A 140,339-nucleotide genomic window follows, 5' to 3' on the forward strand; every position below is an offset into this window, starting at 1 on the left:
GGCAGGGCAGAGGCTGCCGCCAGTAGGGCCCCAGCTCCTGCTCGGGACCAGAGGGCCTGCAGGGCCCACGGCAGCTGGCTGCACTCCGCTTCCCTAGCTCTGTATGCTGGAACTCATGTGCAGTTTATCCTTGTTTTGCTAAATGTCTGTATTTGCTGTAAGTTTGTGTATGTGTGTGTGTAATTTTCAGGACTTTCTATATAAAAATCATGCCATGACCAGGCGCAGCGGCTCACACCTGTAATCCGAGCACTCTGGGAGGCCGAGGCAGGAGGATCGATTGAGCCCAGCAGACCAGTCTGGGCAACATAGCGAGAACTTCATCTCTACAATTATTTTCATTTTTCAAATTAGCTGGTGTGGTGGCATGCACCTGTAGCATCCAGCCCTACAGGGTTCTGTGAGCCCCTCCCTGCTGGTGTGGAGACAAGAAATTGTAGAAATAAAAGACACAAGATACAGAGAGAGAGAAAAGAGAGTTTGGGCATGGGAGTCCACTGCCAACCAAAGGGCAGAGTCCGGCAGTGGCCCCGAATGCCGGGATGCCAGGATGCTCTCACTTTTACTGACTTGCAAATCTGAGGGCAGGGTAGGTAGGGCATAGGCAGGGTGTGGTCTTGGTGGTCAGTGACTGGGGGCAGGGTAAAACAGGGTGTGGCAGTGACAGGGTCAAGTACATCACGTGTCATACAGGTAGGAGCTCAGGAATTAGCCGAGATGAGGTAAGGAACATAATGCGTCAGCACTTTTCCATACTGTTTAAAAAAGACATTAAGATTTACGTGACTTTTACTGATTAATCCTTACAAGACAAAAGCAACCAGGTGCAGAGGCGGAAGATGGAATGTGACCACTGAAGCACAGCATCACACTGAGACATTTAAGCCCCGAGATGTCCGCGGGCCTACCCAACCCATCAGGCCTACCACAAGAACTTGGAGAAGCGGAGTTTTCTCCTAACGCCCCCGAGGAAGGAGGCGTCCTGGATGTTTTGCATGTCTCCTCCCCTAGCTGGCTAAACAGAGGATGCTTTCCCAGCACTGGCGCTGCCGCTGCCTCACAGCCAAGGTGCCCCCAGCAGCCCTTACACGGATGTGACAGAGGGCTTAAAGCATCTTGCCTTAGGGTCACTTATTTCACAATGTCTGGGAGGCCGAGGTGGGTGGATCACCTGAGGTCAGCAGTTCAAGACCAGCCTGGCCATCATGGTGAAACCCCAACTTTAGGAAAAAAAAATTTTTTTTTAGATACATTGTATTCCAAAATCTAATTCCAGATATAGCAGTAGCCAATTTCCACAATTCAGGATGTTCTGGAGTAACAACAGGATGAATCATTTTCTGTCTAGGAGAAATAATTCCTTTTTTCAGCCATTTTGAATGGGTAAGGAGAAACCCATTCTCTTTTCCTGTAGGCTGACAATTCTCCTTCCACAGAATTTAATAAATATTTATATTCATGGCACCGGGTATGATGGCTGGAACAATTTATCCAATAATATCCTTTGGAGCGCAGTCAATAGCAACCTCTGTATTAGAGTTATGTAATAAAACAGCTTTTGGAGCATTACAATCTTCTCACGGAATACTACTGAGTTCAAAAGGTCCTTCAACATCCTTTTTTAAGCAATCTAGTAGGCCCTTGGTTTTATACGTTTCTTGGGGATTAGACTTACTAGTAAGTACTTGGAAAGAAATACTACTAAACACATTAGGTTCTCGATAAGAAATATTGCTTGCAGAAAGCACTATCCCCCCCCAATTCTGATAATCAAACTTTAAACATCCTGAAGCTTTTCCTATGCACAGTGGTGGAAATGTATGCCCAACAGACAAATTAAAATCCATCCCTCCCTCTTTGGGTTGGGCAGGAAATCGATGATCATTAGCAGGTGGCATTAAGGCACTATCATTGGAATAGACCTCCACTGAGGAGTCATCCACGAGACACCTGGAATTAGAGGTGGGAAAGGAACGTCAGCCCAACAAGTATAATTTTGAACAGTCCCAGCGCTGGGTATACCCACCACCCGTAATTATCATAAAGGCACACGGTTTTAACTGCCGAGATGGCACCCAGAGCGGGTCCTGATCCTCCTCCATGTTGTTACATTGTCTTTTCTCTCAACTTTTTGTTAGTCGGTTTTGCCACCAGATTAATTGCCCTAAATTCTCTTCTTTGGATTGTTGTTAAGCCGCTTGTTGTCTGCTTAGCAAACTTAAAAACCTTTTAAGTTAATGCTAAGTCAAATTGTATTTGTGGGGTTCTATATTCCCTGTCCCCCGATTTTTTTGTTTTACAAAGCTAGGTAAGCGAGTACAGCTCCATCTTGCTGAACTATTTACTGGAGGTTTCCGGATGTCCTTGCAGACTACACAAAGAGAAACAGAAAACATTAATAACATAGTCATAACAGCAATTATAGATCCTCCAAGTGTTTTCATTTAAATTGTAGGGTTGCCAATCTATCGGTAGCTTCTTGTTTACCTGACCTATTAGTAAACAGGGTTAAAGCTTTAGGTATAAAGAGGTGCTGCTTTAAATTGCTCTTTACTTACAGGAATTTTGGTGATGTCAGGCCTCCATATGCAAGACCAGACCCAGAAAGTCCGAAGTCCTGCCTGCCTCGGCTGCTCACACCCCCCCACCCCACTTGTATTCACCATTATCCCTGATCGTCCAGCAGAGCTTCCCCTCAGACATTACGTTTCTCACCCCCACCTGCCATATGGGGAACATGAAATCGAGACTCCACCACCCTGGCCACTTTCTTGAGCCTTAGGGGACTGACTTGCTTGCATCTTAGGCTTCTGTTGTCTCTTACTACCTATCTGATAGTAAACCTGCTTCACATAACTTGTGGCATGTGAATGTATTCTGTCTCATCCGACTGTGGCAATTAGTAAAACTGCAGCCAGGATGCAGTGGGTGGAAATGCTGATTCCTGGTGGTTGGCAAAGTGATGATTTTTGCTATTCTTCACTCAGTGAGAGTTCTCCCCTGGGACTGGTAATTAGTGAACCTGCTTCACAAAACTAGTATAGCAGCAGGGGCTGGTCTGACAGAACCATGACTTATGGGTAAGAGGGAGGCGATGACTCATGGCCTACCGAGGCAATGCCCTTCAGTACACAGTCCAGGGCAGAGAGGTCAGCCTGGGGTTGCAGGAGCGGGACATGCCACCAGATGTTTTATAGGGAAGGAGGAATGATAACTGGGACATATGTCACCTCCTCACAGATGTGAATGAGCTGGCTGCATGAACTGAGGCAGAGAGAAAGGAATGTAGAAACGGAAGAGTGTGAAACACTGTCCCCCAGCTTTGGGACACGTATGTGATTGCTCATTCCCCAGGATGGAGATCTTGGGAAATGGATACTCAGACCCTAAGACACCCAAGAGATTATAAGAAGAGTCTCTGAGGCACGTCAGAGGGCACCACTGTGCATGATGCAGCCCATCTTCACCCAGCAGTGTGAGAATGAGGCAGCTCAGCAAGAAACCATCAAAACGCTCTCCTTCACAGAAAGACAAATTAGTGATCTCAAGGACAGCTATGGGCAAAAACCAGAAGAAGACACGTTGTCTTGGTTATCTCAGGTGGCAGATGAGGAGTGGTGGAACGTTCTGCTGTCATGAAAAGAATGGCACAGCCTGGGTAGATTGGCTCACAACCCAGAGTGACAGCAGATGTTCAGGGCGATCCCACAAGCCACGGCTGCAGATGGCCAGGCTCACAAACTGGACTCTTTCCCTGTTTGGTTGCTGTCTAGCATTGTAGGATCTTTTCCCATCCAGGGTGGTTTGACTAAGCTTCCAGTGTGCCCGTGGCAGTCAGGACATGAGGGTGTCACGGCCTAGTGCAGGGCGGCCCTGGACTCATGGCTATCCAACCTCCAGAAGGGAGAATCGGATGATACAATGTTGTCTAGATGCAATATTGATGATTTCATAGAGCAGGGCCCTCGGCCCTGGCATAACCCAGGGATTGTACTTCTTCCTCCTGGAGTGGCCTTTGGTGAGGCCATTGAAAAGCTTTACCACACTCTCCTAGCCTGGGCAGCAGAATGGGGGTGAAATCTGACAGATTTAATCTGGCAACCAAATACAGAAGGCTAACTTGAGAGGGGGCAATCCAAGGGCTGGTAGTGGGGCTGCCTCCAAGTGCCCCCATGTCACAGATTGTGCAACTGACTGATGTAGTAGGGGGTTCCTAAATAAGAGATTGATGGCCTCCGCCCATCTAATACATGCAATCTGAACCAATCAGAGGAAGGCCCTTGCAGTTCACAGAATCAACAGGTACCAGCCATGCAGGAGGAGCACTGGCAAAGCCTAGAGACAAGCGGAGACACTGGCTTCCCTTCAGCCTCTCCGGGAGAGCCGTCTTCCGAGGCCCTAACACAAGTTCTCTGTACCCACACCTTTTTAAACAGCTGAAACAGGTGTAGAAGAACCAAGGTCTTACTTGACTTCAGCCTGGCCCTCTGACCCCTGCTTTGAGACTGGAGGCCTTATGTACCTGTTAGAGTGGACACGGAGGCAGATTTTAATTTACATAGAACCGCCAGACACTGAGGCCCAAGGCACTGTGGTTCCTGCCCCTGAAGAATGGCATGAATGCCAGGTGGCTTCTGGAGGTTTTGGGGGTGGGGAATTAAAGAAATGCTAGGTAGGGAAGTGCTTTCTCACTTACGAGTGCGGCATGAAGCAGATGTAACAGGCCGGTGGTTCTGCTTCCATTGGCTGAGTCTGTTGTAGGGATTGACCTGATGCAATGCACAACTTCACGGTGCTTACTGGGCTATGCCCCAACTAAAAGAAACATGTTAGCCATCACAGTGAGGTAAGTCCATAGCCAAGCACCACCATGCCTCCCCAAACCTTAGAAGATGGTACAGTAAAGACAGTATCATATCCCTGAGGGAAAAAGCACATCACACGCCTCATCCAATATTTAGTTCAAGCAGAAGTGTGTGGGCAACCAGCTCCACTTTCAACAGTCTGGTTTGGCCGGGTAAGAAAGCCAGTGGAGCCTGGAGTCTGACAATTAACTGCTGAGAGCTAAATGCTGTAGTAGACCTGTTGGCACTAGGGACCCAGATATCACCACGGTAACTGAACACATCATGGAGGCATCCAGCAAGTGATATGATGCAGTTATTGATCTGGCTGATGGATTCTTCCCAATCCCTTTGAGGGATGGGGCAGAGATCAACTTGTATTCACATGGCAAAGTATGCAATATACACTTATAGTGCAGCCTCACCTGCCATACGCCCCCGGTGGGTGCGATGGGACTTTGCCGCCGTGCTTTTGCCCAAAGGAGTCACATGTATTCATTATATAGATGAAATCCTTATTGTCAGATCACATGACAGGGCTTAGACTTGATGGTCACAGGGATGTGACAAGCAGGCTGGGATGTTAACCTAACAGTCCAGGGATCAGCCAAACTGGTGACCTTTTTAGGATCTACCTGGGCTGGAGCTAACAAAACCATAGAGAGCTGGCATTTGGATGCACCACACTCCTTTCACTGCTTGGTGAGATGTGCCCCTCCAGTGATCCAGTTTCTCCCCCCACACTCCTTTCACTGCTTGGTGAGATGTGCCCCTCCAGTGATCCAGTTTCTCCCCTCTCCTTGTCTGTAGTTCTCAGAATACTGTAGGATGTGCTGGAAATGCAATATACTGAGATAGGGAGGAACTGTCCTGGACAGTCTTTGTTTCTGTCTCCTCTGCAAGTATGACCTTCAAACTCTTGCCCAGTGCATTCCACGGCTCCTCAGGTATATAACCCACAATGGACTACCTTTCAGGGTTTCTAGCTGAGGTATAAGTGGAGAGCGTACAGTCCAGACTCCATCTATCCCTGAAGCTTTCTTAAGCCTTGGGGGACCAGCTTGTTCTGAATCTTAAGCTTCTTCTGTCTCTTGCTGCCTATCTGTTAAGTAATAACCTGCTTTATGTAACTTGTGGTGTGTATGTGCTGTCTCACCTGACTCAAGCAGTTGGTAAAATTGCAGCTCAGGATGCAGTGGGTGGAAGTGTTCTGACTCCCATTCCTGATGGTCTACATAGTGATGACTTTTGCTAATGACCTCATTTTGCATCCAATTGATATCCTTTGGTCTTAATTTTACTTGCCTTCTTGACATTTACACTTCCTAAAACACTTCCCATGGCATCAGTAATACCACACCCTTTTTTCCTTATAAATTTCCTCCTGTAAGGCCAACCCCAAGGTTTAAAAGATGCCACTTTTCATGACCAGGCACGGTGGCTCATGCCTATAATCCCAGCACTTTGGGAGGCTGAGGCTGGCAGATCACAATGTCAGGAGTTTGAGACCAGCCTGGCCAACATAGTGAAACCCCGTCTCTACTAAAAATACAAAAATTAGTGGGGTGTGATGGCATGTGCCTGTAGTCCCAGCTGCTTGGGAGGCTGAGGTGGGAGAATACCTTGAACCCGGGAGGCAAAGATTGCAGTGAGTTGAGACCACGCCCCTGCACTCCAGCCTGGGCGACAAAGATGTCATTTCCAAATATTCATCTTGACCCCTTTCCCCCTCTCAGTTGTCTGTATAATACCTCAATATAATTTCTTGTTGGCCCTTCAGTTTTATGCTGTCTTGTCCTGTATCTGCAGTCCGGAACTTGTCTGAGGCTATTCCTTATATCCTATTATCCTACACAAGCCTCTCTACTTGAGTAACCATGTACCTTAAATTCAGCATATTTGAAACTGAGTACTTAATCCTCCTATCCCCAGAAAGGATGGAAAAAATATTGCCTTCTCACTATTGCCTTGCAAACCAGCCACAGCACACCCCGTGGGTGTTCCTAAGCCCCAGTGGCGACATGGGAATTAAGGAGAAAAAGACCCAGACACAGAAATAGAAATCATTAGCGTGGGCCCAGGGGTTCTTCACAGGATGATGACTGCAAAGACCCAGAGCTCCAGGCTCCACACATATTAATTGCAACACACACATAGTTTGATCATATCACACGAGGAGGGGTGATCGTGGGGTGAGTACACACAACAGAACAATTTACGTCATCTATATTTAGTAGGGGGCATGTGGTTATTCTAAAAAACTAAACTAGCATCGTATAATTAAACAATAGATAATTATTGAGGTTCAGCTGCAGGAGTGTGGGAACGGGTAAGAGCCAGCAAGTTCTGACCACATGATGTACCTCAAAGGAGAGAATTTCTCCTGAGCCCAGTCACCCATGGAACAGGCAGGAGACCAGAGAATGCCACTCTGATGTCAAGCAGCCCAGAGGCCTCCTGCAAGACCCTTTATGAGGCTGTGAGCAGGTCCCCTCCTCCAGGCAGGAGACAGAGACCCTTTACGGGCCTATGAGCAGGGTTCCCTCCTCCAGGCCACGAGACCCTCTCTGAGGGGTTCAAGCAGCAGGAGGGTGAGCAGTGGACCAGATGTTCCCATCTTTGATACCCAAATGTTCCAGGGCTGTGATGAGCGTTTTACAAGCTTTCTCACCAACCCAGCATTGTTTTACAAAGTACAAGCACTCTGTTTAGCTAATACAATTCTATATTGTATTAGCACAAACTTCTATAAACTATAAATCTTAAACTAAGGCTGACTTGCTAATGAGAAGCGGATCAGCTCTTACACAGTTGTGGTGTAGGCCTGCTCTCTATTATTTTGGCTGACACTCTTGTTTTTTATTGCTTCATTTATATATTGCTGCATTACAAACCACCAAGACCATAGTGACTTAACACAATAATAACATCATTTTTCTCCCTGTTTGCAGTTTGGACAGGGCTGGCTTGGCTTTACTCCATGTGGTGTCAGCTGGAGAATCCACTTTTAAGCTGGCCCACTTGCGTGACTGGCAAAGTGGAGGTGGCTTTGCATGGGAGCTCAGCCAGTGCCATGTGCTAAGGGCTTTGGCTCTTTTCCGTGAAGGTGGATGACCTGACAGTACACAGCCTAGGCTGCTGCGCAGGTGTTTATTACATTCACTCACCATGAAGGAGCAGTGGGAGGTACGCAGAGCTTTCAGAACGGCACACTGATTCCTGGAGAGGAATCTTGGGTTATGGGACTCTCAGCCGCATGATTAGGGAAACACAAGCCCCAGTGTAAGGAGGCATGGGAAAAGGCATATTTTGCTAACATTAGTCAAAAGAAAGCTTGGAGTAATTTTAATTTTAGACAATGTAGACTTCAGAGCAAGGAAAATTACCAGGAATAAAGAGGGGCATTATATAATAATTAAAGGGTTAATTCTTCAGGAAGATACAACAACCCTTAAAATGTATACATTTGTGGGTGGCTGAGGCAGGTGGATCATGAGGTCAGGAGTTCAAGACCAGCCTGGCCAATATGGTGAAACCTCGTCTCTACTAAAAATACAAAAATTAGCCCAGCATGGTAGTATGTGCCTGTAGTCCCAGCTACTTGGAAAGCTGAGGCAGGAGAATTGCTTGAACCCGCAAGGCGGAGGTTGCAGTGAGCCGAGATCATGTCATTGCACACCAGCCTGGGTGACAGAGTGAAACTGTCTCAAAACATAAAATTGAAACATACAGGTGAAGGATTGCAAATCTATGCATCACTTTAAACAGAGGTGAGCAATAAGTGAGGTTCACCACTGCATATTACATGGCAGGTGCTCAGTCTCCTCCTTCCACTTCCTCAATGGTGTTCCAGTGAAGAGAGGAGGCCTGTGCAACACAGACCTAAACCCCTTCGAGAGGAAAAGAGGAAATGCCTTGGAGGGGAGGACAGGAGTCCTGGCCTGTGGGTGTAAAAATGTTTTTTCCACTCAGATTATTTTCTGCAAGAGGCTGAGATCAGGCAGCTGGTTTGATCCTGAGTCTCTGGAGGGTTCATGCTAGTGGAGTGAGAGGGCCAGAGGAACAAGGAAGGTGATAAATCTCATCCCTATCAGGTAGGAATGCTGGGTAGTCATAGGAGGAACATCAAGCAGTAATTTCACAGGACAGCAAAAAAGGAGCTGTTGAAATTAGCTACAAGGACAAGGAAGAGCTTGGGCTGGTAAGACCCTAAGAAGCAGAATGGGAGCTAAGCTGCCTCAAAGACAAACGTCTGGGTCCAACATTGCACTCGATTTGACCCATGCCCTACCCAAGACCTAATTATATGCTAATTACCATACAAAATTACACACCCACCAACACCCTGACAGATCCGAGCACACTCAATGAGTGGCATCTAGATTTTGTGAAATCTTCACCTTTCCCCAGAAAACTTCATGATTAGTCCACCCTCTAATTAGAAGAGCTCGCAAAAATAGAAAACCCGAACACTGTTGGGCATGACTCCTTCTCAGGAGCTCACCCGCACTTCCCTAAGTGCGTACTTTCGCTTAGCAATAAAAACTTTTTGCCTTTGACTTCATTCTGACCCCTCCCTGAATTCTTTCTTGAGAAGGTGTCAAGAATCTGGAAACTGGCTGGGGCTGGGGTCTGATTGGCTTCTGGAAACCCCCCTGAGCCCTCCAGCAACACCTGTAGCGCAGGCAGCAATTCAGGGCTCTGATGCCCCAGTCCCCGACCTCTTTGGCAGCAGGGACTGGTTTCGTGGAAGACAATTTTTGCATGGACAGGGGTAGGGGGAGTGGGGAATGGTTTCAGGACGATTCAAATGCATTACATTTATTGTGCACTTTATTTCTATTATTAAATTGTGATATAAAATAGTTATACAACTCACCATAATGCAGAATCAGAGGGAGCCCTGAGCTTGTTTTTCTGCAACTAGATGGTCGCCTCTAGGGGTGATGGGAGACAGTGACAGACCCTCAGGCCTTGGATCCTCATGAAGAGCGGCCAGCCTACATCCGTCAAACGGGCAGCTTTCAACTGACTTAGAGCTCCGTTGAGAATCTAATGCCTCAGCTGTTCTGATAGGAGGCGGAGTTCAGTCGTAAGGAGAGTGATTGGGAGCAGCTGGAAATACAGATGCCGCCTCCCTGGCTCTCCTGCTGTCCCCTTTCTGCTGTGTGGTCTTCTATCTAACAGGCTAACGACCGGTACCGGGTCTGGGCCAAGGGGTTGGGGATCCCTGCTGTGATAGTTAATACCCGCAGCTCCAAATCTAGGGACCCCAGAGGTCAGGTCCCGGTGGGGCCTGGTTCAGTTCCGCTTAGGATCCCTGGTGTCCACATGAGCAATTCCAGCCAGTTTTCTCACGCTTAGACTGGAACACCTTCCTAACCCCAGTGTATCTGCCTCAGTGTCTCAGCCTGTTTTTTAGAGAAGGGAGAAAAAAAACGTAAATGAAATTGCTGGAGAGTAGTGGCCAGCGATCCTACGCCCGACCTGGAACTGGAAACTCAAGGCTTTCCTGAAGACAGAGAAACTCTGAAAAGATGGGGAAAAGCAAGTTGGAGAAAAGAACAAAAGCAAAATTTCAGAAGGGACTTTGCTGACAGCACAGGATGAAAGAGTATCAAAGGTCTCTATTCAGGCCCTTGGCTGCCACCTTCGCTGAGTAAGAGAAAGCCGTGGGCAGGCGTGACCCCGAAGGGTTAGGGTAGGAAGCCCCTTTTCATGAATTCAACGGCATGGATGGGGGTTGGAGAAAGATGGGACTGCGTGGGTACACGACGTGCCCGGAAAGCCGCAAAGGGCGTTAGGTCAATATGTAAAAATGCTTCTAGTGTTGTGGAAGACATTTTCTTGGGGACAGGAAACAAAGCGAATTGGCTAATATACTTTCTCCCTAAGGGGATTAAGTCTGACCCTTCCTCGATTCTCCCTAAGTAAGGGCTTCTGAGGGCTTTGCTCGACTTTCTCTAGTTTCTCCTCCTGAGCTCAAAGCATCTCTCTGAGAATAAAATGACAGGTTTTGAAACACCTTTGGTAGATTGGGGCATCTCTCTGAGAATAAAATGACAGGTTTTGAAACACCTTTGGTAGATTCGGAGAGGGCAACTCACAACTTGAAAGGGATTGTTGGAGTAAACTGGTTCTAGAGTGAGTTGATCTTAAGAGGCCAAGGGGAGAAAAGAAAAACAGGGAAGGAACGAGTTAAAGAAGCTGATCATTTACACGATGAATAAAAGGAGGAGCAACAATTTTCCACCAGCAGAGTGGCGCAGCGGAAGCGTGCTGGGCCCATAACCCAGAGGTCGATGGATCGAAACCATCCTCTGCTAACAGAGGTTTTTATTTTTTCTTCTTCTTTCTAACTTTTTTTTTTTTTTTTTTTTTTTTGAGGAATTGGATCGAAAACATCCTCTGCTAATAAGGGCGTTTTTGTTTTGTTTTGTTTTGTTTTTTATCGTTGCTGTTGTTTTTTCTTTTTGTTCTTTATTACTTCCTGGTGAACAATGTTGTTGTTTTTTGAGGAATTACCTTCCACAGTTGCAGAGTGAAGATGGCCTCTCTCTCTCTCTCTATATATATATATATGTATATATATGTACATATTTATACACACATATATATGTGTGTGTATGTATTATACATATTCTTGATCTCTTAAAATTCCTTTCAGAGGCTGTATCTTACTTTGAGATATATGCTTAGCATTTTCCTTCTCTTTTCTCCAAATGTTTGCATAATTCCTTTCTCACTCATTTCAGAGGAAAGTCATATCATAGAAAATACACTGAGGTTGAATATAATTTTATATTTTCTCACACTCGAAGGCAAAACACTGTTACTGACAGTTGCCTGAGACCATTGGTTATTGTACATCGATACTGGGTTTGGTTTTGTGTTTTGCATCTATGGGAGTCTCCTGCTTCTTTTGCTTTTGTTCATTTCTATACATGATTTATTAATTTTGTGTACTGTGAATTCTTCTTAAAGCAATCTGTGTTACAATGGCCAGAAGACATCTTTTATACCCTCCTCCTTCCATACTCATGGAAACTAGACACATGGAATGTTATGAGGAAGAGAAGCAACATGGAAGTTAAATGTAAAATGGTTGATTCTACTTGGATAAAATTTTATTTTTAATGTAAATGGTAGAAAACATTGGGGCATATTTAAATAAAGCATTTTGTGAATCAGAATTCTATGGGCAAACTCAGAAGACCAATAATCTTCATTTTGCCTGTTTACACCCTAGAAGCATTTTAACTAACTTTAAATGTCTAGGCGTAAAAGATTGGTTGAATAAACTGTAACATATGAGCTCAAAGAGGAAGCACTGTGGGGCTACAAAAAAGATATAATTTCCAGGAGATAGTGTTAAGTAATAAAGAAAGTGCGGATAAATACTATAGTAGGCTACCTTTTTTTCAAGAAAGAAGGAGAATTAGGAAAACATACACACATCTGTTTTTCTTTCTGAAAAGAAAACATAGTGAAGATAAACCAGAAAACGGTGAATCTGGTTACCTAAACTGGCGGTGAGAGACTCGGGGGAAGTGGATGCAAGGGATACGGGAGGCCACTTCTCTGAGTTTCCTTTTGTTATAGCTTTAACTTTCGAAAGCATGTGCATGTTTTACTTTTTTTTTTTCCACAGAAAATGTTTTCTGTGTGAATATGTTGACTAAATTCAAAAGGGTTATAAAGGATTTTTTGCTTCTTTAAAATTTCTGAGTCATCATTTTCACAAAATAAATAACTCATGGTAATCTGGAATTCCCAAAATCAAACTTCAGTTTCAAAATTCTCTTCCCTGGAGCATGACTTTCGAATACTTCAGAGGGCCCCTAAAGTGTCCAGAAAAGGGAGATTAAACAAGATTATGTGGCATGCCTAGGTACATGGGATTGCCAAAATGATGCTCAATTTTCTTTAGGCCATATTTTTGTAAATAATACTAATATATATTTTTAAATTGTATGGGATTTCTAAAATAGTATCAGCTATCAATTATAATTATGGTTATATTGTTACTGTACCGAATTTTCTCGTATAAAGCTACTAACCCAAGTAAAACAAAAAATTAATTAAATATCAAGAAAATACCTTCATGTAAAACCAGCTAATACTGAAATTGTTTAAAATAGTTTAAAACCAAAGCTTGATGCCATATTGTTAAGAAAACAAAGCTTCAGGTACATTTGGTCACCTGGTTGGCCATTTAAACATTTTATAAAGGAATTTCATTCGTTATATTCAATGCATGTTTTCTGGTTGTATAAAAGGTTTCCCATGCAAGAGGGCTGATGTTATAACACTAGATTATTATGCTATAGTGTATTTTCAACATGTAAAGAAAGCTTTTTTTGTGGTTCAAATCTTTTAGAAGCATCAGAGAAAGACTGTCCTTGCCATGGACACAACAAAACTTTGGGACCTTGAACTTTGGGTTCATAATCTCACAACTGAGAAAAGTCCCTCCAAGCTTTTGGAGCTGTGTGCTCATCGTAACCCTTAACATAAAACTAACCAGAGAAATTTCTCCCAGGAAGAGGCTGGAATCCTTAATGCAAACTGCTTTCCCAAGTTCACAGATGAAGAAGACTTCTACTGTCATGAAACTTATCTTTGAATAACTTTTCTTGCTTATGCCTCTATAAACAATCGGAGTCACAGCACCAAAAAATAAAAAAAAAGAAGTGGAAAAGGAGTCTGTTATGCGCACTTATGGGGTGTGCTTTTATTTGTGAGAACTTTGCAGCCTGCTTTATACATGGATAACCTTATGCTTTGATCGATAAAAGATGAAAGTCCAATGTAGGTAAGAAATTTTAATGGTACATGCGTTGCCTCATAATCAAAACCAAAACATTAGTTCACACCTTTTAACCCACATCATGGGTTAAAGAGCACATTGCCAGGAGGCCTTCGCTGTTCTAAAAAGGCATCGTTTGTTAGGTCCTTTTTCCATGACTTAAAGTAAAAGAAGCAGTGATTAGAAATGTATCCCTCATGATAGGTTCTATAGCAAATTCTACTGCAAAGGCTACAGTTGGACAATAGACTCTAAATTCTCTTGGAAACTTGTGATCGAATTGGCTAAACAGAGAAGTGTCTGTGCAGCTGCTGGCACTGTGGCCTACCGAGAAATAAATCAAATGAAGATTATAGAAATTCGGTGGTAGGGGATTGACAAAGAACTTGCTCAGTCAAGTGAGTAAACTCTTTATCTAGCTGATCCTTCGATCTATTTGATTTTAGGAGGTTTCATTTATGGCATAAGGAGCATACTCCAAACTCTTGGTATGATCCTCCCAATAGTTATAATAGTCTCCGTGGTGCACTGTATTCTCTCTAAGGTTTTAAATGCTTGCATGCAGCCATCTCTAGACTGTCAAATAGTCTCTCTTCAACTGGAATAACAAGAGCTGAAGGAAATGTGCAAACATGAGGACCCCATAACCTACGAATGACATGCTGAGACTGGAAACCCAAAATGATGGTAATGGAGAGTGGCGCTAGGGCCCTAAGTTTCGGTTACACTCTCGCCTGAGAGCCTGACCAAAAAGGGGAAATTTTTTAACAAAATTCTGAAAGGCCGTTGTTTTGGGCTAGGCTCATGCACTAGGCCCCAGCAAACCAAACCAAACCAAAATGGAGTCACTTGTGCTAAGACTTTAAGGAAACATGTAGATTCTCGAACAAACCAGGTTTTGTTTTTTCTCCTGCAAATCTCTATAACAAACATTACTGACAGCATAGGTATCCACCCCCTGAAGTCCCCATTAAATCTTTAAACCATATTCATTTCCTCTTGCTTAGAAACCATCAAGTTTCAGATGCTGATCATTACGCCATGGGACCGACTTCTTAATATTTCTCCCTAAAGTCTTTGATGACCTAGTTCTTCCTCCCCGAAGTCTGATTTGGCTTCCCAATGCCAGCGCACCCCACCCTTCGCACCCCCGACCTTTTCTTCCAAGTGGTTCAGAAACTTTGTGCCCCCTCAGGCCTCAGTTTCTTCACTGGGAAAAAAAAGTGAAGTTGTCGGACAAAAGTGAGCCCTTCCCTTGCGCCAGGTTTTGTGACTAGTGTTTGTGTTGTTACCTCATCGAACGCTCCCGGTGACCTGTGAGATGAGAACTATCATCGCTGTTTTACGGGTGAGGAGCCTGTGAGAGACCTGAGATCCTTCAGTCTGCGTTGTTATCGGGGCCTACTGCTTCCACAAAAATCGGCGTTTATATGGCGCTTTTGAGGACGTGCATGGAAAGACTTTCCAAAGTCGCAGGGGAGACGCTGGCGTTTGCGGAAAACTGAAATAAGTGACCTTGCAAGACGAGCAGGAGGAGACCCCGGCATTCCTGGGAGCTCAACTGCCGGGGCGCAGCGAAGGAAGGGGGAAAGGAAGGCCCCTCGGGAGTGTCCCCGCACAGCGCGCGGCCCCGCGGCCCCCACTGCCGGTTCACCCGCAGGAAAGACGCGCAGAGGAGACCCCCAAACGGACACAAAAAGGGTTCCCCGCCCTGCTTCGCACACCCACTCTTCGCACAGACACAGGCGCCACACTGTGAAATCCACCCTGCCCGCGGCTGAGGGCGCTGCGCCTCCGGGACGTTCTCAGTCGGCCCTGCCCCAGCATCCCTGCGCAGAAACGCCTCCTGCTGGCTTTTCCCACTGGGAGCGCCACGTGCTCGGTACGCGTTTAGAACCGCGGGCTTCAGCGATTTCCTTAGCGGTAGAGAGGAATTCAGCGCAGCTGCAAGCAGTTTAACCCGGATTCGACGCCTCTTCAAGGAGAGAGCGCCTAGTGCTTATAGAACGTCATGGCTTGCAGGCTGGGATGCTTTCCAGGACTTCCGATTTTTTTTTTTTTTTTTTTTTTTGAGATGAGTCTCGCTCTGCAGCCCAGGCGCGATCTTGGCTCACTGCAACCTCCGCCTCCCGGTCCGGTTCAAGCAATTCGCCTACCTCAGCCTCCCAAGTAGCTGGGATTCCAGGCACCAACCACCATGCCCAGCTAATTTTTGTGTTTCTTGGCAGAGACGGGGTTGAACCATGTTGGCCAGTCTGGTCTTGGGTTTCAGATTTAAAGGGACGCACGGCCCCGCCGGAGGTGGGTTTCGAGGACCGCGCGCGCCCTCTTGTGGATGATGAGGAGCACTTCCCTCCCCCGGCAATACCCAAGGCCAGACAAACAAGAAAACCAGCATCCAGTGACTCTCCCTGCAAATGCAGGCTTCTTTTCTCAGGATTCTTGCTGGATGTCTTTGCAACGGAATTTTTGCGACTGGCTTTCATTGGGCAAAATGTTTAAATTCAGTGTTTTCTGGAAAGCTGAATCGGGAGTGTTCCTCAATCCTAGACTGGGTTTCTGGGGGAACAAATTCACTGTCCAAACCCAAAGAATGGACTCAGAGACTCGTAGAACAAATAGCAAAAGTGAGATTTTTTAACGACAGTCTTGCAAGATCAGGTGTCTGATGGGCAGGCACACCCAGCACGGTTTCAACAAGGAATTTATCACCTGGTGCGCAGTACCCCCGACCCACCGCTCTTCCCCAGAGGCTGAGTGCTATGAGGTCACAATCTTCCTGGATGTCGCCTAGTGACTGTTAGGCAAGGTCTTAAGGTGTTTTTTTAGGGTTGTCCTGCTGCATTTTATTGCAGCCCACAATGCATTGCAATCCTGGTTATCTCAGGGACTCTTTAAGTATTTGACTTATGACCTAAGTAGCTGGGCAGGCTGATAAGGACAGAGAAAACAAGCTATTTGGCAGGATAGTAAACGTTCATCTTAGATTGAACTTCTTTGGTTTGGGTGAGAGCAGCTAAAGGGGTGGGAAAACGGAGACAAGCAGGCATCGGCTTTCCAAGCAAATCTGTAGTCTGCTGACCTAAGACGATGTAAGGCACTTTGTCTTAGAAATGGACCACTGTATACATTATTTCCTTCTGGTAGAGGATGGTCAAGGACAGTCCCGTTTGCACAGAGGTGGCAGGAAACTCTCAGGAAAGAGGATAAAAATCCTCCAAGGGAGATTCCAAACTTTCAAACCATGGTGGAGATAGGAAAAATTCCTTACCAAAAAAAAAAAAAAACAAAAAACAAAAACAAAACAGGTTCTTACAAAGGGGCTGATTTCAAACCTGAGTGGAGAAGGCCCCATAGATTTCTTGTCTCTCAACATAATCAGCCAGACATGAATACACTACTTCAATCACATTTTCCAACACCAAGGAGGAAAATATTTCCTTTTTTTTTTTTTTTTTTTTTGCACAGTCTCCCAATCTCCCTGTTACCCAGGCTGGAGTGCAGTGCTGTGATCTCCGCTAACTGCACTGCAACTGCCACCTCCTGGGTTCAAACGATTCTTGTGCCTCAGCCTCCCAAGTGGCTGGAATTACAGACATATGCCACCACACCTGGCTAATTTTTGTATTTTTAATAGAGACAGGATTTCATCATGTTGGCAATGCTGGTCTCAAACTCCTGACCTTAATTGATCCACCAGCCTTGACCTCCCAAAGTTTTGGGATTACAGATGGGAGCCACCGCACCCTGCCCCAATGTCCTTAACCTTGTGGGGTTCCTGGTAGATTAAAAAAAAAAGTGCACCACGTGTAGAATGGTGCCTGTGCCTTGAACAGCAACTTGTGGGTTAGCAGAAGGAATACATCCATGCTTCTCCTGGGCTATCTCCTAAAGCCTTCCAGACTCTCACTCTCAGGCCAACTGTGATGAGAGCAGCAACTTGAAACTCTATTGACCAAGACAAGAGGAAGTGCTGGTTTCAGAGGTTACTATCTCCTTCCTGTATTCACAGAAAGGACACAGGATTTATTAGCTTAAATCTTTGCTTATTGATAGCAATCAAAAATTTTCAATTTAATCCAGAATGTTTTGTTACTACCTTCCAGAGGCTAGGCTGATGTCAGCCCTGGGCTCCCTACACGCGATAGTAACCAAGGCATATGTGGAAAGGATTTGTGTGAGAGTCTCTAAGAGGACAGCAAGGGCTGTGTACTGATGAACTGCTACCAGCAGTTTGAATGCTACCATGCCTATCAACTTAATCAAAGTGTCGAGGCTTTACCAAAAATAAGTCTAAGAAAAAAACTTAAAAATTTTGCAATCAGGTTAGGATGGGTGGCCTGACCGTGTGCTAAGAAGTACACTTTTCATATGTGGGCTTGAATCCCATCCTCACTGAGAGCATTCCTTGGAAACAGAGTGAAGCCTGGAGGGAGCACAGTGCCACTACAAATTTGTTGACTTAAAATCAGATATTTATCACTTCTCATGTCAGACACCTTCTTTCCAGTGATAGAGTTATGTGGTCATTCTTTTAAAAATGGGCATTTCTTTATTATGTACACAGACATTCCTTTCTAGGAATCAAGACATGGGGAGACATTTCAGACAGGCGCCCCGTCCCATCCGCGTCTGGGCACAGCTTACAGAATTGGGGAGTTGTTTCTGGCAGTGTTGATTGTGCATGTGGGCTGGCTTCCACAGGTGGTCTCACACTTCTAAGGACTGACATAGACACTACTGCTAATCAGATGCTATGGCATATGGTGGACCGGATTACAAGGAAACACTATGGTTTCAAGAGACAAGACAAACTGGAAGAAGAGAAAAAAAGTTGAGAAGGTCCCACCGAGATTTGAACTCGGATCGCTGGATTCAAAGTCCAGAGTGCTAACCATTACACCATGGGGCCACCCGTGAGCCACCTTAACAACTTCTTCTTGTGACAAATATTTATCCCTGAGTCACCAGTTCTTAACTGCTAAATATAAAATAATGGGATTTTAAACAAAATTGTACTGCCCTCTACAGGAGTATTTTGGAAATGCTTGCGTGTTTTGCTTGTTTCAATGACGGCCACAAGTGGCTTTCACAGATCAGAACCAGAGATGCTGGAAATCCTGCAATGCCCGGGACAATACTCCATAAAGAACCGTAGGAGTGCACATTTTCTTCAAAACAATCTTGCATCTTTCATCTAGGTTTTCAGGGGCCTTTTTTGTTTGTTTGTTTTGAGACGGAGTCTTGCTCTGTCGCCAGGCTGGAATGCAATGGCATGATATCGGCTCACTGCAACCTCTGCCTCCTAGGTTCAAGTGATATTTTTGCCACAGCCTCCCCAGTAGCTGGGACTACAGCGCCACCGTGCCCAGCTAATTTTTGTATTTTTAGTAGAGACAGGGTTTCACCATGTTGGCCAGGATGGTCTCGATCTCTCGACCTCGTGATCTGCCTGCCTCAGCCTCCCAAAATTCTGCGGTTACAGGTGTGAGCCACCGTGCCCGGCCAGGGGGCCTTTTCTAACAGTGCAATTCGTGCTCCCATCCTTGTGTGTACTCTCCCATTTAATCATTCTCTCACATACAATTGCAGTGCTATGTAGGACCTTGTTAGGATATTGACTTTTATTCTGAAATGGGAAGTCACAGCTTCTGGTTAGATGTCCTGAGAGACTCACCTTCAGAATCCTGAGCTACTCTATGACAAGTTTGACCACTCTGAAGCCACCATACTCTTAGGTAGCTCAGGCCACACGTGTAGATGCTCCAGCTGGCAGTCCCATCCACAGCCGGCATCCTTCACCAGCTACGTGGGTGAAGAGGCTTCCAAATGACTCCGACCCTCAGCGGTTATCCCAAGAATTACCCTAAGCTGGTGAGTTTCCACCTGAGGCTCCAGACCTCTTGGAGCAGAGGTAGTAATCCCTGCTGTGCTCTGTCTTATTTCCCGACCTCGGAATCAATGAATATGATAACATGCTTGTTTTATGCCACCAAGTTTGGGGCTAGCTTGTGATGCAGTAATAATAACCAGAATAACTCCAGAAACAGGAATTGTATCTATCTACTGTGAAAAGAAAATAAATATTGGGACCCCCCCCCAAATTACCAAGCCAAAGCAGACGGTCCTCCCTCTGCTCACCTGAGACAAATGCATATCTGATTGCTTCCTCTGCCCTATTGTTCACGTAAAAATGCAGATTCACTAAGAGGACTAAGGAATAAGTGAATATTTCTCTAACCCTTCTCACACATAAATTCTGTATTAAAGTGAAAGGTTAATCAGAGACTGGAAAGAATGTGACCTTTTGTCTCTTATCTACCTACGACTTGGAACCTTCCCCTCCATCCCATATTTTGAGTTGTCCCTTTCCAGACAGAACCAATGTACATCTTACACATACTGATCGAAGTCTCACGTCTCCATGTGTAAAACAAAGCTGTGCCCATACCACCTTGGGCTCATGTCATCAGGACCAGCTGAGGCCATGTCCACCTGAGGACATGTCCTTAATCTTGGCAAAGTAAACTTTCCAAATCTATTGGGACCGCCTTTACTTCTTTGTGGCGAGCTCACCAAGGTCAAGATGACTTTAGATCCTCAGACACTTCCGGTTCACACTCCTCTCTCAATGTTGCCCAACAAGGCTGTCCCAAACATTTGCCACCATAAATGCTGCCTTAGGCAATATCAGTGTTCATGTTTCCTTTGTTATGTATCTTCAAAAATGGCGTTTACAAAATTGTTGGCCTGGGAGTCTGAAAGAGTGGGATAAAATGTGGAAAAGTAAAAAACTTTAGATGCTTAGAGATAAGAAAATCCCGGCCAGACGTGGTGGCTCATGCCAGTAATCCTAGCACTTTGGGAGGCAAAGGCAGGCGGATTGCCTGAGTTGAGATCAGCCTGGACAACACGGTGAAACCCCCGTCACTACTAAAATACAAAAAATTAGCCAGATGTAGCAGCTTGTGCCTGTAGTCCCAGCTACTCGGGAGGCTGAGGCAGGAGAATTGCAAGAACCTGGGAGGCGGAGGTTGCAGTGAGCTGAGATCTTACCACTGCACTCCAGTTTGGGCAACAGAGTGAGATTCCATCTCGAAAAGAAAAGAAAATCCTCCCAAAGATACCCTCTATGTACTATGTATTGCTATTATATGAAGCAGTAGTAAGACATTTGTTGGGGTATCATTCACGCACTGGTCTTGGTGATGGGGTACAGTCGAGAGCACAACCCCTTTATTACAATTCATCTCTTTTGCATCATTGTACAAGAATATCATTTGCTTTCCTAGATTTAGGTCTTAGCAGGGGCAGAGCCATTTTTTCTTTCTTGTTTTGTGGTGCATTTTTTTCAGCTGCTCTTCAGAAATTGTGCAGGTTTTTGAGGCTCTATGCAGAAATTATATTGGGCTAAGAGCTAAAAAAGTGGACAAGGTGTCTGGTAGAGGACTTTTGGCCCCGTTCCCCAGCCATGTGGAAAGGGCCTAATTCCCGATAAGGAAGGCCCTTCCTCCCCCACAGGGAGGGTCCCTTATCTCACTCTATCCTGGCCCGGCCCAAGACCAGCAACCTTCCCGCCCAGCGGCCCACTGAACCAATCACCATCCGCCCCACTAGCTCTCCTGTAACCTCCCATCCCACAAGCTCCCGCCCGGCAGGCTTCCTGCCCAGCAACCAACCTAGCCAATTACTACCCGCCAGATCAGCTCTCCCTAACCAATCGCTACCTGCCAGGTCAGCTCTCCTAACGCCCCAGGCCCTCTGTCCCTAACATTTGGGTTCCGGCCCTCACACAGGCCGGCGGGGTAGGAGGGCCGGCAGAAACAAAGGAATAAGAAGAGACAAGTTAAGAGTGCATAAAAGTGGAACCAGGGGACCAACGCTATTATGGAGGCTGTGAAGGCCTGGCGCTCTGGCAACCCACACTATTTATGGTGATTAAACAAAGCAGCACGTGGTAGGGATGTGGGGGGTGAAAGGGAAGTGATGCATCAAGCGAGTGATCTATAGCTGTGGCAGTCTGGCATTTCCCTTGAAACATATGGAACGTGTTCTACTCTAGACAGATTAACGAGCAAGGGAGGGCCGTAGCAGAGAGCCAGCAAGTCTGGTCAGTCTTATGCTTCAAAGAGGCATTCCATCCTTGAGTACAGAGCCTGGTGCTCCATTAGCTCTTTGTACCACATAAGCAGGTCATGCTTCGGCCTTTTCCCCAACATCTCACCCTTATTTCTTTTGCAAAACCACTATAGCCTTATTTATTTTGCAAAAACAACCATAGCTTGTTCTCTATGGTTGAATTCTCTCTAGGCTTTCCATCCATACCTACAAACTATAATAAGACAAAACAAGCAAAGAATTATGAGAATAAAGTTTATAAGAGTTGAGCCCTGGATGGTCTTAATGCACCTTATTGGATTGAGGGAGGACAGCCCATCTGCGGCTCCTTGCAGGATATCAGCTCCAGGTATTAAAGTTCAATGAGTTTGAGACACCTCAAAAACCTATTCCTTTAATTTCGTAATATCCAAGGTAAGGTTTTCATCCCTACCCTTCAAATGGCATCTGATTTTATTCCATCGATGTTGAGTTTTATTATAGCCATGGGGAGTAACACAAAACTTCAAAATGTTCCAATTAAATTGCATTTGAATTCTAAGCTCTAAGCTTACAATTTGATCTCCCATCCACACTACAGTTTGACAGAGATTATTAATTTGATTTACACTTTTTTGATTTATTTTCATTTGAGAATTCCATAACTTAGTAGAATTTTTTTTTGCCAGTTATCTACAAACTTGGAGGTTTGCACTGAAGAATGAAAGGCCACACTAGCTACTGCTGCAGGGACAGTGGCAGCAATGAGGCCTGTTAGAGCAAAAATAAGAGTAATTGTCAACCGTTTTACTTGAATAAGAAGCTTTCTAAGAATTTTAGTGACAAAATTGAATTGCAGGGGAAGCTTCCCAAGGATGATTTAGTGACACAGGGATCCAGACTCCTTTTTTGGCTCTTATTAATAGAATGGTTTGATTTTTATTAAATGTTGAATTTACACAAGTAAAAAGACAGCAACTGGAGCAAGTGAGAGTTTGGGATATTTTATCAATATTAACTTTCCCCAGACCAGTGTGAATGGAGGTTGAACACAACTTTGAATGCAGACGGTTCTGCTGGGAATGAAATAAAGTGAGAACCTTTCTCCACCTCCCTGTACTGTGTATTTTTATAGTTCCCCTCACAGATATAAAGAGGGCTCTGGGCAAGTACAATTTCCATAACTTTGAATGCTCATTGCTTATGATTGGTGATATCATTTTGGAAGTGGGGTTACTATGCCACCACTTGCCCAGATTAAAGGGGCATTAGCCTCTGTTGGGTGTAAGGCTTTTGATTTAATTTCCATTGGTTTCATAGTTGATAACACTGGGTTTACAGGAAGGCCTACCGGTGCAATTTGTTTTAAAAATCCCCCCCAGGGGACCAATCAATGACGATTTCACAGGAATTATTTTGCAACACCCCAGCCCTACTTCAACAGTTTTCCCACTCCCAGACATCAGCATGCTTCTGCCATACCTTATCCTAGCATTCAGGTTGGCATTCAGGTTTGTTTGGGCGGAACTTGACTGTTCCAGAGTATAGAGAATTATGTTTTAGAGTATGCCCAGAAGCTGTATGTAAAGCTGCTTGAGATTTATTTTGTTTTGGAACTAATTTAAGCCATGCCCGTGAACTGGCCTCCAACAGCCTTCTACAGAAGGTCCTGAGCTTATGGGATGATGTAGAGAGCCAGCCCTATATCACCCATGGGTACCCCAAGTTTGGTGGCGACAAAGGAATGAGAAAAAGATTAAGAGAGAAAGTGTGACCAGGGGGCCATCACTTTATTACCCTGGAGGTGACAGTGAAGGCCCTGAGCTCTGATCATCCACACTATTTATGGATTACAAGCACTTTAATCTACAGGATAGGGGTGGAGTGATGGGGGATGAATCAGTGAGCTGGAACTGAATTAGTGAGCCGGAACTGGTGTATCATCCTAAGGATTGGTAACAGTGGCGGTTTGGGAGTTTCATAAAACAAGAACATGTGGTTGTCTTTAGTGTATTATCTATGTGCAGCTGATGGAACACGGGCCTTACAAGGAGCCTACAAGTCTGGCTACGTCATAGTGCTATGAAGGGGTTTTATGTCCTTTACCATAAACCAATGTTTATGGTAACAGAGCCGAAGTCACCCTGCACCAGAACATGAGGCATGGGGAGGCCTTCCTCCTCAGAGGCCTCCTGCGGCCTTCCGCAGCTTGTTGTTCCTTGTTTATATGTTATTTATAAGCAACTTATGTAGGCATCTGTAAGTCCTTTCTCCTTTGTCCTTTTCCCAACATATTCCTCTTTGTTTTCATCTAAAACTGCAATTGCTGTAATTATTTGTTCATGGTGTTGGGTCTCTCTTCGAAGTTGGCTCCAACATCTACAGACTAAGAACAAATAGCATAAACGGACAGATACCAACACGAAGTTTGCAATGGTTGACGCACAGAGTTTTTATCCATCTTAATGGGTTAATGTTGGAGAGGCTGTCAGCAACTCCAGCAAGAACATCTGTGCCAGGCAACAAGGTAAGGTGAGCCTGAGATGCATCAAAAATTTCCTTTTTTAGTCTAGCTATATCTAATGTTAAATTATCTTCTTTCCCTTGTAAGTGATGCTTAATCATTTCCCAATGGTGTTCAGTAGCGTTGTAAGAAGTAGGAGTGATACAAAATTCATAAGTGTTCCAATCACACTGCATGTACAGACGGTGCTCAAGACTCATGATACGATCACCCATCCAGATGACCATCTGTTGCAAATCATTGATTTGATGTGCCAATTTTTGATTTATTTGACTTTGGGAATTCCAAAGCTTTGAGGAATTTTTTTGCCAATTATTTACAAAGCTAGCAGTTTGAACAGAAGAATGCAACACTAGCTGCTGCAGCAGTAGCTGCGACAGCTACAAGACCCATTGTCACTGCTATTAAAGTAAACATAAATCTTTTTGTTCTGTTCAGAACACCTTTCAGGACTTCAGTGACAATATGTACAGAGGGGAAGGCTCCCGAGGTCTGTTAAGAGACACAGGTATCCAAACTCCTTCTCAGGTTCGGACAGGCGAGATACTATTTCCTTTCACTTTTGTCCCAACTCCAGGAGTACTCACTGCTTTGGTGATAACCACTCCTCATGATAAGGCGTTAAATGTCTCCATGGTTTTCACACCGGTTGTTGATTTGAACCTGGAAGACACAAGCAAATCCTCTCCTCAGTGTATTACATTGTCTTTTTTCCAACTTTTTGTTAATGGGTTTTGCCACCAGATTAATTGCCCTAAGTTCTCTTTTTTGGATTGTTTATTTATTTATTTTATTTTATTTTATTTTATTTATTTTTGAGGCAGAGTTTCGCTGTTGTTACCCAGACTGGAGGGCAATGGCGTGATCTTGGCTCACCGCAACCTCCGCCTCCTGGGTTCAGGCAATTCTCCTGCCTCAGCCTCCTGAGTAGCTGGGATTACAGGCACGCGCCACCATGCTCAGCTAATTTTTTGTATTTTTAGTAGAGACGGGGTTTCACCATGTTGACCAGGATGGTCTCGATCTCTTGACCTCGTGATCCACCTGCCTCAGCCTCCCAAAGTGCTGGGATTACAGGCGTGAGCCACCACGCCTGACCTGGATTGTTTATTTAGGTGTTGTTTAACCGCTGTTATTTGTTGTTCCCTTGGCAAGCTTAAAAACTTTTTAGTTAATAATGCTAAGTTACATTGTATCTGTGGGGTTCTATATTCCCTGTCCCCTCCCTTTTTTTTTTTTTTTTTTTTTTAAACAAATCTAGGTAAGCAAATACAGCTTCATTTTGGTGATTTATTTCTTGGAGGTTTCTGGATGTGTACTTGCAGACTCCACAAAGGGAAACAGAACAGATTAATAACATAATCATAGCAGTAATTATAGACCCTCCAAGTGTTTTTATCCAAATTTTAGGGCTGCCAATTTATTAGTAGTTTCCTTAAGCACCTTGGAACCTGGCTAACTCCCTACTCTTACATTTTTCTTAAGGAGTTGGGACCCAGAAATGTTTTGGGAAATAGGGCGGAGGTCGTTCTTCTGTAACTACTTCTGCTGAAAAGGAGCGTCGTGGGCCCTCGGGGTCCTTCCTTCTTGCTTGCTGTCTAAAGGCCTTTCCAGGTGCTGTTTTATTTTAATGTCTAGTTTACAGAAAATTAGACAATTTTAACTTTTAACCAATATATTTACACACAATTTTTTTGCAATTAATGTTTTAAAACTTACTTAGGCCTTCAAACCAAAATTTATACAACCTACTTCCATAAATTTTCTTTTATAACATTTTGACAACTTTCACTGACAAACTTAGACATGCTAAACTTGTTTTATAACCTTCCTCCCTAAGGGTGCAATCTTATACCATTGAAATATTTCTTTTTTTACCCCTTTATGTCTTTCTTGTGTCTTTCTGTGCCTCTCTTTCTCTTTCTTTTCTTATCTTTCTCTCTCTTACACACATCTTCTTTTCATCTTTCGACATACCTTAACCCTTTTTCTAACATTTTTCTGGCCGGAGCAGGACTTGTCTTGGGCTGCTGGGCTGCTCCCCTGCTGGTACAGGTGTTGCACGTTTTGACCTGCAGGGTTCCTGACACGTGGCCTTGAACTGTTTTGTTGCTGCTGTTGTCTTTTAAGATATTAAGCAGATTTTGCAACTTACCAGTTAATTGCAACTAAATCAGTTAATTCTTTTCTACTGAGGAGCAAAGTTCGTGGCTCACTTCTAATTGCTCCTGACTAATTTATGGGCTAGCTGTAATTTCTTTCCCTTTAGAGGTTACTGTTTTACTTAAATCAGATTTGAAAGAGCCACATTTAAAGGTCTTACAAATCCTTATATTTTACTTACATTTTAGCAGAGAATTACAATTTGGGTTGTTACTTGTTTACAAAAAACACACAAAAGTTTACTGTGAGACACATACCGACAGCAGTCTGTAGGTATCTGAATCCGGCCCTGCCCAGCGCTGCCTGCGGCTTGCAGCTTTCTGCTTGTGTTTTGCTTGTCCTGTTCTCTCTTCTGTCCCCGCAGCAGCTGCTGGCCTCGGGCTGAGCCTGTTCGGCTTGAAGGCTGCTGTTAGAGCAGCAAGTTTCACTTTTGAAATGGCCTGTGATTTCTCTGATGGAGGAATGTCAGGCCGATCTGGCCAATCCTTGATAAAATACTGAGGAGTAGCTGACAGACTCTTCCTTTTCCTCAGCTCCTTCTTTATAAAGCAATGAAAGACAAAGCAATAGAAGAGCAGACTAAGAAAGCACAGATCTATTGAAAACAACTGGCAGAGCAAGCAACTAGTGCTAAATTCCCCTCTTCCCTGAAGAGGTGCATCCCATTTTCATCCCTGGTATACTTCCCGAGCACCTCCACTTACCCATAGTGCTGATTAGTTTCATCCTCGGGGTTCCTTTGTCTGTAGCGCCTCCACTTTACCACGCTCAGACATGCCTTCCCCAAAATCCTTGAGCCACACGGCTGGGTGCCAAAATGTAGGGAGCCAGCCTTACATCACCCATGGGTACCCCAAGTTCAGTGGCAACAAAGGAATGAGAAAAAGATTAAGAGAGAAAGTAGGACCAGGGGGCCATCACTTTATTACCCTGGAGACGACAGTGAAGGCCCCGAGCTCTGATCATCCACACTATTTATGGATTACAATCACTTCGATCTACAGGATAGGGGTGGAGTGATGGGGGATGAATCAGTGAGCTGGAACTGAATTAGTGAGCCAGAACTGGTGTGTCATCCTAAGGATTGGTAACAGTGGTGGTTTGGGAGTGTCATAAAACAAGAACATGTGGTTGTCTTTAACTCATTATCTACGTGCAGCTGATGTAACAAGTGCCTTAAAAGGAGCCTACAAGTCTGGCTACGTCATAATGCTATGAAGGGGTTTTATGTCCTTGAGCACAATGTTTATGGTAACAGAGCCAAAGCCACCCTGAACTGAATATGAGGCATGGGGAGGCCTTCCTCCTCAGAGGCCTCCTGCGGCCTTCCGCAGCTTGTTGTTCCTTGTTTATATGTTACTTATAACCAATTTATGTAGGCATTTGTAAGTCCTTTCTCCTGTGTTGCTTTTCCCAGCAGGAGGATATTTAAAGCCCAATGATATTTCCTCCCTTACTCTTCAGGATGCCGAAGTTGTCTGTCATCAGTCAGCTCAGGCATCCAGATGCTGTCATTGGCATAACCTCAGTAGGAGGGTCCATCCAGCTAACAGCTCCAACTAAAGGAGGGAAAGGGACATACGCCCAATGTCTATGATTACGGTTTGCTTCTGCAATAGGGACACTCACCCCTGTGCTGATTACTGCTATCACAGCTACCATTAGCTTGCTTGAAGTCATTGGCTTCTGCTGTGTTCTTAAATCATCCTTAACCATCTGCGCAAGTTTCTTGATCTGACCCCAGGTCGGCGAACTTGCTTGACGAGTATTGTTGGTTATTTTCTGATTGTTTGATATGTTAGTTTGCACCGTCACTCGAATGGGAAGATCCTCTTGTTGTCCCCAGAGTTTGAATCCCTTTCTCATGCGCTTGGCAGCCTCCTGATACACCTTTAGATATTCTGTAGGCACCCACATGGGTAGTTGATTTTCACCTGGGGAAACACAAGCAACCCCTCTCCCCTCTGTGATAATGTTTCCTTTTTCCCAGCTTTTTCCTGTGTGTGTCTCTCCACCATGTTTTTTGTCCTGCTTTTTTATTAATTTTTGTGTTCTGTTAAATGTTGTTCAGCTGCTGTCACCGATTGATCTTTTGGCACATTTAATAAAGCTAAATGTAACTGCATGTGTGGTGTTACATAGTATTTACTCTTTTCTCCCCCTCTGCTTTTGAATTTGATTTTGTAGAGTTCTGTTAACTCTTTCCACTATTCTGGGCTCCCAGTCGGCGGGCACGTCTGCCGGGGACTCTTGGCCAGCAAGAGGGTTCCAACCTGAATAGGGGAGTGCGCTGGGAGAAAAGAGAGAAAGCATAGAGAGGTCCGGAGGGTCAAGTAAGCTTTTGCTCAAGTGACAAATTTATTTTTGCACACAGTTAGTATATATATCTTTGTCCTACTTCATTTGCAGGAACAGACAATATCTCATTCATCAAAGGGAACAGAAAGTCCTGGGATACAAGCTTAGGCAGCAGATAACACAATAGTAAAATCAGGTACATAATCCGATACAATCAAGTCGTCCAGACGGGTCTCATTATCAGGTTGGGGAAAGCTAAAGTTAAAAAGTTAACTATCTATGCAGGGCACCAGAGAGGCAGTAAGCCTGTTAACTGTGCAAACAGCAGTCACAAGAACAAGCACAGGACCCAGCAAATGGGTAGACAAGTCATAAAAAGCAGAAACAGAAAATAAACACAATGTCTTCTCAGACCACATAGGTATCACCTTATCGTCTAGCAAAGTTGCTTTTAGATATCCTTTGATCTCAGTTTAACTTTCCCCAATCTTGACTGCCTCCAACGAGAAACTGTGTCCAGGCTCAAGCTCACCATATGGTGAGGCCCAATTCCGAGGGGCCTCACATGGGAGCGATCCCCACACACTATTGCCTGTCCTTGGAAATTATATGGGATTCCTGTAGTGTGTATAATAGTGCATTGTTGAAAAAATGCTATCATTGCTTTACTGCAATACCCAGGGCCATTGTCTGTCTTCCTTTTTTCTGGAATTCCCATAACAGCAAAGTAAGATAGTAAATGTCTTTTACCATGAGCTGTTGCTTCCCCTGTTTGACACGTAGCCCATATAAAATGTGAAAAGGTATCTACTGTAACATGTACAAAGGACAGCTTTCTGAAAGCACAAGCACGGGTGATGTTCCTTTGCCATGTGGCATTTGGTGACAAACCTCAGGGCTGACTCCAGGTCCTCAAAGTTGTAAATATGAACCTTGATGAGTGGGGCAATGTTGTGCTATCTTTTTGGCTGTTTTTCATGACAGCCCGTATCTCTTTTGAAGGCCTGCAGCATTAAGATGGGTCAGATTATAAAAAGACTGTGCATTAGTAAAGACTCTAGAGATAAGCGCATTTGCTTTTTGCTTAAATTTAGTTAAAGGGCCTGGGAGAGTTCTGTGCTCTGATGTGAGTGATTCAGTAAGGAGTTGAATAAAAAATTAAGTTGGTGATCTGTTACATTTTGAATTAAAGCACATTCAGTATTTTGAGCTGCTTGCACTACGTAGACTGAATTAGAAATTATGTTTACAGGGCTAGGCGCGGTGGCTCATGCCTGTAATCCCAGCACTTTGGGAGGCCGAGGCTGGTGGATCACAAGGTCAGGAGTTCAAGACCAGCCTGGCCAAGATAATAAAACCCTGTCTCTACTAAAAGTACAAAAATTAGCCAGGCGCAGTGGCTGGTGCCTGTAATCCCAGCTACTTGGGAGGCTGAGGCAGAAGAATTGCTTGAACCCGGGCAGCAGATATTGCAGTGAGCTCAGATTGCCACTGTACTCCAACCTGGGTGATAGAGTGAGACTCTGTCCCGTCTGCCAAAAAAAACCCAGAAATTATGTTTACAGGTTGTTTAAATGCTTGTAAAACCTTAATTGCTGCAGTTAACTCAGCTCTTTGTGCTGACAAATAATGAGTTTGCCATTATATTTTGTTGCAGCCTCACAAAAGCAACTTTGCCACTGCTGGAGCAATTAGTAAAGACAGTGACAGCCCCTTCTACGGGATATTTTAGAGTGACAGAAGGATACCTGTTAAAACATGCACTCTAGAAAAGAAAAAAAAAAAGAAAGAAAGGAAAAAAAAAACCATGCACTCTGAACAAAGAGATCCCCAAACAGCTTTGTGTGAGCAACATGGCTGTTTATTCACCTGGGCTGAGGCTGAAAAGGGGGTCAGTGAAGGGGGATGGGATAGGAGTTGGTTTTATAGGTTTGGGGTGAACAGTGGAGTTACAGAAGTTACCGTTTAGGGCAGTTTTTTTGCAAGCTGGGAGAAGGTCTTAGGGTGTGGAGTCAGGAGGTTGGGTCAAGGTCAGTCACAAAGTCCAATGCCCTTGTCAATTGAAGTCTGAATAGGAATCAATAAATGTCTCATGGTTCTTCCTTCCAGCTATTTCAGGTTCTCTAATTCCAGAAGGCCCTCCAGAGGTGTGCAATCAGACCTTCCATTCCATATAAAGGAAAAAGAAGTGAGGAGTGGAGGGCAGTGGAGTATTAGGAAGGCCGGCACGGAGGGGTGATGGGGCGATGCTTCTCAGGGCTTCTTTGAATGGGATTGGGGGCCGCGTGGAAACCTAAAAATGGAAAAGAATTTAGACTGCTGGGAGACCTCGGGGCAAGGGGTGGTATTGCACCCGCATTTGCAGCTTGGGTTCTGGGCTCAGGTTCTTGGCCTCCCTTGCGGGAAGAACGGAGCAGGAAGCCTTACCCCCACGGTGTGTTCCACCTCCAAACAAGAGTTCACGGACCCAGAGAGTGAGCAGCAATGCAGCTTATTGAGCGAGCGAAAGCGAAAGCGAAAGCTTCCACAGCATGGAAGGGTGGAAGGGTCCGAGCGGGTTGCCGCTGATGGTCAGGGCCGCCTGGGCTTCTATCCCCAAGTCATCCTGAGTTGCTGAGTGTCTGTCCCTAGTCCTGTGTGGGGAGGGGCTTGTGACCACGAGTCACCTAATCTGTCCTCTGAGATGGGGCCTGTTTGCCCCGAGTCACCTAATCTGTCCTCTGAGATGGGGCGTGTTTGTCCCGAGTCACCTAATCTGCCCTTGTGGTTGTTCCCCGGTTTCTATGTGACTTTGCAGGCAGCACTGGAATGTGGTTGAACAGCTACTGATACTTGAGCACGGCCTCCTGGTATAGTTGAAAAGTACCCGTGTCCACCCTTTCCCATGTTAGGATTTCCAAAGCTTCCCCATTGACCCAAAAGCTTTCGTTCCCTCAGTCCCCCCTCTGAAGAGGAAAACCCCACTGCTGCTGGGAAGGGGGCAGACAACCGCTCTTTACTACTTCCTGCTGAGTGGGGGCGGAGAAGGGCCCCATAGTTGGGAGTTTTCCTCCAGAGCGGAGGCCTCAGGGGTGGCGGGTGGATCCAGGGGTTCACAGTAGATGTTGGGGACTGAGGTCATCTGGGGTTCCATTTCAGGACCATTTGCCATTTGAGGGATTTCATTCTAGAGGAACCAAAACGGATGAAGAGACTGAAAAGGTGTGGGCCAAAGGCAGTGCCAGGATGATTATGAGGAGGGTCCTGAGAAGGGAGGAGCCAGAGGAGGCTTCGTTGTGAGAACAGGAGGCAGTTTCAGTTCTTTTACCAGCAGGCAGTTGGTTGGCCCTATCCTGAAGCTGTTTAAAGGCTTCTCGGACTATCCCTGACTTATTAACATAGAAACAACATTCCTCATTTAGAAAATGGCAGTTCCTCCTTTTTTGGCAGGGAGAAGGTCTAGTGCCCGCCTGTTTTGAAGGACCACAGCTGCTACTGAGTCTACGTGGCCCTGGATTTGAGTAAGTCGGAGGGAGATTTTATCCAGGATGGCTTTAAATTTTTGGAGTGTTAGGGACACTACTAATCTAGGTGTCCCTGTGCCTAACGAGGAAGCAACCCTTAGCCCGGTCAGTAGGGAAGCAGCGTGATTGCCCTTGGCTGAACCTTGGCAAGAAAGGGCACAGCTACTGCCTCCTCTGAGGAGTGAGTCACGGGGCACTATGTCGGCTAGAGCGAGGTTCCTGTCCAGCTAATAGGAAGGCAAACGTAGAAGGATCATGCAAAGAAGACTCCTTGTCGGGCCTTAGTGCACGCTTGCAGCTGAAAGTTTAGCAGGGATGAGGGTGGTTTGCACTCATTTCTCCTTCCCACAATTTGAGTGTGACAGATGGGCTGCCCCTAATGGTTGGAGCTGGATGGAATTTGCCAGGGACATGTTATGGTGTCCCTCTAAGGCCACCTAGTGGTGAGCTGTGTTAAGAAAAACTTGGGCTCCAGAAATAACAGAGGAACAATGGCCTTGAGAATACTGAGGTTCTGCACCAATCTCCACCATCCATTAGGTTCTTGTACTCCTGAAATAGGAGCGTTGCAGGGATGATTACATGGCTTTACTAAGCCCCGGGCTTTCAGATCTCTAACAACTTTTTATAAGCCCTGCTGAGCTTCGGGGCTGAGAGGACACTGCCTTTGGTAGGGAAAAGAGGTAGAATTTCTTCGTTTAACCTGAACAGGAGGGCGTTTTTCCCTTGCCCGTATTGGTTTTCTGTTGCTCAGACCTGAGGATTAATTCCCTCCTCTAGTAGAGGGCAGCAAACAGGTGTTTCCCCTCCTACATTTATATATATAATGACTCCTGCTTTGGCTAGAATGTCCTTTTCCAATAGAGGAGCAGGGCTCTCGGCATCATGAGAAACGCATATGAAAAGAGTAGCATTTCCCAGTTATAACTTGGTGGGTGGGAGAAGCACCTAGTGACTGGTTGCCCTAGCACTCCTCGGTGTTGACAGACCTGCAGGACAGCTGTCCGGGACAGAAGGGTAAAACTGAGAAGGCCACGCTGGTGTCCAGGCCCTTTATGGTCAGCTTTACCCGGGGCTCAGTGAGGGTGATAGCTGGTGCTGGTGCTGCCCCGGGCACCCTCAGTCCTGCTGTTGGGCCATCTGGTTAGCCACCTCAGGACCTGGGAACCTTCATCCCCTGGGACAGTGTGCCTTCCAGTGATCCCCTTGGCACAGTGGGCAAGGACGAGCAGGTGGTTTGTTCCTTGTGGGACAATATTTTTTAAAATGTCCCTGTAGGCTCCAGTGGTAGCAAGCTCTGCCACACTGGTGGCTAACCCAAGCCTTTTCCTTTTTGAGCCCCTTAGGTCCGGCTGCCTGAGGGCCATGACTAGGGCTGCAGCCTTTTTCTCATCTCTTAGCCTGTTCCTCCTGATCCCTGTTATAAAACACCAAGGTTTCCAAATTTAAAAGTGCTTCTAAACTTTGCTTAGGGCCCAAAGCAGACTTTTGAGTTTTTTTTCTAATGTCCACAGCTGACTGAGTGATAAATTTATCCTTTAAGATTAGCTGACCTTTAATGGAGTTAGCTGACAAGGATGTATGCTTCCTTAGTGCCTCTCTCAGCCTTTCCAGGAAAGCAGTGGATTCTCTTCTTTTCCCTATGTTACAGTGGACATCACTGAATAATCGTAGGCTTCTTCCTAGTCTTTCTTAATCCCTCTGGTATGCAAGTTAGAAAGTGCCTGCAATTCCAATTTCCCTGCTGAGTCCTGGTTCCAGTGGGGATGTTCACTAGGGACTGCCTGCTGACCTATAGGGAATTGCTCCCTTTCCTCTGATGTCATTTTATCATTTACCTGGCTTAGATACCAGAGACCCCCAAATTCCCATGCCGCAGTTAAGGTGGCCTCTTTTTCATTGGGAGTTAATGGTTGACTCAGCAATAACGTAGTATCTCTCCATGCCAGATCGAAAGACTGTCCTAATCCTTGCAAGATGTCTATGTATCCATCAGGATTATCTGAGAACTTTCCTAGATCAGCTTAATTTGCTTCAAATCTGGGAGGGAGAAGGGAATATGGACTTTGGTTGGCCAGATTCCCCTCCTGCCACCTGTAGGGGGCATAATTTGGGCACTCGGACTATTTGTGCCTCCCTGATAGTCTCCTTTTAAGTCCCTTTGGGTGGTGGGAGTTGAAGGGGGAGTTTGATAGGGGAAAAGGAAGGAGCCAAGGTGGGTTCCGGATACTGGGGCAATGTGAGGTCACCACCAATGGGACAGAGGTTACAAGCTCTGCATAATCGTGGGTTATCCTGCAGGGAAATGAAAGTTTGCAGATATGGAATTCCATTTACCCTCCCTATTACAGAAAAAAGTCAATTGTAAGATAGGGTTGTAACTTATATTTTCCACAGGTGGCCAGCTTCTTTTTTAGGGTTTGGGGGTTAAATTGATTCCAGTTATCCAAAATGCACTTTAGGGGAGATTTGGCCTTTGGAAGGGTGGCACCCATGTGGAATTATAAAGCACAGTGTTGCCTGCATCTCTGATCAGCTTTATCCACAGTAACTGCAGCATCCCCTGGGTCTTAAAGACAGGTGCATAGTTCTGGCACATGCTGCATCCTGTGTTGCACAAGGGTTCAAAGACCTAAGTAGGAATGGTGGGGGATAAGAAAAGACACAGACACAGACATAGAGAAAACTGGGCCAGGCAGTCCAGGAAAGTGAGGATGTCAGTCTCCCCGACCTGCCTCAGGTACTTTATTTTATATGTTCACAAAGCACATAGCAGAGGGAGGATGCAGTTTCTTAGAACAGCCTGTGGCTGTAATTCTCATACTTCAGTTAACATATTTCAGCTAACAACTATCTTGCAGCAAGGCCAGTGAAAGCTGGTTATCTCTCTCTGGGCCTCTCTGCTCTTCTCCGAGACACACACATTCTCCTATTATGGTTTTGCTTCTCTGGAGTTCCACCAAAGTTCACAGCAGCCTTGCTGCTGATGCCCCCTGTGGGAGGGGGCTACTCTGGCTCTCTACACCTCCCCCTTAACTTTAAATATAAGCATAACAAAAATTGGTACAACATTAAGCATTACTACTATTAATATGTAGGGTGTAGTACATTGAAACAGACTACACAGAAATTTCATGTCCAAGCTGCATTCAATAGCAGGTATCACCTTCACAACGAAGGCAAGCTAGATTTACAGCATTGTGGGGTAACACTCAAAGCCTCAGGAGGGATTGCCGGCTAGGCACATCCTCGATGTTTGCTGGCCTTACTGCAGCTGTGCCTGTCTTAGGTTGTCCTCCTCTGAGGATCTTACCCGTCATTGACTAACCAGCCATCCGTTCAGGTCCAGCATCACAGTCAACATTATGTTTAGAGGCTAATGGCCTTGCAAATAATATTAGACTATATGTCACTGAGGAGCACATGCACCCACATTTTTTCAGCTTAAGCCCGCAACTTCTGCTAGGACTGACATTCTGTGTGCCTCTGTTTTGTACAAACACCTCTAATATTAACTAACACCTATTTTACTGTCTGTAATTTTAAGTGATGCAGTTTAGCTTGCAGGTTTTTACTGTCTAGATTTCCTCGAATATGGACTGCTGAATATAATGAAAACAGAATAATTACACAGATAACACATATCATGAACATCCAGAAGGCATGCCTCAGAATTCCAAAAGAATTAAATCCCTGTAATTGACCCAATAGTGTTTCTGCTATTTTTGCAGGATCCTGTATATCAAGGTGTGCATATTTTATTTCATCAATTTCTTGATGTAATTTAATTAAGTCACTGGTTAAATTATAAGTCCATGAAGTTGCTTTTTAACTGTTACCCAATTCCACTTTGTATAATTCCAAATTACAGGGGTCACACAGATAGCCACATAATTACTGTGACATCTGAGCCTCGTCTTAATCTTATCACCCCCAGCTCATCTCCTGTATACATAGTGGCTGCCTCAGGAGCTGCCAGTCTGGCCTCTAACCTCTGATCAATATCCTCCTGAGTGGCCATAAGCTGAGAAACATTTGATGTTCATTGACATAATGGGCTGTTTGAATAGTTTGAGAAAGTGAAATGGCAGCAACTGTAGAACTGGCAATAATTCCTATCAATGTCACAACACCGAAAATCAATAATCCCAATGCACTTTTATGTCGAGACAACATTTTTTCCATGTGTTGGAACACTGCCAAACCCCTGTCCTCACACCACTCTTCTGTTAAATTGACAGGAATTATCACATATACAGGCTGCTTCAACACCAGCAGACTTTGTCCCTTATTATAAGTAAATACACAGGGAGTAAGATTACAATTTATACAAGACACAAAAAGTTCCCTGACATATTGAGTTACATTGACCTCCCCTGTTACAATCACATAAGGGCTAGGAACACAAGCCTTTAATCCATAGGTGTCATTTGTGAATATGCTGGAATAATTGACATAAATCATGGCAGCGACCAGACGCCACAGTTCCCTTTGTAAAGTCCCATGGTCTGTTGTTAGAACATTACTGATGAACGCTCCAAATGACATGTCTTCTGGGTAGCCAGCATGATTAACTATTGTAAGACCGGTCATAAATTGTCCAGTTTTTAGAAAGATTATGCTTTACAGGGAGCACATTAGCACAGTCCTTCCACTCTGGAAAACCTTTAAATTCTATCCCAGTTTACAGTGGCAATATTCTATGGGGGGCGGGGTGCATGCTTGAGACATCACATGTATTGTTTGGAAACCCCCATTTACTAACCTTGGACTGGTAGCAAAAAAGGTCCTAAGGTCCTGAAAGATTGGCTACCTGACCAGTGGTTGCTGCCATTTTATTTTCCTGTTTAGCCTTTACACAACCTGTTCTGTCATGGAGACTCACAAAGGAGGGTCAGTGGTCCATCCACTGTAATTATAATTTCCATAATAGGGGGAGCACTTCAGAGCTCCAGCTCTTCCTCCAAGTACCCATGTGTCATTTACTAACACAGGAACTGACTTACCTGCCCAGGTCACAGGCTGTAAAATTGGGGGCTCTGGAACAAATGCCCAGTACACCTCTCCGCCCACAGAGCTCACCTGGCATGCTATAATTGCCATCATAGCCACAAAAGTAATTTCAGGAGTCTGGTGGCCTTGGCTGGTGATTGTTGCTCCAGCTCACTGGGTCAGCTGTTTGATCTGTTCCCAGATTGTTGGTGAGACTCTCATTTTGTGGGTTTTGGCTTTTTTTTGGTCCCTCCTTTTTGTCTTTCAGTTTCAGCCTCCTCAAGGGTGTCACCAATTCTTGCTGGTCCATGGCTGTGTCAAATGCAGCATTCAGGGACTCACACTGGATGACTGGCACCTTCTGGAAAAACATAAACATAACCCCGCCTCCACATCATAGCAAGATCTGGTCTCTCCCAACATCCTGTTTGGAGGTCCTTCCATCGGACCCATGCCTTAGGTATTTCCCCAGCAGCAAAGTGCCTATCTGCAGAGGAATGTCCAGATTCATCACAGTTTAGCTGGAGTTCCTCCATAAACTCCTCCTCTTTATTTTTAATTTGTTTTTAGAGTACGCTGAGAGCGCTCAACAATAGCTTGCCATGTCGGATTATTTGGAATGCCCATAGTAAGTACAATAGCAAAAGTTGCATGAAATTGAGCAAAAGTAGCAGAAGTACAGGCAGGACCATTATCTGTTTTAAGACAACAAAGCAGACCAAGGATAGCAAAGGAGGCAAGGCCAAAATTAATTACGTTTGGCCACTTCCCCTGAGAGCAGTTGGGCAAAAATGAAACCAGAATTAAGTATCCACCAGCACATGTAAATATTGCAAATGGCCAAAAGAGGACATATGAGTTACATCTATTTGCCACAAGGCATTTGGCTTAAGACCCCTGGGATTTACAGCTAAGTTTTGAACTGGAAGGAGACTTTGGCAGGCAGAGCAAGTTTTAACCATCTGTCTAGCCTGCTCTCTGGTAAGCGAAAACTGTTTGCGCAGAGCACTAGCGTTTTGATGAAATGTTGCATGGGATTCCTGCATCTTGGAAATAAATGAACCCACTAGATGGGGGGAGACAAGATTGTCTACAGCTGCGTTGCCTTCTGTCAGGGGACCTTGGAGTTCCAAATGTGATCTGATGTCCAATAAATACAGGACAGTTTCACTGGTGGAGCATGCACTGCAGAATTGTAAATATTTGAAAAATCTCTTCTTTGGCAGAGGCAATGAGAGCCGTGTCTAAATGTTGAATGGCTCCCACCACATACTTGCCATCTGAGTAGGTATTAACTGCCTGTGAGTGGTCTCTGAGAACCATATAAACAGCATAAATCTCAACTCACTAAGCAGAAGTAAATAGGGTGGACTCCACCTGAGGGCTGCCTGCTGTAAAATATGCAGCTTGTCCTGAATGGCTGCTGTCAGTAAACACTAATGGAGCTAAAGGAATTGGTTACATTTGGACAATTTAAGGAAAAATGAATGGATGTTGTTGTGCAAATGAGAGTATTTTAAATGAAGGATAATGACATACTATCTATCCTGTAAAATCTGCAAAGGCTAGTCCCCTGTCCTGAGTAAATTGCCACAGCCATGATTGTTGAGTGGTATTATATGGCACAATCACTGTATTGGGGTCTCGACCAAAGATCTTATAGCATCGCTCTCTACCCTTAGCTATTAGAGAAGCAACTGCTGAATAGTAAGGTGTTAAAGACTTAGGTGGGGTGTTAGCTAAATGTAACCACTCCACAGGGGAGTCTGCCACAGCACTGCAGTGGGTGTATGAGCAGTCTGGAGGATAATTCGATCTAAGGAAGTTGCCAATTAATGCGAGTTAACTGAGCCTGAGCTATGGCTTCTTCCACCTGTTTAAGAGCAAGTTTTGCTGGGTCAGTTAAAGTTCTAGAGGAGATGGAGTCAGGATCACCCTGCAAAATAGTAAAAAGTGTTAATTGGCCAGTAGTCAAGTTTAGCATGGGGCAAAGCCAATTAATGTCTCCAAGGAGTTTTCGGAAATCATTTAAAGTATGTAAACAGTCCCAGTGAATTTGCAGCCTGAGGACAGATGGTGTGACCAGAAATGATTGTTCCTAGATATTTAAAAGGAGCCAATTTTTGCACTTTCTCTGGTGCCATCATCAAATCTGACTTAATAAGGGCCAATTCTAAGTCCCCAAAAATTTGCTTTAAAGTTTCTTCAGATGAATATGTCACAAGAATATCATCCATATAACTAATGATATATGCTGATTTATATTTTTGTGTAGTACCAGGAAGAACTTGAATAATGTTGATGGAATACATCTGGACTGAAATCTTACCAGTGTAATTAGCATCTATATCTCCAGGAAGTACTAAAAAGCCTTTTTAAGTAATACTAATAGTAACTAGCCCCATAGTTCCAGGGTGCAGTGGTCCCCTATCACTGCCCTGAACTCCGGGGCAAAATGTCCCTTTTTACCACACCGGAAAAAAGTTCTAGATTTCTTTTGAGGATGTTGTCCTGGAAGTTTACCCTTAAGAGCAGAGGCTAAAGTTAATCCCTGGACTTATGCCAGACCAACATCTGCACAAAGGCCTATGAAGCTATTTGGAGTAGTCTTAGCCTTGTAAGGTTGCAGAATGGCCTGGCATGTTTTGTTGCCATTTGCTTTGCTAACACATTGCTGGCTTCTGGGTCAGCTATAAGCTGTCCTACTGCCCAGAGGAGGTAGGCAACAAAGTCTGCATATGTTTTCTCTGGTTCCTGGACAATTTTGCTAAGTTCCTCCGACTTTTTACCTTTGGCTGGAAGAGCTCTCCAAGCCTGTGCAGCACAAATATTTATTTGCTGATAAGCCTCTAAAGGATAGCCAAGCTGATTCTGTAAGGGCTCAGTTTCCACTACTGACTAACATGTCCACAGATATATTCACACCATGAGCTGTATTGTGCTCAGCCTGCTGGCTGCATCTATCAAAATAATCAGATTTCCATCTTAGATAATCTTCCCAATCCAAGTATGTTCTTGCAAGGTTATATCAATCCCTATGGGCCCAGGCATCATTGACCAAGGTGTCCAACAGTTATCACAAATGGAGAAGTAGGTCCATAAAAGGCTGAAGCTGTTTTTAAATCTCTGAGTAATTTCAAAGACAAAGGATTATGCTGTCTCAGCATCTGTCTTGGGTTATTAGGGTTGGTGTGTACTAGCAAGGGAAAAACGTGAAACCCCTCAACATCCTCCCCTTGTGCCATCACCCCAGTAAAGCAGCCTGCAGGGGGGAGATCTTAAAAGGAGTTATATTATGTCCCTTGTGTTTTTCTTGTATGAGCCCTCTGGGCTTTGGGTCTGCAAAGAGCTGAAAATGTTTGAGGCCAATAGTCCTGCTCCTCTCTAGTTACTTCACCCTCTAATTCTTATTGATACTCTGAGGGCAGAGGCTCTTCTGAGCCTTGTCCATCACTCTGCTCTTCAAAAGAGGAGGCAGTTTTATGTAAGTGTTGGGATGGTGGAGGGAAGTCCGTAGCTGGGGCGGAAGGCTCAGCAGACTCGGCACTTTCACTTGTCTCCTGGCCTTTAAGAGATGCCAAGATAGCCTGAACTCCCCTCAATGGATTAGAAAGGGCAGTAACAAGCTTATCCTTAATCTTGTCTGCCTCATGTTGGGGGTCTAAAGCATCCCTAATCAAAGACCACATAGCAAACGTAGAAACTGGCATCATCTGAGGTCCCTCAGCTATGGATTTGTCATGTAACTGCTCTCCTACTTTCACCCATGTGGCTAAACTAACCGTGCCGTATTCTGGAAACCATGGGCAAATCTGCTGCACTAATTTTAGAAAATCCCCTGGCTGCTCTTTATGTACACAACATCCCCTGCCCTTAAGAAGGGCAAGCAGCACATCCACATGTAATGAGCGATCGATCGGGAATTCCCCAGTTTCATGCCTGGTGACACACACCTCAGTTCATTCACCAATTACTTTTTGTCCCTAGGGTTATGAGCATCCCCTCACCTTACTTTTTCCTGTTCCTTGTTCCTGTGCTCAGGTGCATGTTGGGGCACCATGTCTGGCACGTGCGGCATCCTGCACTGCACAAGGGTTCAAAGATCTGAGAGGGAACCATGGGGGATAAAGAAAGACACAAACATAACATAGAGAAAGCAGGGTTGGGCAGTCCAGGAAAGTGAGGATGTCAGTCTCTCCAGCCCCGACCTGTCTCTCAGTACTTTATTTTGTGTTTACAAAGCACATAGCACACGGAGGGTGCAGTTACTCAGAACAGCCTGTGGTTATATACTCACACTTCAGTTAACATACCTCAGCTAACAACTATCTTGCAGTGGGGTCAGTGACAGCTGGTTATCTTTTTCTAGGCCTCTCTGCTCTTCTCTGAGACATACACCTTCCCTTATTACGGTTTCACTTCTCTGGAGTTCCCCCAAAGTTCACAGCAGCCTTGCTGCTGATGCCCCCAGAGGGGGTGGGCCACTCTGGCTCTCTACAGCTTGGCAGTTTCTTCTCAGTTATTAAACATCTTAAAGGCAAGGTTGAATTGGTTCCTGTTCTGGGGTTTGAGGGCCAGATTTAAATGTTTGTAGTGTTTTAATGTCAGGGGCTGATTGGGTGATAAACGCTCTTCAGGGGTGAGAGTAAGGATGGCATTGAGGACACTCGAGGTGAGATTATAGGACTGAGTCAATTATTGGAGGATCTGATGAAAAGGAGACTAAACATTGGCCAATTTGGGAAAGGTCAGATGAAGAGAAAGGAACATGCACCCAACTATGCCTTCGGCTCCAGCCTCCTCTCTAAGGGGGAATTGTTGGGCAGGGGCGGAGGAGGTAGCCAAGGAACTAAACTGCAAGCCGGACTGGGTATGAGGTGGAAGATGACAGGAGGGCCACAGGGAGGTGGGGTGAACTCAGAGGAAGAGGAGGGAGGCTCTGGGGGGGTTGAGCCTGGATTGGGGTCTGGTTTGGACAGGAGGGGAGGAGAAAGGTCGGAAGGATTGATGGACAAGGTTTCTGGGTTACTGCTGGAGGCAGGAGGGGTGGATGGAAGGGGGAAAAGGAGCAGAGACTAGGGAGGGGTTAGTGTTAAAAAGATGCCTGGACGTCTGGCACCTTAGACCATTTATCTGCCCATTTGTTGATGAAAATTGTTTAGGTCTTGAAGAATAGAGAAATCAAAAGTACCATTTTCTGGCCATTTGGATTGAGGCCAGGCCATGTTACAGAGATGTTCAGGTTTCAGATCTGATGACAGTTGAAGTTTTAGGGTTTTTAGGATGCAGGCTAGAGGTGAGGACTGAGGAATAGAGGACTGAGTGTTGCCCATAGCGAATGAGGTAGTTTTAAGGAAAGGAGTAGAGTGGAGACTAGGAGGAGTGAGCAGCTACCAGTGTTTCAGTAGGCGTCCCTGACCGATTCCTGGGCTGCACGTGGGAAAGTGATCAAGGCAGGCATCCTGAGATTGACCAGACACCAAGGGAAGAGTCTTGTCTTCCCAAGTCCGTGACCGACGTCAGAGTTCTTGAGCAAGAGGGAGAGACGTGTCTCCTCCAGCTCCACATGAATACAGGGTGTCTCTTCATCTCTACTAGAAAAAGAAAGATGTAAAGGGAAGAGAGAAAGAGGGAGAGACGTGTCTACTTAGGATTTGAAGGAAAAGTGGGGAGGGGGAGGGAATTATCTCCCATTCTCTAAAGGAAAAGAGAAAGAGGGGGAGACTGCTTACCTGATCTGAAGGTGGCAGGAGCTCTTCAGCACACTAAACGGGAGCTGCTGGTCTGGTCTGATGTGTTGAGGTCTCAGGTGGGTCTCTTCCCAGAGGGGAGGTGGGGACAGGAGGCTGATCTCCACAAAGGAGCACCCCTGTCCTGGGTTTCCAGCACCAAATGTGAAAAAGTGAGCTGTGAATGAAGAGACTCCCAAACAGGCTTTGTGTGAGCAACAAGGCTGTTTATTCACCTGTGTGCAGGCGGGCTGAGGATGAAAAAGTCATCGAAGGGCAGGCAGTGGGATAGGAGTTGGTTTTATAGGTCTGGGGTGGGCAGTGGAAAGTTACAGATGATGATTTTTTGCAAGCTGGGAGGGGGGTCATAGGTTTTCCAGCTGGGAGGGGGTCGTAGGATGTGGAGTCATGAGGTTGACCAAGCTGGGAGGGGGTCATAGGGTGTGGAGTCAGGAGGTTAGCCAAACAACAGAAGAATGTTTCAGGTTAGTTAGGCGCTGAAGGGTTGATCATTTCCAGGAACTCATCTGGGGCATCTGTGCAGGTCACAGAGATAACCAAGCAGTTTATGGCGCAAGTCAGACCTTCCATTCCTGTCTTTTTATATGAGTAATATAAAGGATAAAGAAATGAAGAATGGAGGGCACTGGAATATTAGGAAGGCTGTCATGGAGGGGTGATGGGGCGATGTTTCTCAGGGCTTCTTTGCGTGGGATTGGGGGTGGTGTGAACACCTAAAAATAAGAAAGAATTTAGACTGCTGGGAGATCTCAGGGCAAGGGGTGATATTGTTGGGTTGTTAGAAGGAGCATTTGTCATATTGATTGATTAGTTATTGCTTACATATGATTTTGTAAGAATTGAGAGATTCATCGGAAAACATAGGTCCAAACAAAAGGAGAACAAAGATGCTATCACAGGACTAAGAATTTGACTCCCAGTTAGAGTGTCCAGCCAGTCCAGCCAGGACCAGAATAACCATCTGCCTGATTGGCAAGCTTTGGGGCTCTGTCTTTTAATTTACTGATGGCGTCATATATGAGGCCAGACTGGTTTACATTAAAAAAAATCTTCATTTAGGAGTAGACAAAGACATCCTTTTTCAGCAGTCAGTAAATAAGACCTCTGTGGTTTTGGAGGACAACTACAGCTAGAGAATTTACTTGAGCTTAAAGAAGGAAGAGTGACTGAGTTAATTCTGCAATGGTAGCAGAGAAATCACTAGAGGCTACGGAAGGTGACGATTGAAGTGCTGAGGCCTGCTGTGCCTGTGCGAGTGCAGCAGTAATTCCTAACCCTACAAACAAGGAGATTGATGGAATGACCCACTTGTGTCTTGTCAGGACCACAAGGGGAACAGGGAGGCTTTTGTCCCTGTTGGCAAACTGAATTTTGGAAGAGAAACTAGGATACAAGTGCCTGTCCGGTTGGTAGGAAGGCTGAGGTAAGAAGTACCACAGAGGAGAAAAAGCCTTTGGCTGAGACAGAACTGTAGGGTTCAGCCCTACAGGGTCCTGTGTGCCCCTCTGTACTGGCATAGACATGAGAAACTGTGGAAATCAAGACACAGGACACAGAGATCGAGAGAAAGAGTTAGGGCCCAGGGGTCCACTGCCAACAAAAGCTCGGTGTAGGGTACTGGCCCTGAGTCCCTGGACACTCTAACTTTTACTCAGTACAAAGCAGGGGGCAGGGTAGGCAGGATGAGTCACTGGTGGTTCAGTGATAGGCTCAGGTAAATCACGTGTCTTGGAGATAGGGGCCCAGGTCTTTCATGTAAGTGAGGTGAATAGAAAACCTAATGCATCAGCACTTTTCTCATACTTGTCAAGAAAGAACAAAGACATTAAGGTTTATGTTACTTTTACTGATTCTATCTTCTAAGAAAAAGAGGAACCAGGTGCAGAAGCAGAACATGAAAGTAGACACGGAGCGTGACCGCTGAAGCGCAGCACAACATAGACACAGTCAAGCCCCCCGATGCGTGCGGGCCTCCCTAACGGCCGCCAGGCCCACCGCAAGAGCTTGGAGGAGTGCAGTTTTCTCCTAACTCCCCAAGGAAGGAGGCATCTGGGTCATTTTGGACGTCTCCTCCCCTAGCTGGCTAAACAGAGGCACTTTCCCAGCGCTGGCACTGCCGCACAGCCGAGGCGCCCTCCAGCAGCCCTTATGCCGGCGTGACAGAGGGCTTAGAGCATCTTGCCTTAGGATCACTTTGTTCACAATGTCACCTCAGTTCCATGCTTCATAACCTGATAATCATTAGTTAAATTAAAAGGTTATACTGAGTATATTTCTGTGATTAAATATGAATAACCATGTGATTATCATTATATAAAGGAATAACTATGTAACTATATCTCTAATTCTTTGCTAGTTTTGCTAGTTCTGTATTCATATAGAAACAGGCTGAGGCTTCAGAACCTTGCCTCGGCACTTGTGGGGTCTCCCATGGGATCCCCCCACCCTCAGAACTGTAAGTGTAAACTGAAAAGGTGAGAAAGTGTTCTGAGGGGGCTGGGGCTTTGGACCCAAATGCCAAGGGAGCCAGCGAGGGCTGCGGCTGTTAAAGGTTGTGGCGGATTTGGCAGGGTGCCTGTGTGGACGGAGAGCTGTTGTTTTCACGGTGTATGAGGAGCGTGTGGTAGTTATAAGTAACCACTCACTTTGATTAACAAGATTGGGTATGAGCAGAGCACAGGAGTGAGGTTAAGAGTGAAATATCGGCTGTAATTTCCTGGAGGAAAAGTGTAAACCGGCAACTTAAACAAAAGCAGGGCATGTAAAAGTGAATGATACAGTGAATTTGAGCAGTGAGACAGAAAATAGCAGCAGAGACTTTCTGAGGTGTGGTTTAAGCCGTGGGGGCGGCTGCAGAAAGCTGGAGAAGGGGCGGGGCTAAAAGGAAGCGTGTGAGGTGTGAAAAGAGACTGAACTTTGGAGGCCGTGAGAGCTACAGAGTGTAGGTGGGGCAGAGCCTGTGATTTTGAGGGGTTCTAAGAGTATCGGGGGGCAGCTGCTGCTGCGTGTAGGCATGAGGGCCAGTCCAGGACTGTGAGGTTAAGTTGTTTGTATAAAAAACCTACAGGCCGTGGGTCTGGCTCCTCTGTGAGAATCCCGATGGCGTTAGTAAAGACCATAGAGACAAGCGCATTTGCTTTGTGATTAAATTTAGTTAAAGGGCCTGGCAGAGTTCTGTGCTCTGATGTGAGTGATATAAAAAGGAAACTTTTTGTTGTGCTGCTTGCTGTAAGGAGGTGAATAAAAAATTAAGTTGGTCATCTGTCACATTCGGAATTAAAGCACATTCAGTATTTTGAGCTGCCTGCACTACACAGGCTGAATTAGAAATTATGTTTACAAGTTGTTTAAATGTTTGTAAAACCTTGATTTCTGCTGTTAACTGGGCTCTTTGTGCTGACAAATAATGGGTTTGCCACACTTCCTGTTGCAGCCCCACAAAAGCACCGTGGCCACTGCTGCAGTCATTAGTAAAGAGTGACAGCCCCTTCTATGGGGTACCTTTGAGTGAGAAGGCAGTACCCATGAGGTTAATTTTAAAAACTGAAAACATTTATTTTTAGGATAATGATTATCAATTATTACAATGAAACCTGCCAAGTTAACCTACCAATTTTGTGAATTAATCTAGGCTTGTTGAATTTGATATTTGTCTAAAGGAACAATAATTTTACTGGGTTATATCCATGTAATTTTGTAGTTCAGTTTTTCCTGTCCTACGAGCATGGCAATTTGATTCAAATATATGGTAAGAGCTTTTGATGTATTGTGAGGCAGAAAAAGCCATTCTACTAAATTATTCTGTTGAACAATAACTCCTGCAGGGAACGTTTAGTTGGGAAAATTAACATCTGTAAAAGCTGGTGAGGATCTATGCATTCTACCTGGGCTTACTGAATTTTTGCTTCAACTAACTGAATTTTATGTACTGCCAGGATAGTAAAAGTGAATTTTTTATAATCTTCAGTAGCTAAAGGAATGGTGAAAAAACAATTTTCAAGATCTATTACTGAGAGGCCAATTTTTTGGAGTCATGGTTGGAGAAGGTAGCCCTGGTGGAGCCCTCCCATGGGTTGAATTACTGCAGTAACAGCTTTTAAGTCTTAACATTCTCTGTTTTCCTGACTTCTTTGTAATTACAAATACACGTGAATTTCAAGGGGAAAAGGAGGTTCTATATGTGCTTTTTGTAATTGCTCCTTGTTAGGGACAAGCTACCTCAGAAAACCGGCTCCACACAAGCTGTCCCCTTCCCCCACTCTGCTTGCTCTGCAGCTGCATTCTTGAACCCCTACCAAGGGGCCACATCAAGGCTGCCAGACATACTACCATTAAGCAAAGCCTTATTACAGACATCCAGTCAGTTCCAGGAGGACAGGGAAAACACGTATTGGTTATCTATACTTGTAAATTCCTGTTTGACACATATCTGTAAAAAATCCTGGTTTCTCTTTTTTTTAAACCGCCACCATAAAAGTCACAGGATGATGTATTGTAGGTCTGTTACAAGTTGACAAACTATCTCTGTGCCTGTTACCAGCAGATAGATGATCTCAGTCCTGAAACTCCCTCATGCCCCATCACCCCTTACGAACCCTTTGTTTTGTAAGCTCAGAGCTGCCTCCTCTAATTGTCACGGAGCAGCCTGGCATGAATAAAACCTGCTTGCCTGACTTTGGGTCTAGTCTCCCTTCTCTCCACCATCCTTACACTCCTGAACAAGTTCTTTGAAAGCCTCCAGCTTTTCTTGTTTCAGCAGCCATTGTTCTACCCAAACTGGTTTGGCAGTTAGCCAAGGAAGAGGAATGGGAGCTGGAGGCTCAAGAATGGCTGCTCCTAAAAATGATATCCTAGTCCAGTTTGGTCTCTGTCCCCGAATTTCTAAAAGCTTTCTTCTGCCATTTTTGTAGTTAAGGGCCCCACAGGGTGGAGGGGTATCCCTTATGCTGTACAGAAGTGCAGAATCTGAGAAATAAAGAGAGGACACAGAAGTATAAGGAAAACACAGCTGGGCTTGGTGGTGGGGGGGCATGCCACCTAAAAGCAGAGACAGGTGAGGCCCTGAATGTCCAGAAGGGTCTGTATTTATTGTGTATAGGTTAGGGGGCAGGGTAGTGAGTGAAGTCATCTTTAAGGATAGTGATAGGGTCATAAGCAATAAAACAAGGGGTCCACCCCCATTAGGTCACCTAGGTTAAGAGGTGGACAGTGCGCAGCAAGGGGTCCATTCCCATTAGGTCATTGAGGCAAGGAAGTGGGCCGTGTGCAGTAAGGAGTCCACCCCCATTAGGTCACTGAGGCATGGAGGTGGGCCACGCCCAGTAAAGAGGGTGCAGTGTGCAATACCTCTATCTATGAGCATGCTACTCCTAATAATATCTATAGGAGGATGCTTAAGTCACACAGCAGTGACAGAGCTGGCAGGATCTACCCCCACCTGCTGGCAGCTCCCAATGAATTCTATAGGAAGATGCTTTTTGAGCCAGCACAGTAACAAGAGCTGCTAAACTTCACAGTCACCAAGGTGCGATTATCCGGAGGGGTTTTGAGCCCTCAGATGCTCAAGGGATTGCTGGTCTGAGGGCAGCCCTCCACAAGAACTGGAGCAAGGTCCTACAACTCCTTTATCAGGAGGAGTGGCTCTTGCCCCAAGCCTGCCATACAGCGGGTATCTTTACGATACTGAACGCTGCCGCCTGGGCCATGGATTCTTGTCCTGGTATAACTGTTTTTCCCTTAAATCAAGCTCTGCCCTGTGTCTACTCTAGACATTCCTCCGACTATAAGCTGCTTATTTCTTAATTCATGCTCTGTACCATGTCTACTCTAGGCATTCCTCCAATTATGAACTAAGATATAGATATATCTAGGGAAATAACTGAGTGGTAAGATATTCTTTAGGCACTCATTCCATGAACTAATATATGATTTTATATATAGAGGATTATATAAAAGGAAATAACTGAGTAGTAACACTGTAAACTGAGATATTCTTCAAGCCCTAATTCTATGAACTAATATATGATTATATATAGAGGATTATATAAAAGGAAATAACTGGGTAGTAACACTGTAAACTGAGATATTCTTCAGGCCCTAATTCTATGAACTAATATATGATTATATATAGAGGATTATATAAAGTGAAATAACTGAGTAGTAACACTATAAACTGAGATATTCTTTAGGCTCTAATTCTAGGAACTAATATATGATTATATATAGAGGATTATATAAAGGGAAATAACTGAGTACTAACACTATAAACTGAGATATTCTTCAGGCCTTAATTCTATGAACTAATATATGATTATATATAGAGGATTATATAAAAGGAAATAACTGGGTAGTAACACTATAAACTGAGATATTCTTCAGGCCCTAATTGTACCAGGATTCTGCTTAGCTCTCCTTCCTCGATGCCTATATGGGGAGTTACCCACAGTTTTCATCTTTTCCAAGACCTTTTCCTGGCATACAGCCCGTGTTTCTCATCAGATGTTTACTGGGGCCACTATATTAATCCAGTGGGATAGGTATTTCAGCACCCCACTGCTGTAACAAGTCTCTGCCCCACAAATTAACAGGAAGGTGAGTGGTAATAGGTTGTTCGGTAATATCATGGTACTCCGAAAGGTAATATCACGGTACTCTGAAACACCTCAGAGGCGGTTCCTGCCCTCACAATACCGATAGGAGCTTTTTGTTTTGACCACTGCTGTGGCCGCTGATCCAAGGGTGTAAAGAAACTTCAGCTCCTGTGTCAACCAATCCTTCAAAACTTTTTCCTTTATTATAGTACAGATAGGTCTCTTTTCAGAAACTTGATTGACCCAATAAATAGCTTTGCCTTGTTTATTAGTGCTGCCAAAGCCTCTCCTTCTTTTTTTCTGTAGTATTTTTTAATTTAACATATGGTAAAAGCAATAATGGAGCAATCTTTTTCCCTGGGGACATGGACCATGGGACTGATGAACTAATAGGCAATTGAATTTCTCCGTGTAATCAGAATTAATTACTCCAGAGTGCACAGTAACACCCTTTCAATTTAAATTTGATTCACAAAGTAAGAATCCAACGGTTCCAGAAGGCAAAGATCCCCTATCTCCTGTAGGAATTGTCTTTGGAGGCTCCCCTGGGAGGAGAGAGACTGGGGTAGTGTTGCAGAGATTTACGGCAGCACTGTCTGCTGTGGCGGGGGACAATTGTATGTTTGTAGAGGTATTGGCTGAGCTGGACATGCCCCGGTTGCTAGAGGGGCCCGGGCCCTCTCCCCATTTTCCAACAATGGCTGCCCATTATTATCAAACTTAGAACGACATTGATTTGCCCAGTGGTTTCCTCTTTTACATCGAGGACATACACCAGGATCCTTTTCCTTCCCCATATTGGGAGTTCTCATTTTAAGATTTCCTTTTCTGCATTCCTTTTTTGTATGTCCAAATTGCCCACAATTGTAACAAGATCTTGAAAAAGGAGGCATATTTTTTCCCACTTTTAGTCCTGCGATGGCCTGGGCACAAACGGTGGCCTTGTGCAGGTATCCTCCAATACCATGACAAGCCTTTATGTATTCTGCAAGATTTGCCTTTCCTCTAAGGGGCCCAAGAGCCGCCCGACAGTCAGCATTTGCATTATCATATGCAAGAAGTTGCGTGAGCAGGTCTTGGGCGCACCTGTCCGTGACAGCCTTCTCTATTGCCTCCTGAAGTCGGGCGACAAAATCAGGATAAGGCTCCTCAGGTCCTTGGCGGACAGAAGTGAAAGAAGGATATCTTTCCCCAGGAACATTTATGCTATCCCAAGCCCGTAAACAGACTAGGCGCAGTTGATTAACGGCCTCATCTCTCATGGCAATTTGATTATCGAGTCTGCCCCAGCCAGGGCCAGTTCCCGTCAACTGATCAACAGTGATAGGGATGGGGGGCTGCGCCTGTGCATTCCATCTTGCTTGGTCCTGAGCTTCAACTTCCCACCACCCCTTAAATTGTAGGAACTGAGCGGGAGTAAGAACAGATTTTGCTAGCGTGTTCCAATCATATGGAACGAACCTATAATCAAAAGCCACCTTTTTTAGCAGCGTTTGTACAAATGGTGAATTTGGGCCATATTGACTGATGGCTTGTTTAAACTCTTTTAACAACTTAGCCGGAAAAGTGACGCTTTCACCCTGTTGTTGAGGTATGGTGACTGGAATCTGCCATGCCTCCATGTCTCCCTCAGCCCTTGCCTTCTGAATAGAGGCTTCTAGAGGGCTCCTCATAGTACCCACCACCTGGGCTGCACATTTTGGAACGGGTTCACTTTTCCTGTTTATTAAACGTACAGGAGGAGGTGGGCATTTGCTGACCTCAGCAGGCGGAGCAGAAGGACGAGTAAAACCTGTTTGTTTCTGTTTTACTCTCTCCTCTTTTATTCCCTCTTTCTCTAAGTCCTCTGGCTCCGATTCCAAGAATAAACTTTTACATTTCTCCTCCGATTCAGCTTCATCGCCAGTTTGAAACGGCTCAGGAGCGGTTTTAACAAGCGCCCAAACGGACCAAACCGGTACTGGGAGCTTGGCTCCCTCTTCGGAGGCCTTTTTTAGATCCCTGCCAATTCTTTCCCATTCTTCCCCAGTTCCTTCTTCTGGAAACCACGGACAAAACTGCTCCATTGCATTAAACAGCAACAGCAAATTCTGAGCGCTTACCTCCACTCCGCACTTTTTTAACAGCTGTCTTAACAAACTCAAATAAGCGTGATGCTTACTTTCACCCTGACCCATAGTCACGCTGCTCTCCCGAAGCGCCCAGCCTACCTGCAGAGCGTCTTTGTTTAGCACTCAGGAGTCCTTTGTCGGTGTGTCCTCCTCTTTAACTGTGCTAAAGAAACTTCTCTTCCGGGTCCGCTAGGGGAGCGTAGGGTTCAGCCCTACAGGGTCCCGTGAGCCCCTTGCTACTGGTGCAGAGACGAGAAACTGGAAATAAAAACACAAGACCCCGAGATCAAGAGAAAAAGTTTGGGCCCAGGGTTCCACCGCCAACGGAGCCCGGCAGTGGCCCGAGAGCCTGGACGCTCTGACTCCTACTGGGTACAAAACAGGGGCAGGGTGGGCAGGGAGAGTCATGGGTGGTCGGTGATAGGGTCAAGGAAATGACGTGTCTCGGAGATCGGGGCAGGTCTTTCAAGTAGCGGAGGCGAGGAAAAAGCATGATGCATCAGCACTTTTTCCATACTTGTCAACAAAGAACAAAGACATTAGGATTTACGTTACTTCTACTAATTCTACTTTTCAGGAAAAAGAGGAACCAGGTGCAGAAGCGGAATATGAAAGTAGACGCGGAGCGTGACCACTGAAGCGCAGCATCACATGGAGACAGTCAAGCCCCCGGTTGTCTGCGGCCTCCCCGACGGCCCTCAGGCCCATCACTAGAGCTTGGGGGAGTGGAGTTTTCTTCTAACTCCTCCGGGGATGGAGACATCTCGGACATCTCCTTCTAGCTGGCTAAAGAGCGGGCGGTTTCCCAGCGCTGGCGCTGCCGCACAGGGGAGGCACCCTCCAGCAGCCCTTACACAGGTGTGACAGAGGGCTTAAGGCATCTTGCTTTAGTATCACTTGTTTCACAGTGACACCTTAGGTTCACACTGTGAACCTGAGAATCATCAGCAAAATTAAAAGGTTTTACTGAGTACATACTGTAAGGCCGGTTGCCTCTCCGGGAGCACGGATGCAGACCCCCCTCCCTTCTTTTCAAAAGCTCGGACAAGCCCGGACTAGCTCAGGCAAGCTCAGATATGCTCAGGCTTTTTCCCTTCTCCCATGCTCACACAGCCTGACCCTCCCTTAAAAGAGCCCAGTATGCAAACAAGGTGTGGTAACCCTAGCATCTTAACAACAAATAGCAGCCAAGTCTTAATAACCAATAGCAGCCGAGTCTTAACAACCAATAACAGCCGAATCTTAACAACCAGTAGCAGCCAAGTCCTAACAACCAATAGCAACCGAGTAATTCCAACCAACAGCAAGCCAAGTCCTAGGTAAAGGCTTGTAACTTACCCAATAGCAGTCCTGTTCTCCCACAACCAATCGAGCTGTTTCACTCCCTATAAAATCCCCTGTCTGAGAGGCGTCCATGCGACTTCTCTGGTTCCTCCTGTCAGGCTGCAGAACCTCGTCTGGGAGTCTGAATAAATTCCTTTGCATCAGATATTCTTGTGCTGGCCTCAGTTTCTTCACTTTAAACTCTGCGAGAACAGACCTTACATATACATCTATGATTATTTGTGAATAATTATGTGATTATATCTCTAACTCTTTTCTATTTCATTATTTATATGGGAACAGGGTGAGGCTTCAGCCTCCTGCCTTGGCTCTTGCAGGGTCTCCCACCCACAGGGGAGGGGTTTCAAATGCGGGAATTTCCAGGCTCCGCCCCTCCTTTGGAGACCAGAAGGCTTTCAAATGTAAAGTTCTTTGGTTTTCAATGCCTTTCTATTCTGGGTCAGTCATATGGTTTTTTTAAATCTATGCTGTATATATGAAAATTTCATTACTGGTTAATCTGCTTTTTAAAAAATATAGTTGACTTTTTTTTTTTGGTTTCGAATCAACTGACAAGTGTCACTGTCCTTTTTCTTCTAAAGTGTTTAGCTAGAAGTGAGCTCCATTTTCTTGCTTGTAACAGAAACTTTTTTTTTATGGCAGGGCAGACCCTCACAAAGGTGCTCAGAAGTAAGACTTTTTTTTCACAAATTAGAAATGATTTGGGATGTCATGAAATGCCCTTTCACATAAACACTGTATATGTAGTTCACATAGTAAGTTTCCTTTGCCCTGTTAATGTACATACTTAATATATTTTCTAGTGTTACTCAGAGTTTAGTTAAACCTGTCCCTCTCACTCCACTAATTACAAAGGCACAATTCAAATGTTTCAATTCTGATTTCCAAAGGCAGCAATGGGATGACTTTCATATGCCATGGCTACTTATTAACCAAGTGCCATGGCGAAATTACTTAGTCAATACCACCTATCCCTAAGGAGTATGGGTACCACAAAGTAGGGAGACATGCTAGATGGTGGATATCTACTCTTCAGGGAGTGAGGTCCAGTGGTCTACTGCAGCAGTTCCCAAGGGAACACGGGAGGGCCTAATTTTTAAAAGTGCAAGATCCCAGGTTGCCTAGGTGACCAGTTTCCTATCACCATGTAGATTTTATCTAAAATTGATCTGTTTGAGAACACTCCTGTTATCGAGGTGTGCATTTTCTAATGTCCTTTATTATATTCAAAAAGGAAACAAAACCCATGCTTCTCTCACTCTTCTCAATAACACCAAGGTTCTTTATCTCCAAGTGCAGCAAGCTCTGGGCTCCAACACAGGGACAGTTGGAAAGACCTGGGAAGTCTTTCCCGGGTAATTGAATTGATCTAATTAATATCTAACTATCCTTTAGCAGGTCGGGAAGTTTCCAATCATTTGCTTTCAACAAATTAAGAGAGAATCTAGTCAAGTTCTTAACTGGGATAGAATGCAAAATGTAATTATTTATTGTGGATTACTATGCGATTTTTGGCAAATAACTTAGAAAGTGTGAAATAATTCTGAGACATTTGTATAACAAATCTGATCTATTTTCATTTATTTGCATACTAATACGCATTTTCTCAGCAGTTATAAATTGGGCATAAAATTAATGTTAAAATTTGACTTATCGGGCCGGGCCTGGGGGCTCACGCCTGTAATCCAAGCACTTTGGAGGCTAAGGCAGGCGAATCACCTGAGGTCGGGAGTTCAAGACCAGCCTGACCAACATGGTGAAACCCCGTCTTTAAAAAAAGAAAAAAAAAAACTTGACTTATCATGACAATGTGTATATTTATCAATAATTACATGCCAGCCTCAGTGGCTAAAGCCTGTAATCCCAGCACTTTGGGAGGCCGAGGCGGGTGGATCACAAGGTCAGGAAATCGAGACCATCCTGGCCAACATGGTGAAACCCCATCTCTACTAAAAATACAAAAATTAACTGGACATGGTGGCATACAATTGCTTGAACCCGGGAAGTGGAGGTTGCAGTGAGCCGAGATTGCACCACTGCACTCCAGCCTGGTGCCTGGTGACAAAGTGAGACTCTGTCTCAAATAATAATAATAATAATAATTACATGAACTAATTATAAAAGCCCAATTGTTTAATTTAGATAAATATCCAATTAGTATCCCCTTCTTACTTACTAATTACTTTCCAAATTCATATTTTTATTACTATGCTTGATTGTATACAAGTAATTTTTTTTTTTTTTTTCTTTTTAGATGGAGTTTCGCCCTTGTTACCCAAGCTGGAGTGCAATGGCGCGATCTCAGCTCACCGCAACCTCCGCCTCCTGGGTTCAGGCAATTCTTCTGCCTCAGCCTCCTGAGTAGCTCGGATTACAGGCACGCACCACCATGCCCAGCTAATTTTTTGTATTTTTAGTAGAGACAGGGTTTCACCATGTTGACCAGGATGGTCTTCATCTCTTGACCTCGTGATCCACCCGCCTCAGCCTCCCAAAGTGCTGGGATTACAGGCTTGAGCCACTGTGCCCGGCCCACAAGTAATAATTTTAATGATGATTCAATGCAGAGGAACTCATAACAATGAAAGCCTATGCCATCCCCCAAGTTGATTGTAATGTACATATTTATTTTTGTTGTTGATGCTGTAGTTAAGTAGGCTATGGAAAGCTTAAAAGAATTTTAAGCATAAAATTATTTTATGTTGTACACCTGCAAGTGAGGGTCAAGAGAAAACAGAAAATTAAAGGCTGTAAAAGAAGCGTTTGTTCATACATTTATTTTTCATAAATAATTGTCTTACATTATTCAGAATTTATAATCTTCATTGTATTCAAGAATGATGCAACACTTTCATTTTTAAAAATGTCAATAATTATGTTGTACCAGAACGAGTCAAGGAATGCGCCACACTCTGATATTGAATTATGAGTCCTTCATTGAGCCAGCGACCGAGCGTGGCTAACGCCCACAATTCTCTCGGCCCCGAAGAAAAAGTTAGGTGGTCTTTTATGCACTATTTTTCAGGAACAGGGGAACCTAGCTGAAACGAAGTTTTCACAAGGCAGAGTAAGCAATAAGTCAGAAAGAAAAACTGATACATAAGAAATAAAACAGTGCCAGGTGTGAGGAGTACAGCTGTCATGGAAGACATACAATTTATAGATAAGCGGGCTGTGGGCACTCACTGCAGCTGTGTTTCCAGGCTCTGCTGATACCACTTCACTCAGCCTCTTATCAGCAAAGGCATTCCTGGGTGCCCAGAGTCAGTCTGACCTTGGTTTATACTGGAGTTACATACTTAGTGGGGAGAAGGTTACTAAAATGCAGAAGCCAAGATGGCATCTGTCCTGCTCAAGAAGCTAACATGAAGCCTGAACAGCTTTTAGCCAGGAAAAGGAGAGTTAGTTGTTACTTTTAGCTGGCAAAAAGCAGGGTATCACAATTATAATACAAAGAAAAGCATCTACTTAATCTTAGGATAAATGTTAGTTTGTGAAAACTGTGTGTGGGAAGGTACATAGTTTTAAAAAATTGGGGAGGATTGCGGGTAACAATATTTTGAAGCCTCAGGGCCCAACTTGGCTAACAAGAAAGCTCCGTTAAATCTTCAGTTTTTATCTTGTGTCTATTGGAAACTGCTGGGAACGAGCCCCAACCCTGTACATGGTGCTCCCTGTTCCGGCGGTGATGAAGGAATGAGAAAAGGAAATAAAGACAGAGACACAAGAGTGGAAGTTCACAGCGTGCATCCAGGGGTCTAAGGCACTCTCGCTAGGGCTGGTCCAGGTTGGCACTGAGCTCTGGGATCCACATGCTTTTATCAGGTGTATACATTTGTTAATTGAGGGGTGTGGGAGCAGGGAGGGATGATGAGGGGAGGCCTTGAAACTATTGGGAGATGCCTTGAAACTAAGGTGGGCAAGATAGCCAAGGGGGAGCGGTGTGGTCTGCAGTATTCAGTAGCAGAAGTGATTCTTACGCAAACATAGAACACTGAGTTGCTACCTGGGTGCATTTGCATCAGAAGCAAAGCGGATAAGGCACCACGATGTTTGACCACACGCAAGGCATCCTGGGGCTTTTATCTCTGGAGCACTAGGGACACAGAACAATTACAATTACTCCATATTCTGAGAACCTAGGCAGAGCCTGTAGCATTCTGGTAATCTGTGCTCTGCAAGCCTTTTCCTCCTTTCAAGCTCCTGTCTGCAAAGACCCTCCCAGATCTTGTGAGCAGAGATCGCCTCGCTTCTCAGAGATATTGCATAAGCCCTCTTTACGAGACCCTCGTGCAAACTATGTTGAGAAGGCATTCATGGGACCAAAGCAGTGCTTTCTGCTCTGCAACCACCCCGTGGTGTTCCAGGTTTTACAGCGCTCTCAGATAGTCTTTACCTTAGGCCTCCTGTTGCCCCTTGGCTTCTATTTTACTGCACCAATATTTGATATAGCTTAGTCAGGGTATAAACTTAAGTGTACAGCAAGCAAAGCAAGCTTATAATTATTTAACTAGAAATAACATAGGTCTGCCCCTGGCCATCTTGACCCATAGGAAAGCCCCTCCAAATCCAAAGAGGCCTCACTCAGACCAGATATTATGACACAGCCTCCCTCAAATACAAATTTTCCTAGAGGCTCAGCAGGGTCATGGAGACTAGCGTTATCCTTAGAAACCTGAAAGTGGCCCGAAAACTTAGAGCCCTCGCTCATGGGTGCTATTGTCACTCCAGAAATGGTCTGAATTCGTCTTTCCATTCAAAATTTATTTGCTGGCCTCCAAACTAGAGCTGAGCCAGACTCTGAATTCCTGGGAAATTGTCCAGGAAGGAGAGATGCCGGTTCAGGATCTTTGCGAGGGCTCCAGGGCGCAGACTTGTCTATTTCAACACATGTACACCTGAACCAACTCAATCCTGTTATTGGGCATACAAGCATGAGAACCTTCTCTTCATGGCCTTTCTTGGCTCTGTCAGAATTTTCTTAACATTAGTGATTTCATTTGGATTGACAACTTTCACACTGTACAATTTCACACTTCAGGCAATTCATGCAAACTCTCTGAACCCCCATTTTATGTTCTGTAAAATGGATATAAAAATAGTAATTTATCATAAAGTTGTTATAAAAGTTAAATGATTTACTGTATGTAGAGAGCTTTTTAGGTCATTTATCAGGCATATAATAAGCAATAAATAATTATAAAAAGCAGGCTTTTTTTTCTAAATAGAATGTATTGTAAGTAACTGCTAATCAGTCAAATTGCTTCTAGTCTTATACTAGAAATTTTGCTACTCAAAACCCTGTACATGTTATTTTGCATATTTCATAAATGGTAATTTCCTAGGGGTAAAATTTCTGATCTAAAGATAGGTACATTTTAAAATTTTGAGATTACCAAATTTTCCTTTATGAAAGCGCTACCAATTTGCGGAGGCGCCAGCAATGATTGAGGATTAAGGTCTGGGAGCCTTATTCAGGATTTTCCATTTCTGTAGCAGAATACTATGACTGGCCTATGATGAATAGCAGATACTTAATAAAATGTTAGTAAATTAGATGGTAAACAGTATATGAAAAACAGTTGGGTTTGAGTGACAGCAAGAAAAACATTTAAAAATCTACTTTGGCATCTTTTGATAGTAAAGTTATTGGCAAATAGAAGGCAAGGTGTTAACCTTTTACTGATTACTATTCTTTCTTTCTTTCTTTCTTTCTTTTTTTTGAGACAAGGTCTGACTTTATCCTCCAGGCTGGAGTGCAGTGGTGCGATCTCAGCTCACAGCAATCTCCACTTTCCAGGCTCAAGCCATCCTCCCACATCAGCTGCCGCATCCTTTTCCAACCATATTGCATAACAAGGTCCAGATGTGGAGAGGAGGGCTTCAAGGAAAGCTTCTTCTGGGAAAAGGACGAGGCATGGGGATTAATTTTCTTGGGTATGTGGGAGGGTTCCTAGGAATTGTTTGCCTAATCTACTTTCTTGCTAATCAGAAAATTAATTACTCAGCTAACACAATGCTGAAAAACCCCTCTCCAACAAACACACCCACGACCACCAAATGTCCAGAATACCGTCACAGCATCCTAAATGTAATAGGAAAAGAATTTGAGCCAGGAAATACCATTAAGCAATTTATGTTAAATTTACAACAGGCAGAAATTCTACAGGAAAAAGTCACTCCCTCACCCACCCTAAGAATAGAAAAACAAGTAATGAAGCATGAATATAAAAATCTACTCCCCACCGTTCAAGGACCACCCTGGGTAGCTTATAAAATACATGGAAAATTATAGTATCCCCATAAGGGAGCCAATGTTAACAGCAAAGTAATTAGGTTCCCAGAACCACCCCTACCCTACACAGGAGCTTATAATGAAAATGGGATAAGAATGATTAATAAAGACAGTATCCATGTTCCTTATCACACATTAAACTTTATGGAACGCTTAGCATGATCAGGACCCCCCTGGTGCTTACGCACTAAAGAACAGAAACTATCCATTCTGAAACAATTAGAAAAATATTTTAAGAAGTGTTTCCAAGGAGAAGGAGACTTGGATGAGAAAATTAAACAGGACATAAAAAATTTGGAACAGGATAAAAAACACAAAGCATGGTCAGGGGTACACGAAGTTCAGCTTGACATCAGTGTCTATCACCTGACAGGTCATGCACTCATTACCCCTTTAATCGAGATCATAAAAGTTCCACATTAACATGTAAATAGGACAAGACAGTAATTAGAAAATTCCTTCCCAGAACTATCTTTGAAAAAAACTATTCCGATGAACTTTTTATACCTATGAATCAGTAAAACAAAAACAATTTTTGTCTACTTAATGTCTAGCTGTAACTGCAAAAGTCTGATGACCTAAATAACTTCCTGCTTGACCTGTATCTAAACCAAAAATAAAAATATAAAAACTGTCACTCACAATAAATCAGAGCAGATTTCACACAGCCTTCGAGTCGTGTAGTTCTTCTGCTACCCAGCGCGGACGCCTAGCCCACCTTCGGGGACCCCTTGGTCCTTGCTGCGGCCGGACCACGGCAATCAGCCTCCTAAGTAGCTGGGACAACAGGCGAGCCACTACTCCTGGCTAATTTTTGTACTTTTTGTAAAGACGGGGATTTGCTATGTTGCCCAGGCTGGTTTTGAACTCCTGGGCTGAAGCGATCCGCCCGCCTCCACCTCCCAAAGTGCTGGGATTACAGGCATGAGCCAACTCGCCCACGCCTCATTTCTAGTTTAGTGGGAAAGATTAAAAAAAAAAAAAAAAAAAAAAGTCAGCCTTGTTTCCCTAGTGCCGTTTTTGGTTTTTACCTTGGGTTCTTTGCCATGCCTCAAAATCATGCCTGGTTGCTCAAGAGTGGGAAGGGACTAGGTAAAGGGGGCGCCACCGCACGGTGCTGCCAACATCCAGTTATCACGAAATCCGCCATCCGAAGCCTGTCCCGCGGTGTCAAACGCATTTCTGGTCTCATATTCTTAGAAACCTGTGGATGCTGAACGTATTTCCGGGTAATGTGATCCGGGTTGTGCACGACTTACAGGGAGCAAGCAAAGCGCAAGTCACTGCTATGGACCTAGCTTATGCCCTCAAACGTCAGGATCGGACCCTATATGGTGCTGGCAGCTATATGCCCGTAGGTCGTGTACTTTTCACATGAAAAAGCTTTCCAAGAGGTAGATTAATTCAGCGAATAGATCAACAAAATACCTCATGATCTGTCACCCGCAGCTAGAGGAAAACCGAACCAGCTCTTCTGTAGATTGTAGTGAGTGGCTCTGAAAAGAGCCTTTGGGTTTGACAATGTTTGAGAATTTACTTGGAGCTGGTGTACTTGGTGACGGCCTTGGTGCCCTCCGACACGGCGTGCTTGGCCAGCTCCCCGGGCAGCAGCAGGCGCACGGCCGTCTGGATCTCCCTGGAGGTGATGGTCGAGCGCTTGTTGTAATGCGCCAGGCGGGAAGCCTCGCCCGCGATGCGCTCGAAGATGTCGTTGACGAAGGAGTTCATGATGCCCATGGCCTTGGAGGAGATGCCGGTGTCGGGGTGCACCTGCTTCAGCACCTTGTACACGTACACGGAGTAGCTCTCCTTGCGGCTGCGCTTGCGCTTCTTGCCGTCCTTCTTCTGCGCCTTGGTCACCGCCTTCTTGGAGCCCTTCTTCGGGGCGGGAGCGGACTTGGCCGGGTCAGGCATGATGAGATAACGTTGGCAAGAGCAGAACAAGAACGCGGTCTCCTCTTTTTATGTAACAGTTTATGCGGAAGGGCTAGGGGGAAGGTCTCTGATGATTGGTGGTTATCCGCGGATGACGTCAGATGCCAGTTCTGCCCAATCACAATAGGTATCCTGCATAATTGAGTCCCATTGGTCTAAATAAAAATGAAACGTTGGCCAATGGCACGGCTTCCTTTTCGCGCCCAGCAGAGGCTATAAAATTTGGTTTTCAACTTTTCTGTCAGTCGTTGTTGACTGTACTCACAGGCCTTTTGCCATGTCGGGACGCGGCAAGCAGGGAGGCAAAGCCCGCGCCAAGGCCAAGACCCGCTCTTCTCGCGCTGGTCTCCAGTTCCCCGTGGGCCGCGTGCACCGCCTGCTCCGCAAGGGCAACTACGCCGAGCGGGTCGGGGCCGGCGCGCCGGTCTACCTGGCGGCGGTGCTGGAGTACCTGACCGCCGAGATCCTGGAGCTGGCGGGCAACGCGGCCCGCGACAACAAGAAGACCCGCATCATCCCGCGCCACCTGCAGCTGGCCATCCGCAACGACGAGGAGCTCAACAAGCTGCTGGGCAAGGTCACCATCGCGCAGGGCGGCGTCCTGCCCAACATCCAGGCCGTGCTGCTGCCCAAGAAGACCGAGAGCCACCACAAGGCCAAGTAAGGAGCGAGATTGTGAAAGCCAAAAAACAAAGGCTCTTTTCAGAGCCACTTCATTAATCATAAAAAGATGACACGACTCCGGTTTTCAGCTGCTTTACTACTCCACGATACACTCTTGAAGTTTGGGTTTCGATCTTCAGCCTCTCTATCTACGTTGCCAGAATTTTGAGATTTTTTTAAATTTAGCCCTTAATGTAGATATTTACAAAGCGCCTTTGCTAACACGTATTTTCAGGGATTTTGCCGTGGTGGCCAGGTTGGTCTAAAACGCCTCACCTCAAGTGATCCACCCGCCTGGGCCTCCCAAAATACTGAGGTTACAGGCGTGAGCCACCGAGCCATGCCAGCTTGTGGTATCCTGATAGATCAAGGCACTTTACTGGGACAAAACTTTCACAATAAAAACCCAAGCATCTTACTAAGAGTACTGGTGGGTTTCATTTATGTTCTGGGAAACTCACTGAGGTACAAGGAATAGAGTATTTGGTTTTTTAATATGCTTACTAGGAAAATTACAGGTTGCTACTAGACAGTATACTTTATAGTTTTTTAATCTAGATGGTAAACTTGGTGGACTCCTCAGCCCAATTTCCTTGCCTCTAGGAAAGGAGCAACTCAATAGATATATTTAAACAAAAACATGCAGTTATGTTTGCCAATGTTTACATGGGTCATGTTTTGTGTTTTTAATTTTTGCACTTAAGAGTTTGGAATAGAAAACTGGCATTAGAAGTCTTAAGGGTCTTTACAACATATACATGTTCTGTAGTGACCCAATAATCACATGTATATATGTTAGTGCGCTGCTGAAATAACATGTTAAAAATAAGTTACCTTCATTGTGTTCTGATACTTTTCTGTTCAATTCTTATTTAGTTAACCTTTTTGTAGCTGGGTTTTCTAACATGTTACAAATGTATCCCATAAACGCTGTTACAATTACTAAATGAGTTAAATACTTAGTAACTGCCCGATAAGTAGATGGCCAAGCGCAGTAGTCTAAGCTGGTGATGATTATTGATAAGGATGGTACTGAATACTTACTAAGTTGATTCTAAAAGTATTAATGGGTGAACACCTACACTCGAAAAAAATATTATCTCTTCTGAGAAAAACCAAAGGCTATTTTGAGAATAATGAGGTCAAAGTTTCTCATGTTATCCTTTTTTTAATTTTGTTTTTTGTTTTGTTTTGTTTTTTGAGACAGGGTCTTGCTCTCACCCACGATGGCGTGCAGTGATATGATCTTGACTCACTGCAACCTCTGACTTCTGGGCACAAGCGATTCTCCCACCCCAGCCTCCTGAGTGGCTGGGACCACAGGCGCACGCCACTATGCCCAGCTAATTTTTTTATTTTTTGGAGAGTTGGGGTTTCGCCACATTGCCCAGGCTGTTCTCAAACTCCAGTACTCAAATGATCAGCCTGCCTCGGCCTCCGAAAGTGCTTGGATTACAGGTGTGAGTCACCACGCCCTGCCTATTGTCCATATTTCTATATGGGCATATCCTTGAAAAGAATTGGAATATTTATGCCACTTACCAGTTTTGCATCTCAGGAAAGTCAGACACAAGAATTATGTCCTTTTTGGGGGGGTTTTGGTTTGTTTGTTTGCTTTGTGTTTTTGAGACGGAGTCTCCCTATGTCGCCCAAGCTGGAGCACAGTGGTGTGATCTTGGCTCACAGCAACCCTTGCCTCCCTAGTTCAAGCTATTCTGCTTCAGCGTCCTGAGTAGCTGGGACTACAGGCACATGCCACCACACCTGGCTAATTTTTTTTTGTATTTTTAGTAAAGACGGTGTTTCACCATGTTGGTCAGGCTGATTGAGAACTCCTGACCTCAAATGAGCTTACTTGGATGGTTAACAGACTTTGTAATTCAGTACATGGAATGTTTTGAATAGACATAGTATTCATTTCCACATAACTAGAACTACTCACTATCCTCTAAATAAATAATGCCTCATGTAATCATAACTAGAAAGTTAATTGGGAGTATATTTGCTGCATATTTCCGGGAGAGGATGCCCTACCAAGCCAGCAAGAGTACTGCTCAGTACATACCAGGCAATCTCTGTATGAGCCCTTCCTGATTTATTACTCGCTGTTAGTTTCCCAGCACAGAAAGAAGGAATGCACTACTTACACACTCAATAATAGCAACAATACCCATCAGTTCAGCAGTTGCCCCCCTAAGTGTCCTAGAAGGCATTGCTTCCCTCCTCCAAATAGAGTATCTTCCTTTTCAGAAGAAAGCTAATTTCTGAGAAGGGAACACTTTATTTTGTTTTGCCTAGGGCGTTGATTCCAATAAAAAGAATTAAAGCATTATTTTAATTTGTAAAATATTAATTATACATTATTTATTGTTCTAAATTCCATATGTGGAAATATGGAATCATGAACCCACACACAAGAAGATGAGGATGAGCAGATTGTGAAGGTTGCAGTAGTGATCTTGTTATGGAATTTCCAAAAAAGTGTATTAAGAATGTAACCAATTCTAATAAGTGAACATACGTAAGTAACCAACTAAAACAAGATAGAGAATTAAATTTGCTTTTAAAAACTGTAAAAATACTATGATCTTTCCACTTACAAGCTTCACAAACTAAGCTGAGGAGAGACAGAGATGATAACACACATACACAAGCCAACTTACCAGGTAAATTCTTGAATACTTAGGAGAATGCAAGAGAGTTCACACAGAACACAAGTTAAAGAAACCCAGCATTCTGAAAACACGAATGGATGAGGTAAGGGCTGTCATGGCCCACAAGAAGCTGATTTTAGCACACCTAGCAAGCTGATGTATTTCTTTCATTTGGGATTTTCCATGCGGTTGTGTTTTCTTACTATCATATAGCCATGCATTCATTCATTTATCCAATAAATATTGATCAAAAGCTATTATGTTACTGGAGATAAGCAAGTAAACAGAAGTTCCTTCTCTCATGAGCCTGTATTTTAGAACAGACAATACATCAGCTAACTATGGTACAGCATATAGTGACAAAGTCTAGCATGAAAAAAAGGGATTATACAGATTTCATTTCGTCATACAAGGCCTCAGTGAGAAGGTAACATTTAAGCAAAGACTGAAGTATTTTATCCTATGCTCAAAAGAACTGCCACAGGCTCCCATACAAAGCAATCTTAATTTTGGATACTCCTGAGACAGTTCAATGTTTCAGCCACTGTCAAAAGTCAACACAGAAAACACTTTCTCTCACATATTTTCACAGCTGGGGGCTTCAAAGGGACTATTCTCTGGCGGGCTCTCCCTCCAGACGACTTTTGATCCTCAAACCATCTGTCATTAACTACATACACTTAAGTAGTTTAAAAAAGGCCCAAAATACGGCTTGAAAATTTCAAAAAGTTAACACTGCTTAGGAACCGGGGGGCAGGGTGGGGGAGGAAGGGGCCAAATATTTTCATTTTAGCCAGCATGAACTACATTAACCCGAATTTTTCCAACTTCAATACCTTACTTTTCTTGGCGTGTTGGAAAGAAATACACACAGACCACAGTACAGGTTAGTAGAAAATTAGGAACTTAATAGCTACACCTAATGCTTACATCAAGATGCCGGATATTATCAACCGTTAAGACTCCCAAAATTAGCATTTAACAGGCCGAGCCTTAGAAAACATATTGTATAACGTCTGGAAATGGGCCCTATCTACTATAGGCAAAACAAGTACCAGGCAGGAAGAATTCCTCAGAGAAACAGATCTTTTTAGCGCGCACGTGGATGGCTCTGAAAAGAGCCTTTGGGTATGTAATGGGTGAGTCCTTGAGACTCAAGCTCTCTCGCCGCGTATACGACGCGCAAGCTGGATGTCCTTGGGCATGATAGTCACCCGCTTGGCGTGGATGGCGCACAGGTTAGTGTCCTCAAAGAGCCCCACCAGGTAGGCCTCGCAGGCCTCCTGCAGCGCCATCACCGCGGAGCTCTGGAAGCGCAGGTCGGTCTTGAAGTCCTGCGCGATCTCGCGCACCAGGCGCTGAAAAGGCAGCTTTCTGATCAGCAGCTCGGTGGACTTCTGGTAGCGGCGGATCTCGCGCAGGGCCACGGTGCCGGGCCGGTAGCGGTGCGGCTTCTTGACGCCGCCGGTGGCCGGGGCGCTCTTGCGAGCCGCCTTGGTGGCCAGCTGCTTGCGCGGCGCTTTGCCGCCAGTGGACTTGCGAGCTGTCTGCTTAGTCCTAGCCATGCCTTCAGAGCTAGATTCACTTAAGGAGAAACAAAAAGCTAGCCGCTTACTTATAGTGAGAGTCTGAAGCTGATTGGACAAAAGTATGCTGAAGACCCACCCAACTGTAACCGGATTGGCCAAGGACTCAAATTTTTGTTGCTCACCAATTCCTCTGACAGTTGGTAGCGGTTCATAGTCTCCATATAATTTTATTTTCTATTTTCGCTAGTTGTTCGCTGTATCAGCGATTTCCAGTGGAGATAAATGATAGCAACAAAAGTAATTCACATTTCTCTAGGAGCGACATTAGAACAAAACAAGGAAAAACTAATTTTAATATTTTGCTTAATCTAGTATAGCCAACATATTTCAATATGTAATCAATATAAAAACTGTTACGTATTTTACACTTTAGGGCACTGATTTTTCCAAATCCAATGTGTATTTTACATAAAATTCAGGCTACAGGATTTCCAATGATCACTATCCACAATTGGCTAGTGGATACAATACTGGACAGCACAACCATAGACACCTCTCCCCTCAATTTTCTATACTTTGACCGCTTAAATTTTTAAAACTTTTGCATTTCTTTAACCAAGAAAAGCTGATTAGCATGTGAGAAATTGAAGTTCTAAAAATGACAAAGAAAACCTTTGAACTTTTCACCAAAGTAATTCCATTGTATCTTAATTGACTTTTCTTAACACTCTAGAAATGTAATTCATTTATCTTAAGTAATCTACTCCATTCGCACATCCAGATCTGATTTAAATCAGATTAACAACATCGAGTCAAAGACATTTTTAAAGTGGAATTCAGCCTGCTAAAACAAATTAATGGCCATCTCTATACTTAAGGCAATTTGTGTAGCTAGGAATGAGAAAGCTCAGGAAATTTTAATTTCAAAGAATTTCCAGAAAATACTTCAGACAACTACCTGGCACAATTAACTGTTCCAATTAATCTAAGAACTTTTCTCTCAACTCAATCATTAGAGTGCAACTCAATTATCCTGATTCCAGACATGTTTCTCGGAAATAAAGAATCCAAGTCATTAATCTACATTTGGACTAAAGCTTGAATGCTCGCTTTGCCATCTACCAAGACCCAGAAAACACTTGGCCCTAAAGCAAAGTCGTTTGCTTGTCAGCAGACTAAAAACGGTGGGGCAATAGTAAAACCCGCCAGTGAACCATGCAGAACTCACACTTGGGTAAAATGTCAACTTTAAGATACAAGTCTTCTCGTATTAAGCTTAAAAGATTAAGACTGTTTAATACGCTGAATACTTACCGGGGTTTTTAAAAAGTTGACAATTGTCATTACCTAGCCAAGTCACCAAAGACCAACCTAAGTAAGCGCTTCAGTGGTTTAGAAGTAGGCAAAGGACGAGAAATCACATTAAACATAGTGCTCAGTTCTTTCACAAAAGTGTAGGTGGCTCTGAAAAGAGCCTTTGGTTCCGTTGGGATTAAGTTCCTGCAAACTAATCCAGGCTTCTACTTGCCCTTGGCCTTGTGGTGGCTCTCGGTCTTCTTGGGCAGCAGCACGGCCTGGATGTTGGGCAGGACGCCGCCCTGCGCGATGGTGACCTTGCCCAGCAGCTTGTTGAGCTCCTCGTCGTTGCGGATGGCCAGCTGCAGGTGGCGCGGGATGATGCGGGTCTTCTTGTTGTCGCGGGCCGCGTTGCCCGCCAGCTCCAGGATCTCGGCGGTCAGGTACTCCAGCACCGCCGCCAGGTAGACCGGCGCGCCGGCCCCGACCCGCTCGGCGTAGTTGCCCTTGCGGAGCAGGCGGTGCACGCGGCCCACGGGGAACTGGAGACCAGCGCGAGAAGAGCGGGTCTTGGCCTTGGCGCGGGCTTTGCCTCCCTGCTTGCCGCGTCCCGACATGGCAAAAGGCCTGTGAGTACAGTCAACAACGACTGACAGAAAAGTTGAAAACCAAATTTTATAGCCTCTGCTGGGCGCGAAAAGGAAGCCGTGCCATTGGCCAACGTTTCATTTTTATTTAGACCAATGGGACTCAATTATGCAGGATACCTATTGTGATTGGGCAGAACTGGCATCTGACGTCATCCGCGGATAACCACCAATCATCAGAGACCTTCCCCCTAGCCCTTCCGCATAAACTGTTACATAAAAAGAGGAGACCGCGTTCTTGTTCTGCTCTTGCCAACGTTATCTCATCATGCCTGACCCGGCCAAGTCCGCTCCCGCCCCGAAGAAGGGCTCCAAGAAGGCGGTGACCAAGGCGCAGAAGAAGGACGGCAAGAAGCGCAAGCGCAGCCGCAAGGAGAGCTACTCCGTGTACGTGTACAAGGTGCTGAAGCAGGTGCACCCCGACACCGGCATCTCCTCCAAGGCCATGGGCATCATGAACTCCTTCGTCAACGACATCTTCGAGCGCATCGCGGGCGAGGCTTCCCGCCTGGCGCATTACAACAAGCGCTCGACCATCACCTCCAGGGAGATCCAGACGGCCGTGCGCCTGCTGCTGCCCGGGGAGCTGGCCAAGCACGCCGTGTCGGAGGGCACCAAGGCCGTCACCAAGTACACCAGCTCCAAGTGAACCCCTTGCTGCAGAGTTACAGGTCCGTCCTGACCCACACGCCAAAGGCTCTTTTCAGAGCCGTCCACGTTTCTCAAGGAAGAGCCAGTTCACTGTTAGCTTGTCACTCCTTAGATTCCCCTTGGGACTCGCTTCGTACATATGTATGAGGATGTACATATATGTGGGTGTATATATATGTACACACATGTGTATGTGTGTATATTATTGTTTTGAGGGGGACTCTCAACTTTGTTGCCCAGCCTGGAGTGCAATGGCACTATCTCGGCTCACTGCAACCTCTACCCCGCGGGTTCCAACCATTCTTATGCCTCAGCCTCCCGAGTAGCTGGGACTACATGCATATGCCACCACGTCTGGCTAATTTTCTTATTTTTAGCAGAGATGGGATTTCACCATGTCCCAGCTGGTCTTGAACTCCTGACCTCAGGTGATTCATCTGCCTCGGCCTCTCATAAGTGTTGGGATCACAGATGTGAGCCACTGCGCCTGGCCCAAAATATTTTAGAGGATTATTCTGAGCAAATATGAGTGACCGTGGCTTAGGGAAGACACAGCCTCCCAAGACCTTGAGAAAGTGGTTCTGAGTCAGTCAGAATGAGCTGTTTTATACATTTTAGGGAAGCAGAAGTTACAGGTAAAGTCATAAATCAATATGTGGAGGGTTAGGCTGGGCGCCGGGGCTCACGCGTGTAGATACGGCACTTTGGGAGGCCTAGGCAGGTGGATCACTTGATGAGTTTGAGACCAGCCTGGCCAACATGGTGAAACCTTGTCTGTACTAAAAATACAAAAATTAGCCGGGTATGGTGGCACTGGCCTGTAATACCAGCTTCTCTGGAGGCTGAGTCAGGAGAATCACTTGAACCCAGGAGGCAGAGGTTGCAGTGACTCAAGTCATGATCGCCACTGCACTGCAGCCTGGCTGACAGAGACTGTCTCAAAAAAGAAAAAAAAATCAAGTATATCAAAGAAAATGATCTGGAAAAAAAATTGCTCTTAATATTACTGTGAAAACCTAGTGAGTGTTCTGTAGATGTGTTATAGTTAAGTTGCCAGAAATATTCTAATTATGTTTAAATAAATTTTTTAAATTGTGAGAAAACTCAGATACCTGGAAGGACTCAAAAACCATCTGCACTCACCTTTCCAAGAAGCTTTGAATCCTCATGCTTCTTTAAAGAAGCCCAATTATTTTCTAACATGTTTGTTATTTATGCTAGAAATTTCAAATTTACGACTCCAATCAATTATAATATTAGCAAAGACATATTTCATAGTTCATCGATTATGTAAGAATGAAATATTCAAAGAGTAAGCACAATTTAAGTAATTCCCAACTTTTACTTTTGATTGTCTATTGAAACTGTAGAGGTTTGGTGAAAAAGCAACTCACAAAAGGCAGATTAATAGGAGAAAAGGCATAGAAATGTATTAATGTGCATAGGGGAGAATCAGTGATTACTGCCCCCCACCCCCAACCTCATGCAATAGAATATAGAGGATTACATATCCTTCTTAGGGCAAAGGGAGATGGAGAAGTGTGGAAGATTTTAGCAGGGTATTAAATGATTTTTAGGGGAATTCAATAGGCTTGAATAACGTATAATAGCCTGGGACAAAGTCTGTTTGGCCCACAGAGCAAACAATGGTTTGTGACAAAAGTTTGTTTTAGTGTGTTGACAGACTTGTCTTTCTTCTTAGGATATGAGTTTTCAGTTAATGAAAACTCAGAGAAGAGACCAGAGGTAATTGCTTTCTTTTTTGTGCTTTCAGATAGACAAAGAAATGAGCGACAGGAGTAGGAGGAAGGTCAGAAAGACCTTGAAGGTTCAAGGCTCCATATTTTGGGGGTACCGGTTTCTGAGCCCCAATAATGCAATCTCATTGGACAAAGCATCTACTCTTGATACATCAATATCATGTTAGAAAAAAATTAAAGCTCAAAAGATTAAAAAAACTTAAGCTGAGTGCTGCAATCCCAACACTTTGGGAGGCTGAGGCAGGAAGATTACTTGAGGACAGGAGTTTGAGACCAGTCTGGCTAACATGGTGAAACCCCATCTCTATAAAAATACAAAATTAGCTGGGTGTAATGGCATGCACCTGTAATTCCAGCTTCTCAGGAGGCTGAGGCAGGACAATCGCTTGAACCCGGGAGGCAGAGGTTGCAGTAAGCTGAGATCACCCCACTGCATTCCAGCCTTGTCTCAAAAAAAAAAAAAAAAAAAAAAAATTAGGAAAATACTTTCCAGAAATCTTGGTAAAATTGTCTATTATTATTATTATTTTTGAGACAGGGTCTCACTCTGTTGCCCAGGCTGGACTGCAGTGGCACACTCATGGCTCGCTGCACCTTGATCTCCCCTAGCTCAAGCAATTCTCCCAGCTCAGCCTCCTGGGTTGCTGGGACTACAGGCACAGGCCACCACACTCAGTTAACTTTTGTATCTTTTTTGGTGGAGACGGTGTTTCACCATGTCGCTGAAGCTGTTCTCAAACTTCTGTACTCAGGTGGTCCTCCTGCCCTGGCCTTCCAAAACGTTGGACTTGCAGGTGTGGGCCACTGTACCCTGCCCTTATGTTTAATTTTAAATAGAACACAATGGAATTTTAGAGTCTACACAATCTTTTTATGTATGTACAGTCATTTTAGAAGAGATAAAAATCATATTTTGGTTACAGAATACTTAACAAAACATTATTTGAAAGTTCTTTCTTGAGTTGTTTTACCCATACATAAATTAATTTTACTTTCCCCATACACCTGGAGTGCGCTAACCCACTGCTATAGCATGGAACTGTGTAAGCCAGTATTAGAGGTGTTGATGACTATATCTCGTTTTTACAATTTATGTGGAGACTGGGTTTCATTCTTCTTTTTGCCCCCCATAGTGCCTAGATCAATGGTGACCCTACAAAATAAAGTGAATAAAATGTGTCAGTATAATATAACATACATCTTTATGAGCGAACTATAAAATAATGATATAAAAATTTTTTAAAAGCTTAAATTAATTAATTAATTTATTTATTTATTTGAGACAGAGTCTAACTCTGTCACCCAGGCTGGAGTGGAGTGCTATGATCTTGGCTCACTGGAACCTCTGCATCCTGGGTTCAAGCAATTCTCCTGCCTCAGCCTCCCAAGGAGCTGAGATTACAGACGCCTGCCATCATGGGTGGCTAATTTTTTGTATTTTTAGTGGAGATAGGATTTCACTACGTTGGCCAGGATGGTTTTGAACTCCTGACCTCAATGATCTGCCTGCCTCGGCCTCCCAAAGTGCTTGGATTACAGACATGATTCACTGCGCTTGGCCAAGAAACTTAAATTTAAATGAGGCTGAAATAGCACAGAGGCCTTTGGGCTTTTGGAAAAAAAGTAGAGGCTGTTCAATGCAATGGCTACATTCAAGCTATGACTCCGAGGTTCATGTCATGTTTGGGTGGATTCTACTCAGGAGTGCTATGCTTGTTAGCAACTTTACACTTAAATCCAAATGTTACAGCTGATTATTATTAAGCAAAGTTAAATTCTTTGAAAAGAAAAAAATCTAGTTTTCTGTCTTTAGGCTTGTGAGTACTCTGAAGTGTCTCAAAAAGACTAATTCCTACAAGAGATGGTTATGGGCTTGAATTTATTGTGAGACAATAAAAGAGTTACACTCAAAGGAGTTTTGAGTCTCACATTCTGAATAAAAGCAGGCACACTAGGCAAGGAGTAAGGGCAGATACTTAGGGTCTCCTTTTAGGGGAAGGATTCTCTTTTTGGGTAGAGATTAACATTTTTTGAGTGAAGGGTGGCATGAAACACCACCCCAAAATGTGCCACATTGACATAAAGATTATTTTGAGTTGACGGCAACTGAGAAGAAGAAAATACAAGAAAGCCGTCTCCCTGTGTGCCTAAAAGCAGGACATACATGTCCAGAAGTGTCTTTCCTCACCTCTCTACCAGAAAAGACAAAAATTAATCACCGGAGACAACATCAAACTCTCATCAGCTTGGAGAGGGCACCAGAACAATCAGCGTAACAACTTTACCAAGCAGCCTTTATCTACCATTACTTTCCTACATATTTGTCTTCCCATAATTTGTTACTCCTAGAGACTCAAAATCCTTTTTCTTTGTCTTCTAATTTCTCTAAAAACTTACTGATCTTATTAGAGATGCTATATATAAACTGGAGTTCTAAGTCACATTTTTAGTTACTCACTTCTGGGTATTCCCACATGTGACGTGCTGCACACGTTAATAAACTTGCTTGTTTTTCTCTTCTTAATCTGTCTTTTGTCACAAGAGCTCTAGCTGAGAACTCAGAAGTTCAGAGGGAAAGTAATTTTTTTCCTCCCTTACACGAGGCTTCCAGGAAAATCAGGTCTTTCTGACAAAATTAACGACAAATTTTGACAAACTTTCTACTCTCTTAGGTATCTTCTTGATTTTACAATGTTTTTCTTTCACATTTTAAATCTGTTTACTGTGTCTTGATTTTAATTGTATGTATAAATATATTCTCTTTATTGATATTGTGATGTTTGAAGTGGGAAAAGGAGAACAGGCCTTAAAAAGGGTCTTCATTTGATTATATTCTATTTTTATTTTAGCTCTTAAGATATTCTTATAGATGTTTAAAAGTTATATCAAAATATAAAATTCTAAGTAACCATTTATTCAAATATATTAGAAATTTGAAAAACATAAAAATTGTTAAGTACTTTATTTGGACTAATTCAAATAGCATAAATGTGAATTCAAATCTATATAAAAAGTAATTGAATATCAATAAAATATTAATAAATACATAGTAAATATAAATTTTAAATATATGACTAGTGAGATCTTACTAAGCTAGTCTAGCCATTATGCTCAATTATCTCTATTATTTCCTAAAGGGCTTTACTCTCATTATAAAGATGAGGAAATTGGCCAGGCATGGTGGGTCATGCCTGTAATCCCAGCACTTTGGGAGGCCAAGGCATGCAGATCACCTGAGATGGGGAGTTCAAGACCAGCCTGGAGAAACCCCGTCTCTTCTGAAAATACAAAAAAAAAATTTGCTGGGAGTGGTGGCACATGCCTGTAATCCCAGCTACTCAGGAGGCTGAGGCAGAAGAATCTCTTGATTCTGGGAGGCGGAGGTTGCAGTGAGCAGAGATCATACCATTGTACTCTAGCCTGGTCAAAGAGAGCAAAACTTGGTCTCTAAATAAATAAATAAATACACACATACATAAAGATGAGGAAATTAAGACATAACAAAAATGTCTGCAGTGGAGCCACAATTTAAATCTAGGCTTGTTTGACTGCAGAGGCTGAACTCCTCACTACTCTCCAAAGTACACATCTACACGAAAACCCTGAAAAGCAACAAAATTACATTTTAAATTGTGTCAGGATTTATTACACTTTTTTTTAGAGTTAAAAGAATTTCAGTGTATTTATGCATGTAAAAAAATTTAAATACGTGAAAAGATGACTATTTCAATACATAGATATCAGAAAGTTAATAGGATAATCCTTGGATTGTGATTTATAGTTATTTTCAGTTTGCCTAATCTGAATTTCCTAAATTTTTAACCACATACATGAATTGCTTTCTAGTTACTCGGACACCAACTGGTGTACTGCAATTCAATTCAGGCACTAATTATTTGGAGTTAGCCGGACCTCACCAGTTAAAGAGCACATTTCCCAAGAAGACTGTCTCAACTTCAGACACCAGCTGCAACTGGGGTTCCCAGGCCACTTGCTTCTGAGCAACTGGCTTCAAATCCAGGGATTCACTCTACCCCTTCATGTTCAATAATTTGCTAGAATGACTCATAGAATACAGGAAGTGCTACTCTTATGATTATAGTTTTATCATGAAGAATACAAATCAGGACCAGTCAAATGAAGAGACACATAGGGCAAGGCTTGGAAGGGTCCTGAAAACAGAGCTTCTGTGCCTGGTTCCATCTCTTTGTGAAACCAGGAGTCACCTTCCTAGAACATCTATGTGTTCACAAACCAATAAATTCACTAACTTTGGTATCCAGAGTTTTTATGGGGGTTTTATTATGTAGGCAGGATTGAGTGAATCATGGACTATATGATATTGAACTTGTTAAGGCCCAGGAAAATTTTCCCCTTTGTACTCCGAAGCTTCACTGAAAATCACTGGCAAGAGGCAGATGAATAGGAGAAAAGGCATACAAATTTATTTAATATGGGAGCCTTTAGAATGAAGATCTAAAGATACAGGGGAAATTGTCCATTTTTATGCTTAGGTTGAATAAAGTATTGATAGCTGTGTAGAAATATGATTCGACATAAGGAATATGATCGAATGCTAAGAGACTGAGTGGGGAAACCCATCAAGGCCTGTTTAGATTCTTCTTGGGCTCTCTGTGTAGTATTTCTTTTACATATGGGGCAGAGCCCTCTCTGAAATGGTGGTCTTACAACTTACAGTCAAACAAGGTAAGTTAAATAATTTCTTTGTGGCCAGTTTTGACATGGAAAATTAAAGTTTTTAGGTTTCTTTCTCCCTTTCTTTCTCTCTCTCTTTCTTGTGATGGAGTCTTGCTCTGTTGCCCAGGCTGGAGTACAGTGGTGAGCTCTCCACTCACTGTAACCGCCACCTCCCCGGTTCAAGCAATTCTCCTCCTTCAGCCTCGAGTAGCTGGCATTACAGGCATGCAACACCATGCGCAGTTAATTTTTTGTATTTTTAGTAAAGACAGGGTTTCACTATGTTGGCCAGACTGGTCTCGAACCCCTTAACTTAAGTGATCCGCCTAACTTGACCTTGCTGGGATTACAGGCTTGAGCTACTGCACCTGGCCTAAACAAGGTTATATTAAAGATGACAATTTATCACTTATAAACAAATCAATAAATCTTGCTGGGTAAAGAGTTCATTAACTCAAGATTCAAACAACAAAACCAAAAGTAATTTCTGAATGTAACACAGAATTTAAAAACCATAATACTCAGTGATGGTAAACATACCCAACAGTTACTGCTGGCACAAGTGGATGGAATAAAACTTTTGAGGAAAATGTGGTAACACTCATCAAAATACCTTAAAATCTGCATCTTTTGTCGCAAAGCATTTCAATTCTAGATTTTTCTCAGAAAGTAAATTTCGAACAGTTCTCCTTTAAAATACGAAAAAGAAAATTAGAAAGCAGATTATTGCTAACTACTAGAAATTTTCTTAAAGTGAACCTAGAAAATCCTTATGATGCAATATTAAGCAGATATAAATGACTGCTTTTAAAATTTTTCCTAAAGCAAATAACTTAACTGTGAACATAGACACGCTGTGGCAAACAACATTGACTAAATCATGGGCAGAATAGAATCTTGTTAAGAGTTCCTAGTATGTATACTGTTAAAGGTGGTATTTAATTAGCAAAGAAAAAATGAATGATTTAAAAAATCTCCGATTAATAAATTTCTAGGGAATTAGTTAACACTGCAGCAGGGAGAATTCATGAGAAGAAATAATAAGCAGACATTAAAATCACTTTTTGTAAACTCTTTAGATAAGGAAAATTGATTAAAATAACAGCGTGAAGTGGTAAAATACCATATACTGTATACGTTTTGTGGGGAAAAAAAATCTGCATTTATCTGCTCACCAAAATATCTTATTAGCTAGCAGTAGAGATCTTTGTGTGATGGGAAAATGGGATGACGGGCTGTTGTTATTGTATTGGCTTTTTTTTTCTCCTTTTTTGTAAGAAACAGAGGATATCCTAAGGTGCAGCGCTACCATGCTGGGTTAACGTTTTAATTCAATTTAAGTTTTTCTTTGGTAGTGCTGGAGTCTCGCTACTTTGCCCACGCTGATCTCAAACTCCTGACTTCAGGTACACTCCCACCTCAGCCTCCTAAAATGGCGGGACCACCGAGCCCGGTCATTTTGTATTTCCCACAGTATTGATGTATTTCTTCTGCATTCAAAAGCAGCTTTTTAAAGCCTCATACCGTGGTAACAAAATACTCGCCACATTACAAAATTCAGAACACGGAAACAAGAAGCTCGCTTCTTTTTCCTCTCTTTAGGTTTGACCCTTTAGATTACCCCTCCCTCACCGGGGCGGGACTTCTTGCCTACTTCTTTCAGGTTCTCAGTTCGGTCCGCAACGGTCTCATAAAGGCGCTGCCTCGGGCCAGAGTCCTCACACAGCGTTGTGCGAGATTCGTCTTGCTCAGTATGTCTGGTCGCGGCAAAGGCGGGAAGGGTCTGGGGAAAGGTGGCGCCAAGCGTCACCGCAAGGTGCTGCGCGACAACATCCAGGGCATCACCAAGCCCGCCATCCGGCGCCTGGCTCGCCGCGGCGGCGTGAAGCGCATCTCCGGTCTCATCTACGAGGAGACCCGCGGGGTGCTCAAGGTGTTCCTGGAGAACGTGATCCGGGACGCCGTGACCTACACGGAGCACGCCAAGCGCAAGACGGTCACTGCCATGGACGTGGTGTACGCGCTCAAGCGCCAGGGCCGCACCCTCTATGGCTTCGGCGGCTGAGCGTTTCTCGTTTATCACCAAAAGGCCCTTTTCAGGGCCCCCACCCTCTCACCTGAGGAGCCGTGATACTCTTCAGTTTCTTTCTGCTATTTGTTCGCCCCCGCTGAGTCTGCGCCGCCATCCGAGCATGCGTCCCTAGTTGCTGAAGTAGGTATCGGTCGTCGCGCTCCAGTAGGGGCGCCAGTGTATTTAAATGCTCCGGAAGTTACCAATACGGGGTGCTGGACTGTAGAGCTGCGTCGCCATTATGGTTCCCCGTAGTCTCCAGCTGGCTGGAATCGGGCGCGCCACCATGCAAGGCGAATTTTTCGGAGACCGGATTTCCCTGTTTCCCATTCTGGTTTCGAAACCATCCTGGCCTCAAATGATCCTCTCTCCTAGACCTAATGTTGATATTACAGGAGTGAGTAATGTACGCCTGGCCGGGATACTCTGGGGGTTTTAGAGTTAATTACTTATTTTTAAAGGGGCACTTGCGCAGTATAGCTGGGGAGGAAAGAAGCGGTTGTCAGGTTTCTGGCGCCTTGAATCCAACTACTGTACACAGATGTTTGTAGCAAGGTCTTTTTAAGCAACAATCTTTAATCCGTGGACCATAAATGAGTTCAACTTTCCAGTTTTGGCCCCAATTCTTCAGAAAGGTGAGAATTTGAATCCTCGAATAGAATATGTAGTTTCTCGGTACAACAAAGGATAATCAAAACAAAGACTATCTTACCCTTTGTCACTTAACGTGGGTCAGAGCTTTGCCGCTGAGAATTCCTCAGCTTTTGAGTGTTCTCTGAGTTGAAGTTAATAAGCTATTAAAAGTGAGATTCCTACGAAGTAAACTTAAAGGTCTCTAGGCTCAGTGATTAATGAGAAGTGCTAATAAATCATATTTGACGTTATCCAACTCCAGAGATTGATTTAATTGGTTTAAGGATACTATCATCTTGTGAGTTAGGTTTAAAAAATAACTGGTTTAAAGAAAGAACCTGTTGGTATTTAAGCAAAAAACTTTCTGATTCTTACGTGCTGTCACTTAGACAAATCTCTGGTTCACCTGGCTGGATGTCTTTCTACTAAATTCTGTGCTACCCTGTGGAAAAGAACTGAGATTAATAAAACAGTAGTGAGAACACAGGGAAAGACAAAAATTATAGCAAACCTATGCAGTCATGCTGTAGCCATCCTCACAAGGATAGGGAGGGATATTGCCTGTCATTTACCACTCAGACTGTGAGTACAAACTTAAAGATATGATACTATAGAAATAATGAACATGGCTCCATTTGCAAAAATTGTGTGAAAAAATGCATTTAACAGGTATTTCTTATGGCTTCATAATAGACAAGAACTAATTACACAATGGCTGGCTGAATCTAGAGGACTGCAATGGGGTTGTTAGAAAAGGTTGCTTTCTGGGCCCCACCATGCCTGTAATCCCAGCACGTTGCAAGGCCAAGGCTTGCAGACAGCTTTAGGCCAGGAGTTGGAGACCAGCCTGCCCAACATGGTTGAAACCCAGTCTCTACTAAAAATAGAAAAATCAGCTGGGCATGGTGGCTCACACCTGTAATTCCGGCTACTTGGGAGGCTGAGGCTGAGAATCTTTTGAACCTGGGAGGCAGAGGTTCCAGTAAGCCAAGATCACGCCTCTGCCCTCCAGCCTGAGTGACAGAGTCTCACCACCACCACCAACAACAAAATATTGCTGTTACCCAGGGATGATGGTCAGATGCAACTGCAGGCCTAGCATAAATGAATAATGCTAAGTGTTTCACACTATGTACTATTGTCAGAAAGTGTTGTAAACGCTTTTTATTTACCAACACATTTACACTTGACTGTTTTTTTTTTTTTTTCCTTTTTGTGGAGAACAGGATCTCACTATATGGCTTAGGCAGGTCTCCAACTCCTGGGTTCAAGCTATCCTTCCACCTCTGCCTCCCTAAAAACAGATTACAGGCGTGAGCCACTCATCCAGCCTGGCCAAACATTTAATCCCTGCAACAACCCTTAGAGCAAGGTACCATCATCATCACATAATTGTTTACAAAAATAGAGACTCAGAAAGGATATGCAACTCAACCGAAGATCCCACAAGGATAATATGATTGTTAAAGATTTGATTGCAAATAATCTGTTTATGATCGTGCTTAAACTTTTCACCATGTCACATCGCTTTTGTGGTGTAAAGTTATAAAACAACATTTATGTCTTTTAAAATTTTTAAAACTTTTAAAATTTATTTTTGGCCCGGAGCAGTGGCTCACACCTGTAATCCCAGCACTATGGGAGGCTGAGGCAGGCGGATCACAAGGTCAGGAGATTGAAAGCATGCTGGTTAATACAGTGAAAACTGTCTCTATGAAAAATACAAAAAATTAGCGAGGTGTGGTGTCTGGTGCCTGTAATCCCAGCTACTTGGAAGCTGAAGCAGGAGAATCGCTTGGACCTGGGAGGCAGAGGTTGCAGTGAGCCGAGATTGCACCACTGCACTCCAGTCTGGGCAACAGAGCAAGACAACATCTCAAAAAAAAAAAATCATTTACGTCCAGAAATTTTTATTTAGACTCAGTAGTTCTAGATCTGACTTTTCAGGATTTAAAACCGTTTTTCATGTAAAATATAATTTTTTTGCCTTAACAAAAATTCAAATAAAAACAGTGTAATTAAAATTCCACTGTAGTAATTACTTGGACTACAAAGTTCTGTACTTTTGCTTAATCTGAATCAATGTGACTATTTATTGTCCTTCCATATCTTTTGATATCCCCAATGACACACATCCATCATTTTCATTGTCATAAAATAACTGACTGAGCCTCAACAAAAACAAAAATTAGCTTTGCTCACTAGATTCCACTGATAAATTAAAACTTATTAAACCATCTCAATAAATCAACCTAAGTGTCCGACGCCAGATGAATGAAGAAAATGGCATATATACAATGGAATACTACTCAGCCTTAAAAAATAAATCTTGTCATTTCTTACAACATAGATGAAACTGGAGACCACTATGCTAAGTAAAACCAGGCACAGAAAAACAAATGTTGCATGATCTCACTTACACAAGGAATCTAAAAATGTTGAACTCAGAGTAAAATGGTGGTTGCCAGAGAACGAGGATGGAGGTCCAATGGGACCCAGGAGGTATAAATTCTGGAGGTCTATTGTAAAGCATGGTGACACTGGTTCATGAACTGTATACTTAAAAACTGCAATGTTCTCACCACAGAAAATTAGAGGGATGTCAAGCTGGATTTAACCATTCCACGATGGAATGGTTAAATGTACATGTCGTAATTTGTCAGACCTTAATGAGGGTGGAGGAAAGTAAAATTCTCTTTAAATCCTTTAGGAGGCCAGGTGCAGTGGCTGATGCCTGTAATCCCAGCACTTTGGGAGGCCGAGGTGGGTGGACCACTTGAGGCTAGTTTGAGACCAGCTAGCCAACATGGCAAAACACCATGTCTATTAATTAAAATACAAAAATTAGGTGGGTGTGGTAGCACACCCTGTAATCCCAGGCACTTGGGCGGCTGAGGTTGAGGCAGGAATATCACTTGAACCTGAGAGGTGGAGGCTGCACTCCAGCCTGGGCGAGAGCGAGACTTTCCCAAAAAAGACAAAAATAACCTAAATACTTTTGGACTTGGGGGCTTTTCAAAAAATATTTCCGACTACCAGACTGTCCCGTCCTGCAGGACAAACAATGAGGATGAAGGAGAGGGTGTGGGGATGGAAATGGGGCAGGAGACGCGAAGAATGGAGACAAGACAGGAGTCTGATCAAGTCTCGTTTATTCACCCGGGGAAAGCGGTATAAGAAGGGTAGAAAGGAGGAAGAAAGGGAGGTGGGGGGAAGGAGTGCTGTCATCACTGCGGTTGGGAAAGTCCGGTCACCTGATTTCTAGTAAACTGTAATTTATCTTTTTGAAACAGACTAGACTGCAGGGCACCACATGGCTTGTGGATTACAGAGGTCTGGCAAATGCCTCCCACAGGTCCTTGTCCTGGCTGATAAGACAGGGGCCTGGCGGATGCTCCCCACAGGTCCCCCTTTTTATTAATATTATTTTATTAGGAGAGGCTGAATGGCATATCCTCAGGGGACCGTGCCTGTCTTAGGTCAGGGAATCACCCATGCAGAGGCACTTCTATCCTTACCCGTCACTGGGAGAGGGGGCTGTTGCGTCCCCCTGCCCTGTCTTAGGCGGTGGTGCCTATTTGCATGTTTCCCAGTTGCCCGTCATTGGCTAACCGGTCCAGCTCACCAGGTTTAGAGGCGGTAGGCAGTACTGATAGTACCATTGTTCCTTAAGCCCATCTCTAGTTCTCTTTCAGCCATCTCCAGCTTGTGATAGTGGACCTGTAAGGGCTGCATTTTTATAGCCTTGATCTGTGTTCTAATAAATGCCATGGCTTTATTAAATATGACCGGCCCAATAGAAAGGAGGAGAAGGAGGCCAAGCAGTGGGCCGAGAAGGGGGAGGACATAGGGAAGAAGACCATTCCACCCTCCCCAAAATGGCTTATCAGCAAGCGCTTTTCTCCTTCTTGCCAAATTTTCTTGCAAGGTTTTTATTTTGTCGCTAACAATTCCTTACTGATTGACATAAAAACAGCACTTTTCTCCAAGGGCCAGGCATATTCCTCCCTTTTCGGCGGTGAGAAGATCCAGTCCACGGCGATTCTGGAGGACAACTTCTGCAAGAGAGTCTATTTGATTTTGAATAATATTTATGGTTCCTGAAAGCACCCCCACATCATTGATAAGTTGCTCAGAGAGAGCTTGGTAAGAACGTAGGGAATAACTTAACCTTGCGGTACCGGTTCCAACTCCAGCAGTCACTCCCAGGGCAGCTAGGAATGGGAGGAACTGTAAAGCTCTTTTTCTACGCCCTGCTAAGAAATCAAAACTGGGAATGGGTACGGCTGTGTCTCTGGGAAAGACATTGGCCTCTGGCAGAAGGAAGGCAGGTAAGCAACTGCCAGTCCAATTGTTAGGGAGATAAGTATAAGCTAGGTTGTTGCCATATACAAAAACTTGACCCGGTGGGGAAGAGATTTCTTGACTAACATTGGTATGGTTAGAGCAATTGCAAGCGAGCCATACCGACCCTACGTCCAGGTCAAAGGAATTGTTTGTAGGGGGTTTACTCAGGCAGGTGACATTGATGCAGTTGATATGATGCAACTGGACAGGAAAAGGGAGGCTATATGTTCCATTTGTAGCACCAGATATTGAATTACTAGGTATTGCTACGGGAAGAGGGGGGGCCAAACGTCATACAAAGCCAGCAATCTGAGTTGTTTATCCAGAATCATTGAGAGCCTTGTGCATAGCTTCTAGAATGCTTCGGGTATTTGAACTCAGATCTTGGGATCTAGGCCTTGGTAGGGCTAGGGGATGGTATGATAGAGATGGAAACAAGGCTTGCAAGGTTTATCTAACGTGGTGAGCCTTCATCTGGTCATGGGGTCCTCCCCCATCACTAACACCGACCTGGGGAGAGGATGACCAACAGATGGTTTGTCCCACTTTATTGCTGGGGCAAGAGGCTTGAGCGAGCTTATAAGAGACACCATAGGGGGATGGGATGGTGTAATCTCCCCCAAATGTCTTTGCACGCTTAGAAAGTAGGACTGCGGTGAAATACGTCTGGTTTTTATGTTGGCATTGTGCAACTGACTTATAGCATGACGAGTGAACAGAAGGGGTATTATAATCAGAACAGTTGCATTTGGGTAAGGGGGAGCCAGGGGGTACTATGGCGACTATTGCCTTTCTAGTACATACATAATGGGGTTTTGCACCTATACCAGTACTTGTTTTCCCATTAGTAAGATAAGCTGTCTTGTCTGAGCAATCCTGGGATTGAACATACCCTTCTGGGGGCTTCTCGGCTGTAATTGAGCAGTCACAGGGGTTACCGTACGCTGCCTGCAGTACCTGGTTGATGTCGTATGTACCGCCGAAGCCTGCACAGGTTCCAGGGAGGAGAGCGGTTAGAAGGATGGCAAGAATCAGCATCTTCGTGGCCTGTATGGGAAAACCAGATAATCTTCAGGGTTCCATATTCTCCTTGGGAGTATTGTTATGAGTATTTTCTGTGGCTTTGGTGTCCATTTGTTTAACCAATCTTTCGGGAAGCCATTTGGCTGAATTAACCTCTTTTGCGTACACACATACTGATCCTCTGCCCTAAATGAGGACAGGGTCGGGTCCATGCCAAACGCCTGTCATAGGGTCTTTCCATAGCACAGAGGCATATTGCTTCTGCGATGTGGAATGCCAATGCCGTTTGGCAGCAGAACGTCCTTCATTGTCCAAAGTTAAAAAATTTTGAATAAATAAAGAGTGTGGTAAGAGGTTTCTTGGGGACCCCTTATGGGGGTACCATTCCCCCTTTTTTATTTTATTTAAAGTTGTTTTGAGTGTGAGGTGAGTTTTTTCGACTATTCCTTGTTCTTGTGGGTAGTATGGGATTCCTGTAACATGTTGAATGTTCAGTTGCGTGCAAAATCGATTAAAGGCAGTGCTAGTGTAACTTGGTTTATTATTAGTTTTTATTTTACACGGGCATTCCAGCGAAGCAAAAGCAGATAGAAGGTGTGCAATAACGTGTTTTGTAGCTTCTCTAGTTTGTAGGGTAGCAAAGATGTATCCGCTGCAGGTGTCAACACAGACATGTACAAATTTAAGATTGCCAAATTCTGGGATGTGTGTGACGTCCATTTGCCATAGGGCATTTGGGACAAGACCTCGGGGATTAACCCTGAGGTGTGGAACTGGCAAATGTGGAGCACATTGGGTGCATGTTTTTATTATTTGTCGGGCCTGTTCACGAGTGATGTGATGTAGTAGGCTGAGGGATTGTGCATTGAGATGATGTAGGGAGTGTGAATGCTGTGCCTGCTTTAGGGGATTGGTGGTGGTAGAGGTTTGTACTAGGAGAATGCGAGTTGCCAGATCCACGTTTGCATTTCCCGAGGTTAATGGTCCAGGCAAACCAGAGTGAGCACGCAAGTGCCCAATATAGAAAGGGTGAATTCTTGAGATTAAGAGTTGTTGAAGCTGATTAAATAACTTGGCAGCAGTGGATGCTTGTCTGATAATGGGGGCTGTTTCTAAGTTGGGAATAGATAAAGCAATGTATGCACTGTCAGTATAAACGTTAAGAGGAGTGTTGTGAAATGTGGAAAAAGCTGCTATAGCTGCATGTAATTCTGCTAGCTGAGCTGAGGAAGAGTGGGATTGAAAACTAACAGTTTGATTTTCAGCTACAAAGGCTGCAAGCCCCGTGGATGATCCATCGGTGAAGACCGTAACCCCATTAGGAATGGGTTGTGATCTTGTGTTTTTTGGGAAAATAAACTCATGTTTGTTGACAAAGTCAAGTAGTTTATTAGGTGGATAGTGGTTGTCAACAATTCTAGTAAATGAAGCAAGCGCTATAGGCCACATCTCAGTACTTTGCATAAGCCAATGAACTTGATTCTTTGCATAAGGCTGGATTATAGTAGCCGGTTCCTGGCCAAAATATTCCTTTCCTAGGGTTCTTCCTTTGATGATGAGGCTTGCTGCCATGTGGTAATAAGGTTCAATCACTTTAGCTGGTGTACTGGAAATGTGGACCCACATCAGTGGAGCAGTCTGCCAAAATACAGCTGTGGGCGATAGAGAAGTGTCGCAGATGATGAACTGAAGGGGTTTGCTGATGTCAAAGAAAGTATTAATAGTTTGTTGATTAATTGCTTGATTCACTAATTCAATTGCTAGCCTAGTTTTAGGGGTAAGTTTTCGTGGAGAAGTGGGATTGGGGTCTCCCACTAAGACGTCATATAAAGGTTTAAGATCTGCCTTGAATAATTTCAGGTAAGGAGTTAGCCAATTAATGTCTCCTAGTAGTTTCTGAAAATCATTAAGTGTTTTTAAGCGGTCTAACCTGAGCTGCACCTTTTGGGTTGTAATTCGAGCTTCTCTTAATTGAAATCTTAGGTAAGTATAAGGGTCTATAAGTTGTACTTTTTCTGGGGCAATGACTAGTCCCCACTGGGTAAGGGAATTTTGTAAATCCTTGAAACAAGACAACACATTCGTACCCTCTTTTCCAGCCAGGAGTATGTCATCCAGGTAGTGAATGATGTATATTTTTTTCCAGGCTAATCTGACAGGGGAAATAGCTGAGGCTACATAGGACTGACACAGGGTGGGGCTATTTGCCATGCCCTGTGGCAATACCTTCCATTGATATCTATGCATAGGCTCTTTGAAATTAAGAGAAGGAAGGCTAAAAGCAAAGCGCCTGCGGTTCTCAGGGTGGAGAGGAATGGTAAAAAAGCAGTCTTTCAGATCTATGATAACTTTGTAATATCCCAAAGGTATGGCAACTGGAGAGGGGAGGCCAGGTTGTAAAGCCCCCATAAGAACCATGGACTTATTTACTTCCCTTAGGTCCTGAAACAAATGCCATTTTCCAGACTTCTTCTTTACGACAAAAATAGGTGTATTCCAGGGAGAATTGCTAGGTTTAGTGCATCCTGCCAGCAGTTGTTCTTGTATCAATTGCTGAGCAGCAGCCAAATTTTCTTTAGAAAGGGGCCATTGGTCAACCCATATAGGCTTGTCTGAAAGCCATGTGATTTTTTTCAGCGTGGGCTACAGGACAGACCTCGACCCCTAGGGAAAATACCCTAGTCTGGTACGATTTGTTTTGCCAGTGGCGGGCAATGGTTTCAAGGGACCGGTTTGGTTTTTTCCCAACCCAGTGCCGGGGACATATCCTTGTCTTAACATTTGAGTAGTTACTATATTATTAGGGCTACCAATAATTATTCTAAGTTGAGATAATAGGTCTCTTCCCTATAGATTGAAGGGCAGGCCATCTACTATATATGGTTGTATATGACCTGAGTTTTTCTGATTATCTTTCCAGCTTAATAATTTAGAACTCTTTTCTGGGTTTTTTGTTTGACTTATGTCCATAAGGTTGGTAAGGGTAGGAGCAGTTCGCCAATTGGCAGGCCACTGGGACTTGCAAATTATGATGACATGTGCTCCGGTGTCTACCAGACCCTCAAATCTTTTTCCATTGAGCCACAGGGTTATCATAGGCTTATTAGGTGATATAGTTTGAGCCCAATAAACATCAGACGAGTCAAAACCTGCATTGCCTCGATTAGGCTTTACAGCAGTATTATTAGTCTGAACAATGGGCAGTAACAACAGTTGAGCGAACCTTTGTCCAGGAGAGATGGTACTAATTACCTTAGGTGAGGTCGCCATGACCTTAATTTCTTCTGTGTAATTACTAGCAATGACACCTGGGAGGACTTGCAGGCCCTGTAGAGTAAGGCCGCTTCGTCCTAAAACAAGTCCACAAGTATTGTTCGGCAGTGGCCCAAAAATGCCAGTAGGCAGGGCTTGAACTCCCATTTCTGGGGTTAATACTGTGGGGGTGGTGGAACAGAGGTCCAGTCCTGCGCTCCCTGCTGTTGCTCTGTTGAGGGTTGAAATGGATTGTTGACCTGGAGGACAGAGCTGACTGCCCCACAAATTTGTTTTTGATTCGGGGCCTGGGGCTGGCCCCTCTCCCCGTTTCCCGACCGCTGAGGAAGCGGCTGGCCCTGAGCATCTCTTTTTGACTTGCATTCATTTGCCCAATGATTTCCTCGTTTGCATCGAGGACAGAGACCGAGAGTTCTTGAGGGAGGTTTTTTGTTAGCCTCACAGTCTTTAGCAAAATGCCCTGGAATGCTGCATTGGAAGCATTTTCCTTTGGTTTGATTGGACAAAAACTGTTTCACCATGTATCCCTGTAGGGCGACGGCCATTGCCAAGCCTTGTTGATAGGCAGCTCTGATATTGGAACACAAGCGTATATATCTAGAGAGATCTGTTTTCTTTTTGTACGGGCGGATAGCAGCCTGGCAGGCGGCATTTGCATTTTCAAATGCAAGTTGCTTAACAAAGTCAGTACCCGTCTCCGCACTACCAAAGATACGTCCAGCGGCCGTTAGGAGGCGATGTACGAACTCTGAAAAAGGCTCGTCGGGCCCCTGCTTTATGGTGGTTAAGGACGAGCTAACATCCCCTTTTGTGGGGAGTTTTCGCCAGGCTTTCATCCCGCAGCTTGAATTTGGGCATACAGGCCTGGATCGTACTGCATTTGCATATCACTAGATTCAAAATTACCCTCGCCTGCCAGCATATCGTAAGTCCAATTGTTGTTGGCTTGCGCATTACGGCGGGCAGTTTCCTTACAGCATTCGTGATATTCTGATTTCCATAACAAATAATCTCCACCAGAAAGTGTGGCTCACGCCAGAGTTTGCCAATCCACAGGGGTGAGCCAATTTTCCGCCACCGATTCTATAATGGCGGTGGTATAAGGAGCAGTCGCCCCGTCCTGTGCTACCGCAGTCTTCAACTCTTTAATGACTTTGAAATCAAACCCAGTGTAGTGCCTCCAGGCATTATTTTGCTGATCCGTTGTCTCTGTGACAGGAAGGGCTATGGGTGAGTCGTCCCCTAGAGGGAGGTTACTTATAGGGCGCTGTCTTGGAATTGCCCCTCTATGTGGTGGAAGAGCTGCTTGTGGGTCTGTATCACCCTTTACTTTCCCTAATTTTATTTTTTCTAACTGTTCAATAAGCTCCTGATGTTCCGTGTCAAGTTTTATTTGGGCTTTAAGGTAATTTATTTTGGATTGAACTTCACTTTGAGGGTCTACTGCTGGAAATGCCAGGGCGGGGGCGGAAGATTGCACCGCGTATGGCGGAGGGCGGTTCTGAAATGGCGGCCATTTTGGATTATGATAACGTGCAGCCTCGTCCTCAAGATTATCCCAGTTAATTCCCTCGTCTATTCCCTAATCATCAGAATTTTTGGCCCTTTCCATGAGCCACATAATTCTCTTTCTATACTTCGGGTGTTTTACTTTTTCTTTTAGTCCCTTAGCCACTCGTTCTGCAAATTTTTCTAAGGAACAGGAAGAAGCTTTTGCAGCGGCTTCCTTTTGTTCCTCTTTTTCTGAGTCGCTGTCGAAAGACATTAAATTAACGTCCCGGGTTTTGGTTTACTGTCCCCCTTTGTTTCAATTGGAGATCCTAATTCCTCCCCCTGGGACCCAGGTCCCGGGGAAACATTTTTGTTTGAGCCTTGTAAGCAAGTTTCTCCTTGAGTAATCACATTGGCAATTAGTGGGTCAGAATGCCTTTGAGAAATGATTTCATCTATTAAATTCCAATAAGAAAAGGCAGTTACTGGGACCTTCTCGGGCCCGAATGTACTATAATAGTCCCGAAGGGCATCTCTAACTCTTTTCCACCGTTTTCCATCTATCGATCCCTCCTGAGGAAACCAGGGACAAATGTCCTTAATATAATCAAAATATTTACATAATTGCTTAGCTTTAACCTTTACTCCTCGCGCCTTTAAAGTCTTACTAAGTCCTTCTATGAACATTTCATGTTGACTGATTTCCTGACCCATGATATCGTCGTCCACTCACCAGAGGGCGTCCACTCACCAGAGGGCGAGACCGCAGCAGGCTCCCGCGTCGTCTCCTCTCTGGACTTGTTGAGTTCTGGTTCGGCCGCTTCCGACGACGTCCCTCACAGGATCCCTCATACTCTTCACCCCACGTTGGGCGCCAGACTGTCCCGTCCTGCAGGACAAACAACGAGGACGAAGGAGAGGGTGTGGGGATGGAAATGGGGCAGGAGACGCGAAGAATGGAGACAAGACAGGAGTCTGATCAAGTCTCATTTATTCACCCGGGGAAAGCGGTATAAGAAGGGTAGAAAGGAGGAAGAAAGGGCGGTGGGGGGAAGGAGTGCTGTCGTCACTGCGGTTGGGAAAGTCCGGTCACCTGATTTCTAGTAAACTGTAATTTATCTTTTTGAAACAGACTAGACTGCAGGGCACCACATGGCTTGTGGATTACAGAGGTCTGGCAAATGCCTCCCACAGGTCCCTGTTCTGGCTGATAAGACAGAGGCCTGGCGGAGGTTCCCCACAGGTCCTTGTCCTGGCTGATAAGACAGGGGCCTGGCGGATGCTCCCCACAGGTCCTTGTCCTGGCTGATAAGACAGGGGCCTGGCGGATGCTCCCCACACCACACTTGTTACTGCTATAGCACATTCTGTGTGTATTTGCCCTATTACATAGACAAAACAGCCTCACAAACTTTTTAACCAAGGCATTTTATTTCGAGACGGAAATAACAGGAACGGAGTTTCGTTCCTGTTGCCCACCCTGGAGTACAGTGGCACGATTTCTGCTCACCTCTGCAACCTCGCCTCCCGGGTTCAAGAGATTCTCCAGCCCCAGCCTCCGGAATGGTTAGGACTACAAACTCGTGCCACCACGACCAGCTAATTTTTTGTACTTTCAGCAGACACAGGGTTTCACCGTGTTGGCCAAGCTGGTCTCTTACTCCTGACCTTGTGATACGCCTGCCTCGGCCTCACGAAGCGCTGGGATTATAAACTGAGCCAACGTGCTTGGAGCAAATACTTAGAGCACATTGCAACTCATTAATGGCCACAGCTGAGTGGCCATACGAGTGCTGTCATTAGTTTCCTAATCTGCAAACTTACAGAAGCAAGCAAAATGTCCGCTCAACCAAACCCAGTGTTACCACTCCTCCGTTGAGAAAGTAGGGGGCCCTGAAAAGGGCCTTTTGGTGATAAACGAGAAACGCTCAGCCGCCGAAGCCATAGAGGGTGCGGCCCTGGCGCTTGAGCGCGTACACCACGTCCATGGCAGTGACTGTCTTGCGCTTGGCGTGCTCCGTGTAGGTCACGGCGTCCCGGATCACGTTCTCCAGGAACACCTTGAGCACCCCGCGGGTCTCCTCGTAGATGAGACCGGAGATGCGCTTCACGCCGCCGCGGCGAGCCAGGCGCCGGATGGCGGGCTTGGTGATGCCCTGGATGTTGTCGCGCAGCACCTTGCGGTGACGCTTGGCGCCACCTTTCCCCAGACCCTTCCCGCCTTTGCCGCGACCAGACATACTGAGCAAGACGAATCTCGCACAACGCTGTGTGAGGACTCTGGCCCGAGGCAGCGCCTTTATGAGACCGTTGCGGACCGAACTGAGAACCTGAAAGAAGTAGGCAAGAAGTCCCGCCCCGGTGAGGGAGGGGTAATCTAAAGGGTCAAACCTAAAGAGAGGAAAAAGAAGCGAGCTTCTTGTTTCCGTGTTCTGAATTTTGTACTGTGGCGAGTATTTTGTTACCACGGTATGAGGCTTTAAAAAGCTGCTTTTGAATGCAGAAGAAATACATCAATACTGTGGGAACTACAAAAAAGGACAATAAATCAAGAAACTCCAACCTGTAAGCACATCACACAGAGATCCCTACTACCAGTTGATAAAGTATTTTGCTGAGCAGATGCACGTATTTTTCCAAGAAAATGTATACAGTGTTGTATATGGCGTTTTGTAGCCTTACATTGATTATGGTTTAATCAATTTCTCTTTATGAGATAAAAGTGATTTTTAATGTCTTTCTCTGGAATTAACAGTTTTAATCAGTTCTCCAGCAATTTTTTAATCGGCCGTATTTTTAAAATAATGTTTTCCACGTTCCACATGAATTTACTTTTTCTCTTTACTTGTGACCAATATTGAAATTTGTATGATTTTTTTATTACACCAAAATTTAAATTTTTATTACAGTAATATTTAAAATTGCATTAGAGGTCTCATGATTTGGCACTGCGAGTCTCATTTTACCAAATTTCCTAATCTGTTTCACCAAAGTTTCTGGACAGCTTTAGAGACATTTTGTGAAGTTTGAATTAAATCTTTTCGAAATTTTTATCATAAGTGTATTAGCCTTAGGAATTAATTGGGATAGAATTAAAATCCTCAAAACAAGTTCTTATAACTAGAAAATTGGTGTGTGTAGGTTTTCTGTTTGTTCATTTTTTTGTTTGTTGATACGGCGTCCCGTTCTGTCGCTAGGCTGGAGTGCAGTGGCGCGATCTCGGCTCACTGCATCCTTTGCCTCAAGCGACCCTCCTGCCTCAGACTCCCGAGTAGCTGGGACTGCAGGCACTTGCCACCACGCCCAGTTAATTATTTGTATTTTTAGTGCAGACGGGGTTTCACCCTGTTGGCCAAGACGATCTTGATCTCTTATCCTCGTGATCTGCCTACCTGGGCCTCCCAAAGTGTTGGGATTACAGGCATGAGCCACCGCGCCCAGCAGTTTGTAGGTTTTTTTTTTTTTTTTTGAGACGGAGTTTCGCTCTTGTTACCCAGGCTGGAGTGCAATGGCGGGATCTTGGCTCACCGCAACCTCCGACTCCTGGGTTCAGACAATTCTTCCGCCTCAGCCTCCTGAGTAGCTGGGACTACAGGCACGCGCCACCATGCCCAGCTAATTTTTTATTTTTAGTAGAGACGAGGTTTCACCTTGTTGACCAGGATGGTCTCGATCTGTTGACCTCATGATCCACCCGCCTCGGCCTCCCAAAGTGCTGGGATTATAGGCTTGAGCCACCGCGCCCGGCCAGTTTGTAGGTTTTTAAAAGCTCACTTTTATATGATCCAACTAAAGATTTTTTATCAACCATTATGCAACAACTTTGCATATATTTACTTTTCTTTCTTTTTTACTAATACAGGGTTATACTTTGAAATTACTTTTAACCTTAATGAAAATCATAAAACTCCTGTAACTATTGTAATATAGCCTCTTATTATTCAATTATTTGTTTAGAAAGTGGTTAAGAGCTGAAACTCTGGAAGTAGAAAAACCAAGTAGAAGTGATTTTAGATTAAATGTTTACCAATCAGACCCGAGCTACCTTGTAACCGATCAGACTCGAGGTGACTTGTTTATTTTTTTAAAAAAACCTTTGCTCATCTACGAAGTTAGATTAGGATACTGACAGCACTGTTGCGGTGCAGAATGCTTCCCAGAATGTGGCTCTTCGGTATGCTGAGTGCTTTTGAACGTTGAAAAGCTTGAGAAATAAGCTTCAGAATCAAAGCCCCTCTAACTTCCTCTTGTTTCTCTTTCCCAAACATGAGAAGGGACTCGACATTTCCTCATTGGACCAAGAAAATTTCTTACTAAAAGAAACAGAATTGCCTTCTATCCCCTCCCTGTTATTTCATTACTGTAGAAAAGAAGACTGAATATGGATTTTTCAAGATAATCCCTGCCTCTCGGTGTCATTTAAATTACCAAGACATACCAGATGCCCAAGCTCCTCCCTGTAATCACAGCACTGTGGAAGGCCGAGGCAGGCAGATCATTTGAGCTCAGGAGCTGGAGACCAGCCTGGCCAACATGGCGAATCTCCGTTTCTACAAAATATACAAAAAATTAGCCAGGTATAGTGGTGATCGCCTGTGGTCCCAGCCACGTGGGAGACTGAGGTAGGAGGATCGCTTAAATCCCAGAGGTGGAGGTTACAGTGAGTGGAGATTGTGCCACGGCACTCCAGCCTGGGTGACAGCTTGGGTGATGGAGTAAGCCTCCGTCTCAAAATAAATAAATAAAATAAATTAATAAATATCAAAGACAGTCATTTACAAGCTCATTTCTTTCTGTGGTCCATTTATTTTCCCTAACAATCCTTTATTGTCCCTCAAAGGAATTGTTTACTTTTCCCATTTCTTCTTTCCCCTATGAAAAAAGTTTCCTCTTTCCCCTATAGAAGCTTACATATGCTTCTATATCCCATGAGGAAGTGGGGTGATCTTTTTGTAATTCTCCCTCGTCCACGTAAATACATTTGTATGTCATTTCTCCCATTATTCCGCCTTTTGTCAGTTGATTATCTCTGAAATTTCCCTTAACCCCTACAGTATTTACCTCTTAGAGTTACTGTAAGAATTAATGGAGGCCAGGCTCGGTGGCCTCCCTGTGGTCCCAGCTACTCTGGAGGCTGAAGCGGAAGGATTGCACAAAGTCAGGAGTCGGAGATCAGCCTCGGCAACATCACAGGAACTTCATCTTAAAAAAAAAAAAGGAGGTAATTTACATAAAATATCAAGCACAAAGCCTACCTCTGTTTATGTTTTTGTTCTTTTTTTTTATTTTATTTTTTTATTTTTTTGAGATGGAGTCTTGCTCTGTCTCCCAGGCTAGAGTGCAGTGGTGCAGTCTCGGCTCACTGCAACTTCTACCTCCCAGGTTGAAGCAATTCTCCTGCCCAAGACTCTTGAATAGCTGGGACTGCAGGTGCCAGCCACCAGGCCCAGCTACTTTTTGTATTCTTAGTAGAGATGGGGTTTCACTATGTCGGCCAGTCTGGTCATGAACTCCTGAACTTGAACACCTGCCTCAGCCTCCCAACATGCTGGGATTACAGGCGTGAGCCACTGTGCCCCGCCATATTTTTCTTTATAACTAATTTACAAATATTTTATATTTCTATTACACTTTAAGACATGTTAATACATCATAAACTAATCTATATTATGTATAACATATTAAGACTTAATTTAAATAACTAGTATTTATTTTTAGTACTTGTCAATGTTGGGCTCAGAAATCAACACCCCAAACTATGCCATGGTGACAAGCTGAATTGAAGAAGCCTCAAGGTCCCTTTGACCTTCTCCCCGCTCCCCAACCTTTATCTCCCTATGATCCAGACTCACCAGGTGAATCCCAGTAAGATGAATTTAATCACACCTGAACAGATCATTTCACAACATAATGCACAATTTTAATTTCTTTTTCCTGATCCATTCATTCTCCCCGGTAATCCCTCAAATGAATTCCTCTTCTACCTCCCGGAAACTGTTTTGCTAGAATGGTATATAAACTTCTGAACCACATTCTGAGGTGGGCAATCACTCTGATTCTCCCTGTGCACGTAGTAAATGCGCATGTCTTTTTTTCTATTAATATGGCTGTCTGATTTTTCAACGAACCTTCAGAGGGCACCAAATCAGTAGGGACATCATCTAATTCAATCTTTTCACAGATGAGTTAATGCTCTGAAGTGCTAAGGATTTCAAACCTTGAAGTGAGAAGGCAGCATAGATCTTCCTCATTGGTTCTTGTCCCTGGGACCCCTCTGACGTTTACGTTGCCTCCTCCAGTTTACTTTGAAGCTACTTATCTAACAGCTCCATTTTCCTTTACCTGTGTATAGAATTACAAACAATGATATATCACACTTGTAGATTTTATTTTACTTAATACATAAGTTTGCATTTGTGAGTGTTTTGATTATAAGTACATTGATTAGAATTTGCATAAATAACACCTAAAAGCATAATAACTATAAAGCAAAAGTTACAAGCCGTCTAGCTTAATGAATTTTACTTCTGGAACTCACGAACTCTGAAAAATATTATTTAGCTAGCTTTCACTATTAGATGGTGGTTTTGGGAGGAAATAGAAACAACGAAATAAAGCAAGTGCTAATAATTTTATCATCAACTTCAATGATCATAACAACATCTTTTATTTAAAAATTTATTTTAATTTCAAAAATCTTATAGGCCTTCTATGCAACTGAATCATTTACTTAATATTGATGGTTGTAACAGAAACAATTATTGAAAATTTATACACATAAGTAATGCAGATGACATTTTAAAAGGGAACAAATGAATTAATTGAAATGAGGATGGAATCCTCAACATGAAATAATCATAAATTTTTTTTTAAGTAATATTTATGGTTGTTGTGATTGCTGTTTTAGTCCAAGAAATGTTATTTGTATGCAACTGCAATTAATAATTAAATCTAGGAAATAAATATACGTGAAGAGACTCAAAAATCAATGTATTTCAATGGACTAGAGATGCTTATAGAAATTCATTTTCATTAACATGTCCTTATCAGGAAGGCAGTAGCTTTTAGAAGTTTAGGTGGACAGGAATAGAAGGCCCTCGCTAGCTGGGAGGGCTTGGTGATCTGAAGAGGGAGATGATCTTGATAAGAGAAAGGAAGCAGTAAAAACTGACAGGAGCAGGACTTTATGACCATGATACAATCAAAAACCTGACTTACAATGTCCATCATTCATACTGTTTTTAGGTAACACATTCTAATGTAATCTCACACCCTAACCCTAACCCTTTCCCATCATTTATATAAACAGTCCATTATGATGTGTATTCTTTGCCCAAGCCAACTTGAAGGTCCGTTTGGACATACACTTTATGTATCTGGATGAACATTGTATTTCCATTTAGGAGGGTGCCTGGCACACCATAGGTGCTCAGAAAGATTCAATTAAACTCGAAGAGATAGGCCAAACACTCGGGGTCCTTAATTTGCATGGATAAACATTCAATTCTGCAGAAGCGTCAGATACCCAAATTTTGCTTTCATGGTCTTATGAAATATAAAATAAAAGCACAAGTGAGGAGCAAAGGTCAGTTTACCAATTTTATCTCTGCAACACGGGTACACTGAAAAATACTGTTTAGCTGGCTTTCAGTCCTCTGTAATACAGAAAGTAAATATCTGACAGTGGGTTCATTTGAAACACTCCTGCTCTGTCACGCAGGCGGGACTGCAGTGGTGCAATTATAGCTCATTGCAGCCCTGAACTCCTGGGCTCAAGTGATCCTTCTGGCCTCAGCCTCCGGAGTAGTTAGGACTACAGGCTATGAGACACGAGGCACGGATAATTATTTCACTTTTGTAAATATCAGGTCTTGCTATGTTGCTCAGGCTGGCTTCGAATTCCTAGGCTCATAGCGATCCTCCTGCCTCAGCCTCCCAAATCGGTTGTGTTACCGGATGGTGCCACGCAGTTCAAGGCTCTTGGTGCCCCGAACAAAGAATTGGACGACACACACACAGATAGCAAAGCAAAGCAGCAAAAGTTTATTACGCATAGTATTACACTCGGAATGAGAGAGCGGACTGGCCTCTGCGAGATGAGATCAGCATCAGCTTGGTGTGGTTTGGGTCATTTTATGTGTGTATTTTTTTTTCTCTTCTCTTTCCAATGCTGTCTAATACCTAACCAGTGTCTGCCCTTTTGATTGATAGGTTGCTTGCTTAGTTTGGCCTCTGTGGCTTGTGCATCACCTCTATTCCATAATCCTAAATACATGCATGATACGTAGTCCATATGCATGAACCTTAAGTAGCGGCTAATCATCATACGGCCTTTTGTTAAGGATAGTTTTTTCCTCTCTAATGCGCATGCACATCTCTGAAGAGCTGCCTCTTACTGGTTTGCTCCGGATCTTGCCGGCCACGAGGTCCTTGCTTTCATCATCTCATTTTTGTTTTGGCTGCAAAAGGTTCCCTGTGCTTGTTATCTCGCTTCTGGTTCACTCTCCCGTCCACCTTACTGGTGCTCGTTGCTTTTACTTATCCTGCCCGTTATCTAACTTTCAGTTCCCTTTGCTATTCTCTTGCTTCACTTTTCCTATTGTCTCGGTTGTTTTGCAGAGGGGAGCTGCCGCGCCTATTCCTTAATGTAACGAATGTGTCTTACTTGCTGTCTATCTCAAAACAATGTGGTGTAGAAACCCTTTGGTTTTGCTTCATCTCCACACAGCATTCCAAAGCCATTGCAAAATGACTCAACAATGAGATAAAAGTGGTGACACAGCTGTTTGGTGAAAAAGTAGGTGGCTCTGAAAAGAACCTTTTTGGTTTGAAGCAAGATATGAATAATGAGTTACTTCAAACCCGCTACTTGCCCTTGGCCTTGTGGTGGCTCTCGGTCTTCTTGGGCAGCAGCACGGCCTGGATGTTGGGCAGGACGCCGCCCTGCGCGATGGTGACCTTGCCCAGCAGCTTGTTGAGCTCCTCGTCGTTGCGGATGGCCAGCTGCAGGTGGCGCGGGATGATGCGGGTCTTCTTGTTGTCACGGGCCGCGTTGCCCGCCAGCTCCAGGATCTCGGCGGTCAGGTACTCCAGCACCGCCGCCAGGTAGACCGGCGCGCCGGCCCCGACCCGCTCGGCGTAGTTGCCCTTGCGGAGCAGGCGGTGCACGCGGCCCACAGGGAACTGGAGACCAGCGCGAGAAGAGCGGGTCTTGGCCTTGGCGCGGGCTTTGCCTCCCTGCTTGCCGCGTCCAGACATGGCGAAGAATCAATCAATGGCTTGGCTGGGGTATGGTCGCCAGAGCTCCGCTACTTATACTCGATACCGGTCGCGAAAACTGTGCTATGCCACTGGTTAAGACTACAGTTTCGCTTTAACTAATGGGATTGAGGTTTTGAAAAACATGTATTTTGATTGGACAAAGCGAATATGCGTTTCCAGGACCCGCCTCTAGTTAAACACACGACTTCACTGTCGGTCCCATTTGCTTAAGAGGCAGCGAATGAGCAGTTGGTAGACAGAGCTACGGTGATTCTTCCTGTTTTTCTCCAGTTTTTCGCCAGTTGTTTCCAGCCATGCCTGAGCCCTCAAAGTCCGCTCCCGCCCCGAAGAAGGGCTCCAAGAAGGCGGTGACCAAGGCGCAGAAGAAGGACGGCAAGAAGCGCAAGCGCAGCCGCAAGGAGAGCTACTCCGTGTACGTGTACAAGGTGCTGAAGCAGGTGCACCCCGACACCGGCATCTCCTCCAAGGCCATGGGCATCATGAACTCCTTCGTCAACGACATCTTCGAGCGCATCGCGGGCGAGGCTTCCCGCCTGGCGCATTACAACAAGCGCTCGACCATCACTTCCAGGGAGATCCAGACGGCCGTGCGCCTGCTGCTTCCGGGGGAGCTGGCCAAGCACGCCGTGTCGGAGGGCACCAAGGCCGTCACCAAGTACACCAGCTCCAAGTGAACTTGCCAAGTAAGCGTCTTACCACCTAACCCTAAAGGCTCTTTTCAGAGCCCTCCACTCTTTCCAAAGAGGGCTGGCACTCACTGTTTTTACAGGTACTTCTTGCTACAAAGACAATTTCCAAGATTCCATATTTTAACCTTGTTAGAAACTAATTTTAGCTGACGCCTGTAATCCCAGCACTCTGGCAAGGCGAGGCGGCTGGATCAACTGAGGTTAGGAGTTAGAGACCATCCTGGCCAATGTGGTGAAACCCCGTCTCTACTAAAAACAAAAAATTAGCTGGGCATGGTGGCGGGCGCCTGTAATCCCAGCTACTCGGGAGGCTGAGGCAGGAGAATCGCTTGAACCCGGGAGGCGGAGGTTGCAGTCAGCCGAGATGGAGCCATTGCACTCCAGCGCCTGGGCGATAAAGCAAGACTCCGGTCTCAAGAAAAAAAAAAAAAAAAAAAAAATCTGCACTGCATACTGCAGCAAAGCTTGAGACCATTTTGTATCGGTTTCTATGAAGAAGGATCAGGTTTATCATCAGACAAACCTAGTAAAGGGAAAATCCAATTTCTTTTAACCCCAAAGGAAATCTAGTATTTAAGTGTCAGCTGGTAAAATCCACAATGCTTCTGGCGCTGCGTCCCTAAACTTCATGTGTCCTTTAGTAATAAGCAGTTGGCACACACACAAATGTACAAGTCGACTTGTTTTGAGTGGCGCTATTTCTCCTCCCTGGTCCCCAGTTTGAATTTCCTAAATGTTAAGATAGAAAGGCAGCAGAAAAAAGTTTGAACCCAGTTTACAGCGTCCTACACGTCAGTCGGGCCCAGTTGATGTCAGTGGCCAATCCTGATGCCACGTGGGCAGTTTGAAACTTGACCACCGTTTAATCTGGTGAGTGTTCTAATTAGGAAAATTATTGGAAGTGCAAGTTTCTGGGAGGAATCTTGCTGTTTTACTCACTCACATATGTCTCTTATGTGGAATTCCTATTTATGAACATAGTCTCTATTCCCTACCTTTTCTGTTAGGGTCTGCTCCATGTTTTCTTTCTGTGTCACTTGCATTTACTGTAACTCTCTTAATTGGAAGAAATTTTAAAAGAAAAAAAACAGAGCAGGAGAAAGGGGTGTTCTCCGTTGTTTTCCCATACCCCCAACTCAGGAAATCAAAATCAGTCTCTTCATTTTAAGCCCTTAGGAATGGCACATTTAAAACTATTTTGGTCTTTGCTGGGAATTAGTGTGGGAACTCTTCAACATTGAATTGTATTTGCTGAAGGTTTTTGATGCTATTTTTTATATAGTAAGTGCACTCCAGTGACCCAACTATTTGACCTCTAGCTGTTTACATGAGAAAATATTCTGCACAAATGCAGCAGGAGCCATATAATAATGGGAAAAAATGCTACACACAGTACACGGTTGAGTTTTAGAAACATAAGTTTCAGAAGGTTCATATATAATACCATTTTTTAAAACTCAAAAATAAAACCATGGTCAGGCATGGTGGCTCACACCTGTAATCCTAGCACTTTGGGAGGCTGAGGTGGGAGGATTGCTTGAGCTCAGGAGTTCAAGACCAGCCTAGGCAACATGCTGAGATTCTGTCTCTAAAATAAATAAATAAGTATATAAAGTAAAATGAAAATAAAATCAAATTATACATCGTTGAAGTGTATATAGAAACACTTATATAGCATAAGTATACATATATGTGTGATGATGAAAACTTTTAAGAGAGTTTTTAAAAATACCTGGCAGTTGCTATCTCAGTGATAAAGGCAGGACAAGGGGATGGGGAAAAACACAGAGATAAATACAAGTTGTTGCTAATACTCCAGTTTTGAGTTAGATGTTTGATCATGGGTATTTGATATAATTTGATTTAAACTTTAAATATATGTTACATATATTAAATTTAGGTATCAAATACTATATTGGAAAATGTGATAGGATAAAAACCCCTGTGTAAAAACAAGTTACAAGCATTGCATAGTTTGTCATAAAGGAAAACTTATAGATGAGAAACCCAAACCTAATAGTGTTTCTGTTAATATCATTCATTCTCTAAATATTATTCACTCCTCCTCCTCTCTTAAGGAAGAGAAAAAGAAGACTGACCAAGGGTATTAAGAAGGCCCACGGATTCAGAAAGCTCAAGATTTGGGCTAAAATTAAGAGTCAGCAACTAATCTCCAGGTACCCTTGCTTCTCAATCTGTAGACTAAAACGCTAAACCAAGAATCCTGATTCCTAGGAAGTGCTTGGAGGATCTTGATGGTGCTTCATTGCAGTTGGTTTCTTTACATTATTTGATGTATTGAACCTGCATTTAGCACAGAACTGATACAATTCAGACTTCATGAAATCCATTTAATTAAATGTTCTTTCTCCCTACTTCTTTATCTATCTAAATCCTAACTTATCCTCCAAAGTTCACGCAAGTCTCACTCTCTGAAGTCCTCTCTATTAGGGCCTAGCTGAGCTGTCTTCCTTCAGCTCCTCTAGCTCTTATAAATTTCTGTTTAGCTTCCCACACAATCTTTGTAACATCTCTCTGGAGGCTGTGTGTGTATGCATATGTAGATTTTGTATATATGTTATGTATGTGTATGTGTGTATACTCCTCTCTCTGTTAGAACAGAGGTTATATGTTTTTCATTTATGTATCATCTCCTCTCACCATAAAAATACTTTTTTATGAGGATGGCAAATTCATTATACATTTGAGTTTTTTCAGCACCATTTTTCATAGCACAGGTGCCTTTGAGCCTCTCCATTGATGCAGATAATCAGCAGGAAATTCTGTTATTGGTTTGTTTTATGGAATGGAGGAATCTGTAGTTAAAATCCAGAAGAGAAAGTGAGAAGAGGATTTAGGTTTAAGTTACCTAAACACATTCTCCAGGCCAGAATAAAGAATAGTGAAGTGACTCCTTATTAAACATTCAGAGAATATAGATAGATGTCTATATTTCTGCACCTATATGTCTGTATGTAAGTTTGAGCCATCAGGAACTACTTGAATAACTTAGGAATTGTCAGCAGGAAAGAAGATGTCTAGGAGAATATTGTGTGTGAACTAAGGCAGCAGCTATCAGATTCACATTCAGCTTTAGCCTGATAAAAAAGCAGAGAAGGATATTGAAGTGTAAGTAGTTGGCCACTTCTGTGGGGTCCACTGTGATACTAGAGCTCCTGTATACACCCTGGACCTTAAGAACATATGGAAACTCAACTCTTCTAAAAATGTAATACAGAACCATGCTGATCCCAATGAAGAATGAGTTCCCAACAGCCCCCTTCTTGGTAGGGCTTTGCAACAGGTACCTCACTGCAGAGGTCTCAATAGCTTCTGTCCTCTGGCCACCAGCAATACCCCTTAAATAGGTATGTCTTCACTGTGTTAAGTCAGTCAGAGAGATGTTGACAAATTCTTCTTGGAACTTTATTGCTGGTCGTGGAGCAAGAACATGTTCTGGGAATAAGGCGTACTGCAATTGCTTATTCTGAGACAGATTCCCCACAGCTCAGAATTTGCTTTCTGGTCTTGTGTCCTGTTTACTGACATGTTGTGCCAGACTAGAAGGAAGGGAATGAAACTAAATGTGTGTATGGGGATAGGGGAGGCATGGAGGAAGGAACTTGATTATCATTGAATGTGTCCTTGGAGAAACAGTCAATACAAAAGAACATGGTCACTGTCCTAAAGGACATACATCATAACAGATGACAACTAAAGAAGCCTTACTGATATACACAATTGATATACCAGGATTAAGTGTGGTGTGTCCTAATTCAGAGGGATGGGACAGAATGGACACATTCTTCAACAAAACAGGCACCATCTTTCAGAGCTCAAGAAACACAATGTTCAGGCGGATTAGTTTAGATTTGTGTGGAAAGGAAAGCATTGTTTTGAAAAGTGTTTTTAAAAAGGAAAAAGCATTTTAGAGATTTTAATTGGGCAGAAATGAACAGAGTAAGAGACTATGAAACAAGACCCCTTTGGCAGTAATCTAGGGATAAACTATCCAGACTGGGAGCCCTTTACTTCCTACTGCCAGTGCTGACCTGCTCTGTACCCACCTCCTGCCTTCTGATTATTGGGTATCTTCCATCTGTCGCACCTGCTCCTATCTCTGTGCCTGTCTAGTCTGTGCTCCCTCAGCATCCAGAGAGCCTTTCAAAATGTTCAGTCAGATTGCCTGCTCCTTGACTCAGAAACTTTCAAAGTCTTTACCTTGCCCTGTGAGGTTTTGCATACTCTGGCCCCAGTGATATAGTTGGCCTCATCTCCTAGGGCTGTCTCACTTGCTTCCTCTATTCCAGCCACCCTGGCTGCTTTGATGTTCCTCAAACTGCTGAGCATTGTGTCTCTCTCTGTGAGCCCCTGTACTTTATTTTACCTCTGTCTGGAACACACCTGCAGCATTTTTCCCTCATTTCCTGCAAGGTGCTGTCCAGAGGTAACTCTTCCACATTTTGGTTATGATGGAGGGTCCTTATTGGTACCATGTGGGAAATTACCTTGGTGCCCTGATAGGCTCCAAGTACAGTCCCATGCAAGCTCTCCCAGAGGACACAGCACAAATAGGTTTGCAGACTATGCAGTGAAATGCTCAAATCACAGCTTCATTAAAAAACACACCAAACAGCAAGGGGAAAAAGGCGAGCAAGTTAACAGTTTAGTGTGCGAGTTGGAAGAACCACACTATCTGAATCAAGTGTGAGCAATTTCCCTATATGTGATCTGTCTTACATCACTGAATCAGCCTGTTTGATAGACACAGAGATATATATGCCTGGTCCCAACCAATTAGTTAACTGAACAGCCATGGATTTTATTTTTGTTTCTGAAGTAGGGAACTTACGGTGTCTCCAGTGTGCAGGTGATTCAGGGCCTCATGAATAATGAGTCAGTGCTTTGACGTCTCATGTATCTGTGAATTCTGAATATGTGGCTCCTTTCATATATTTTGTGTCTCATGAACATTAGTATCTTTTGACTCTTCCATCCCTTACATTTTTATTTAACAACATATGCTCTATTTACTAACTACTTATGTCTACTTAAAACAAGCATGTTTGCCTGTGTTTTACTAACTAAAAGCATATTTATCTTTTAAAATGGAATTGCTCATTTATAAAAGTAAGTATGGGTTACAATCCATATTATTTATTGGTGTATCGCTGACATATAGTAGGCACTCAATACATATATGCTGAACGAGAGAACTGTGCTTCCTGTCTCCCTTTTGTCCTACCCCCCCCCACTTTTTCTCCTACACACACACACACACACACACACACACACACACACAATCACACAATACTGGACAGGAATCCCAGAGACCTGGGTTCTGGTGTGACAGACTGCTTTTCACCAATGCTTCAGGTTTTCATTCCTTCGACTGTAAGTAAAGGTAAAGTTTAATAAGATGATCTTTTGAGTTCCCTTCCAAGATTCAGAGTTTCACCAATAATTTCTTTACTCCTTTGCTCTAGGAGGTTTCTTTGTGCCGTTGCTTAAGTGTAGTCTATTGAACGCATTTCAACAAAATCAAAAGCCTTTTGTTTTGCCCATTACCATTGCTAAGAGGATCACTGCCAAAATCCCAAAGCAGAGGAATTTTTCCAACAAAACACAATTGAATTTTGTATAAAGCAATCTAAAACCAGAGAAAGATTAGATTCTAAATCCTTTAAAAGTGAAGCTAGGCAAGGTGCTTTTTGTCTGTAGTCCCAGCTACTTGGGAGACCAAGGTAGGAAGATAGCATGAGCCCAGGAGTTCAACGCTGCAGTGAGCTAGGATTGCCCCACTGCATTTCAGCTGGGGCAAATAGCTGGACCATGTTACTTAAAAAAACAAAACAAAACAAAAAAGTGTACACAACCTTTAAAAGTGATATGAAGTCAAAACAGTAACAGATTTATGGATAAGTCTATGGAAGCTTCCAGAGCTATCTTTTTAATTACTGAAAAAACTAAATAACATTCTTATAGAATGATTAAATAACAAGTAACATTATGGATTGCCATCATTGTAAAAAACAAGAATTAAAAAGCAATACATAGTTGTTTCTGTATTTCTTTTTGTTGTTGTTTCTGTATTTCTTACCTATTTAGCTACTAAACTTTGGAAACATATCTTGTTACTCAAGAACAAAAACAACACTATTCTACCAATTAACCACTTACTGCAGTATTTCCCATTTGTTCAGGTTGCATGAAGATGCACAGAGGTGACCTAATTTGTTTAATTTGCAAATTCCCAAGATATAAACTAGTGGTTGCCCATTAAATGTCTCTCAGTTCTTTCCTGTCATATATCCTGGTGTGGAAAAAAAAAAAAGTCTCTCAGGCTGTGGTCTTGCATTATGGAAAGGAGAGAAACTGAATTTTTGCTTAAAGCCTCACATTCAAAGCTGAATAAGTATGGCCTGTATAGTTGTGGAAGCCATATTATATAAAACACACTTTTAAAATAGTAATTTTAGTTTAATATGTTACACTAAAACAAAGATATGAACTGTTTTCCAGAGGATTTCTTCAGATGCTTAGAATGAAGAAAAGTATCCATTAATAAATTAAGGGACTTGTGTATGTGTGTTTTAATTTCTTAAGATTATGTTTTATATTATGTTGCCTTTAATAGTAGAATTAGTACAGAATATAAAACTGAGAGTATAGGCATGGCCTAGTCATGCAAAAATTCAGGTTTTACATAGAACGAGGATGTCGTGTAATGATAACTTCTAAAGTCTCTGTACTTTTCAAAGAAAAACAAAACCTGTAAATTTACATCTCAATTACTTTAACATTAGAATTTTGTACATGTGATGTGAATATATATGGAGTTGCACCTAAAATACATTATAATTCAAGTATACTAGTATCTTTTACTAGTTGGTTCTAAAGTCAGTAGTGTGACTTTAATATGTACGTGGATAAAAGTCCATTATGTGCTTTCTAAAATTTTAAATAATATTGTTCTTTAAACACATTCATTAAATCAACAACTTGTAATATAGCAAATTAACCTTGATAATGGAATATTTTTTATGACACAGACAAATGAAGCTTTTAGATTGGGAAGAAAAGTAAGTTAGATTTAAAAAGGAAAACTTTTTAGGAAGGCAAAGGACTTCTAGTGAAAGGAGTAACATGCACCCATCCTTTAAAAAGAGTCTTCTTTGATATGTGAAAGAGGAGGAAAAAAGAAAAAAAAATTAATATTTTAAATGTGTTATTAAAAAATCATCTCAAAGTCCCCCAGGTCAGCCAGGTGCATCAGGGCACACAGAAAACAATCTAACATAAACCCCAGAGTAGAGATTTTCAGTATCTAGTCAAGAACCCAAAGTTCTTGAAGAGGATCCAATCACAAGTTTTGGGGAATAGGAAATCCTAATGAGTGTAGGACATCATGCTGACACAAAGTGAGGATGATCTCAGATGTCTAGAGAAGCAATACAAAATAAGTTAGGGCAGGCGGGAGGCAAGAAAGCCTGAAAGAATCCTCACTGTGTAAGTATTGCTAATTGGAGAATTTTAATTAAATAGAACAATTGCAGTCGTCAATTAGAATAGATTCAGCATGTAAAATGCCAGCAATTCAATTGGAACAAACACTATGATGAGCTGAATGATAAACTTACACTGTGGTCTAGGATTTGTCTTCCCCTAGGTCCTTGTGCCCTACATCTCTGATGACCATCATGTTCTCCAGGAGGCTCCCATCCTTGCATTTGTAAGGTTCTGTTGTATTTACCTTGGGGAAAGCTCCACCTCCTCCTAAGCTGTAGATCAAGGCTCAAAATAGAGTTCCCTGGAAAACTCCTTGGTGCTTTGTTCACTGAAATGTTATTTTAGAAGATCATATTTCATTTTAATGACTCTCATTGCTGGGAATCCAAACTCTAATTCCCAAGGCATTCTCAAATTATCATCTGCATCAGCTTCTGCCATAGCCATCCCCTCCAGTGTCACCAACAATATGGTTACTAAGAAAATAACTTTTAAAAAGTGTTCGCTTCCTTTTTGGTACTAAGGACAGTGATTTCTATAATGGCAACAATTGCAGTGGTTCTCAAAATGTGGTCTGGAGACCCCTGAGGTCCCTGAGACCTTTTTAGTGGGTCTGTGAAGCTAAAATTATTTCATACTAATTCTGACACTTCTTTTTCTTTTTCATTATTATTTTCACGTGACATATATTGCAATAGATTGCATGCCTAAGCAAATATAAGAATTCAACTGTCTTTTATTAAACAAGACACTAGAGAGATTTGCAAAAATGTAAAACAGTGTCACTTTTCTTTTTATTAAACATATAGCTATTTTTCATAAAATATGCTTGCTAACATAAAATGAGTTTTTTAAATGAATTAGCCAATTTTTTTATTACTATATAATATGGTAAATGTCAATAGTTATAACCTACAGAAACAAAATTCTTTTGATCTCAAAGTTCCACCACCTAACCTGCTGTAGATCAAGGCTCAAAAGAGAGCTCCCTGGAAAACTCCATGGTTCTTTGTTCACTGAAATGTTATGTCAGGACAGCATATTTCATTTTAATGACTGTCATTGCTGGCATCCAAACTCTAATGCTCAAATTATGCTCTGCATCACTTAATTACTTTATAGGCATGTAAGCGGGCCTGGCGTGGTGGCTCATGCCTATAATCCCTGCACTTTGAGAGGCCAAGGTGGGGTGGATCATGAAGTCAGTAGTTCGAGACCAGCCTGGCCAAGATGGTGAAACCCCATCTGTACTAAAAATACAAAAATCAGCCAGGCACAGTGGCACCTGTAATCCCAGCTACTTAGGAGGCTGAGGCAGGAGAATTGCTTGAACCCGGTAGGCGGAGGTTGCAGTGAGCCGAGATCATGCCACTGCACTCTAGCCTGGGTGACAGAGCAAGACTCTGTCTCAAAAGGAAAAAAAAAAAGTGTAAGTGGGTCATGAGACCAGAAGATTTGAGAACTGCTGCCTTAGGGTATACACCACACTAAAAATGTTCATTTATGTTCAAATAACTATTTTTCAAAGTATTTGGAGTATTCCTTTCTGTACACTTATGATCTTGATATACAATTCCATTTACTTCATTTTGCTGTTGATATTTAGGGATTGGATCTTTTAATATTTGGTTCTACCATTACATAAAATATTGTTATATAATCCCAAGATCAAATAAAATTATATCCAAAGCGATCTTTCTCCTCCATCCTAATAGCCTCTCTTACCTTAGAGTAATAATTTTAAATGTTATGAAATATCCTTCTGTTGTTTATTATAAGCATATATGTATGTATTCTTAATACCCTTCTATTAAACAGTAATGTACTATATAACAATTTTCTCTATCTTGCTATTTCACTTTTATATATATTAGAGATGATTTATAATATGGAAAGTTTCCTCCTTCATTATTTCCCAGCTGCAAAATACTCTGGATTTTTTTCCTTTGCAGATTCTTGGCATGTAGTTCTTCCTTGTCTTGAAAGCTGCCTGAGAGTTTTGAAGAAGTTCAGGAAATGCCACCTCAAAATATGTCACTGAACGGACTTAGGGAACAGCAAATACAAGGTGGAACTTTCTCTGAATTCCCCATATTTGCATACAGACAGTCCCTCCAAAAGGAACTCGAGTGTCATCTGTCCCCTCCCAATCAATCTCGTCACCCAGAGAAGATTAATTTGTATCACAGGGGAGGAGACTAGAAATTGATATTATGCAAGATAAACTTTGTCACAGTCATCTATTCTTTAGAGGACCCATTCATCTTTCCCCAAAATAATTTCCTCTCCCCTACATTGCCTACGTCCCTCTTCCTCTCTTCCCTCTGAGAGTATATAAACTTCTAGATCTCAGGGGATTTGGGGGCATTCACTTCTCTTTCATGTGATAACTCCATGCACAAAATAAATTTTTTTCATCTTTTATTAATCTGCCTGCTGTCAATTTATTTCATACACTTAATTATCAAACCCTCAGAGGGCAGAGGGAGTCTTTGCTCCCCTACAGTTTCAACCAGATTGTTTTCTAGTTGTTTTAAGCATCAGGGTTGATCTAAGATGTCTATTCTACCCTTATTGAAAATAATTACTGAAAATAGAATCAATAGTATAGCATTTGTTAACATGTTTTAAAAATATCAATAACTAAATTAATCTAGGACTTCCAATTCTTAAATTCTTCAAAATGCAGTTATATAAAATGATATACATCAGTGCCATCACACTCTCTGGTCCAGGAGTGGATTTCCCATATAATAATACAAATTCTCACAATGATGTTTAAGTTAGCAAATTAGTTGCCATGTTGATTCAGTTGTGTATCACCAAAGAAGTGGGTTGCTAAATTAAATATAAATAAATACTTAGCATTAGAACTAGAGAAAGAGACTAAACAACCTATTGTTGGATCAATAAATAATGCTTGAAAATTTAAACAGATCGATGACTTTCATAGTTCAAGTGTCTGTGAAGTCCAAAATAAAAATACAGACATTAATTGCACTACCTTATTCGTACAAGAAATAGTAGGTACCTTAAAAAGTGTATATCATACTGGAATCAAATCTCTTGAAGGGTAGGCTAGTGGTAGAAGAAATAGTAGCTATCTTCAAAACTACATGTTATATTTGAATCAAATCTCTTGAACGCTAGGCATTTCATCCTGACTCTATTTTTGCAGGATTCTCACCAAACAGCTTAATATTCAACCATCAAAATATGTTCACTTTACCATCTGGAACATTTTAATCAACCTGTCATCTGTTCAATCACATCTTTCACTCCATAAAGAACTTTCACTTCTGCCTTGTTTTTCAGAACTATCTATATCCACCACTTTTCACATTAAGATGATCCTTCTCAAGCCATCAGAGAACTAAGTGACATCTGCGATGAAATGACTTCACCACTTCTGTCCTCTGACAATACTATCTATTTTTGCTAGATCTAATTCCTGAAGATCATCCTGGCTTTCTAAGGGATGCTTCTCTCTTTCAGCTACCTTCATGTCTTTTAATGCAATTGTTGTTTCTTTCTGTCCTGGTGTTAGACTTTGGCAGTGGCCACACCCATGGAGCATAGACTTCTACAAGGCACAAAGCGTAACTTTGGTTTTTCAGTTGTAATTTGACGGAATTGGCAGGGCGTGATGTCTCATGCCTGTAATGCCAGCACTTTGGCATTACAGGCTATTCATTGAGCATCCTACCTGGAAGCCCGAAAATTGTGGTATAACCTGCAAAATGTCCAATGATACTTCAGTAGAAGATGATAGGAATTTTACTTTAAAGAATATTTGTTTTTTTAGACAATAACTTACTCAACGGGATTCTCAGTTTGAAATTTAATCCAGATAAGTGAAATGTACACAATAAAACTCCTGTTTTGTGTATTTGACATTTGAAACATAAAATACTTGGTAGCAAATACTACTGGAAATACCATAAGACCACAATGTATCTTTTGCATAAATTAAGAAGCATTTATGAAAGGCTTTAGGTTAAAGCCAACTGGACATTTCAAAACTAGGGTTAAATGAGCGTCAGTTCTGTTTAGAAAGTATGGAAAGCTCTGAAAAGAATCTCTGGGATGTGGGTCAGGACGAACCTAGTGGAGTTCCAAGTGGACAAACCAGCGAGGAGCTCAGTTGGAACTGGTGTACTTGGTGACGGCCGTGGTGCCCTTGGACACAGCGTGCTTGGCAAGCACACAGCAGTCTGGATCTCCCTGGAGGTGATGGTCGAGCGCTTGCTGTAATGAGCCAGGCCTCACCCGCGATGCGCCCAAAGATGTCACTAATGAAGGTGTTCGGGATCCCCATAGCTTTGAAGGAGATGCTGGTGTTGGTGGACGTACCTTGGACACGTACACGGAGCAGCTCTCCTTGCGGCCGCGCTTGCGCTTCTCGCCTTAGTCATAGCCTTCTTGGAACCCTTTTTCAGGTCTGGGGCCGACTTGGCGGGGTCAGACATGCTGTAGTTTAACTGAAAAAAGGGTACAAAGAATAGGAAAAATCGGAAGGGCCTGACAGGGCACGCCTGTAATCCCAGCATTTTGGGAGGCGGAGGCGGGCGGATCACTTGAGGTCAGGGGCTCCCGAGCAGCGTGAGCAACATGGCGAAACCACGACTCTCCAGAAAAACGTAAAAAATTAGCCGGGCGTGGTAGGGCACGCCTGTAGTCCCAGCGACTGGGGAGGCTGAGGGAGGAGGATCGCTTCGGCCAGGGAGGCGGAGGCTGCAGTGAGCCGCGACCGCGCCGCTGCACTCCAGCCTGGGCGACAGAGCCAGACCCTATTTCAAAGGAAGAAAAAAACGGCCGGGCGCTGGGGCTGACGGCTGCAATCCCAGCACGTTGGGAGGCCGAGACAGGCGCATCACCTGAGGTCAGGAATTGGAGAGGCCGACTCGATGAAACCCCGTCTCTACGAAAAACTACAAGAATTAGCCGGGCTGCGGTGGCGGAGCCTGGAATCGCAGCTACTCAGGAGGCTGAGGCAGGAGAATCACTGGAATCCAGGAGACGGAGGTCTGCAGCCTGGGCGACAGGGAGAACCTGTCTCAAATAAATAAATAAAAATAAGGAAGTGTTTTGCCTAGTGTAACCTCCAATTCACGGATTCTTATGGAAACGAGGTGATTACTGTGTAGGACTGGTGGCGCTTCTAGATGACGTCAAATGCATCTTCGTCCAATGCAAAGAAGCGTACTTAACATCAGCGATTCCATTGGCTGAAATACAGTTGTAATTTGAGCCAGTCGCACAGTTTTATTTTCGCGCCCAGCATTGACTATAAGTAACGGAGCTCCGGTGACTTTCCCTAAACTGTTCTTCGCCATTCGCGGATCGTTTTTTCATCATGTCGGGACGCGGCAAGCAGGGCGGCAAAGCCCGCGCCAAAGCCAAGACTCGCTCTTCTCGGGCCGGGCTCCAGTTCCCCGTGGGCCGCGTGCACCGCCTGCTCCGCAAGGGCAACTACGCCGAGCGGGTCGGGGCCGGCGCGCCAGTCTACCTGGCGGCGGTGCTGGAGTACCTGACTGCCGAGATCCTGGAGCTGGCGGGCAACGCGGCCCGCGACAACAAGAAGACCCGCATCATCCCGCGCCACCTGCAGCTGGCCATCCGCAACGACGAGGAGCTCAACAAGCTGCTGGGCAAGGTCACCATCGCGCAGGGCGGCGTCCTGCCCAACATCCAGGCCGTGCTGCTGCCCAAGAAGACCGAGAGCCACCACAAGGCCAAGGGCAAATAATGTCTCCATGAATCACTTTCCAGTACAACGGCTCTTTTCAGAGCCACCTACTATTTCTGCGGAAGTGCTGGGCCACTAGTTTAAGTCAGATGTGAATAAGTCATTTTGCATTCTCTGTGTTTATTCATCCAGTGTTATATGTACTCCAGCCAACAATAAAGTCCAGGGCTAGGCGCAGTGGCTCACGCCTGCAATCCCTATACTTTTGGAAGTACAGGCAGGAGAATCACGGAACTCAAATTCGAGATCTGCCTGGGAAGCGTAGCGGAACCCCGTCTCGACAAAAAGCCGGGCGTAGTGGTGCACGCCTATAGTCCTAGGGTTCAAGTGGGAGGCTTCGCTTGAGCCGGGGAGTTTGAGGCTGCAGTGAGCACGGCACTACGCGCCAGCCTGGGTGACACAAATGCCAACTGGCTTTTCATCTGTGTAGATGTTTTAATTTTTAAAATACCCAAATCGGCATGTAGCTTGAAACTTGCTACTTCCACCAACCTCCTCCATTAGCGGTGTGCGTGGGGAACACATTTTATTAATGCCGAAGCAGCTGGCGCCTAAACGGCTTAAACGCGGGGAAAACTGACGGAACAAAAACTGACCAATCAGAATATAGAGCGGGCTTTTTAAGCTTAAACTTTCTGTAGCCAGGCTAGAAAGCATGATATGAACTCTCAAAGCACCAGCTGGAACTCATGCTTTAATGACGGATTGCTTTGGGAAATTGCATGGAGGGTCTAGCCAGCACCCCGGGCTCCTGCTTGCCTTGCAGGACCCCATTAAGCTCAGGGGAGAAAAACTGCCCGAGATATTCTAACGCAAGGAATCTCTCTGCCTGCTCCTGTTTATTAACCACATCTCTGCATAAGGCGGGGTGAGAAGGCAGTCATTTTGTGCACAGCAATTTTTCAGAGATCTATAGGTGGCTCTGAAAAGAGCCTTTGGGGCTTGGTTGCGGTTTTCACATGCCAGCTTCCTACTTCTTTTTGGCAGACGCCTTCTTGGCCTTTGCAGCCTTAGGTTTTGCTGCTTTAGGCTTAGCGGCCTTGGGCTTTGCTGCCTTCGGCTTAACAGCCTTGGGTTTGGCAGGACTCTTCGTTGCCTTTTTCGGCTTGGCGGCGGCCTTGGCTTTCTTAGGACTCTTCGCCACTTTTTTAACTCCAGCCGCCGCGGGCTTCTTCGCCTTCTTCGGAGTCTTCTTCACTGCCTTTTTCGCTCCTGCAGCCTTCTTGGGCTTCTTAGGAGCGGCCCCCGCGGGCTTCTTAGGCTTGGCGGCGCCCGCCTTCTTGGCCTTGGGCTTGGCTTCCCCCGAGGCCGCCTTCTTGTTGAGCTTGAAGGAGCCGGAAGCGCCGGTGCCCTTGGTCTGCACTAGGGTGCCCTTGCTCACCAGGCTCTTGAGACCAAGCTTGATGCGGCTGTTGTTCTTCTCCACGTCGTAGCCACCCGCCGCTAAGGCTTTCTTGAGGGCGGCCAAAGAAAGGCCATTGCGCTCCTTAGAAGCGGCCACAGCCTTGGTGATCAGCTCTGAGACTGGTGGCCCGGTCGCTTTGCGCTTAGCCGCGCCGGCCGCTTTTTTAGTTGTCTTCTTCTTGGCCGGGGATTTCTCTACCGGCGCCGGGGTGGCCGTCTCGGCAGGAGCGGTTTCCGACATGGCTACAAGAAACTGCTAGAAGAGACTAAGCTCAAAATCCAAAGAGCAAGTTTTGCATTGCTGCTATGCTCGTGGCCCAGGGCTTATATAAGCCGGAGCTGCCCTGTGATTGGTGGAGCGTCCAATCCACCGCCCTCCGGCCACCGCAGCTCGCGGTTGGACTCCCAAATTGTGTTTGTTAGTCCTTAAAATTTGATTAAATGCTTGAAATAACGATACAGAATTTGGCACTTTGAAGCTCCAAAGGAGGAAAACAGCCTCCAGGTTCACATACTTGTTTGTGTTTTCACGAATCTCGTGCAATTGATGAAAGCTTTTTTAAAAAATCCCTTCAGCTTTTTGTAAGACTCCATTGGACTGAGGGCATCATGTTAGTTGCTTGAGTGTCATGATAAATTTCTACTAAGCATCCGGAGAAACTTATTTTTAAAAATTTGCGCACGAGTTCAGGCTTTGATTTTTGCCAGAGAAAAGACAGTGTGTTTGTTGGTTTGGGCATGAACTTTGTTTCTAACTGTAGCAAGTAACACAGGCACAGGGCAGCTGGTTGCCTACAGCCCCAACTCAACCACATAGACTTGACTTTACAAACTGATTCTGTGTCCCAGGAGCTTCCATGTGCTGATGTCTTTACAGAATGGGATTGTGCAGCTTGGAACAGTTCCACTGTCAGAGTGACTGCATTGTAGCACAAGTAACACAAATCGCTTTAAGAATCCAACTGCATAGATTCAAATTCAAACTTACATATGATATGTTTTCTGATTAAAGTTTTCTCTGTTTAGTTCCTGGGAAAATCCATGAAAATGAGGAAGAAAAATAGTATAGATAATTCAGTTTAGAAAAAATTCAAATCTGTGGAAAATTATTCAAGAGCTCCCAGTGATCCTCAGATGCACAAACTGTTTGGTGACCCAGGTCTCTGTCAGGTTTTCAAAATGTTTTCACTGTGCCCCCTGAATCTCCATCCACATTTAACAAGCTGCATTATCAGGAATACTCTCTTCTATAAGCAGCTAGGATATATCAGTATGGGAATGTTTGTGTGTTTAAGTGCAGACAGGCTAATATTTTAGAAGAATACCTGGCTATTGACCGTTAAAACGTTGTATTGGATATTGAGAGACTTCAGATTATAGAGGTTCAGAAAAACTCAGGAAAACGATGGAGGCAAATACAGTGAGGTGGAAATGAATGTGAAGTTTGCTATTTATGGGAGGTGGAGGGGAATGGACAGGATGCCTGAATGATACAAAAAGATCAGATAATGATTTGGATCTCTAATGAAATAAACAGTCACTTATTTCTTACCCTGGAAATGCTGTGCAAGAAAATTTAAAGTAGCCAACACAGTCCATCTCTCTACGAACTCCTGGAGGTGCTGGCAGACTATGGCCAAATCTGGGCAATGGCTTCTTTCTGTATGGCCCTCAAGCTAAGAAGTGTCTTTAAAAAGGTCACACATGGTGGTTCATGCCTGTAATTCCAGCACTTGGGGAGACCTGGATAGGTGGGTTGCTTGAGCTCAGGAGTTCCAGACCAGCCTGGGCAACACAGTGAAACCCCATCTCTACTAAAAATACAAAAACCATTGCCGGCTGTGGTGGCACATCCCTGTAGTCTTAGCTACCGGGCAGGTGGAGGTGGGAGGATCACTTGAATTCAAGGTATCAAGGCTGTAGTGAGCAGTGATAGCACCATTGCACTCAAGCCTGGGAGATGGAGCAAGATCCTGTCTCAAAAAACAAACTAACTAAAAACTAAAAAGAACGTGTGACAGAGACTAGATATGGCCTTTAAACCCTAAACTATTTATTATCTAGTCGTTTTGCTGTGTTATAAATTTCTCCACAGAGACACAGATATTGTTATAGGCCTCTTACCAAATAATGCAAATTGAGAACTAAGGAAGAGGACATCTTCACAAGAAAATATTCTAACCAAGCACTTTCCACTGTTCCATACAAAAAAGTTACAAGATGCAAGAGAAAAAAATCCCAAAACTTCATGGGTAACGGTAGCAGGACTATAACAATAAGAGCTGATACTCATTCAGCATTTATTACGTGCCAGAAAGTCACCTGAAATATGTTTTACAGGTTTTTGTTAATTTGCCACATTTATGGCTATACAAGATGAGGCCCAGAGATAATGAATAACTTGCCAAAGGTTATACAGGTACAAAGTGGCAGCTCTTGAGTTTTAAACCTATGAAATGGCCTCAGCTCCGATCTGGAGGGAAAATCCTTGAAGAGGTGAGGAGACAACTATCTTCAAAGCTGGGAAGAGGCAGTGTCAAGCTGTTCCTGCACTAGCAGCCAGTCACGAAAGGAGTTCTAAGTACATTGTTGGAAAAAGCTTCTGGCCCCATGGGTCAGAAATGGTTTTTTTGTTGTTGTTGTTTGTTTGGTTGGTTGGTTTTTTTGTTTTTTGTTTTTTGGGTTTTTTGTTTGTTTGTTTTTTTGGTTTTTTTTTTTCCTGAACGCAATCTTAAGTTTCCAAAAATCTTACAGGTATCCAACCCTTTGAATGTGAGGACTTTTTTGCTCATCTGTGATGGTAGATATCACAAAAATTATGCACAGATCTTTTCTTCTTTCTCTTTCTTTCTTTTCTTTCTCTTTCTTTCTTCAGCTATCCTTAGTGATCATGTATTTTATGTGTGGCCCAGGGAGGCCAAAAGGTTGGACACTGCTGCACCAGTTGCTGGGATAGAAGCCTCTTTGCAAGAGTGAACCTAATATAAGAAAGAAGGGAAGGTGCAGATAGCGGGCTGAGCTGGCTGAGAGCACTCAGGAGAAAAATTGCCTTCACATCTCTGCCAGATATCTCCTAGGTCAAGATGTGTATTTCAAAAAGATAAACAGCAAAATGAGGTCATGATAGTCACATATGAAGAGCACATGAGGAAACTCTAAACAGCTGGAAATACTGAACAAGTTTGGTTAGAAACCAGGAAGAGCTTTAAAATACCACTTGAATTTTAATATCCAGACTGATTCTCACTGAAAACAAAACAAAAACTCATGAAAATTCAACTTCACACTTTACAACAATCACATTGTGAAATGACAGGGAAATGTCTGTGTGTGTCAGGGCGGGGTGGGGGGGTGTTGCTTTTGTGACAGAGTCTTGCTCTGTTGCCAGGCTGGAGTGCAGAGGCCTGATGTTGGTTCACTGCAACCTCTGCCTCCCAGGTTCAAGCTATTCTGCCTCAGTCTCCCCAGTAGCTAGGACTACAGATGCGGTTTCACCATGTTGGCCAGGATGTTCTTGATCTCCTGACCTTGTGATCCACCCATCTCAGCCTCCCAAAGTGCGGGGATTACAGGCATGAGGCACTGGCCTGGCCTGAAAATTTTGTTTTTTTGTTTTTTTTGTTTGTTTGAGATGGAGTCTCACTCTGTTGCCCAGGCTGGAGTGCAGGGGCTCAATATCGGCTCACTGCAACATCCGCCTCCCGGGTTCAAGCGAGTCTCCTGCCTCAGCCTCCCAAATAGTTGAGACTATAGGCGCTTGCCACCATGCATGGCTAATTTTTGTATTTTTAGTAGAGACGGGGTTCCACCATATTAGCCAGGCTGATCTCAAACTCCTGACTTCATGATCCACCCGCCTTAGCCTCCCAAAGTGCTGGGATTGCAGGCCTAAGCCACCCCGCCCAGTCCAGAAATACTTTTTAAGGTCCACTTACAGAGCTAGAAGTTCATTTCACAGATGACAGCATGCAGCAGGTTAATGATTCTGTCTTCTGGGGCCCACATGGCTTGCTAAACATTACATTGAAACAGAACAAAAGTGTTGTGCTTTTGGTCAAAACTGTTAATTGCAGAAATTTATGGGAGTAGAAGGGCAACTTTCTTGCATGCATAGATTCTATGGTGGTCAAGTTACACAGGGTATACAAGAGCTAAATAACTTACATTGTACCAACTAAGTAACTTATTCACTCTCTCCTCCCTTCTGAGTCGTCATTGTCTATTGTTAACACTCTCTCACAGGTGAAGTTTTTAGAGGCTGTTTTTGTTGTTGTTGTCTGTTTGTTTGTTTGAGATGGAGTCGGCTCTGTCGCCAGGTTGGAGTGCAGTGGCGCGATCTCAGTTCACTGCAACCTCTGTCTCCCGGGTTGAAGCGATTCTCCTGCTTCAGCCTCCTGAGTAGCTGGGACTACAGGCGCCTGCCACCACGCCCGGCTAATTTTTGTATTTTTAGTAGAGATGGGGTTTCAACACCATCTCTCAATCTCCTGACCTCGCAATCCTCCCGCCTTGGCCTCCCAAACTGTAGGTATTACAGGGTGAGCACCGCGCCCGGCATAGAGCCTGTGGTGTTTTCTGAGACGGAGTTTCGCTATTGTTGCCCAGTCTAGAGTGCAATGTGGGGGATCTCGGTTCACCGCACCCTCTACTGGGTTCTAGCGATTCTCCTACCTCAGTCTCCCGGGGTAACTGGGTTTACAGGTGCGCGCCACCACACTCCGCTAATTTGGCAGTTTTAGTAGAGACGGCGTTTCTCCACGTTGGTGAAGCTGGTCTCGAACTCCTGACTCCAGGTGATCTGCCCGCCTCGGTCTCCCGAAGTGCACGGATTACAAGCGTGAGCTACCCGCCCGAGGAAACCCGTTTCTTAAACACTCATACTGCTTGTTCCCTTCCTTAGGAGCAGGTAGGCAAGCAGTATATATATTCCTCAGTAAGAACAGGAATGCTTTTCAAAACTAAATCTCCTTAACAGTTAGGAGTAGGTTCTGCAAATGGAATCGGGTTAGCATACCAGCCTGTGACCTGACTCCTGATTTTAGTGTTGAGCCAACGTTTCGTAGGCAACTTACACTTAGAACGGGGTTAAGACAGTCTCAAAAGCTACAGCTTTCTTTTGGTGACAATTGAGGGGCTCTGAAAAGAGCCTTTTAGGGTGGGGAAGACTTTTCGGGCTGATACAAATTTTACGCCCTCTCCCCTCGGATGCGGCGCGCGAGCTGGATGTCCTTGGGCATGATAGTCACCCGCTTGGCGTGGATGGCGCACAGGTTGGTGTCCTCAAAGAGCCCCACCAGGTAGGCCTCGCAAGCCTCCTGCAGCGCCATCACCGCGGAGCTCTGGAAGCGCAGGTCGGTCTTGAAGTCCTGCGCGATCTCGCGCACCAGGCGCTGAAAAGGCAGCTTTCTGATCAGCAGCTCAGTGGACTTCTGGTAGCGGCGGATCTCGCGCAGGGCCACGGTGCCGGGCCGGTAGCGGTGCGGCTTCTTGACGCCGCCGGTGGCTGGGGCGCTCTTGCGAGCCGCCTTGGTGGCCAGCTGCTTCCGCGGCGCCTTGCCGCCGGTGGACTTGCGGGCTGTCTGCTTAGTTCTTGCCATGGCCAAATAGACCCAACTACTCCACACAAATGAGAAAAGAAAAAAACTGACCATCCCGGTATTTATAGCCGCCCTCGCATTCTGATTGGACAGTAGACTGTGGCGTGTCTCGTCTCACTCACGGAATTGGCTCCCAGTTTAATCCGCTATTGAAAGGGAAACATTCTGCCTCTGCTGTGCGTCAAGAAACGTAAAATGGTTTTGCTAGCAAAACAAAAACGAAAACAAAAAACCTTCCAAAACTGTAGGATTTTTCATGCATCAAAATCCTATTTCAATGTCAGCTTGAAGATGTAAACTTGGCTTACCCTATTTTAACTGTTAGGCGTCACTATTATTTGACAAAAAGTTTAAGATTGTGAAAGAAAAGTGAAACGAGTAAATTTGTAAATGGAGGCATTGAAGGGAGTATGAAATTCGAGCCTCGCGGTATGCCAGTATTTCTGATTTAAATGTACTTAATGTTTTGAGGGTTGACCGACTTTCGTAAAGGGCGATAGTGAAGCATTTGGGGTGTTGCGGACCACGCTGTCAGTTACACGGCCCTTGCACTTGAAGTAATCCACACAAGCTTAACGAATCCGGCCGTGATGCTATTGTAGCTTTTGGAAAACCAGAGGCGTTATACATTTGGTCGTCTCAGAGGATCCAGCGCTTCTAACCACTAGGTGATGCTGAAAGGGGCACGGAACTGCAATAACTTTGGTGACTGTTTACGTAAAACCGTTCGTTTGACAAAACTGCCAAACGTTTAGGTGTTAGGAAATCAAGGGTCTTTAGTCTACAGCTCTTTCACAGATTTCATGGGTGGCCCTGAGAAGGGCCTTGGAGGAACGGGATAAGCAAATGAAACGCTCAGCCGCCGAAGCCATAGAGGGTGCGGCCCTGGCGCTTGAGCGCGTACACCACGTCCATGGCGGTGACTGTCTTGCGCTTGGCGTGCTCCGTGTAGGTCACGGCGTCCCGGATCACGTTCTCCAGGAACACCTTGAGCACCCCGCGGGTCTCCTCGTAGATGAGACCGGAGATGCGCTTCACGCCGCCGCGGCGAGCCAGGCGCCGGATGGCGGGCTTGGTGATGCCCTGGATGTTGTCGCGCAGCACCTTGCGGTGGCGCTTGGCGCCGCCTTTCCCCAGACCCTTCCCGCCTTTGCCGCGCCCAGACATGTTTTGTTCTAAGAACAACGCCAGAAAGCAACCTTCGCAACAGTAGCTTATATAGTGATAAATCGGACCTGATTGAGAACTCTCCACACCAGCTGCATCCAGTCACTCAATTTACAGACCTTGAGCCCTGCCCACCACTTCTGGAAAACATGGAAAGGGCGGTGCTTAAACTCGAGATTCTAAAAATGATGCCCAATTAAAAATACTCCGTTCACTTTGCCCTTCCACAGTGTTCTGCGCTGAGCACCGCTGCAGGGATATTCCTTTGAGTTTTCCCTGTCACCTCTAAACATCCATTGCTCTAGTGCCTTGTGGCTGCTGGAACCTAGTGGCGCTGTCTCTAGAGGGGCAATCACAGTGGCTTTGGGCATTTGTGAAATGGTGTGTAGAAACTGCTTCCTACAGTCTCAAAGTGATCAGCCTGTGGAGTGGCTGACTGCAAAGGCTGACGCCTGATGAGAGTTTCAAGGCGAGATTCCTCACCTTTCTCAAATTTGGTTCTCTATTATTTTCCTTACCTTTTTCCCTTTCTGTAGCCGTCCTTTCTGTTTCTTTCTCTCCCTCGCTGGCCACATTTTTGGGGGAAGAACTGACTTTCTATATTTTTCCTCATTCACCTAGAAACACTTCAGGAAGCTGGTTGAGGAAGAAATGTGGCGTTTACCCTCTATTTTCCTACAGTGGTGGACATACCACTTGAGCTACTCCGTTCTTTTCTGTTGAACTAGGAAATCAGCTTTTCCCAGAAACCCTGTCTTTTAAACTTACAAATAAAGTGCAGGAAGGAGAGACCAAGGATGACTACTCCAATAAAAAGAGTTTCAAAGGGAGAGTGTTGGGTGACTTTCCTGACCTAGGCTGTTGGGAATCACCTTTCTCTGGCCCTGACTTGCACACCTCCAGATATCAGATTTTCTCTCTGCCGACATTCATTCTTTTTCTTCCTGAACATCAGTAACGTTTACTTTTTATATTTCAAATGTGTTTGATTATTTACTCCTTTAATAATTATCTAATTTTATTATAAAAGTCAGTCTCTTCAAGTACATTATAAACTATGTTTTCTGTATGTACAAAACATTACATACTCATGTTCTGTTAGTTAATCAATTTCTCACTGAGCTAGGCTGGACTCTTTTTCCCCCTCTTTTAACAGTGGAAACTAGGTCCTTAATCTTGCAGGTTTAAATCCTGTATCTCTTGTGGCCCATTAATATCAGCAATCCTCTTTTCCAACTACAGAAAAACGAGGCAGCATTCTGCGTCATTAAAATGCACTGTTCTTGGATATGTTATTTTATAACAAGCTATTTCAAGGTGAAATCTGGAAGCATTGAAAAGCCTTTTAAGTGCCCCTTTATGTGGTAAAAGAAACTGTAGAATAGGAAACTTGCATTTTACCCTGTTAGGCTTTGTAGTTGGGCCCTACAAATTAAACTGACAAAAGACAGATCAATAGGGGAAAATATTTGTTGTTATACATATGCATATGGCAGCCTTCACAGAAAGGGAGTAAAAGCCCAAGGAGGCAGACAGACATGGGGGTTTGTATACCATTTTAAAGAGGGGGTCGTTTCCTAGGGGAGTAAATTGTGGGAAGCAAAATATATGGAGTAAACTAATGGAAGATAAAGATTATCTAATACGGTCTTGTATGCAGGTTCAAGTCATCTCAGGTGGCAAGAATTGTCTCTGGAGGCCATTCTCCTCTTCTGGTATAACCAAGGAGGACATCTTTACCAGGGAAATGTCTTTTATAAATGGAAGTTTTGTTCATTTTTGTTGTTTTTCTTTTATAAAACAGAAACTTTTACCATTTTCAGTGCTTTTTCTGTGTCGACTGTTTCTCAAAATAATTCTTATAGCCAAGTGGCGTATTTTTGGGGAGGAATATTCTGGTTCCTTGTATAACATCGTGTAAACCAAAAGGTATCTGAGACAGGTCTCAATCAATTTAGAAAGTTTATTTTACCAAGGCTAAGGATGCACCTGTGACACAGCCTGAGAAAGTCCTGGCAACATGTGCCCAAGGTGGTTGGGGTACAGCTTGCTTTTGTACATTTTAGGGAGACATAAGATATCAATCAATATGTGTAAGATGTACGTGGGTTGGGTCTGGTAAAGCAGGACAACTGGTAGTGGGGGCTTCCAGGTTAGAAGAGGAGTCGAGACAAAAGTTGACATTATTTTGAGTCCTTGATCAGTCTTCCACTGAATAGACAATTTAGTCTAGTACAGTGAATCTGCATTTTTACATATACAATGGGGCAGAGGGAGCAATCAGATACACATGTGTCTCAGGTGAGCCTCAGAGGGATGAGTTTGAGTTCCCTGTATCCTTTGTCCACAGGGAATTTCCTTGTGGGAATATTGTAAGGGAGGTATGTAGCTTTTTATTGTAGCTATCTTACTTCGGAATAAAATGAAAGGCATGTTTGCCTGACAGTTCCCAGCTTGACTTTTCCTTGGCTTAGTGGTTTTGGGGTACTGAGATTTATTTTCCTTTCACAGTCCTTTGAAACATCTCTGGTTTACTTGATTGCCTAGAAAATATTTTGTTCTACTTGGGCTGGGTGAGGGGGCTCACTCCTCTAATCCCAGCACTTAAGGAGGCTGAGGTAGGTGAATCACCTGAAGTTAGGAATTTGTGACCATCCTGGCCAACGTGGCGAAACCCTATCTTTACTAAAAATACATACAAAAATTAGCTGGTCATATGGCACATGCCTATAATCCCAGCTACTCAGGAGGCTGAGGCAGGAGAATTGCTTGAACCCAGGAAGCAGAGGTTGCAGTGAGTGGAGATCGTACCACTGAACACCAGCCTGGGTGACAGTGCAAGACTCCATCTCAAAAAAAAAAAAAAAAAAGTTTTGCTCTAGGAGTATTTACATTTTTGGGGGCTCAGAACATAATTCCTCAAAGTATGGCATCTTTGTATGCTGAGTACTTTGAACTAAAGGAGATTGGGAGAACCTTAGAAGCAAGGTCTTTCTGACCTCTTCCGGTCCTCCTGTCTCCTGTCCTTTCTCCGCTGGAAGGGAGTCATAGAAACCAGAAGGCCTCTTTCCCAAAGCAGGTCATGGAAACTACAACTCCTCTCCCCAAAAGCAAGCCTTAAAACCTAGAAAGTGACTGTCCCTTCTCCCTTGAAGACTCTCATTGCAAAGGTGTTCTGCCATACCTGGGAGGATAGGATGCTACACAGAGAGGCCGAGAAGAATCTGAACAGACAAGCCGTGCTGTTTCTTCAATACTGTCTTTGCCTAATCACATTTCTAAATGTCTCTCTGTCTCTAAATGTCTCTCTTCATTGGAGGTACCTATGAAAACAGACAGTTTTCCTTGGGTCTTTGGAGCTTCATTTCTGAAGTCTCCAGTGTCAGGTAAAACTTTGATTAGATCCATTTCTTATGCTTGTCATTTGTTAACCTCTTTTTTGTTATAGTTCAAGCTGTGAACCTTTGGGTCTCACACCTTTCTGTGCCCTACAACATTGACATTTGTGTTTTTCAAAGGTGTACTTTCTTTCTTTCTTTTTTTTTTTGTGAGATAGGATCTTGCTCTGTCACCAAGGCCGGAGTGCTGTCTTCCCACCTCAGCCTCCCCAGAACCTGGGACTACAGATATGAGCCACCACCCATGCCCAACGACTTTTTGTATTTTTTGTAGAAATGGGGTTCCACCATGTTGCCCAGGCTGGTCTCAAACTTCTGGGCTCAAGCGATCCACCTGCCTCAGCCTTCCACCTGCTGGGATTACAGAGGTGAGCCGCCACATACCACCCCTTGTGAATTCTCTATGTTAAATCAGATACTTTTTAAATTTTCTTCTCCTACCAGCATGGAAACAAATAGAAGATTTCTTAATTTAAAAAGCAAGTTTATTTCATTTAAAGTAAGTACCTTTTGAATGGCTTTCTGGTTTTCCTCACTTATGATAATGTTAATTGACAAGACAGTTGCTCAGTATATCCCTATTGGTTGAGATACATTGTGTATTTTTTTTTCACATTAAAAAAGAGTTGTACTGACCGAGGCAGGCAGATCACTTGAGGCTAGAAGAGTGAAACGAGCCTGGCCAACTTTTAGTGGAGAGCAAATGAAACCTCGTCTCTACTAAAAACACACAAAAAATTAACAGGGCATGGTGGCCTGTCATTGTAATCTGTTACTCAGGAGGTTGAGGCAAGAGAATCACTCGAACTCAGGAGGCAGAGGTTGCAGTGAGCCAAGAGTGCACTATTGCACTCCAGCCTGGGCGACAGAGCAAGAAAGCAAAAGAAAATGTTGGACTTCTAGCATCCTTCAAGATTGACTAGATGAAAAAGAAAGCAAAAGAAATAAATAAAAGAAATGGCCAGGTGCGGTGGCTCATGCCTGTAATCCCAGCACTTTGGGAGGCTGAGGCCCGCGTACCAGATCAGATGAAGCAGTTTATCAATCTGGGTGGTGCCTGCTGATTCATCAAGTGCTGATCTTAGGAGCAATTTAGGCAGGATCTGCATCTTGTAGCCTTCAGTTGTCTGACTCCTAAACCATAATTTCAAATCTTGTGGCTAATGTTTGCGTCTAGTCCCCAGGCAAGAAGGAGGTCTGCCCTGGGAAAGGGCTGTTACAGGTTTTTTTTTTTTTTTTTTTTTTAGACAAGAGTCACTCTATCACCCAGGCTGGAGTACAATGGTGCGAAGCCGTGCGATCTCGGCCCTCTGCAACCTCTGCCACCTGGGTTGAAGTGACTCTCCTGCCTCAGCCTCCCAAGTAGCTGAGATTACAGGTGCCTGCTACCACACCTGGCTAATTTTTGTACTTTTAGTAGAGACAGAGTTTCACCATCTTGGCCAGTCTGGTCTTGAACTCCTGACCTCGTGATCCACCCACTTTGGCCTCCCAAAGTGCTCGGATTATAGGCATGAGCCACCACCCATACCCAGCCTACAGTCTTTGTTTTAAACTATAAACTAAGTTTCTCCCAAAGTTAGTTCAGTCTATGCCCAGCAACGAACAAGGACAGCTAGGAGGTTAATTTTGTATTTAGTAGAGTTCAAGGGCAGCCTGACCAAAGGTTGTTAGGTTGTTGATCCCTGCCAGGGCCCAGGCCCTTACCACCATTGCCAGAAAAAATCAAAGGACAAGTCGGAAAATAGTGAAAGTACAGAGGTTTATTGCAAAGTGAAAATAAGTGCTCAAGAGAGAGAGTCTTGCCCTGCAGTGATTAGGGCTTCAATCTTTATGGGTTTCTTTAACCAAGGAATGGAATATTCATGAAGATGTCTGGAAAAGGGTGACAATTTCTCAAAACTTTTCCACGAGAAATGGGTGTTCTTGGAACTGTCATGGCATTGGTGGGTGTCGGATTTCTACCTTAAGTATATAATGAGGTCCCAGGTGAAACCTAGGTCAAATCCCGTGCCAAGGTGGGTCAAGTAGGACTGAGCCAGCTTGGCCAACATCCCGGTTTTCAGGGTCTTTTTGGCCCCTACCTTGTGCAGCTATTTCAACAGTTTCCTTTTTGCTAGTGATGTGAAACTGCTGCCTGGAATTTTCTATTCTCTTGTGACCACCCTAATTGACATTTGTATACCATTCTGAGACTACAGAAAAAAACAAGGTCTTGGGACTTCTGGGGGGTTGGAAGAGGTGGTGACACAAGTGGTCGGAGGGTGAGGGAGGAAATGCAAAAGCACCTGGGAAGGAAAGGCAAAGGGTTCCTTGTTATGTATATAAAGTCTCTCAAGTAATCTCAGAAGAATAGCTGACCTCCTGTGACAAAGTACAGTTTTCTCTCCTTTGAGTCAATCTTCGATTCCTCTTTAGGGAGGGAAAGGGGCCTCCGAGAAAGCCAGTAGGTGCATCCACCATTTACTGATGTAGATTTCCTTTATAGGTATAAATTTCTATCACAAAAGAGTCTTTCAGAGCTTTTCTGTCTGCAGTTTCTCTGAATAGCCATCTTGAAATATGACAAAGTATAATTCGGGATGATATATTTTAGTCTGCCACAAGAGGCACTCCAAACTAAGATTCAGGGATAAAATCAGGCTCAATGAATATTTTTTGTGCACCTGTTTTCTGGGGCGCTGTTTAAGGCCCTAGAGTATATTTCCGGATTTAACCTTTAAAAAGCAATCTCTTGAAGAAAATAAAGTGAAGGAAATGAAAATATTTTACCCCAAAATACATTTCTTTGGCCTATTTTTAAATGCGGCCTCAGGGCCCACAGACTGCTGCAGCCCTACAAATCACTTCTGTGGGGAAAATTTGCATTTGTAGTGTCCATTAATGTCACTATGCCTTCCCTTTCTAGTCTTTTCCTGGATCTAGGAGAGATTAACTGAGAGTCTGATACCTTTTTTATATTTCTAGAGACTGTCTTGCTTTGTCACATTTCTTGGAGTGTAGGGGTGCATGCAATCACTGTGGCCTTGAGCTCGTGGGCTCAAGCAATCTTCCTGCCTCAGGCTTCTGAGCAGCTAGAACTACAGGTGTGCACTGCAACACCCAGCTCTTTTTTGTTTTTCGTAGAGACAGGATTTTGCTATCTTGCCCAGGATGATCTCAAACTTCTGGGCTTAGCGAAACCTCTTTCCACAGCCTCCCAAAGATGGAGAGTATGAGCCACCATACCCAGGCTGACACCTTTAAAGCTCTAAAAAAGGGACACTTACCATCTATTTTTTTCTGAGGACTGCTACCTGTGGGGTTTCATCCAAATAACAAGACTGCCTCTTGCTTGCCAAGTTTTTTCCTCTCTCCCTCCCATCATGTTTTGCCAGGATCCAACCCTGCATTCTTTCTATAACCTCAAGGTGATATATCAACTTACCATTGGCGGGTGGGTCTTCATTTCGAAACTTCCCGTGTCTATGTGCTAAATGCACTTGTATACCTTTTGTATTAATCAACCAGTCTCATGTCAGCGATTTTCAGCGAGCTTCCAGGGGGCCAAAGCCAGTGCCCTTTTAAGAAATCTAATTATTACCCAAAGTACCGGCCCAAAGAACAGCATCAGCAGGAAGGAATTCATACCACCTTGTACATAGATTTGCTGATCTTTCCTTGAGAAAGTGAAATCCTTTAGCCTTCCTTATACCCAGAGAAAGACCATGTTAAAGACGAACAGTTTCCCACTGCTTTGAAGTTGCACTGAAGACCCTTCAATCCGTGGTGTAACAGCTATTTCCAGTGAGAACCTAAGTGGCTCTGAAAAGAGCCTTTGTAAGTAGAAACCCACGCTGGAGCAGGGGATTATGCTCGCTCGCCGCGGATACGACGCGCAAGCTGGATGTCCTTGGGCATGATAGTCACTCGCTTGGCGTGGATGGCGCACAGGTTGGTGTCCTCAAAGAGCCCCACCAGGTAGGCCTCGCAGGCCTCCTGCAGCGCCATCACCGCGGAGCTCTGGAAGCGCAGGTCAGTCTTGAAATCCTGCGCGATCTCGCGCACCAGGCGCTGAAAAGGCAGCTTTCTAATCAGCAGCTCTGTGGACTTCTGGTAGCGGCGGATCTCACGCAAAGCCACGGTGCCGGGCCGGTAGCGGTGCGGCTTCTTGACGCCGCCAGTGGCCGGGGCGCTCTTGCGAGCCGCCTTGGTGGCCAGTTGTTTGCGCGGCGCCTTGCCGCCGGTGGACTTGCGGGCTGTCTGCTTCGTCCGGGCCATAGTGAAGGAAGCTTCCCTCTGGTAGCAAGCAACTGAGCGAGTAGTGGCTTCTGCCAGAATTTATAACGATGATCTGATCCTGATTGGTCAGAACTCTTGTAGGCATAACCTGATTGGTTCTTAGTATAATCGTCCTTTGTTCCTGCCACGCCCCCCCTTTTTTTTTTTTTGTCGGAGTCTTATTCTGCTAAGGGTGGAGTGCAGTGACCCTATCTCAGCTCACTGCAACCTCCACCTTTTGGGTTCAAGCGATTCTGCCTTAGCCTCTCGAGTAGGTGAGACTACAGGCACTTGCCATGATGCCCGGCTAATTTTTGTTTTTAGTCTTTAGAGACGGGGGTTTCACCATGTTTGGCCAGGCTGGTCTCAAACTCTTGACCTCAAGTGAATCATCCGCCTCAGCCTCCCAAAGTGCTGGAATTACAGGCGTAAGCCACCGCGCCCGGCCTCCCTGCCAGTTTTATTTATTGTTTTTAATCAATCATGTTAATATTCCCCCAATAAAAAGAGAATCTGACCTAGAATTTGTGTAAGTCGTAGTCTTAAACTCGTTCCCAATGGATCATTTTTCCTATTTCGGTATTGTGTAAAAATATATACAGTGGAACAATGTATTTGTTAGTATTTCCAAATAGTAGTTCCGTTTTGTAACTGCTTCATTAAATCTTTTAGTGACTGTACCAAGACCTAGAAAAAAAAGTTTAAACGTAGGCTGGCACATTGTCCTCTAAAACACCAAAGCCTTAGTTTTGCCCAGTGTGGTGTGGGGAAGGAGTGTGGTAGGTGCTTGACCAAATGATACGAATAAATGGTTCCTGACATTTTCATTAACTGAGTTTAATGCAATCCAATAGCTGATTGGATTGTTAATTATGTAAATCATTGCTTAATAATTAGCATGTTCGGAATGATGGGTTTGGGTCAGTGATTAGATTTTTGCCAGTGAATCTAGGTAGTTTTGACAACACCATTTCATTAGGATGGAGATTTTAATGTTAATCAAAGGACCACCAGGCTCCGGTACTGATAAAGACGCATAAAAACAACAAAAACGTTGGCTTAACATTTATTATAGTCACAGGAGCAAATAATCACTAGAAATAACTTTTGATTAGGTTTTTCCTTTTGAGACGGGGTCTCGCTCTGTCACCCAGGCTGGAGTGCAGTGGCATGATTATGGCTCACTGAAACCTCAAACTCCTGGGACTTAAGTGTTCCTTCTGCTCTAGTGATCCGTGAGGGTCACCGCGCCAGTATTTTTTTTTCAAGAGGGAGGGATCTCGTTACGATCAAGGTGATCTCGAACTTCACGCCCCAAGTGATTTCTCCCCTCCCCACCCACCTGTTTTCCAAAGTGCTGAGAGTACTCGCGTAATCCACAGCACCCGGCCCCAAAATGTTTTTAAAGATCCAGGAGGAGGATCTGGAGAGGAGACAATAAACGAGGGTGCTTCCATGTTACAATGTAGCAATTCTTTTTTCATTTTACCTATACATGTCAAGGAATATAATGTAGCAACTTAACAGTCTTTACTAGGCCTGAGTCAATACTCATGTTTTACCCAATAGGAAACTAATGACCCTCACGTACTTAAACTCGGCCACGAATTTCTGAGAGGTTTGGAGAACAGAGTGCTCAGTTCTTCCGCCGAAATAGTGGGTGGCTCTGAAAAGAGCCTTTTGTCTTACAAATTTACACTTTTAAAATTCAGCCTTTATTTGCCCTTGGCCTTGTGGTGGCTCTCGGTCTTCTTGGGCAGCAGCACGGCCTGGATGTTGGGCAGGACGCCGCCCTGCGCGATGGTGACCTTGCCCAGCAGCTTGTTGAGCTCCTCGTCGTTGCGGATGGCCAGCTGCAGGTGGCGCGGGATGATGCGGGTCTTCTTGTTGTCGCGGGCCGCGTTGCCCGCCAGCTCCAGGATCTCGGCGGTCAGGTACTCCAGCACCGCCGCCAGGTAGACCGGCGCGCCGGCCCCGACCCGCTCGGCGTAGTTGCCCTTGCGGAGCAGGCGGTGCACGCGGCCCACGGGGAACTGGAGACCAGCGCGAGAAGAGCGGGTCTTGGCCTTGGCGCGGGCTTTGCCTCCCTGCTTTCCGCGTCCAGACATGGTAAAACAATCAGTGATCTAAGTCAGAAGCGACTGAAAGAAAACTGTAGGAATGCGCATTTTATATCAGCTGCTGGGCGCGAAAAAGAAGCTGGGTCATTGGCTAAGATGGCCGTTTCCTCTTAAGCGATGCAAATTAGGTTTCTCAATATACGTGTTTTGATTGGACTTTATTGATATTGGCGTCATATGGGTAACTTCCAATCAGACAGGAGTTTCTCAATCTTATCTGCATATGGAGTTGTAAATAAATACGGCATAACCCAGCTCGCCTTCATTCTTTGTTTCTTGAGTCCTCTTTCACTGTCCTCCGCCATGCCCGACCCGGCCAAGTCCGCTCCCGCCCCGAAGAAGGGCTCCAAGAAGGCGGTGACCAAGGCGCAGAAGAAGGACGGCAAGAAGCGCAAGCGCAGCCGCAAGGAGAGCTACTCCGTGTACGTGTACAAGGTGCTGAAGCAGGTGCACCCCGACACCGGCATCTCCTCCAAGGCCATGGGCATCATGAACTCCTTCGTCAACGACATCTTCGAGCGCATCGCGGGCGAGGCTTCCCGCCTGGCGCATTACAACAAGCGCTCGACCATCACCTCCAGGGAGATCCAGACGGCCGTGCGCCTGCTGCTGCCCGGGGAGCTGGCCAAGCATGCCGTGTCGGAGGGCACCAAGGCCGTCACCAAGTACACCAGCTCCAAGTGAACCCCTTGCAGCTGCCGACAATCCAAAGGCTCTTTTTAGAGCCACTCAACTCTTCCAGAAAAAGAGCCGAACATATCGTTTATAGGCGTCTGGGTGGGCTCCGGCCGACCTCCATTAGGAGGGAAGATGGGAAAAGGAAAGCTAAGTTCCCGCTAGGCAAATGTAGTTTAGGGTTTTGCATATACTTTGGGGGAAAAGGCTTGCAGTTGTGCTTTGAGCAACAAGTTTTACTTTCGGTTACTCTTCGAGTGCCAGTAACATCCCCGTTCTCTGATTGGGCAGCGCCCTATTTGAAAAGCCCGCCAAGGGCTGCAATTTGCCAGTCTTATCCGGGCTGTGTTTTTCCAAGACGTCTGGGAATGGAAGTGAATTTTCCGTTCTGTGCAGGGGTGCATCAGGATCTGGCTCCAAGAGCCGAAGTTGTAAATTACAGTCCCTCTGTCTGCAGCAGAACGGATCCCGGGCCAGATTGACTTGCTGGTGTCCTTTTTCCACACACCTGGGGAGTAGGCATTGTGGCATCATCATGTCTGCTGTCGCCGCAGGTATGTTAGGATGAGTTGAAATTATTGGTGTCAAAGCGGGACGGGAAGCTCCTTTAAGATAAAATGTTGAACAAAGAACTTGGCAACTTGGGAAAATCACATTTTTACAATGCTCAATGTTAATCAGTTGGCTTTGGGGAGGGAGGTACCCCAGGAGGAGGGAGGAACACGGGCGGGGGGCAGCGTTCAGGCTGGAATTTTAGTCCATGATTAGGAATCCTGCGACAGAAGTTCGAGAAGCGGACCCCAGAAAAGATCAACAGAAATAGGATGTAAACCAAGTGCGTGGAATAGTTAGGAATTCAAGGGAGTGGAGGCCTGAATTATGGCATTGCATCCTCTGCCACTGCGTTATCCCCCGTCAATGAATTATTTCTATTGTAACTCTTTCCATTAACGGCAAAATAGCAAGCCCCTCCACCACAATTCCACTTCAGGCTTTACAATCACCCCTTAACTTTTCCTTTCTTTTCCTGTGGTCACTTCCCTTACAGCTGTGGGAGGAAGGCTATCTCGGACGAATAGTCTCGTCTCTGTCACAGGCGACAAACAGCCCCGAAATTACGCCAATCGGTCAGCGAGTCATGCAGAATACATTATAGGATTAGCCGTTCACTTCCCTAAAATGTTCTCCCCAGTCCCTGTACCTTGGCGCCTCGGGCTGGGCGACACAGCTCATCGACAAGCAAAGCTCCTTGGAGACCAGTCCCCTAATTTCATCGTGTTCCTTAACTTGGTATCACATTTGTCCCCTCCCTTCATTCCTCTTTGCTCTCTTTTTCGAGATGGTTCCTCCCTACCCATTTCGCATCCTTGAGAACACCTGAGGGGCATTAGCCTCCGGGTGGGTGAGAGAGCATATGTGACCCTCGCCTGCCATCTTGTGGCAAAAAAGCAAAAGCAGAAGTCAAAGCGTTGCGTTTTCCAGCCCCAGTTAAAATGCTTTCTTCCTTTCTACTACGTCAGTGGACTAGGGCAGCGTTTCCATTTCTCACTCCTTTGAACTGCACGATTTAAGTTTCTCCAGGAGTCGTTAGTGCGGAGGTTAAAAGGGGGTGAGGGAAGTGGGGGAGGTAAATAGGAAGAGCGAGGAGTGGGTAAGGGAGAAAGTCCTGTTAAGTTTTGTGATCTGGTCAGAGCTTTCCAAAAGAAGTAAACAGAAAAGCCAAAATGCTTTGCACCCTAAAATAAATAATAATAGGGTCATGCTCTCTAGTTCTGTTGGACTAAGTCCCCACCCCTACAACTCCATTTAACCTTAATTATCTCTTTAAAGGCCCTGTCTTCAAATACCAACCACACTGAGGGTTGGGATTTCAACATGAAGTTTTTTTGTTTTGTTTTTTGAGACAATCTCACTCTGTCGCCCAGGCTGGAGTGCAGTGGTGCAATCTCGACTCACTGCAACTTCCACCTCCTGGGTTCAAGCGATTGTTCTGCCTCAGCCTCCTGAGTAGCTGGGACTACAGACACCTGCCACCATGCCCGGCTAATTTTGGTGTTTTTAGTACAGATGGGGTTTCAGCATATTGCCTAGGCTGGTCTCAGACTCCTCACCTCAAGTGATCCCACCTGCCTCAGCCTCCCAAAGTGCTAGGAATACAGGCAAGTGCTAGGATTGCAGGCACCTGGACTAAGTTTTAGGGAAACAGTGAAGTCCATAACAGCACTTAAGAACATTTTCCAAGCTTCGATCCCAACCTTCTATTCCAGGTTCCCCTTTATAAAATACCTACATTTAGCTTAATTTGCAGATAAGATGACAGTTATGATATTCCTTAAACCAGAAGTTAAAGTCAGTTGCTCACAAAGGCCCAGCATATTAGAGCAAAAATGGCTGGATATTAAAAATCATGACTTACCTGTATAAAGAGAGGTGCTCTTTGCCACTTTTCTTGAAGCACAGAGACTTCTGACACCATATTTCATTTTTCCAGTTTTGATAGATAATTGACCAAGACACATGTCACTGTTTTCTTAATTCTGCTGTAAGAACCGCCATAGCACAAGCATATTGATAAATGCCAACTAGTATGGAAACTAACAAAGCCAGTGGGAACTTAAGAACTGAAGACAAAACCTGTGCAATTTGGTTGCCCTGATTTCTCCCTTTTAGCAATGCAAGCACAGGGACAGTGTCTTCCAAATTTTCAAGAGTATATGCAGCTTAATATAAAATATAAATTTTCAATACTGACAGCTAATAAAAAATTTATATCATGTTACAGACTATTAAAAAAATAGTCTGCTGACTTCATGAAGCTATTCATCTCTAAAGCAGAGATCTCATGAAGCCCTTCATCCTTGAAGTTGAGATCTCTGGATATTAACAAAGATTCCTGTAGCCATGACAAGCTTTTCACCACGCTGCTTTTTCTGCCATCAAGGCCCAGATCAAATGCCCAGGCCTTCCCAGCTTCCTAAATTCTCAGCTGAAAAGAACTAATTCCTCACTTGGCCCTTCTGGATAGAACATCAGGCCTCACATACATCATGCATTCAAGAGTTATTTTCTGCCAGTTAAGTAAACAGATAAAGTGAACTGAAAAAAATAAAAAATTCAGTTCTCACAGCTATGAGGTAAAAGTGGTGAAAGATGTTTGGAGTTGTTTATTGTGGCCTGAGTAGTTACCTGGGTAAATCTGTTTTTTTCTGTTTGTTACATTTGTCTTATTTTTTATTAATGTTATTCTTCATGGGGGTGGGGGCTTCCCAGCAAAAACTGGAAGGCCTGCTAGACAAATTCTAAAAGAGCTGTAACACTGTTTTCTATTAATATTCTTAATTGACAAATCATAATTGTATACATTTTTGGAAGACAGTGTGATTTTTGATATATTGCTGGGGCTCCGAAAACTATAACCTGAAAAGAAGGCCTCAGTAGCAGCAACAGAAGCAGAAGTGTGACTATAGGTCATAAGACCGCTCTTCCAGAGAGGGACCTGCCCCATACCCAGAAAGAAGGAACGCTGCTCAGGTCAAGAATCTGGACAGACACACCTTGCTGAGTTTCCCTACGCAGTATATTAGCATTAGATCCTACCCTTCGTGTCCAGTCATATTTCTACAAGGCTGTTCATACTTTATGGAACTTTAAGAAAAATAGACAATTTCCTCTTGTATTTTTAGGTCTTCATTCTGAAGGGCTCCCATGTCATGTAAATCTATGATCAAATAATTTTTTTTCTCATATTAATATGCCTTTAGTCAGTGATTTTCAGCAATCTTTCAGAGGGTGAAGGAGTTTTCCTTTACCTCTGGAATGTAATTCAAGGAGTCTTTCTTTCTTTTTTCTTTCTTTCTTTTTTTTTTTTTTTTTTTTTTTGCTTTCGCTCTGTTGCTGAGGCTTGTATGCAATGGCACAATCCCGGCTCACTGCATTCTCCACTTCCCAAGCTCAAGCCTCATGCCTCAGCCTCCCAAGTAGCTGGGACCACAGGTGTGCACCACCACGCCCAGCTAATTTTGTATTTTTTGTAGAAGGGGTTTCGCCATGTTGGCCAGGCTGGTCTGGAACTCCTGGGCTCAAGTAATCCACCCACCTCAGCCTCCCCAAGTGCTGGGCTTTTCAGGCGTGAGCCACTGTGCCTGGCCCCTGACCTCTATAATGTATGCTGAAAGAGTCCAGGAAATACCAGCCCAACGTAAGCCGCATTGTTATGCTGATTACTTCAACTAAAGTCACTTGGGGAATAGCAAATGCACAGAGGGGCTTTTTCTGAATCTCTTTTATTTGACTAAATGCAGATTCTCCAGGAGAAGGAGGTCAATTAATCATGAAAATCCTTCCTAGATTTCCTAGATTAACACAACAGAAGTGGAACTGAGAAGAGACTAGAAATGAGCTCCTCACCCAGATGGGCCGCGATCTATTCTTCTGAAAGCGCGTTCCTGTTTTCATTACCGCACTCCTCCTAGGTCCCTCCGACTTCCCTTTCGCCTTACTCCTCTATTTCAGTACAGAAAGAACCTAGGTTGCAGAGTTGATAAAATGCTGAAAGATTTCAGGTGATGCATGTGGAAAGGAGGTGGGGACAGGCGAAAGCTAGTCTCCTTTTCCTCCAAACCTGACCAGTTCTTGGCCAGAGAAATAGTGTCCCACTCAAGGAGTTTCTTGGCACCTCTAAGAAATTCTGAGGTTTGAAAATCTCTGTAGTTGGCATGCAAAAGTATAAAATGGACAACTGAGGACTAATAATGTGAGGAATTTGAAAGTTTAAGTTCTGGCCGGGTGTGGTGGCTCACGCCTGTAATCCCAGCGCTTTGGGAGGCCAAGGCTGGCAGACCACCTGAGGTCAGGAGTTCTAGAGCAGCCTGGGCAACATGGTGAAACCCCACCTCTACTAAAAATAGAAAATTAGCCGGGTGTGGTGGTGCATGCTTGTAGTCCCAGCTACTCAGGAAGCTGAGGCAGGAGAATCGCTTGAACCCGGGAGGCGGAGGTGGTGGTTAGCCAAGATCGTGCCATTGCACTCCAGCCTGGGCAACAAGAGCAAAACTGTCTTTTAAAAAAAAAGTTTAAATTCTATCCACCACTCACCTGGCTGCCACCATCTCATTTTACGTAATTTGCTGGATTGTCTGTTCTTCCTGGTCTCTTTTTCCTGAACTAAAAGTGATTTCCAAAGTCTCTTCCAGAAGAAATAGTTTGCTTCTGAAAATAGATCTCCTCCATATGGATCACATGAAGCTATCACTAACATGTGACACATGACAAGATTTGTTTCAATCATGGAAAAAGTAGTTCTATACTGCCAACTTAAATAACAGAGGGAGGCTCTCTAAAAGAAAACATATTTTGAGGGAATAGAGCATTGTAATGGGAATGAGCATGCCAGAGTAAGCAAGGTGTATAGGAAGGTTAAAAAAAAGACAAAGCTTGGCCAGGTGCGGTGGCTCACGTCTGTAATCTCAGCACCCCGGGAGGCTGAGGCGTTCGGGTCACCTGAGGTCAGGAGTTCGAGACCACCCTAACATGGAGAAACCCTGTCTTTACTAAAAATACAAAATTAGTCAGATGTGGTGGCAAGCACCTGTAATCCCAGCTACTTGGGAGGCTGAGGCAGGAGAATTGCTTGAATCCGGGAGGCAGAGGTTGTGATAAGTCATTGGACTCCAGCCTGGGCGACAAGAGTGAAACTCCGTCACACACACACAAAAAAAAAAGACAAAGATTAAAAAAAACAATTATTTACATAATTGTTTAGAAGGAATTATCCTTGACTATAAAGATTGAGGACTAAACTCTGATTTTTTTTTTTTTTTTTTTTAAAGACGGTTTCACCATGTTGGTCAGGCTGGTCTTGAACATCCGACCTCAGGTGATCCGCCCGCCTTGGCCTCCAAAGTGCTTGGATTACAGGCGTGGGCCACCATGCCCGGCCTAAACTCTGAATTTTTATCTTGCCCAAATTCCCATCTAAGAGTTGTGGAGAGTCATGGCCTAAAAATCATAAATTCTCATCAGATGGGTTTTATTTAACCCTACGTATCGTGACTCCTTTCCAGCCTGACTCTGGTATAAAAAGTTATGAGATGAGAAAGAAAATTAAAATATTTTACCCCAAAAAACATGTCTCTTTGCCATATTTTGAAATGGCCCCGCAAAGCTGTTTTTTTGTGGGGGGGAAATTTGCATCTGTAAAGAATCTATTATCACAGCTGGGTCTTTTTCTTCCAGACCCTCCCAATCCTAAAGAGATTAACTAAGATCTGAATAGGAAACATTTGTTGTCATCTTTTGTCTCTAAGGGCAGCCACTGTAAGACTTCAAAAGAACTTTGGCCTCCACAGTCTTTAACATGAACAGTCCCTTTCTATCAATCCCAGGTTTTTAAACAAATTCAGCCAATTGTCAACCAGAAAATGTTTAAATTCACTTGTAGCTTGGAAGCCGCCCCCGCCCCCGCCCCCGCCCCCGCCCCCGCCCCCGCCCCCGCCCCCGCCCCCGCCCCCGCCCCACCTGGGTGTCCCGACTTTCTGGACCACACCAGTGTATTTCTTAAATGTGTTTGATTAATGTCTCATGCCTCCCTAAAATGTATAAAACCAAGCTGTGCCCCGACCACCCTGGGCACATGTTCTCGGGACCTCCTGGGGCTGTCATGGGCTATGGTCACTCACATGTGGCTCAGAATAAATCTCTTCAAATGTTTTACAGAGCTTGACTCTTTCCGTAGACAAGATCAAAAACAAAGGTAACACCAGTTCAAGGTTAGAGAGACAGTTACGGGACAGATGTCCTTATAAAAATATATTTATGCCAGAAGTGGACGCTCATGCATGTTGTAAGATTTGTTTTTGCTGAGTTTAAAAGGAAGAAACTGAGACCAACACAAAAAGATCCAATATGAAGTGTTTATTCAGGCTCCCGGGTGAAGTTCTGCAGTCTGACAAGAGAGACTGGAGAAGTGACGCAGACTCAGCTCAGAAGTGGGGTTTTATAGGGAGTGAAGGAGCTTGATTGGTTGTGGGAGAGCAGGACTACTATTGGGTAAGGTTACAAGCCTTTGTTTGCATACAGGACTTGGCTGCTATTGGTTAGAATTACTTGGCTGCTATTGGCTAGAATCACAAGACCCTGCTTGCATACTGGGTTCTTTAAGGGAAAGCCAGGCTATTTGAGAAGGGGAAAAGGGAACATGCCCGAGCATGTCCGAGCTTTCGGGGGGGGGGGGAAAAAAGAGGGGGTGGGGGGTGTGCGTCTGAGCTCTCAGCGAGGCAACCGGCCTTACACCTGTAATCCCAGAACTTTGGGTAGCAGGCGGATCTCGAGGTCAGGAGTTCAAAATCAGCCTGACCAATGTGGTGAAACCCCATCTCTACTAAAGATACAAAAATTAGGGCATGGTGGGGCACACCTGTAATCCCAGCTACTCAGGAGGCTAAGGCAGCAGAATCGCTTGAACCTGGGAGTCAGAGGTTGCAGTGAACCGAGATCATGCCACTGCACTCCAGCCTGGCCGATAGAGACTTTGCCTCAAATATATATATATATATGTGTGCATATATATATATACACACACACACACACACACACACACATGTACATTTGTAATGGCCTTTATACAAGGTTGTGGTTTTTGCAATGTTTTGTGATCATTTTTATGATCAGACATACAAATATAAAAACCTATTCCTCATGGCCTTCCTGGGCTCTATTTGTCAGAATTTTCTTAACATTCGTTAAAAAAATTTTTCGTGCAACATTTTGATTCTGACAACTTTCACAATACAAAGACAGTGTGCTTAGAGGCCCCAAAGCCTCTTCCTTTACGAAACCACTATCTATATAGCTGCTCTCTTTTCAGTTTCATGCTTGCTAATAGGCAACTATCACAAAACAAAGAATGACAGCCTTGTATAAGATGAGGAGGTAAGTTGAATTCACCACTTTGGAAGGAGGCTCTGTCTACAGTCACAATACCCAAGAACAAACTGAAAATCAATTTCTTAAATAGGACCCAGGGGAAAATAGAAAATAAAGTTCCCTTTTTTCTTGACTTTTTTTTCTTTTAGATAAATCACATGTGCCCCTGATGATCTGTGTGATTAGAAAGTTTCTTACTGAGAACATGTTGGCGTTTGAGACCAGCCTGCCCAACATGGTAAAATCCCATCTTTACTAAAAATACAAAAAAATTAGCTGGGCATGGTGATGCACACCTGTAATCCCATCTACTTAGGAGGCTGAGGCAGGAGCATTGCTTAAACCTGGGAAGCGGAGGTTGCAGTGAGCTGAAATGGTGCTATGGCACTCCAGCCTGGGGGACAGAACAAGACACAGGAAAAAAAAAATTTGTATTGCCATAGGCCTATCTATAAGCAAGAGCAAAAATGAAATGGGACAGATGAACATCAAAGTCATAACAGACTTGCCCTAGAAAGTTGATAACAGGACTGGGGATGGAGTTGAAGAATACTTACACTTCATGAGTGTTTTTCTCTTTTCTCTAAATATAAAAGAGATTTGTCATCATGCTAAATAATAGATCAAATCCGTGTGGTCACTTTTGAACTCTTCTGTAATTTTTTAAAAGGTAAAAGAAGGTGATGAGTATTGAGGAATACTGATGATTGGTGAATTGGAAATTACAGCTGTAAAGTAATATTTACCAAGTCACCAGTATCTAAGATACCAGGCCTTGTTCTAGGTATGCTGGCAACCACACTGCCAAAACACAAAAATCTGTCCTTGTAAATTTACTTTCCATGAGAGAGAAAATACTAATGAATAAAGACACATTATGCTGCAGGGTAATAAGTGCTAAAGAGGAAAACAGACTAGGAGCAAGATGTTTATTGGAAGAATTGTTATTCAAAATAACTTCAAAATGGTCTGGCACGAGGCTTCGTCCCTGTAATCCCAAAGCTTTGGGAGGCCAAGGCAGAAGGATCCTCTGAGTGCAGGAGTTCACGACCAGATTGGGCAAAAAAGGGGGACACCTTCCTCCCATGCCCCCACCTCTACAAAAAAAAATTCAACCAGGAAAGGTGGGGAGCACCTATAGTCCCAGCTACTTGGAAGGCTGCTTAAACCCAGGAGTTCACTATGATCCTACCACTTGCACTCCAGCCTAAGTGAGAGAGTTAGGCCCTGTCTCAAATAAAACATGATATAAAATATAATATAAAAGTAAAATAATACTTTCAATTCTCCTTAACTGAATCTCTAAAAATTACCTATAACTATAAACTTTGAACTCTAAACTTATAGTTTGCAAAATGGTAGTATGCAGATGTGGAGATATTTCAGCTCATGGATTTAGTATCAATTCCTGTTCTGTGAGATAGGGTACCTCTGCTTTCTTACCTGAAAGCTGCTGTCTGATTTTCACCTCGAAGGAATGTAAACATTTCCATTTCCTGTCACTTTTTGTTTGATTGAGCTGGCAAGGGAAAGTCTGTGAGGTTACAAGTACTTTTTTAGAAAAGTCGTAAGAGCTTACAAGTACTTTTTTAGGAAAAAACATCTAGCAGAGGATGGTTTCGATCCATCGACCTCTGGGTTATGGGCCCAGCACGCTTCCGCTGCGCCACTCTGCTACACATGCTAAAGTAGTGTTTGTGGTGTATCCTTTATTATATATTCCCAAAAGTTGGTGGCTTTTTTTTTTGGTACAATTAAATAAATCTGATTTTAACCCTGCCAAGAACCACTAGTTCTATTTATGCTGCAAATAAGAGTTTGAGTTAAGTGTGCATTGGTATCAAACATTCTGAAAGCAAAGAAACCTCGATGTTTCTGTTAAAAAAAATCCTGTTGGCAACCTGCCTCTTTATCATGTAGTCAGGATGTGTGAATAAGCCAAAAAAATGTATAGGGAAAATATCCAACTTCTGAAATAGAATACATAATTTTCAAGAAAACAGAACGTTACTGCTGCATTGGCCGGGAATCGAACCCGGGCCTCCCGCGTGGCAGGCGAGAATTCTACCACTGAACCACCAATGCCTCGCACACAGAGAGACCCTGCCGGTCCCAAGGAACGCATTGTCTTTACAAAAAAAAATACAGTAAGCTTTGTTTTCAAAAAGATAGTCCGTTCTTGTTGATATAGAAGCTCATAATGTTCCTTCTTCCCTTCTTTTCAGGAAGAAGAAAATCCCTTTCAGTGCAACTTCAAAGCGTCTCCTGCAACCCTGGAGGCTGGCCCGTGTGCGGGCGGCCTGGCTCCGCTCGGACGACCCTGCGGGTCGCGGGCGCCTACGCGGGCTCCGTCCGCCGCTGCGGGGCCCTGGCGTATCCGCTCGCCGAGCGCTCCAGGCTCCGGACTCCCCGTTTCGGGAAGCGCAACGGAAGATGCCAAATTCCTTAGTTTGTTTGGGAGGCGGAAGGCATTTTATGATCGTGGGGAGCTTCCAAGTCCAGGTGCGTTCTGGAGGGAACGGGAGAAGAAGAAAAGGGGGACGGCGCACGAAGAATAAAGAAAACGGAGTGGAGG

General features: G+C 44.1%; 14 protein-coding genes, 1 long non-coding RNA gene, 5 other non-coding genes and 2 pseudogenes across 20 annotated transcripts; 7 read left to right on the forward strand and 15 right to left on the reverse strand.

The window, feature by feature from the left end:
* The first annotated feature begins 11,098 nt into the window (after positions 1-11,098).
* TRNAM-CAU (transfer RNA methionine (anticodon CAU)) lies at positions 11,099-11,170 on the forward strand. Its single transcript has one exon. It is a non-coding gene; the product is annotated as a tRNA-Met (tRNA).
* A 7,323-nt stretch (positions 11,171-18,493) lies between these two features.
* On the reverse strand, positions 18,494-18,565 carry TRNAQ-UUG (transfer RNA glutamine (anticodon UUG)). The gene has a single exon. It is a non-coding gene; the product is annotated as a tRNA-Gln (tRNA).
* A 3,330-nt stretch (positions 18,566-21,895) lies between these two features.
* LOC105726429 (uncharacterized) lies at positions 21,896-30,506 on the reverse strand. The gene is made up of 3 exons (XR_001109534.3): positions 27,142-30,506; positions 26,695-26,976; positions 21,896-24,937 (listed from the first exon to the last, which is right to left on the reverse strand). It is a non-coding gene; the product is annotated as an uncharacterized LOC105726429 (long non-coding RNA).
* A 13,826-nt stretch (positions 30,507-44,332) lies between these two features.
* Positions 44,333-60,756, reverse strand: LOC135269251 (endogenous retrovirus group K member 10 Gag polyprotein-like). The gene is made up of 2 exons (XM_064363101.1): positions 60,352-60,756; positions 44,333-51,939 (listed from the first exon to the last, which is right to left on the reverse strand). The coding sequence occupies exon 2, from the start codon at positions 51,745-51,747 to the stop codon at positions 50,152-50,154; it is 1,596 nt and encodes a 531-aa protein (XP_064219171.1). The 5' UTR covers positions 51,748-51,939; positions 60,352-60,756; the 3' UTR covers positions 44,333-50,151.
* A 15-nt stretch (positions 60,757-60,771) lies between these two features.
* On the reverse strand, positions 60,772-61,295 carry LOC105726424 (histone H2B type 1-H). The gene has a single exon (XM_012465888.2). It carries the CDS (start codon positions 61,232-61,234, stop codon positions 60,854-60,856), a length of 381 nt encoding a protein of 126 aa, XP_012321311.1. The 5' UTR covers positions 61,235-61,295; the 3' UTR covers positions 60,772-60,853.
* Positions 61,296-61,450: 155 nt separating this feature from the next.
* Positions 61,451-62,719, forward strand: LOC110567350 (histone H2A type 1-H). Its single transcript, XM_021666754.2, has one exon. It carries the CDS (start codon positions 61,533-61,535, stop codon positions 61,917-61,919), a length of 387 nt encoding a protein of 128 aa, XP_021522429.1. The 5' UTR covers positions 61,451-61,532; the 3' UTR covers positions 61,920-62,719.
* Positions 62,720-64,279: 1,560 nt separating this feature from the next.
* Positions 64,280-66,328, reverse strand: LOC105726428 (histone H3.1). The gene has a single exon (XM_012465893.2). The coding sequence runs from the start codon at positions 66,135-66,137 to the stop codon at positions 65,727-65,729; it is 411 nt and encodes a 136-aa protein (XP_012321316.1). The 5' UTR covers positions 66,138-66,328; the 3' UTR covers positions 64,280-65,726.
* LOC105726421 (histone H2A type 1) lies at positions 66,309-68,096 on the reverse strand. The gene has a single exon (XM_012465884.3). It carries the CDS (start codon positions 68,012-68,014, stop codon positions 67,622-67,624), a length of 393 nt encoding a protein of 130 aa, XP_012321307.1. The 5' UTR covers positions 68,015-68,096; the 3' UTR covers positions 66,309-67,621.
* Positions 68,097-68,252: 156 nt separating this feature from the next.
* LOC105726425 (histone H2B type 1-H) lies at positions 68,253-68,716 on the forward strand. Its single transcript, XM_012465890.3, has one exon. It carries the CDS (start codon positions 68,313-68,315, stop codon positions 68,691-68,693), a length of 381 nt encoding a protein of 126 aa, XP_012321313.1. The 5' UTR covers positions 68,253-68,312; the 3' UTR covers positions 68,694-68,716.
* A 7,976-nt stretch (positions 68,717-76,692) lies between these two features.
* LOC105726427 (histone H4) lies at positions 76,693-77,276 on the forward strand. Its single transcript, XM_012465892.2, has one exon. It carries the CDS (start codon positions 76,907-76,909, stop codon positions 77,216-77,218), a length of 312 nt encoding a protein of 103 aa, XP_012321315.1. The 5' UTR covers positions 76,693-76,906; the 3' UTR covers positions 77,219-77,276.
* Positions 77,277-89,889: 12,613 nt separating this feature from the next.
* On the reverse strand, positions 89,890-119,388 carry LOC105726413 (uncharacterized; annotated as a pseudogene).
* LOC105726420 (histone H2A type 1) lies at positions 96,012-97,392 on the reverse strand. Its single transcript, XM_012465883.2, has one exon. It carries the CDS (start codon positions 97,247-97,249, stop codon positions 96,857-96,859), a length of 393 nt encoding a protein of 130 aa, XP_012321306.1. The 5' UTR covers positions 97,250-97,392; the 3' UTR covers positions 96,012-96,856.
* Positions 97,381-107,899, forward strand: LOC105726423 (histone H2B type 1-N). Its single transcript, XM_012465887.3, has 2 exons — positions 97,381-97,956; positions 107,424-107,899. The coding sequence occupies exon 1, from the start codon at positions 97,567-97,569 to the stop codon at positions 97,945-97,947; it is 381 nt and encodes a 126-aa protein (XP_012321310.1). The 5' UTR covers positions 97,381-97,566; the 3' UTR covers positions 97,948-97,956; positions 107,424-107,899.
* LOC105726416 (histone H2B type 2-F-like) lies at positions 109,532-110,181 on the reverse strand (annotated as a pseudogene).
* LOC110567349 (histone H2A type 1) lies at positions 110,825-111,369 on the forward strand. The gene has a single exon (XM_021666753.2). It carries the CDS (start codon positions 110,828-110,830, stop codon positions 111,218-111,220), a length of 393 nt encoding a protein of 130 aa, XP_021522428.1. The 5' UTR covers positions 110,825-110,827; the 3' UTR covers positions 111,221-111,369.
* On the reverse strand, positions 111,742-112,924 carry H1-5 (H1.5 linker histone, cluster member). Its single transcript, XM_012465878.3, has one exon. The coding sequence runs from the start codon at positions 112,863-112,865 to the stop codon at positions 112,191-112,193; it is 675 nt and encodes a 224-aa protein (XP_012321301.2). The 5' UTR covers positions 112,866-112,924; the 3' UTR covers positions 111,742-112,190.
* Positions 119,389-124,453: 5,065 nt separating the features above from the next.
* On the reverse strand, positions 124,454-127,046 carry LOC105726417 (histone H3.1). The gene has a single exon (XM_012465879.2). It carries the CDS (start codon positions 127,044-127,046, stop codon positions 126,636-126,638), a length of 411 nt encoding a protein of 136 aa, XP_012321302.1. The 3' UTR covers positions 124,454-126,635.
* Positions 127,047-128,190: 1,144 nt separating this feature from the next.
* LOC105726418 (histone H2A type 1) lies at positions 128,191-129,243 on the reverse strand. Its single transcript, XM_012465880.3, has one exon. The coding sequence runs from the start codon at positions 129,152-129,154 to the stop codon at positions 128,762-128,764; it is 393 nt and encodes a 130-aa protein (XP_012321303.1). The 5' UTR covers positions 129,155-129,243; the 3' UTR covers positions 128,191-128,761.
* A 187-nt stretch (positions 129,244-129,430) lies between these two features.
* Positions 129,431-129,899, forward strand: LOC105726406 (histone H2B type 1-H). Its single transcript, XM_012465867.2, has one exon. The coding sequence runs from the start codon at positions 129,470-129,472 to the stop codon at positions 129,848-129,850; it is 381 nt and encodes a 126-aa protein (XP_012321290.1). The 5' UTR covers positions 129,431-129,469; the 3' UTR covers positions 129,851-129,899.
* A 3,199-nt stretch (positions 129,900-133,098) lies between these two features.
* Positions 133,099-133,160, reverse strand: LOC135269335 (U7 small nuclear RNA). Its single transcript, XR_010337638.1, has one exon. It is a non-coding gene; the product is annotated as a U7 small nuclear RNA (small nuclear RNA).
* A 6,208-nt stretch (positions 133,161-139,368) lies between these two features.
* TRNAM-CAU (transfer RNA methionine (anticodon CAU)) lies at positions 139,369-139,440 on the reverse strand. Its single transcript has one exon. It is a non-coding gene; the product is annotated as a tRNA-Met (tRNA).
* Positions 139,441-139,778: 338 nt separating this feature from the next.
* TRNAG-GCC (transfer RNA glycine (anticodon GCC)) lies at positions 139,779-139,849 on the reverse strand. The gene has a single exon. It is a non-coding gene; the product is annotated as a tRNA-Gly (tRNA).
* Positions 139,850-140,339: the final 490 nt, after the last annotated feature.

Source organism: Aotus nancymaae, unplaced genomic scaffold (assembly GCF_030222135.1).
Source record: "Aotus nancymaae isolate 86718 unplaced genomic scaffold, 86718_ANA_hifiasm-v0.15.2.pri h1tg000051l, whole genome shotgun sequence".
In the NCBI taxonomy this organism is placed as follows: Eukaryota; Metazoa; Chordata; class Mammalia; order Primates; family Aotidae; genus Aotus; species Aotus nancymaae.

What these genes read in the sequence shown, in the direction of transcription:
- LOC105726406 (XM_012465867.2), top strand. Translation starts at nt 129,470, where the DNA reads ATGCCCGACCCGGCCAAGTCCGCTCCCGCCCCGAAGAAGGGCTCCAAG.
- LOC105726418 (XM_012465880.3), bottom strand. Translation starts at nt 129,154, where the DNA reads ATGTCTGGACGCGGAAAGCAGGGAGGCAAAGCCCGCGCCAAGGCCAAG.
- LOC105726417 (XM_012465879.2), bottom strand. Translation starts at nt 127,046, where the DNA reads ATGGCCCGGACGAAGCAGACAGCCCGCAAGTCCACCGGCGGCAAGGCG.
- LOC110567349 (XM_021666753.2), top strand. Translation starts at nt 110,828, where the DNA reads ATGTCGGGACGCGGCAAGCAGGGCGGCAAAGCCCGCGCCAAAGCCAAG.
- LOC105726421 (XM_012465884.3), bottom strand. Translation starts at nt 68,014, where the DNA reads ATGTCGGGACGCGGCAAGCAGGGAGGCAAAGCCCGCGCCAAGGCCAAG.
- LOC105726424 (XM_012465888.2), bottom strand. Translation starts at nt 61,234, where the DNA reads ATGCCTGACCCGGCCAAGTCCGCTCCCGCCCCGAAGAAGGGCTCCAAG.
- LOC105726423 (XM_012465887.3), top strand. Translation starts at nt 97,567, where the DNA reads ATGCCTGAGCCCTCAAAGTCCGCTCCCGCCCCGAAGAAGGGCTCCAAG.
- LOC135269251 (XM_064363101.1), bottom strand. Translation starts at nt 51,747, where the DNA reads ATGGGTCAGGGTGAAAGTAAGCATCACGCTTATTTGAGTTTGTTAAGA.
- LOC105726427 (XM_012465892.2), top strand. Translation starts at nt 76,907, where the DNA reads ATGTCTGGTCGCGGCAAAGGCGGGAAGGGTCTGGGGAAAGGTGGCGCC.
- LOC105726420 (XM_012465883.2), bottom strand. Translation starts at nt 97,249, where the DNA reads ATGTCTGGACGCGGCAAGCAGGGAGGCAAAGCCCGCGCCAAGGCCAAG.
- LOC110567350 (XM_021666754.2), top strand. Translation starts at nt 61,533, where the DNA reads ATGTCGGGACGCGGCAAGCAGGGAGGCAAAGCCCGCGCCAAGGCCAAG.
- H1-5 (XM_012465878.3), bottom strand. Translation starts at nt 112,865, where the DNA reads ATGTCGGAAACCGCTCCTGCCGAGACGGCCACCCCGGCGCCGGTAGAG.
- LOC105726428 (XM_012465893.2), bottom strand. Translation starts at nt 66,137, where the DNA reads ATGGCTAGGACTAAGCAGACAGCTCGCAAGTCCACTGGCGGCAAAGCG.
- LOC105726425 (XM_012465890.3), top strand. Translation starts at nt 68,313, where the DNA reads ATGCCTGACCCGGCCAAGTCCGCTCCCGCCCCGAAGAAGGGCTCCAAG.